At 39.9% G+C, this 135,524-nt stretch overlaps 1 protein-coding gene across 1 annotated transcript; it reads left to right on the plus strand.

Annotated features, from left to right (window-relative positions):
* Positions 1–18,616: 18,616 nt before the first annotated feature.
* exosc4 (exosome component 4) lies at positions 18,617–87,703 on the plus strand. The gene is made up of 4 exons (XM_081375083.1): positions 18,617–18,861; positions 82,480–82,719; positions 84,719–84,925; positions 87,153–87,703. The coding sequence occupies exons 2-4, from the start codon at positions 82,549–82,551 to the stop codon at positions 87,510–87,512; spliced, it is 738 nt and encodes a 245-aa protein (XP_081231209.1). The 5' UTR covers positions 18,617–18,861; positions 82,480–82,548; the 3' UTR covers positions 87,513–87,703.
* The last annotated feature ends 47,821 nt before the right edge of the window (positions 87,704–135,524 follow it).

Below are 135,524 nucleotides of genomic sequence, written 5' to 3' on the forward strand. Positions count from 1 at the left end.
GTCTACCAGTGCCCTGCGTAAGTCTGAGCTCCCTGTCGTGAAACTAGCACGGACGAAGGAGTCCTACTTAACACAGGAATACCAAGGTACACTGGGAAGCATATCCGGTGGAAATATGCAATCATGCCCAACCCGAAGGGGGGGACTTGGAATACACATATGACCCCGAAGGGCTGCATACGGAGTAACACTGGGGTGTCCAGCCGCAGGTGGAATATTTCAACCCCAGGGGTGGCAAGGTGGCTTGCCAAGGGAAAGACACATGCTCAGGAGGCTTACAGTGGAAATACACATGTGGGGGTCACCGAAGGGAACCATGCACATGGAGGCACCTAGCCAAGCGCGAAAGCTGCCCGTGGCATAACTCTGGCGCTGACGTCGTCAGTGCTGGAGGAGACTCAGGGCTTATGAAGCTCACCTGAGGAGAATATCGCACGTATCCCGTCCGTGGAGAGGAATGGCGAGCAAGCGAAGACACCTGAGCAGAATCTAGTACCGGCTAGTTGAAGCGAGTACATGAGAAGAAACTGGCTCTACTCGGAGATTGTAAAATCTCGCAAACGTGTTAGGTGTCGCCCAGCCTGCAGCTCTGCAGATGTCTGTTAGCGAGGCGCCATGCGCTAGAGCCCAAGAGGAGGCCACACTCCGAGTGGAGTGGGCCGTCACACCAAGGGGGCACGGTCGACCTTGCTGCTGGTATGCCAAAGCAATGGCGTCCACTATCCAGTGAGACAACCTTTGTTTGGAGAGAGCCTTTCCCTTCAGCTTCCCACCATAACAGACAAAGAGCTGGTCTGAGGTCCTGAAACACTGCGTTCTGTCTACGTAAGCACGAAGGGCGCGTACTGGACAGAGCAGTGCCAAGGCTGGGTCTGCCTCCTCCAAGGGCAGCGCTTGCAGGTTCACTACCTGATCTCGAAAGGGTGTGGTAGGAACCTTGGGCACATATCCAAGCCGGGGTCTCAGGATCACGTGAGAGTTAGCCGGCCCGAATTCCAGGCACGCTTCGTCAACCGAAAATGCCTGCAGGTCCCCTACCCTCTTGATGGAGGCCAATGCAACCAGGAGCGCTGTCTTCATAGACAGGAACTTAAGCTCCACGGATTGCAAAGGCTCAAATGGAGCACTCTGCAGGGCAGTCAGAACCACTGAGAGGTCCCAAGAGGGTACGAGGGGAGGGCGAGGAGGATTTAGTCTCCTCGCTCCCCTCAGGAACCTGATGATCAGGTCATGCTTCCCCAGAGACTTACCTTCAACTGCATCGTGATGTGCGGCAATGGCGGCAACATACACTTTCAGGGTGGAGGGAGACAGCCTTCGCTCCAACCCTTCTTGCAGGAAGGAAAGCACGACACTGATCGGGCATTTCGTGGGTTCTTGCTGTTTGGAAGAACACCAGTTGACGAAGAGGTTCCACTTCAACGCATAGGCATGTCTCGTGGACGATGCTCTAGCGGAAGTGATGGTAGCCACCACCGCTGGTGGTAGGGTACTCAAACCTACCTCGTCCCGTCCAGAAGCCACACGTGGAGGTTCCAAAGACCGGGACGAGGGTGCCAAAGGGTGCCCCGTCCCTGAGAAAGGAGGTCCTTCCTCAGAGGAATTGGCCAGGGAGGTGCTGTCGCAAGGAGTATGAGTTCTGAGAACCAGGTGTGGCTGGGCCAGTATGGGGCAACCAATATAACCTGCTCCTTGTCCTCCCTGATCTTGCGCAGGGTCCGCGCAAGAAGGCTCACTGGGGGAAACGCATACTTGCGTAGGCCCCTCGGCCAGCTGTGCGCCAGTGCATCCGTGCCGAGCGTGCCCTCGGTCAGGGAATAAAACAGGTCGCAATGGGACGAGTCGTGGGAGGCAAACAGGTCTACCTGTGCGTCGCCGAACTGATCCCAAATCAGCTGAACCGTCCGGGGATGGAGTCGCCATTCTCCAGCGAGAGGCTGAACTCGAGACAGCTCGTCGGCCGCCTGGTTCAGGTGTCCCGGGATATAAATGGCTCGAAGCGACCTCAGATGCTTCTGACTCCATATAAGGAGGTGGCGGGCGAGTTGCGACATACGGCGGGAGCGTAGACCACCTTGATGGTTGATGTACGCTACTGTTGCGGTATTGTCTGATCGGACTAGTACGTGCTGACCCCTGAGCAACGCATGGAAACGGTGCAGGGCGAGACGTACAGCCAGCAACTCGAGGCAATTGACATGCCAAAGGCGCTGGGGTCCTGTCCAGGAGCCCGCGGCAGCATGACCATTGCACATGGCGCCCCAGCCCGTGGTGGAGGCATCTGTTGTGACAACAACATGCCGGGAAACTCGTTCTAAGGGCACTCCGGCCCGTAGAAAGCTGAGGTTCGACCACGGGGTGAAGGTCTGACGGCAGGCCGGAGTCACTGGGACCCGGAGCTTGCCGTGTTGCCATGCCCACCTCGGGACTCGATCGCGAAGCCACAGCTGAAGCGGTCTCATATGAAGCAATCCGAGCGGCGTTACTGCGGCTGCGGATGCCATATGCCCCAGGAGCCTCTGAAAAAGTTTCAGTGGGACCGCACTCTTGCCCTCGAACTGGCGAAGACAAGTCAGCAGTGACTGCGCGCGCTCGCTCGTAAGCTGCGCGCACATGGCGACCGAGTCGATTTCCATACCGAGAAAAGAGATCCTCTGCACTGGGCAGAGTTTGCTCTTCTCCCAGTTGACCCGAAGGCCCAGACGAGCTAGGTGCCGGAGCACAAGATCCCTGTGTTCGCAAACCTGGTCTCGAGAGTGAGCTAGGATCAGCCAGTCGTCGAGATAGTTCAGGATGCGAACCCCGTGTTCCCGGAGGGGAACAAGGGCTGCCTCGACGACCTTCGTGAAGACGCGAGGAGACAGGGCTAGCCCGAAAGGGAGAACCGCGTACTGTATGCCTGTCCCTCGAAAGCAAACCGTAGAAACGGTCTGTGTCGAGGAAAAATGGAGACATGGGAGTAGGCGTCCTTCAGGTCGATCGCTGCAAACCAATCCTGCGGCCGCACGCATTCGAAAATGCGTTTGGCCGTGAGCAACTTGAACGGCGTCCTCTTTTTTGAAGGGAGCGGTTCAAGACGCGCAGGTCCAGGATTGGTCGTAACCCACCGGATTCTTCGGTACAATAAAGTAGGGGCTGTAAAACCCAGACTTCATTTCGGCTGGAGGGACAGTCTCGATCGCACCCTTCGCCAGTAGGGTAGCGACCTCCGCTCTCATGACAGGGGCATAGCCACCGGCCATAGTGAGTGGATTCCCCTGAGGTGGGGAGGAGACCACGCGAACTGAATCACGTAGCCGAGCCTGATGGTTCTCCGACCCGGCGGGACAGTCCGGAAAGCTCTAGCCAGGCCTCCAGAAACTGCGCCAGCGGGGTTATTCGAACCACAGACGTACCGTCGGGGGTGCAGCGAGGCGGAATGACCGGCCCAGGCGTGGGTGGCATAGCGGCCCGGTGCGGGGGCACGGCCATAAACCGCGTCCTGCCAGAGGAGGCCAGGGGAGGACCAGCGTCCCACGGGGGCGTGCTCTGGCAGGGGTCTGGCGACAGAGGGGGATGAGAGGAGCGTGGCCCGTGGGCGGCGCGTGCTGTCATCCACAGCCTCTTGGGGCTCAGAGAAAGAGCATTAGTTCTTTTGTAGAGATCTTCACCCAGCCCTCAAGTGGGGGAAGGAGTGGTCCTGCTACCAGCTCCTGAAGAACTGAGCCCTAACTCCAAGCTGCCTGTCTCAGGTTTTGTGCTGCTCAGCCAGGTGTTAGCCGGCTAAGGGGCAGAGACAGGCGGTGCCAGCCTCCAGCGACCCCCTTGTGCTCAGGCCAGTGAAGGCTCGAGGGGAGGAGCCGCAAGGAGGCGGCGTCGGCGGGAAGCAGACTAAGCAGACCACACCGACAGATGACCGTCAGTGCAGAAGCCTCAGTCTGCTTGTGGATTGATCGAAGACTGTTGGGCGCAGTCCTCAACCACCCCGCCGACCAGGCAGCCCGCCTCAAGGTGCTGCTTAGGCTGGCGTGGCAGTCTAAGGGGCGGAGACGGGCAGCGCCGCCCTCCTGCGGCTTCCTCCTGCTCAGGTCCGTTTGCAGGCCAGAGGGGAGCAGCCGCATGGATGGGGGCTTGGCGGGAAGCAGACTGAGGAGGCCGCACGGATGGATGACCATCGGTGCCGGACCCGAGTCTGCTTCAGGTGGTCGAAGCCACACCGCCAAAGAGCTCAGCCTGGGACATGGGGGAGCTGAGAAAATGAATTCTCAGACCCTGCCACATCAACCTGGCTAAGCCCATGTCTGGACCACATAGTGGACATCACCTGACCCAGGATCACGCAGGTACCGATGTCGCCCGAGAGCGAGGTCAGTAGTGTGCGTGGCGGAACAACCAGGCCGGGCATGGGAGGCATAGCGTCCCAGCATAGGGGCGTGGTTAGAATTTCCGCGTTCTGCCAGGGTTGGCCAGGGAAGGACTAGCGTTCCACTGCGGCCGGTTCGACAGAACTCCCGGGACAGCACTGCATCGAAGGCGCAGGCGACACACAGCACTGCATGACCGTGCCACTATAGTGACAGGGAACATACAGACCATGATCGCCATGCGATCGAAAGCAGCGAAGGCGGAGGACACCCGCGGGCCGCGAAAGTCACGTGGAGTTTCGCGCAGCGCAGGTGTCCTGATGCACGTCCGGGAGAAGCTTACAGCGCTCGGGGGGAGGGCGGGGCCACTCCAGCCGATGCTTTCAGCTACCCGGGAAAGCATGGCTGACAGCTCTGGATCGGTCCCGGCAACGATGGCACTCCCGTGGGAGGCAACGCAGTCGAAACTTCATTTCCAGAGGAATCAAGCCCGCCTTGTGATGCTGTGAGTGCATGGTCTGCGATGTGGAGGGGGGTGTGGCCCGAGGAATTGACTCGTCGGTTGTTGTGCCACACCAAACCCTCAGATCACCCTGGCCACCAGCCAAAGTATCCCTTCTCGAGGAAGAGATAAATTGGGGTGTGGCAGAGGGGACTCTACTCACATGGAGATCATTGAGTCTTGATCTATAAACATCGCGATGGTCATGTTCCCGCAATGAAAACATGACTCATCAACGAGCGCTGCCAAGCGTGATTAAGCCCAACACGCAAAACAGCGCTCGCGACCGTTAGGCAGATGACTGACGCACACACATCCAGAAAATACACGGGCGAACCGTCTTGAAAAAGACGTGCCGCGTGCAGCTCTTTTAGAGAGTGGAAAAGCTCAGCAGAGTGCTGAAGCACCCAGGGAGAAACACACTCACTGTCGGCAGATTACTGCACAAATCAGCAGCAGGAAATGCGATCTCGCTGGAAGCGCCGTCACACCAACACACTGAAGAGCCGCTCGTCTCGAAGAGATTTGAGATGACACTCAAAAGGCTTGTGGAGTGAAGTACTGAACTTGGCTCCGAAGCGAAAACATAGTCTGCATGTTGCTCGCGCACTTCCTTATATACCCCCTGCATGGGGCGGAGTTACGCTATGCAAATTCCGCAGACCCATGGCATTTCATTGCCATTGGCTCGTGTTTTAATACTCGAAGATGATAGGATTTCTAAGCGAAACCCCATTCGTCGTCATCCGACGTAACTCGGAGTGACAACGAAAGGGAACTAAAATTCTCAGGCCAGCAGCAAGTATCCAAATTTTAATCTTAACCATTCTATTTAATCAGAAACGATTTGAAAACAGGGCTTTAAGTGTAAAATACCGAACTTGTCCTTTAAACAATGCACATGCATTTCCTCCAGTTTTTTGATGGTCCAAAATTCATCAAAATAATTCGCATGAATCCAGTTGACAAATAAAGTTTTTGCTGTTAAATAAAGCAATACGTCTAATAAGCTGTGGGTTAAAATGAATTTAAACACCCTTGGCTGTTCTAAATTCACTGTAATCCACGGCTTCACAGGACTTATTTATGGTTTATGGTTAGTCCATAATTTTTAAATAAACATATTTATTCTTTCCCGCAAATAATGTAGTTCTTTAGAAACATTTCAACAAAGTAGTTGTCAAGCAACACAGATGCAGTGCAAAGCATGCATAAAGATTGAGGTGATTATTACCATTTTTCTGGATATCGGCATTAATTGTGCAAATGTTTAAGTATGTTCAAATAAGTAAGCACGTTGTACACATGCACTTTAATTTTGTGATGCAAGAGCCAAGGATGCAGCAACACACAGAAGCAATGGTGCAGTAAGTAATGATATCACCGGTGAATTGTAAAGTAATTTCCAACAGCTTCGAACGCAGCTTAACTGATCAGAATCAAGGACCAGAGCTAGCAGCAGCTTTATAAAAATATATTCTAATACACTATAAAAGTATTACTTTGTTTCTGAAAATAATCAATAATTTCGGTTCAGAAGAACTTTTTGTTGACTGGATGTGTGGATATTTTAGATCCCTTTCTAAGTGTGCATTTTAAACCATCAAAACAAATGGACTATTTCAACTTGAGGCCTGGATTGAAATCACAAAAAAAAAAAAAATAATAATAATAATAATTCTGTTTTGAAGATGAAAGGAACTCAGATACATCTTGGATGGCTTAAGGGCGAGTGAATTATCAGCACATTTGAACTATTTAAGTAAATTTTTCTCTCTTCAAAATCTTCTACAGGATGATAGAAGATTCTCAACTCGAAGACCTTGCATTCTCAAAGCACTTTCGGTGTATCTTAATGAAGACAATGAGAAGCTCATGAAGGAATATAAAGTAAGTTCTCCAAGGAATTATTTCTAATCATAGAATATTACTCTTTCCATGATGTCATAATTTTCATACCGACTATCTTGGGGTGGGCGTTATGGCAAAATATTTCTCTATTTTAAAAACAAAGCCTTACAAGCTAACAAAAAGAATGGCAGAAAGTGCCAGAATGGCATTTAGCCCAAAGTGGCGAAGATGGCATTAAAAAAGAAATAAAATGAACAAATATAAAATTAAAACACTACATAGACTTTACTTTATAAATTATACACTGATTCTTATTAAAGCTAATATAACATTTCTCAGTCAAAAGCAGTGATTGATTTTCTCCTTGTGTGTTTAAAAAAAAAAAAAAAAAAAAAAATATATATATATATATATATATATATATATATATATATATATATATATATATATATACATATATATATATTAACATTGAAGGGATATTGTGCCCCAAAAAGCTAATTAAATGTTTAGGCTTTAAAGCACAAGGCTTTAAAGCACATGCGAATAATGAACTTTTGTGAACTGCAGTGTCCCGTGAGTAACACTACATCTCCGTTAACATGTGATGTGAATGTACAAAGTTGGGATAGAGGTGCCAGAACTGCAACTGAGAGAATGCACTTATAGTTGCACGATACTGCAATATTTATTCAAAAGCAGATCGTGTAGACAATTTAATCGCCCATGATTAATAATAGTGATATCGCACACCCCTAATGCTATCCTTAGTTTCAAACCGGTAATACTTTTATTGGTGCTGGTTGGACTCTGGGTTAATAGGTGGTGCTATTTGGTAATTTTCAGTGCACAATTGCATACACAACATAAGGCAGTTTGATTCTAAACTTTAAGTTGAATTTTTATTTAAACTAATATTAAAATAAAACATTACACACTTAAATTAGTTGAAGCTAAAAGCACCAATTCAGTATGCTGTAGTTAGAATAAACAGAATAGAGGGAACATATATGTGATCTAAAACATAAAAAAAAAAAAAAATTATGCTTGCCACATAAACAGTGTAAGATGCCATTTAAGTGGCTGTATTTTTTTTTAAAGCTATTCTATTCATTATGATATTAATATAGGAAGTGTTGTTGTCAAAGTAAGTTCCATGTTTTAAACTGATTAACTTTTGTTGTTTGTTTTAGGACAATGACTTGGAGAAAGCTGAGAGAGACATGGCTAATACAGTCATTGGAATTTTCATTGTCCGAGCTGAAGGTGCAGGACCTGAAAAACCACCATTGGATGTTGGGATCCTTGTTGAAGGAGTGAAAGTGCTTCAGAAGCTTGGAGATGTCACCAAGGCTTGTGCTCTCCTCTTGGGAGTAATTTATAGTTTGAATCTGAGCTATCCATGTGATCTCAAGTACACCTTCGAGTTTCTTCAAAAGGTGATAATGGAACTTGATGCCAGCAAACTTTCACACAAAATTCAGGTACTTAAAAACAAACTTATGGAATAATTTACTGATGTTTAGTTTAATTACTTCCAGTACAATGCTGCTGTTTGAAAAACAATATTCTTTTTTTTTTTTGTATTAAAAAAACATGCCAGTCATAAATATTCCATAATATGTTGATGTATTCTATAAATGTGAAGTTCTGTAGCGCTTTGGGGTGTGACCCTATGTTAGAAACACGTTGTCATGCTCACTTGTAGAATTTATTTGAGAAAAACAAAAAAGTTCAAGACTTGTTTGTATTATAAAAAAAAATAAAAAGCTATTTGATTCTGAAAAATAGTTGTCTGATTATTTATTAGTTTTCTTGGAACACTTGTATGGCTCGTAATTGCAAAGCAACTGAAATCCTTCAATGTTTATTGCACACTAAATGTTCGTAAATTTAGCATAACATTAATTATATAATAATAGTAATAATATAATAATATATAATAATATAATAGTGACTTTAATAGGATTTCTTTAGCTCATACATCATAACATTTTGTATATGTAATATTGACTTTACTAGGATTTCTTTAGTTTATACAACATAACGTTATGTATATGTAATGGTGACTTTACTAAGATTTCTTTAGTTCATACAACATACATTATGTATGTCATATTGAGTTTACTAGGATTTCTTTAGTTCATACAACATTTAAATTGTCAACTTTACACAAATTTTTTAGTTAATACAACTTACATTTTGTTTGTTGAGATTACTTAACAAAGCTATGTGGAACCCACTTGACGAAGTTTTCTTAAGTAAATCCAACATTTTATTTTTTTGAGTGTGGGTCACAGCATTTAACCTGAAGACACAAAAGTGTTGCCCAGAGAGACACCTGCTGGACACAAAGTACCACAGCCCCTTGGATCATCACAAATAGTAAAGACAAAGTTCATATCACATATTTACAAGATATTGCAGGAAGAATTTAAAGAAAATAATTAACATCTCTCTTAATTTCTCCTCTACAGCCCCTCGCAGATGTTTTACTTTGTTAAATCTAATTCAAAATTGAAATGTTCAGCTACTTTAAATAATTGCTCTTTTGAAAGACGCCCTAATTTTCCCATCGTAGGAGCAACAAAAAAACCCTTTAACAAATCCATTTTAGTTTTACTTTGTCACTAAAAGAACATTTGAACAACAAAATATGTAATACTCAAAGCCAACAGCTCACACATCAACTATCAAAAAAAGATTGTTAACCCTCAGAGGTCGGCAATCACGCCGGCGTGATCTGCTCGCTTTTTTCCTTATGAGTTGAATTGAGACCCGAAATACTCTTTTGACTTTGATTTTACAAAACAAGTTTCATACATCAATCGATTCTGTTAAATGTGTATTATTTTTGTGTATACTCACAATAAAAACAAAGTGTTGTGCTTTTTGCCAAATAAAGAAAAATAAACACGAGGCGAGTTCTGCCTTCTCTCTGCCAGTGTAGTCCATTCTGAAACGCGTCCGAAAATGAACAATAACTCAGCGAATACTCAGTCAAACAGGCATACAGACGCACAGGCATGAAGCTTGAATTCTCTTATTTTAAATGAAGTAATTTATATAAAAAACTAATATTCTCATCTTGTGAAATCTGTATTAAAAGAGAGCGATTCCAGTCGAGCTAATTACAGCTGATTCAGATGTAAGGTGACTCCACCCACGGAGAGCGCGCGCTATTCAAACGCAAATGGCTGAAGCCTTGGTTATACTTTCGCCTGGCTCCGCAGCGCGAGTCTCCGCAGACTGCGCGCGCACCTCCGCAAACGGACGAGGCGTTTATACTTGACGCGCTCGCCGTTGTACTATTCTGTGAAACGACAGGGGGCGACTCGAGTAATTGTCCTCTAAACCATCAGGAATCAGCAGTGAGAAGAAGAAAGCTATACACACGTGACAATGTTTATTTTAGTACACCACCACCAATACCACACTACAAAAAGAATCGTGTAAAACCCAGTAAACCCTGAGATACTAGCAGTGTTGGGGAAGTTACTTTTAAAAAGTAGTGTTTGCTCGTTACTCGTTACTTTTTAAAAAGGTAATCCGTTACTTTACTTAGTTACCCCATTTGGAAAGTAACTTTTTACGTTACTCGTTACTATTACGTTACTTTTATGTTGCTTGACTTTGGGCAGAACCCAATATCTGTTCCTAAATATGTAGACATAAAGTTATAGGCTACAATGGAGGACATAACAGGTAATTATTTTGTGCTCTTTATTATAAAAAATAGTATCAATTACGAAAGAAAAAAAAGTCCTTCTCATTGGCGCTGCTGTGTGCGGCAACTTTTATTCTCAGCCGGCTCTGCATCATGGGGTAGAGTGCGACACTCCGCGATGAGCAGCGCGCCCGCACCACTTCTCTCCGCTCCGCTCCCCCTATCCACCGAACTTTAAATTTCGGCAACAGCCAATAAAGCGCTCCTGCTCTCTAACACCGGTGCTAATCGCGTTTTGATAGCATAGGACAAAATGATATAGAAGACATAAGCTTAGTTTTCAGACATACTACTCACTCTAAGGGAGTAGGAGAAAAAAAAGAGATTTTGAGAGAAAAAAATATTTTTTGTTTAAAAGTACACATATTCCAGCTTTCTATATATTTCTCAGGTCTGTGAGACAAGTATAGCTTATCTGAGTTTCGGTTCATTTACAGTATGGAGACGAGCTCCAGTTCACGCGCACTGAAAAAATATTTTCATTCATCCAATTAAAAAAATTTAGGGTAATGGTTCACATCTATATTTTATAACTTGAGCCAATGAAAAATAAATAACTTGCCCTTACCAATATTTTCTATGTCAATGAAAACTATTTTATAACACTTGGCACAAAGCATATTTTTCTTGTTGAAAAAAATCAATTAATTTAAATTCTGTTTTTGATCTAAACAAAAATATATAGATTTAATCAAAACAAAAATTCTCATTTAATAAATATGTATTAGAAATTATTTGTTTTCTCCAATTAAATAGATATTGATTTAATAATACAATTATTTCTCATTTTTAAAAATACAAGTTAATAGAAATTATTTATTTTAAACAAACAAAAAGATATGGATCCAATAAAACATATTTCCCATTAAGGAACATTAATTAATCTTGTCCAAAATCAAATAAAAAAGACACATAATTTTCATTAAATCGATATTATATACAGTACATTACTTCCACACATCCACAATTTCGTGTCAGATTTTCAACATTTGCGACAGACGGCAAGTCCCTCAGAACCTCTTGACCCTCAAGTATGATTCCAATGTTTGTGGGTAACTTATACAGCTTGTGCATCTCTGATGACAAAGATTTCCATGGTTTCTGCTGAAGAGTTTTTTCAGCCTCTTCCTTCTCCAACACCTGGAAAAGAATTTAAGAAGGAGAAAAGAAAAAGAAAAAAAGAATAAGGAATCAATACAGCTTGGGTTTCCCCCCAAATTAGTTTACATAATACTAATACTTCTAACTAAATATAAAATTTACTCCAATTTGTTGTTGACATAAATATAAGTTGCACGAACTTTCCAGCACATGGGACTCTGATTTTAGCTGAAAGTAATTGTTTCTATATTTGAAATTAGCCTTCAGACTGTTTTCAGACATATATCTGAACATAGTCTGATGGCTAATTTTGAAGTGGACAGCCATATCTAGCGTTTTCACATCTCTAAAGTAATCTGGCCTTACCAGGAAATCTTTGATGAGGGTCCTCCACTGTTTCTCCCAGGTAAAGGATGAGATATTTAAGTGCTCTTTGTAGCGGTGTCAGTATCCTGCATCAAGATAGTACAAATTTGGCATGAGGGTACATTATGGTCAACAAACTTTAGCACAATATATGTTATCAGTTGATATAATAATCATTACAATATATGATTCAATAGTGTGTCAATCCTATTACTAACGCCACGAAAAAATGTCTGCCCCCCAGTGTCCTCTGGCTAGTACTACACTTTTTTGAAAACCAACTGACATCAACCGATTGGCGCCAATGCAGCAATACTTCCATAAATAAAAAGCATACAATCCATAAATAAATGACCATTGTGAGTGTCGACAGTCATACGTTTTAGTTAACGTTACCATTAATCACAAGTGAACGCCAGTCCTTTTACATGTAAGTTAACGTTAGCTCCTTAGTTGTTGATCAGGTTTCTACGGTTTTAACCAGAGAACGTCATTCTTATGACGCTGCATCGAGATAACGTTATGTTCAATGATTAAACGTTCACGTTAATTACCATTGTAAAATCAAAATAAGCCAGGGGTAAACGTATATGTTCCCTTTTGCAATCGGTCAGGAATTGATTAACGTCGACACATTAACGTTAACTTGCCTAGTGTAAACTAAGCTAGCTAACACATTTTTAAACTAATGTAAGTTACATAACGATATCTACCAGATAAATTCGGCAGAGCAACATGTCTTGTACAGCCTACTAAATACAGCAGCACATTTAAATGGTTGTTTGCTTCACTTACTTCAGTTTATCCGCGATGAAATCTGATTCTCTCTGGAGCAGCAAAGTGATCCACGGAACGTAGAAGAGCGGTTACATCGGTCTGCTGACTGGTCGTGGTCGTCGAGAAGATTTGTGTTTAATGCCCATGCGCAATCCTGTGTGTAACCTTGAAATTGTACATTCGTCGAAACAAATATTTCTTATTTGAGCTCTTAATGAAAAATATTTATATTTAACTATGTTTTGAACGAAAAAAATATTATTTGAAAAGTAAAACAAATAATGGTAAACTGAATTGAAAGACAAATTATTAATTGGATGAAATACTGCTTGAAAACCTTTTTACAGTGCGCTGGTGCCGTCATGATTATGTTGCATGCCATATTTACTTATTTATTAAAGTCAGCCAATTAATTGGTTGGTAAAACATTGATTAAAATTACAATTAATACACAACGAAATTCGTTTTAAAGAAAGTCTTTCTACACAAACAAACTTAATAAAGTGGTCTAAATCATGTCTGCCCACTCCATTTATCTCCCGATATATTGCACAAAATTATGATCTTACTCATGCTTTTCACTTTTCATATAATCAACATAGATTAAATTATTCATTTATTTATTTAAACAGAAATATGAAATTAAATAGTTTTCTTTAATTTACTTCTTATTAAATTCAGGCAATTGATTGATAAAACATTGATTAAGATTGTAACTGCCCGCTTGGTAGTGAGTAACTGCCCGCTTTTAATGAGTATAAATGCATATTTTGTGTATGTTTTTATTGTGATTGTGGTGTAGATATGAACACTTCACTCGGCGCGGGCACCAGTGACTTCCACCAGTGGGCAGTATAGTTTCTCCCACTGGTATAACCCTAAATAAACCCGTGCTTATGAGTTACAGCTGTGGAAGGGACTTCCGGACACACGGGACGGAGATTTCGGCGTTGTGTTTGGAGTTTACGGCGGTTGACATAAACTGGTTTGTGACTGGATTGAGATGTTTTCTGGGGTAAATGAGGAAGATGAAATGGAGTCAGATGATTGGAATTTAGTAAGTAAGAAAGGGCAAGAAAAGAGAATGAGTGGGCGAAATGAAACGAGGTTGGAGTATAGCCAATCCAGTAAAAGAGGATTAGAAGAAAACAGCTCAGAGGAAGAGAGTAGGGTTGTCCGGAAAAAGATTGAAAGAGAGCAATATAAAGTCATTCTTAAATTTAGAAAGGAAGATGAACATGTTAACCTAAGTCCAGTAGCATTGTCTAGAGAATTGAAGAAAAAGTTAGGAGAAGTGGACACGGCTAAGATTTTGAGAGACGGAAGCCTGTTGGTGATATGTAAAACTGATGAGCAAAAAAACAAAGTTCTAAAAATTGATAATGTATGTAAGAAAAAAGTGAATGAAAGAAAGATCTTGGGAGAAAAACGACTGAAACAGGGAGTAATAACAGGCATTCCAGTTGAGGAGGATCTAGAAAGACTAAAACAAAGTATTTCTGGGGGTGAAATAAGTAAAATAAAAAGGTTGCAAAAAACAATGAATGGGGAAAGAGTTGACAGTTTGTCAATTCTTTTGGAGTTTCAGGACTCTGTGCTTCCAGAAAAAATCAAGATTGGATACATGAGTTTTGTAGTGAGGCAATATATTCCTCCCCCACTCCGCTGTTATAGATGTCAAAGGTATGGACATATAGCAGCGGTGTGCAAAGGAAAACAAAGATGTCCTAAGTGTGGAGGTGAGCATCGATTTGAAAATTGTGAAGAGAATGCACAGGACAAGTGCTGTAATTGTGGTGGGCAACATCGGGTAACATACAATGGATGTAACGTAAGAAAGAGAGCTGTGGAAATTGAGCAAGTGAAAGTTGTGAATAACATGAGCTATGCAGAAGCAATAAAGAAGGTACAAGAGCAAAGGAGAAGTGATGATACTGACAAAGACATTTCAAGTCAAGAGATTGGGCAAACAGAGGAAAGTGGTACAACACTGACAGTGGATAGACTGATTTTGTTTGTGGCATATGTAATTAATTGCACGGACCAAGTTAGACACAAAACAGAGAAAATAAAAATAATTGTGAAGGGAGCTGAAAAGTTTTTGGGTATAAACAATATATCCTGGGAAAACATCAATAAAAGACTGGAAGGAGATGGGAAGTCAGGAGGTGCAGGTGATAAAACTTGAATATTGTGCAGTGGAATGCAAGAAGTTTGTTAGCGAATGGTCAAGAGTTTAAAGGTTTTATAAAAGAGCTTAGAAAGAAACCAGAAATTGTATGCATACAGGAAACCTGGCTTAAGCCAGTATTGGATTTTAATATTAAAGGTTATGATTGTGTACGTAGAGATAGAGAGGAAGATATTGGGGGAGGGTGTATAATATTTGTAAAACAAGGAGTACAATATAATGTTATAGAAAAAGGAAAAATGTTGGAGTTTATAGTAATAGAAATTTTGGGGGAAAAAGGAAATGTTAAAATTTTAAATTTTTATAATCCTTGTAAAAGACTATCACTAGAGGTGTTGGGTGAACTAATTGTTCATTTAGAAGGAAAAGTTATATGTTGCGGAGATTTCAATGCTCATAGCACACTATGGGACAATTGCAATGATGGAAATGGAATAGTGATTGAAGAATTAATGGAGTTAAAGGAATTAGTATGTTTAAATGACGGTGGGGGAACAAGGTTTAATGTGAGAACAGGAATAGAATCAGCTATTGATCTTACACTTGTTTCAAGTTCACTAGCGGGTATGTGCATATGGGAGGTGATTAGAGAAACAACTATAGGGAGTGATCATTACCCTATAATAATTGAGGTAAATTTAAGTTTAGAAAACTGTAATACAAGAGGAGTAGACAAATGGTTCTTTGAAAATGCAGATTGGGAGAAATTTAGGAGTATTAGTGAACAAGAAATGGAAAACATTAAAGTTAAAGAAGGGATTGATGAGGTTAATAATGATATTTGTAATGCTATATTGATATCAGCAAGTCAGTCTATTCCAAGGAAGGGAGGTAGGAAAAAAAAGAAGATTGTACCATGGTGGACAAAAGAGTGTGATAAGGTAATTAAATCTCGAAATAAAGCTTTTAAAATGTTAAAAAAGAATCATAGTTTTCAGAACTTCATTGAATATAAAAGGATGCAAGCAAATGTTAGGAGAATCATAAAAAATACAAAAAAAGACTTCTGGAGGAGGTTTTGTAACACAGTGGGAAGGGAAACTGAAATTGGTCAAGTATGGAATATGATAAGAAGAATGAATGGGATAAAAAGAGAATTTGGGTATCCAGTATTAAAAGATGGAGATACAATAGCAATAAAAGATGAAGAGAAAGCAGAAATGCTTGCAAAAAGCTTTGTTAAAATACATAAGTCAGATAATAGTAGTAAGGAGGGTAAAAGAGGAAGGGAAAGGACATTGGAACAGTTTAAAGACTTAATACAGAATGAGGAATATAATAATGAACAATTGAATATGATATTTACAAAGGCAGAGTTAAATCGAGCTCTTAGGAAAACCAAGAATTCAGCTCCAGGTATAGATCAGATTTGCTATTTAATGCTAAGACATCTCAGCGAAGTATCTAAGGATGTTTTATTAAATATGTACAATAAATCATGGGAAGAAGGAAAGTTACCACAAAGGTGGAAGGAGGCGGTGATAGTACCAATACGTAAACCGGGGAAGGATAGTACAAATCCAGGAAATTATAGACCTATTGCGTTGACATCTAATATTGGTAAAATAATGGAAAAAATGGTGAATGAAAGGTTAATGTATCATGTAGAAATTAATAAAGTCTTATCCAAATATCAGAGTGGTTTTAGGAGAGGGAGAAATACAATGGATCCGGCGGTATGTTTAGAACATGAGATAAGAAAAGCACAAATAAATAGAGAGAGTGTAGTAGCTGTCTTTTTCGACATAGAGAAAGCTTATGACATGATGTGGAGAGAAGGGTTGTTAATTAAACTGTATAAGTTAGGTATCAAAGGTCAAATGTATAGATGGATCAAGGATTTTTTATCAGACAGAACACTTAAAGTGAGAATAGGAAACAGTTATTCAGAAAAGTTTACAATTGAAAATGGTACTCCACAAGGAAGTATAATAAGTCCTTTATTATTTTCCATTATGATAAATGATGTGTTTGAAGATTTGGATAATGGGCTGGGCCTCTCACTCTTCGCTGATGATGGGGCAATCTGGAAAAGGGGAAGGAATATTGATTTTATTGTGAAAAAAATACAGGAGGCTATTACAATAGTTGAAGAATGGTCATATAAATGGGGTTTTAAATTCTCAGTTGATAAAACAAAAATAATGTTGTTTACAAGGAAGAAAATTGGAAGTGAGGTGAAACTAAAATTATATAATCAAGAACTGGAAAGAGTAAAATATTTTAAGTTTTTGGGGATATGGCTTGATGAAAGAGTTACGTGGGCGGTGCATATTCAGAATATAATAAATAAATGTAAGAAAATAATAAATACAATGAGATGTTTAGTTGGTAGTGAGTGGGGGGCAGATAGGATGGCATTAAAGGCAATGTATAATGGACTGATTAGATCTGTGTTAGATTATGGGTGTGTGGTTTATGGATCAGCTGCAGAAACATCTCTTAAAAAATTAGATAATATACAGAATCAGGTATTTAGACTATGTACAGGAGCTATAAAAACTACTCCAATTACAGCACTACAGGTGGAAATGGGTGAAATGTCTTTGGAAATGAGAAGGGTACAGCTATCATTGAATTACTGGGTTAATTTACAAGGCCATAGTCAAGAGCATCCAACACTAGACACGTTAAAGCCATGTTGGGAAAAAGAGAGGAGGAAAACTAAAAGTTTTGGATGGACTGTGATACAGAAAGCAACAGAACTTAAAATTAATCGATTAAATGTTAGTCCTACTGTTCCATTACCAGTAATAAAACCTTGGGTACTTCCAGATGCTATAGTTGATTTTACATTGTTAGAACAGAGAAACAAGGGTAAGGAATGTAATTCATATAATGTACAGACACATATTAATGAGTACTACAGTTATGTTCAGATATACACAGATGCATCAAAGAGTTCAGACAACAAGATAGGAGTAGCATTTACTGTCCCAGAGTTTCATCTATCAATAAGGAAAAGGATCAGTGATGAGCTATCTGTTTATACAGGGGAAATGGTTGCATTATTATTAGCGATACAGTGGATAGAAGAAATAAGACCTGTGAAATCAGTTATTTGTTCAGACTCATGTTCATCATTGGCTAGTTTACAATACAGTCATTCAGATAGTAGACCAGATATTTTAATGGAGATAATGCAAACAATATACAGAATTCAAATGATGGGGATTACAGTAGTATTTTTGTGGGTGCCTGCACATGTTGGTGTTCAAGGAAATGAAATTGCAGATAAAGAAGCAAAAGAAGCAGTTAAAAACAATGACATTAATTTAATTGTTAATTTAAGTAAGAGTGAAATTAAGAGTATTATCAAGAAGAGACTAAAGGAAAGGTGGCAAAAACAGTGGGATAAGGAGAAAAAAGGTCGGTGGTTCTATAGAATTCAAAGGAAAGTGGGAGAGATGAGAATTGCAGGGAAAAATAGGAGAGAAGAAATAGTAATATCACGGGTGAGATTTGGACACACAAGATTAAATAGTACGCTTTATAAAATGGGTAAACATGATACGGGAAGATGTGATTATTGTGGGCAAGAGGAAACAGTAGAGCATGTTTTAATGCATTGTCAGAAATATGAGAATGAAAGAAGGTTGTTAATTCATAATTTAAAAAACATAAAAATGAAATTCATACCAAAGTATATTCTGCAAAATAATTCGAGAAATGAGTGTTATATTTTTATTCTTAAGTTTCTTGAGGAATCTAATTTGTGGGAGAGAATTTAAAAAAAAAAAAAAAAAAAAAAAAATAAGGGGGGGGGGGTTTAGTCGTCTTGATCCACACTCCATACCAGTTGGTGGCGGAAATACACCATTGTGTTGTTTGTCAACCGCCAATAAAAATTCAAGAAGAAGAAGAAGTTACAGCTGTGGCAAACTCACAAACTAAGTAAGATCGAACAGAAGGGAGCACACAGCAAAGACGCCAAATTTAGGCATGCTAAGGAACAAAGGAAATCGGCTGGTTTTGGTTTAACGCCCTTGGGAAGCGGAACGAGGTATGTGTAGTTGTTTATATGTGGGTACGTGTATTTGTTTATATGTGGGCGCTGCGGGAGTGAGGTGTTCATGTTTATTGTTGTAAGTTATTTGAGTTATGTATTGACAAAGAGCCATTTCGCTTTGATAAGTTGATCTGTGTGTAATTTAAAGGTTATGGTGTAGTGAAATATAGATTTTGGTGGAAAATGATGATTGTTTAGTGGTGTATTAATTTAGGTTTATTGTTTGAGTATGTTTGATTTAGCTAAGGAAATGTGTATAAAAGTACTTATGTTTGTATTTATCTGTATATTTTTATAGTTTTCACGGTGTATTACGGATAAAGGAAAAGGAAATAAAGAAACCGTAAAGACATCAGTCGAGACTCTCCACATCTTGCTTATACCCACCGGGGGCAGTTATAAAGATTAAGATACAATTAATACAAAACGAAATTCACTTTAAATACAGGTTTTCTACAAAAACAAACTTAATAAAGTGGTCAAAATCATGTCTCCGCACAAAATTTTTATTTTATTTAATTTAAACAAATATGAAACTAAATCGTTTTCTTCAGATCTCAACAGTTCTCTTCTCTCAAGCGCGCAGCTGAGGCAGTGTCGCTGTCAAATATATCCATGGGAAAAGTAACGTTGCGTCGAATTGAAAAAGGAACTACGTTTCGTTACCAAATTTTTAGTAGTAACGCGTTACACTACTTTTTACCCGAAAAAGTAGTTACATTACTATAACGCGTTACTTTGTAACGCGTTACACACAACACTGGATACTAGTGACAATAAAACAAAATATATGGATATGAGAATGTGTATAAAACATAACTAACTTATATTAACGATATAAGTTAATATAAGTTAACTTATATTAACTTATATAAAAATCTTACATATTTTTTTAATTTCACTAAACATTTCATTAAGTTTCGTGAACATTTTTATTAAACATGGACCTTTATGTTCATTAAAAATACTTTTTATGCTATTGTATGCTCATTTTTTATATGTAAGCAACTCATTTAGACGTGCAAACTGGGTGCTGGTGTGGTGAGAAGTTCGAGCTCGGCCAGATTCGGCTCGAAGTCGTTCATCTTCGGATGCGGCGCCGCGCGCGTTGTTACAAAAAATGTCGCGCACACTGCCAGGCGAAATTGGGTCTTGCGAACCCAACGCGCACGACCGCCCACACCGCAATGACGTCATTTTTGCCGCGCGCACCTTCGCGCTCGTGCGGACGCGTCGAGTATAGGAGGATCTTTGTTGACATCTTTGTACGCATGCGCGAGTGGTTGTGTGGCAACAAATCAAACAGTATTGCGGGCTGTAAAGACGCGACGAGCACTTTCAAGAGAGTTAGCGGGCAAAATCCACAATATATAAGCACTTTAACATCTGAAGACCGGAGGAGGTTTGGAGAGAAGCTCAAAATTTGTATTGGTGACAAAATCGAAGTTATTCAAAGCCCATATGAGATCTCCGCTGACTGTGCGTGCAGCTCCCCAAACAGACGAGGCATTTATACTTGACGCAACTGTTTTGTTTTAGACCGAACACCAGACCATACAACTGATTTAGACGCGCAAACTGGGTGATGATGAGATGTACTAATATCCGTCTGCTCGGGCAGATTCGGCTCAAAGTCGTGCATCTGCGGATGCGGAGGCGCGCGCGCGCTGTTAAGCCGAATCTGCCCGAGCAGATATCCGTCGACGGATATTAGTTTTTTTATTACCTTCGCGCTCATGCGGACGCGTCGAGTATAAACAAGGTTTTACAGCTCAGCCACTTGTTTTTTTTTTCATATTTTTTTGCAAGTGGAAGATCTTGGTTTACATTTGGACTTGGATGTGATCTTATAGGCTTGAAAAGGTTGGTGACCACTGCATAACGCAAACCCAGTCAAACGTTTGACTGCAGTATCTTCTATTCTATGCGCCTTATAATCCGGTGCGCCCTATATATGAAAACCGTTATAAAATAGGCCATTCATTGAAGGTGCGCCTCTGCTTATAGTGCGGAAAATACGGTAGTCTGGATGCTGTGGATCGCGGTTTGGGACACCTGAATCAGAACGCGAAAACATATGACTCGGTTGATTTGACTCAGTTTTATTTTTTTTTATTTTATTCAATTTTCTATAAATACATAGTCACTAAGACTTAGGCCTACCATGAACAAAATGAGCCTCACAAACTCGATCAGTAACGTTAGGAATCCAGGCTTCGGAGCGTCCAGGTTCAATCGCCTAATTGCACGCAACCATTTCTTTCGTTTTTCGCGATCCTTTTCGGAGGGAATTCGAAAAAACTTTTTTATCAGGCCCCCAACGAGCCGTACAATCGACCACACAGCAAGAGTGAACCATCCTCTTCTCTAAATCCTCCTCCAAACGTGCAAAACAGTCAAATTACGGGATTCATAAATTTTGGGGCATCTCGCCCGGGGGGCGGGGTTACGTTCTGCGTCACTTCTCTCATGCGGGTTCTCGTCGACCAGGGTCAGCGCGCACACAGGCAGGCACAGAACTAGCTAGCGAACCTAGGTCTTAAATCTAATAAGTTATGTTTTTTACAACACGTTTTTTGATGGAAAAGTGATGTTTAATTTCCATAGTCTTTGTTTAGTGAACGAAAGCGAAATCAGGAATTGCGGTCTTTCAGTTTGTTTATCGTTGCCTAGCTACCAAGGGTTTAAGTTGTACAAGATGTGCTGTAGCCTTAATTCTTTACAATGGCCAAGTCGCGTTTCATATTAACAGATGAATAGGCTTCGCTCAGTTTATTAAATACATCCAACCTGAAAATCACGGTAGGACTGTGCAAAAAAAGTAGACTATCTGTCTAGCATTGCCATGTCAGTGTATTGATTCATTGTCCCATCATAGCAGGGCCGGCCCGAGGCATAAGCGAACTAAGCGGCTGCTTGGGGCCCCCTCGCCACCAGGGGGCCGCCAAGCGAGTTTTTTTTTTTTTTTTTTACATATTAAATTAAACAAGTGACATAAATGAATGAATGGATTAATAATTCAAGACAAGAAAATTCTGATTTCATGATCAATATACCTGCCTACAACTGCTGTGTCTGCCAGTGTTTGAGTCATGCGCATAACCTCGCGTGCATAGACAATTTGTGCGCAAAGTCACGGTAATGTTAAGCCATGTCACAAAAATTTGATTTTATCAATGATTTATCCTTTAAATTTAATGATATTCAGAACAGAACAAGAATAAAAAAATTATTATAAACAAGCCTAAACGAAATAATTTAAAGCGAAAGTGAAAGCGCCGTTGGGGCTCACGTATCTCTCTCATTAGAATCAAAATGTTTCAACATTCGCGATGGATTTGGATGGTAAACTATTCTTTATTATAGGCTTCTTTGTACTTCACCCACGTTCCAATATCGAGGGAAAAAATCATTCTCTTCACAAGAGCAAAAATGTGCTTGGAAACATCACAGTGGAGCGGTGCTTGGGCTACGCAGCGTTGAATGGTACGAATTGTAGGCTACTACTGACTATTTAAACAGAGCAGTGTAATTTTTATATGTTAGGTTGACTATTTTATTATTATATTTTATTATGGCTATATCGAACAGGCTGCGATGTCAAGATTGCAATGCTGTAATATGTTGTGTGTGTGTGTGTGTGTGTGTGTGAGGCGCGGGCGCGATCGAACAGTGGAAACAAAAACATACTCCGTCATGTTCATACAAGACATCATTCAAACATCAAAGTGTTGCAAAACGTTGGAGGATATTTTGCAAATAATTTTTTTAATATTTTTTTAATATGTTTTGTGACAATTTGTTTTCAGAAGTTTCAAAGAGTTAGTAAAAGAGTGAAGAAAAAGTTAAAACATTTTTATTTAAGTATCTATTTTTTATTAAGTATTTATTTTGTATTAATACATAACCTCATTGTATTAATTTATAATGTAACATTATAGAGTGACATTGTGTCAATAATCGTCGAGCACAGGTGACTCTGCGTGGTGGGAGGGGGCCCCCAAATCAAATTCTGCTTAGGGCCCCCAAAAGGCTCGGGCCGGCACTGCATCATAGTTTGTAAGAGACATTTCAGGTTGGATGTATTTAATAAACTGAGCGAAGCCTATTCATCTGTTAATATGAAACGCGACTTGGCCACTGTAATTAAGGCTACAGCACATCTTGTACAACCGAAATGGTTAGCGCTTTTACCAAATATCACTTTTCATAAGGTATGGACAGTGCCAAACTAATTTTTGTTTCATAATAAAATAGAAGAAATCCATTTAAAAAATATTCACCGTTATTACCCTTGTAATAAATATCTAAGTAAATTTTACAGTAATATTTCCCCACTATGCTCTTTTTGCCAAGAGGAGGAAGAATCTATTTTACACTTATTTTACTTATGTTCTTATACTAAACAATTTTGGCTTCAAATTTCAGCTTCCATATTTCTTGCATTTCATCAGTCATGTAATATTTCTGTCAGTACGGTTATTTTTCACTCTGATGTCTCTGAAAATAAAAAGCTAGATGATATATTAAACTTGTTCTGTATGATGGGAAAATACCACATCCACAAAGCAAGATACCTTAAATTCAAACCTAGTTGCAAAATTTTTGCTTATGATTTAGTTATTATTGTCTTCACTTCAAAAAATCCCCTCCAATAAAAAAGCTTTGAAAACATCCTGTATTATAGAACAAGTTTTATGTAAATTGTAATTGTATTTTATTTACTGTTATTATTTACTTTCATTTTCTCTGTATCCCCACATGTTCATGTTCATTGTTTTGTGTTATTTCCATTGCATTGATTTATATTGTAATGCAATAAAAAAAAAAAAACATCTTGTGCAACCCTTGGTAGCTAGGCAACGATAAACAAACTGAAAGACCGCGATTCCTGATTTCGCTTTCGTTCAAAACAAAGACTATGGAAATTAAACATCACTTTTCCATCAAAAACGTGTTGTAAAAAACATAACTTATTAGATTTAAGACCTAGGTTCGCTAGCTAGTTCTGTGCCTGCCTGTGTGCGCGCTGACCCTGGTCGACGAGAACCCGCATTAGAGATGTGACGCAGGACGTAACCCCGCCCCCCGGGCGAGATGCCCCAAAATTGGGAGGAAGCCAAGATGGCGATCGAGTAAGTCTGTTACTGCTGAGCTCCCGCACAAAATTTAAATTTGGTGGTTTTTGAAGAAAAACTGCATTCATCTATAATCGGACTATCTCTTATGACTTTGAGATCGATCTAATGTCACCGCCTGAGAAGAAAAGAATGCACAAGAACAAGAAGGCCCTCATACCTGATACACAGCCAAATAACGCTCTGATAGCCTCGTGTCACGATTATGATAGGAATATGTCGACAGTTGAGGTATCCATGTCGGAGGATCACTTTCCCGGGCTACCTGTGACTCCATGTGATTCCCCAGCGGCAAAAAAGGCTCTCTATAGTGCAAAACATGAGCCCACATCCCAAGACAACGTCGTCATTACTACCCTTTCCCAGCTTATTAAGGAGCAGGCTGACTCCATAAAAATTCTGGTGAGTGAAAACTCCAAAAAAATTGATGGAAACGCACTGAAAATTGAAGGGCTGAAGAAAACAGTGGACTTTTTATGCAGTGAAGTTAAAGAAGCCCAGCAGAGAGTTAAAAATGTTGATGGCCGCCTAAAAGAGGAAGAAAAAAAAGTGGCGGCGCTTTTAACTCGCGTGTCTGAAATGGAGACTTACTCTAGAAGGTGGAACTTGAAGGTCTATGGAGTGGCCGAAAACTCTGGAGAAAACGTGAAGGAAAAGGTTACAGAGCTTTGTCGGAGTATTCTGCAAGATGACAAATTGACGCCAGCAATCGACGTTGCCCATCGTATTGGGAAACTTACATCAGCCAGCTCTCGGCCGAGAGCGATCATCATCAGATTCTCCCAGAGATCCTACAGAGATGCTCTATGGAAAGCGGCAAAAAATCACCCCGTCATACGTGATAACAAACTCCGTTTTGTTGAAGATCTCCCGCAACCTGTCAAGGAGGCTAGGCTGAAGTTGTGGCCTTTGGTGAATAAGGCGCGTAGTGAAGGTAGATCGGCTTATTTTGTGGGAGCACGGGCTTTTATCGATGGTAAGGAAATCACTTGAAGATCTGTGCTGACATTCGCCCGAAATCTCCGGAGTAATGCTCTTGTTTTTTCTCTACCTTGTTCTGAAGCCTGATCCTTAGGTTTAATTTGTGAGGATCGTTTGGTATGCAGCTTATTTGTTCCCTGAAAGAACACACTTACTGACCAGCAACGTAAAAGACTGGTTTTTATTTTATTTTATATATAACGTTAAACTTGTTTATCTTCTTTCTATGGATGGGACGCAAAATATGGTCTTAAATATCCACCATATAGCCTAACTTTTTTTTTTCTTTATGTGCATCTGGTGCTCAGTATAACATTGTTTGTTATTTGTTCCGTTGTACTTAAACCATAAGCCTTTTCTGTTCGTAAAATTTCATTGTCTATTGTGTCTTTAAACGCCAGGGGGTTAAGAAATATAACTAAACGTAAAGCATTATTTTTATTTGTTAAACAGTTGAACTCAGATCTTTCATTTTGTCAGGAATCTCACTCAAACTCAAATGACGAAAATTTTTGGAGATCTCAGTGGGGGAACGAGTTATGGTTTTCTCACTGTTCAGAAAGATCAGCTGGAGTTTTAACATTGAAGCATAAATATAATGGTGACATTTTGCACACAGATACAGATCCAAAAGGGCATTTTATCTGCCAAGTGGTTGACTATAACAAGATTGTTTTAATCACTTTCAACATTTACGGGTATAATTCTAATTTAGAAAACATCCAATTATTTGTTAATATAGAAAATAGACTCAAGTATTGGCTAACAAAATTTCCAAACGCTCACATTTTACTTGGAGGTGACTTTAATGTTTCTCTAAACTCTGAGATTGACAGATGGCCGCCTGCACGTGATAATAATAGAAATGCATACTTTAAGCTTTTTATGGACAGGTTTGAGTTAGTTGACATATGGAGAGTTAAATTCCCAGATGATATTTCGTTTACCTGGAGTAACAAAGACAACACTAGACTTTCTCGCATAGACTTCTGGTTAGTATCAAAAAGTATTAAAGAGCAGGATATCTCTGTTAACATTCTTCCCTGTCCATTAAGTGATCATAAAGCAGTATTCATTTCTTTGAATTTTTTTTCAGATAATGTTTACAAAGCCAATTACTGGAAAATAAATAACTCTCTTCTTAAAGTGGAGGAGGTTAAACAGAAAATCCCACAGTTGATTAAACATTTTTTCAACAAGGCTGTGGTGGAAAATTCTTTTAGTCTTAATTGGGAGTTATTTAAATATGAATCAGCAAAATACTTTAGGAAGCTTGGTAGTAATCTTGCTAAAAGTAGAAAATTGGAAGAACAGAGAGTTATCACAGGCATTTCGGTATTGTCTCAAATTTCACCTGACGTCTTAACAGAGGAAGATAAATTAGATATTCTTAATTTACAAGAGAGCCTGGATAATATATATAAAAAGAAGGCAGAAGGAGCTTTTATAAGGTCTCGACAACGGTGGTTAGAAGAAGGGGAACGGAATTCTGCATACTTTTTCAAACTGGAAAAGTATCGCGCAAAAAGTAATACTATTAATGAATTAAAAATTGGCAACTCTATAAGTGATGATCAACATGTAATATCTGATTTTTGTTCCTCGTTTTATAAAAAGCTATATACATCAGAATATGATGACGTTGATTCGTCGATATTCCTTAATTCTCTTCATAATACTCCTAAGCTCGACAACTCAGAAAGGGATTTTTGTGACCTCCCTTTATCCCTGGCAGAAGTCACTCAGTGTTTAGAACTGTTAAAAGACAACAAGTCACCTGGGACAGATGGCCTATCATCTGAGTTCTATAAATTGTTTTCCCAGCAGATGGCGCCCTTCTTACTGCAGGTGGTTAATGAAAGTATATTAGCCAAAACCTTACCATGGAGCATGACTCAAGGTTTGATTACTTTACTCCCTAAACCACGCAAAGATTTACTTTATATTGATAATTGGCGTCCAATCAGCCTTTTGAACAATGATTACAAAATTTTGGCCTTTATATTTGCTAGAAGAATAAAAAAAGTATTAGATTCTATAATTGATGGAACACAATCAGGTTTTATGCCTAAGAGGCATATCTCCAACAACATTAGATTAGTTTTAGATGTAATTGACTATTCGTATTTAATTTCAGATGACAGCTTCATTTTTTTCCTAGACTTTTTTAAGGCCTTTGATACTGTCGAGCATAATTTTCTTTTTCATTCACTCAAGAAGTTTGGCTTTGGAGATTTCTTTTGTGATGCAATCAAAACTTTATATAGTAATGCAAATGGCTCAATTAAGCTTAAAAATGGGTCTTCTCCTAGATTTGAAATCAGACGTGGAATTCGTCAGGGATGCCCCATTTCTCCCTATCTTTTTTTACTTGCAGCCCAACTTTTGTGTGATCATATTAAAAACAGTAATTTGCAGGGCATTTCCATTGCTGGGAAAACAATTATTATTAGTCAGCTGGCAGATGACACAACACTGTTTTTAAAAGACAGCTCCCAGGTTCCTCTTGCTATTGACATAATAGAAGCCTTCAGTAAAGCCTCTGGTCTCCGCTTAAACTTTAAAAAATGTGAATTACTGCCTCTTAAAGACTGTGATGTTGAGTTTATTGCTAATATTCCTGTGAAAAACTCTATTAATTACTTGGGTATTGTGATTGATAAAAATGAATCCCAAAGAAGCGAGAATAACCTCACTCCCATTGTTGAAAAAATGAAGAAGAAATTTAACATGTGGCTATTACGTGATTTATCTTTGAAAGGCAGGATTTTACTCTCAAAGGCAGAAGGAATATCAAGGGTAACTTAAGCTGCTCTTTCTTTATGCATAGATCAACCAATGTGTAAAACCATAGATAAAATCCTTTATGACTTCGTTTGGAAGAATCGTAATCATTATCTGAAAAAGTCTGTTTTAATGAATGAGTACAGTAAAGGTGGCCTTAGTTTTCTTGACTTTACTACGTTAAATTACACTTTCAAAATTAAATGGATTAAGCGGTACTTAGAGTGCCCTACCAATCTGTGGAATTTTATTCCCCATTATATCTTCTCTTCAGTTGGTGGACTTCAGTTCCTGTTGGTTTGCACTTATAAAATTGAAAAAATTCCTCTTAAACTTTCTTCGTTTCATAAACAAATGCTACTGTCTTGGTCAATAATTTACAAGCACAACTTCACTCCTCATAGGTTTTATATTTGGAACAACAGACATATTTTGTATAAAAACAAATCCTTGTTCTTTCAAAGGTGGTATGACAATAATATTTTGCTTGTAAATCAATTATTCAATCAGCATGGTCAACTCTTTAACTACAGTGAATTTCTTCATCACTTTGGAATACCCATCTCACCTAAGGACTTCTCTATCGTTTTCGATGCAATACCTTCAGCTGTCATTTCACTTCTTAAAGGTGTTAATGGACTTCTTGTTCCCCCTAAACCGGTGAATGTAAAGGAAACAGCTGTTGGAAATATCTGTTTTTCACTGCCTCCTAAAAGTATGAATAAGGCAGTGCGTCAACTTTTTCTACAGGATTCTAGGAGTGCACCCGCTGCTGTATCTTATTGGTCATCATTTGTTGGAGAGATTTGTTGGGAAAAAGTTTGGCTTTTGCCTCAAAAGTTTTTTTTAACCAACAAAGTCAAAGAGATCTCATTCAAAATGCTTCACAGGTTTTACCCCACTAACTGTTACCTGAAAAAAATGAAAAAAGACTTGGATATCAGCTGTACTTTCTGTGAAGAACTAAACGAAACACTGGTCCATTTATTTTGGTCTTGCCCACATACCAAAAAACTTTGGAGCAAAGTGGTTCAATTTATTGTTGTCCATATTTACCCTCAATTTGCATTGAGGTGGGAAAATGTTTTGTTTGGTTTCACTAAACATGATAAAAATTTATGTTCAGAGTTTTATGTGATAAATTTGCTTATTATTTTAACCAAATTTTATTTGCACAAGTCAAAATTCTTAAAAAAGAAACCAAGCTTTCTGGAGCTTGCTGCTAATATTAAGAACTATGTTCTCTCAATATCTGAGTGTACAAACAAAAAAGCTGTTAGATCATATGACCTTTGTAAGCTTTACAAAATATTTATTTAATTTTTTTTCTCTTTGTGTTATACTTTGTTTTGATAACCCCTGGCCTAATTGTGTTTTGTCTATAGACTTTTTTGATGTACAGAAGATGTTGTTTTCCTCCTGTATGTCCTATTTTTGAATATAAAAAAAAAAAAAAAAAAAAAAAAAGAGATGCCCCAAAATTTATGAGTCCCGTCAAATTACAGGTCTCTAGCGGTGTTTCCTGCCACACGATTCCCGTGATGCAACGCGGCAAACATAAACAATGACGTCACAAAAGATCCGCCTATAAACCAGGCTTCAAGGCAATCCAAGCGCAATCCTGTGAACGCCCCCATATCAGCTCGAGAAAACACACAAGTTTATTCAGATCATTACTTGTTCACACCGTCTTGCAGCGCTGTGAGGAATAATAATAATAATGGAAAATGTCCCTCAGAAGTGCGGGTATATCGAGGAGCGAGCTGAGGAATACTAGTAAGTTTTTTCGTTCTCACGTGAATTTCTTCACGTGGGTTTCTGTTTATGAATGAATGAACGGCAGAGATGCGCGCTGTTTACCACAGCTGGCAAAGACAGTTTAAATTTAAATCGCGTGTGTGAATGAATGATGATGTTTCAGCAAACTGTATTGCTATACTGAGATGAGTAAAAATCGACTGAAATATGTTGAAATAAAATGTAGGCCAGGCACGTGCACAGGTAGGGCTCAACAGCCTGTAAAGCCTGTAAAGCCTCAACGGCATGCCCTTTTTGCCCTCACACTCTTTTTTTTTTTTTTAATCAATGCTTTTGGTCATCCTTTACGTCTGTCTGTCTGTTTTACAAATATTTAGCCAATCAAAGTTCTTAAACCGAGCTTGTGTAAATCTTATTCGATCCTCAAGCTGTCATTACCTGATAACTCCGCCTCCTCTATATTCACTGCATCAACTGAAGTTCCACAAGCAGCCGCACAGTAGACAGCAGCTGAACGAAGTTTTGCGAAGGGTAAATAAATATCTTGTTGTTTGAATAAGTACTACTAAACACTGTCTATAAAGGCTCATATTTTATTTATTTGATGACTCACTGACTGAGGTCTAGGCTAGCATTTGCCATCTAGTCATAGCCAATACATAGCCTAACGCAAATAACTTAAATATCCTGTGCATACAGTAGTATTTCATCTTTTATAAAATGCGATTTTGGCCAAATGTACTTTACAACAGGAAAAACAAACTAGTTTGTAACCTGTTGATGAAAATGTAATGTGATACCGCCTGCGCCGTTTTAATGACGGACAAAAAATGCACATTTGCACACATTCGCTGGTCAAAAACTATATATTGATAAGTAATACAACAACATATAATTTGTTTTTACCATCGGAAAATCATAACAGGTGCGCCCCCGCGCTGTTTCGTACTGGAACTTACATAAAGCGATCCTCATCACCTAGGTAACATATTTCTAAGAAATTTCTTCTTTGATTTATTATTTCTGATACACTTAATTTATTAACATTTAGGATAATCATGTTATGGTATTAATATTCAATTATGGTTAATTCAAGGCTGTTAATATGCATGTATTCGCTATCTAGCTAATTTTTAATCTATATTATTCTATACTCTCCGCTCATCCTCACATGTATAAAATGTAGTAAAACATGGTTTTACTACAGTAATGTTGTAGTAGTAACAAAAAAAAAAAAAAACATTACAGAAGATCACTGTGAAATCTTTATATTGTATCATGCAGAATGTAATTCATGATGTAATTCATTCCAAGGCTTCATTTATTTGATCCAAAATACAGCAAAAGCAGTAATATTGTGAAATATTTTTAGTGAATAAGAGACCTTCAAGAGACCAACATCCCTTGTCCTCCACAGCACAGTATCAATTTTTTGCCAGGTAGACGGATACATGTTGGATATAGTAAAGGTATGGCTATAGTTTCTTATAATCTGGAATTGATTTGGACATAATTACTCAAATTATATTTCAAAATAGTTTGTCAAAAATACTTGACTCATTGCTCTACCTTCCCCTCTTCTCAATGTCATACATAATCATGGTAACCAAATAATACAAATTAGCTTATAAAACCAAACAGAATAGCTAAAAAAGAGAATATGAAGAGTTCAGATGCAAAAGCCTCTAAGTGCCATCTGAAAATTTCTTCTAGAATGATCATTTTTATCAAGCTCATATATTTAAGTTCAGTAATTTCACTTAAATGGCAATGAAAATTAGTTATTAATTGTCATTTAAGTGAAATTACTGAACTTAAATATACAAGCTTGATAAAAATGATAATTCTAGAAGAAATTTTCAGATGGCACTTAGAGGCTTTTGCATCTGAACTCTCTCTCTCTCTCTCTCTCTCTCTCTCTCTCTCTATATATATATATATATATATATATTTCTCTGCAAAGTTCATAAAAAAGTGCATAAAGTTCAATAAAAAAAACAGAATTTTTTAGCTATTCTGTTTGGTTTTGTAAGCTAATTTGTATTATTTGGTTAACATGTTTATGTATGAGTCAAGTATTTTTGACATATATTTCTATAAATGCAATTTAAAAAAGAGGGAGTACACAAGAGCAACAGAAGGTTGCTGTTGTATTTAGGTTAAGAGGCCCTTAAAACCCTGTTTATCTATATTATCTATATTATTATTATGGTTGTTATTAATTGTGAATAAATCTAAAGCTTTTGAGACTATTATTTTGTGTTATTGAATTTGTCATGAAGACGTGACCATTTCTTCCTTTTATGTAGGCTTACTAAATAATTTTGATATAAAAAAAGGGAGGGGGGTGCCCTTTTTCAGTTTCAGCACATGCCCCTCAAAAGGTCTGTGCACGGCCCTGTCGCCAATCCACCCAAAACTTCTGTAATTGGACTTACTATGTTCCCAGCAGTCTTTTAAGATAGCTTTAGCTTTAGCTGGGTGGCTATCAACTTGTCCCTTCACATTAATCCAGTATGCTAACATCAGTTGTACCCTTCTGATCCTCAAAGGCATCTCACCCATTTCCACTTGCCTAGAAGACACTGGGGATGTTTTAAAAGATCCACTACATATCCTTAGAGCCGTACTCGGTTACTAACGTAACCTCGGTTCTCTCTAGAGAGAGGAACGAGTACTGCGTAGAATACGCTAGGGGAAAATCCTTTTCCACGAGAATACTGAAGCCAAAAAATTATCCTTTAATTTTGTATTAATGTAAAACGCGTGGGAAGCGCGGGATCGTTCGCCAGCTGTGAAACGTTGAACACGCACGCAACACGCAGCACGCAGCATCCCAGCGGGCAATTGATGTCAAATAGACATCAAATTGACGTCAAACATAGTCATCAAAGAATTGGTCAAAAATGCAAATCAAATCGATGTCAAAACTTGACATTAAATTGACGTCAAGTTTTGACATTCATTTGATTTGCATTTTTTTAAACATTTTTTAACACATTGATGTCCTATTCTAGACCACAAGAATAATGACAAACCAGTATTAAATGCAAGACGTGTTTTATTAAATCCACTGGCTTATATATATATATATATATATATTGATAACTGCATTACATTTTGTGTCATCACAACAACATTTTACATATTACAGGTTTTTACATCAAAGCTAAAAACAAAGAGCAAGTTAAATTAAAATAAAACCAGTTTTGTAATTTGTTTCATAGATAAACAAATTAATGAACAGAAACATTGTAGATAAACAATAGGTGCATTCTACTTATTCAGAGTCTGAACAGACCTCAACGGCTGATTTCCCCTTTAGCTGTCCCATACCCCCATATCTATCAGGAGCAGACCGGAGATAGCTGCCCATGTATTTCTTTATTTCGGCCTCTGACGCAGAAGGTTTCGACTGCTGTACAGCACCTTAATGAATATAAAGCCACAATTAGCACTCATTTTAAGACATTAAAATACAGCATACCCTATTTTCCGCACTATAAGGCGCACTTAAAAGCCTTTAATTTTTTCAAAAAACGACAGTGCGCCTTATAATCCGGAGCGCCTTATATATGGATAAAACAACCGCTGACTTAAACCTTGTTTATACTTTCGCCTGGCAACGGAGCGCGAGCCTCCGCTGACAGCGCGCGCAACTCCCCATGCAGACGAGGCATTTATACTTGACGCAACTGTTTTGTTTTAGACTGAACACCAGACCATACAACTGATTTAGGCGCGCAAACTGGGTGCCGGTGTGATGAGATATACTACTAATATCCGTCTGCTCGGGCAGATAATGCTCAAAGTCATGCATCTTCGGATGCATTCGGAGATGCATGACTTTGAGCCGAATCTGCCCGAGCAGACGGATATTAGTTTTTTTATTACCTTCGCGCTCATGCGGACGCGTCGAGTATAAACAAGGTTTTACAGCTCAGCAACTTGTTTTTTAGGCTTGAAAAGGTTGGTGACCACTGCATAACGCAAACCCAGTCAAACGTTTGACTGCAGCATCTTCTATTCTATGCGCCTTATAATCCGGTGCGCCCTATATATGAAAACAGTTATAAAATAGGCCATTCATTGAAGGTGCGCCTTATAATCCGGTGCGCCTTATAGTGCGGAAAATACGGTACATTTTTCAGCAAGCATCACTTGTACATGTACTGTAAATCCACAAAGTAATTAACTTTTTAAATAAGCATGGATAACCATCGAGTGGCTCAGTGATCCTCCTCACCATTCTTTTCAAGTGAGCTGCAACAGCAGGAAAACAGAAAAACTGAATCCAATTTTTCAATGTCTAACTTTTCGTTTTTCAGATGAAAAATTAAACTGATAATAAGTGCTACCCATCAAAGGTGGCATAGGTATAACATAATTCACACATTTAAAACCTGTGCTTTTAATATTGTCTGAAAATTTGTAGATAAACAACTGCATATTTTGAGTTTATGCATGAGAGCATCCTCTGGCTCTTGGATGTGGCAGCATTTGACCGTAATTTATTGAGAAACTGAGCATAATAATTGCACAATTAATTGTTACTAGAGCCCGACCGATAAAGGATTTTTAAGGCCGATACCGATACAAATATTTGGTGATTTAAAAATCCGATATTCCGATATATCGGCCGATATATATATATTTTTTAAAAATCCAGAAACGTGTAACAAAACATGAACAGTTCTGATAAATATAATATATAAAAATACAAACTCAAGATATGAAAACAACCTTTGAACAAACAAACAAAAAAAAATCAACTATTATTATTAATATTGACAGTAGGCTAATAATAAAAAAAATCAATGATGATGATTATTATCATCAACATTTGTATTATTATTAAACAAGACAAAGGTCATTCCGTGTGTGTGTGGTCATGGGTTCAAAGCAAGAACTGATAAGATTGTAAATGTGTACCTTGAAATTAGGGCTGTCAACTTTAGTCGTTTAGTCGACTAATCGGTCGATGCCGTCTTGGTCGACTGACATTCTCATTGGTCGACCAGTTGCATCATTTATTTATTTTTTTTCACCAATAAATACATTTTCATTGATTTACTCCTTGATATTTATTCCTTTATAAGCAGTTATATATTACTGTATTCTAAATATAATTAGCCTATGTTTTATCCCCAACTTTAAATGCTTTAATTTAGGCTATTTTGTAACAGCGCCACAGTTTAGCGCACCACGTAGAACACTCGGGAACCGCACCTGTGGCTGGCTGCACTGCTGCTTCGCGCTCAGTAAGTCGGAATAGCCTATAGGTAGTTTTGCTGTATTCATTCAGTTATAACCAGTGCTTAATTTGTAAAGTCGGAGGTCCCGGAGCGCAAAGGAAAGGTGGATCCGGCGATTTAAAACAGGGGTTGGAGGTAACGGAACAAGTAAGGAATAATTGACGACAGGCCGTTGAATTATTAGAAAAATAATGCACACCCGAGGTGGTAATGCGGTCACGACGCGAAGCGGAGTTATTAAATTGTTTAAATTATTATTAAATTGAACAAGCGCAACATTCAGCATTCAATCAAATATTTTAAAAGATGTAGGCTATTATTAATAATGTTATTTCAACATAATATCTCGTTATTTCGACATAATAGCCTATGTGTGCGTGCAACAAGCAAGATGTGCATAAATCCGGTGACGAGTGCATTGATTTTTATTAATAAACTAGTGTTTATTGTGTCGACTGCAAATATGAAGTTGACGATCGCCATCTCCGTAGTGAACGAGCCTACAGAGAGAAATGCACATAATGGATCATAATCAGAGAGTAGCCTATTTCTTTTTTCTTTTTGTATTATTTCGTTTAAAGACATTTCAAGCTTTGTTTATTTTATGTATTTCTCATGTCTGTGTGAGGCATACACTTAGTTTCGTTAAGTTAGGATGAGATGCGCTCCAGTTAACGTGCAATGTGACCGCGCGGGCGCCCGATTATATTGTCTGTTATAGCCTACCGTATTATTATTACAAAACAAAACGAAAATAAACCTATAGGCCTTCCCAGCAAACACAGAACGTTCCCCTAACGTTCCCGTTTGGTTCCCATTTGGTTATTTTTTTGGGAACCAAACAAGAACGTTCTGGGAACGTTCCCTGTAGGTTATTTTTAGGATCTTTGTTTATAACATTAAGGGAACGTTCCCAGAACGTTCCCTGTAGGTTATTTTTAGGTTTAAATTTATAACCTAAAGAGAACGTTCTGGGAACATTCCCTTTAGGTTATTTTTTGGATATATTTTTATAACTTTAAGGGAACGTTCCCAGAACGTTCCCTGTAGGTTATTTTTAGGTTTAAATTTATAACCTAAAGAGAACGTTCTGGGAACATTCCCTGTAGGTTATTTTTAGGATCTATTTTTATAACTTTAAGGGAACGTTCCCAGAACGTTCCCTGTAGGTTATTTTTAGGTTTAAATTTATAACCTAAAGAGAACGTTCTGGGAACGTTCCCTGCAGGTTGTTATTTAATAACCTAAAGAGAACCTTCCCAGAACGTTCCCTGCAGGTTATTTTTAGGTTTAATTTTTATAACCTAAAGAGAACCTTCCCAGAACGTTTCCTTGCAGGTTTTAGGTTTTATTTGTATAACCTAAAGAGAACGTTCTGGGAACGTTCTCTGCAGGTTATTATTTTAATATCACTTAGCCTACTATTAACAGGCAGATTACCAACTGACAACGTCGTCAGTACGGTCCCCTAAGGTTATAAGATAACCAACAACGTTCAGATCTATTCGCAATAACTTTTTATTAATGATATTTTAAATTATGTTATATTTTAATTCTATATGTTTATTTAAATGCTGCATGACTTTGAAGTGTTTTAATGCGCATGCGCGTGATCAAACACTGGAGCACGTGCGCTGCTCGAGAGCAGATGGAAACGTCATCGACAACTGACAAACAACAAAACTCCCGTCTCTCGCTGTTGGTTTCACTGCTTTCAGGTAAGTTTAGACAACAAAATCTCACAAATAATACACACAAACGCCCCTGACACATTTCTTACGTGTAATTGACACGCTTCTGTTAAATATTTATTTTAAAGAAATGGTTTTATGTCTTTGAAAAAGTCCGTTAGCATCTACGCTAGCTAACCGGTTTCAAAAGACAACGTTAGGCCTAAGTTACGTTAAGTTGAGGTCTTATTTATGAAAGTTTGGGTTTTTAAACACATATTTAGTGTAGATAACAGTTTTTGATAGTTTTGCTGGTAATTTGTCAATGGGAAGTAAGCTAATTTATTTAGGCTAACCAAAAAGAATGCACTGTATTGTTAACTTAATCAGTGACGTTACTTACCAATATTGCTAAAATGTGATTTCAGAATAGCGAGAGAAAAAATAAAACTCTACAACAAGGGGTGAGTTATTGTTTAATCATGATGATAATTCCATATGCATTTATTTCACAATATATTATCTTAAGATTTGTATATATTTATCTTTTCTGCATTTCACCTCTGTTCTAGCTTGGTTCCTTGTAATAAACCTATCACATGTAATATTTTTGGCTCTGTGACAAACAGCATGTTATGTTCCTAGATCATCATGCTGTGATGGCCTGCTGCACTCCCTGTCCAAGAAAATCTCTATGAACCATATGACTAGTAAGCAAAACCACCTCAAACATGCAGTGCACTGCTGTCCAAAGGTTTGGGGTCTGTAAGATTTATGCTTTTGAAATAAGTCTCACATTTTAAAATCATTAACCCCAAGTTTTTTCAGTGAGATTGTCCTTGAGAAGCCTGTAAGCTAAATAATCAGCTAAATAATAGGCGACTAATACAATATTATAATGGTCATAGTTATAATAATTCATTTAACTATTATGATAACATGATATCCTGATGATTACTATATTTTATTTTATTTCTTTAGGTCTGTTTTGAATTATGTTGGCCAATGAGACTGACAACATACTGTCCAACTCAAAGGTATTTATGTATTTTTTTATTTTTTTTTATTGATCAATACTGAAATTCTTTGTACTTTTAAATGCGGTTCAGGGGGTCGACAACTTTAGGCAGTTATTTTTCACAGATTTATTTATTTAATGTTTATTTGACAGGGACAAATGCATAGAACATTGCTTTATAAAAAATACAAAGTAGATGCCATGCATACAGGTTTATAGCCATGACTAATTTGCAACCCCTAGATATCTTGGGCAGCTGTGGCTCATACTCTTAGCCTTTAAAAATGTTTGAATTGATATCCCCAATGCAATATCAGGGGGTAAATATATCATTAGAGTTCTTAAAGTTATGGCTTTGCTCTTGTTACCAGATGAGATAAAATCCCTATTGTTTGGCCCTGTATTCTTCAGGACAAGACCTTGATGCCATCCACAGTCAGTAGATGAAGAAGGTGAGTTTAGCCGAATTCAGTTCTCTTTCACTTTTTTTTTTTAGCTTAAACAGACACGTGCACGCAAAATGAAGTCAAAATGGCGAGTTTCCTCTTGTCTTGTGTTTTAAACAGAAAGAAAACGGATGCGTGTCATTTATATTAGTTCTGCGCATTCGTCTTAAAGGGACAGCAGCCTAACGTACCCGCAGCTGCTTGTGTCGCCAATGGTGATCAAACATCAAAAGAGAGAATGACTTGTAGCTTTAGCAAAGATACATTAATTTTATAGTTATTTTATTTTTACACTGAAGACTTATTTTACATTTTGATAAATCAATTTCTGTACCTGATAAGTTAGATTTAACTGAAAAACATAATGCACTGCTTATTTCAACTGTGTTTTTCTTCTATTGTATTTATCTATGCTTGTTATCTATTGTAATTTTCTATGCAGGTTCACTCTACAAAATCCCCCCAATAGAGGTTATGCGGAGCGCCCAGCGGTCGAACCGGAAAGAGGTCTAAGCATTTCCGCTTTTCACTTCCGTACACATCTGCAGCGGTAGGTGATCTCTGAGTTTACTGTTAATTTTTGCTTATTACACTAAAATTCTTACTTCTGTTTTAATTAAAATGTCACGAAGGCTAAAATATCAGAAAAGGGAACATCCGAACAGCAGTTTTTGTTGTGTGCCGGTCTGCTCTATGTCGGGGAAAATGAGTAGTACAAATAGGTTCTGTACTCATAAAGTGACGTCAACATCAGCAGTAGCATTCGCCGTCAGGCAAGTGTTATTTAAATAAACTCCTGATGTACTTACAAACTTTCCAATGCCTCGTTTAATGAGTACAGAACCTATTTGTACTACTGTAGTAGTTTGGTACCATTCTGGGCATTATTATGCCTCGTTTCCACTGAGCGGTACGGTACGGTACGGAACGGTACGCGTTTATTTGCGTTTCCACTATCAAAAGTTGTGAATGGTACCAAAATGCCGAACCGTACCGTACCACTTTTTAGGTACCCTTCCATTGGGGTACCTAGCACAGTGGAACGGTACTAAAAGGTGGAGCTAGACTCACTGCAGGACGTTGATTGGTTGACAGAGAATCGTCACTTGCGCGTGCTACAAGAGGAATGACAACATAAGAAGCGCCATTTTTTAATATACAGTTTAATATAATACTACTGTTACTGTATCACGAAATGTAATTTTAAGAGTTTTTCAGGCGAGAATGTAGTTGTTTAAAGCTCAAATCTGTGGTTTATTTATAAAGATGATTTTTTTTTCCGGTTGTGAGATCCATGCGTTCAGCGGGCGCTCGGCGCTCATGTTTCCCGGCTGGATGAGCCTTGCCTCGGCGTTCGTCGCAGACTCCGACGGTAGTGGTTAAACATAAGATATAATTCGTTTTGTGTAGACCTAACGGGCGATCTTTGGTCTCGTGAGTATATAATGAGTTCCCTGTCAATCGTTTTGGCTGAGGGCTAAGTTTAGTTTTATATTAATGTTATTTGTGTTTAACTACTTGTAATGTTAGAGTGCTGCATTTGGATATTTGACTGAATTGTTTGCTTTATTTCTTATTGTATAGCTTCTTGTACTTTACTTAAACTTTTATATAGGCTATTATTGATAAAACTGAAATTTTACAAAAAGAAATATGGTTTCTTGTCATTTTTTATTACAAGATTATCACTGATGTTTATTGCAACATTTGTACAAATGCATATATTGCCTGGAATATGTTTATTTTATTTATTTTTTTAAACGAAAAGAGGTAACGTTAGGGTTGTGTTTATATTTCGTTTCGTTATAACGTATAACGTGCAGTGAATAATCAATATGCGTTGCGCATGAACCACATTTGTGTCCCTATAATGTTTAATTTATTTAAATGAAAACGAAAAGAGGCAGAGTGGTGTTTTATAACATATTTCGTTTTATTGTTGCTTAAAATGTACAGACAGAGTAACCGAGATAACCGGTGTATCAGCGACGCTTTTAAGAACGCGCTGTACCATTTGCATGTAGGAGTCGCACATGGCAAGTACAAACTTTGCGTACTTGATATTGAGAAAAGCCTAATGTCGGCGCTTGTCTTCTTGTGACAAACATGTCGAGGAGCAAGAACAAGATCTGCTGCATGTCATCCATTGTAGTTTACTATGTTCTTCTTCGCGCGAAAATGACGTCGATCGAAACACCACGCCTATCAAGTAAGGGTAATGTTGGCAGTGGAAACGCTAGCCAGATCATGGTTAACAGACCCGAACCGTACCGTACTGTCCCGTACCGTACCGTACTGCTCAGTGGAAACGAGGCATTAGTGGGGTAATTTACCAGATACAAACCTGGAGCCGTTAGCGCATGCACTAAACCATACGGCTGATATCTCTAAATAAACTCTAAATTTTTCAATATTGTGCAGCACTAATATTGAGCATATCTTAAAGTGAACCTGGAATGATAATTTGTGATACCAGATGAGATGTATGTATGATAGATTTTGAACTGTACTATTTTTTTTATTTCAGGTTCCAGCGGAAGGCATCAAGGCATCAGATGTTGGCCTGGACAGATGCACCTGTAAACTACACCGACCTTTGCTTTTGCATGGATGGCTGATTATTACCATGTTCTGTGAGGGTTTCATTATAGCAAAACTGAGCACCTGTGACAGTGGAATTTGTAGGTGTAAAGTCACAGAGATTAAAAAAAAAAATTGATAGCAGTTTCAAACTTTTTTTCACTTTCTTTCTCATAAACAACACAGCAGTTACAGGTTTTCAAATTCTTCATTGGAGGTGAGACTTATACATAAAAGGTAGAGCGAATTCGCAGGTCAGAGTTCACTAGACTTAAATATTATTTTCTCTGTTTTTTATTTGACTTCAGAGAGAGAGGCTTAATATGGGTATCCTTACCCCTATATAAAACATTCCTTTTTTGATTTGTAGTCTGAAATAATAAATAGTGCAATATAAATAAATGCAATGTAGTGTTTTGAAATATATAAATTTTTCTATACACATTGATGCTGAAATATCTGAATAAATACATGATACCAGCAGCGCTCGTGCTCATATCTCCTACAGCTTGTGATCCCAATTGTGATCCACAATCCCACCTCACTCTTTTCATTTGCTCCAGATGAATATTAATGCCATTACAGGGCTTGAATTTTGGCATGGGATTGTGTGTCCATATAACGCGTTGTCTTTTAATTTTCTTGTTAAATTTGCAGATGGTGTTGGGAGTTTAAATGTTTTGAGCGGAGTGAAGATTGGCACATTCATGTATATTGTATATAAATGAATACTTTTTCAACTTTATAGCCAAAGTTATAGGCTACAGTTTGCAAAAAGATCGTTTTAATTAAAATGTTTGTGCAGTTTTATTTGAAATATTTTCATGTTTGAAATATTAAATGTAAATTACTGTTCCTGAATACATTTTGCTAACGCTGTTTTTAATGACTTATTTTAGGTTGATAATTAAACAATGAATAAACAAAAACATGGATTGTGTGCTGATTTATTTATTTAATACAAACTGATTGATTTACTTATTAGTGATAGTTTCTGTAAATTCAATTTATTGTAATAATATATTCATAGGATTCTTAAGTGTTTGAACAATAAACAATGTAGAATATGTTGTTTGTAGACCTACAATTTGTGTACAGGCATATCAGGATGTGTAGACGTTAGGAGAACGTTCCGGGAACGTTCTGGGAACCTTTCGGCAACGTTCCGGGAACGTTCCCCTAACCTTCCGGGAACGTTACGAGAACCTTGCGGGAACCTTTCGGGAACGTTCTGGGAACCTTTCGGGAACGTTCCGGGAACGTTCCCCTAACCTATAGGGAACGTTCTATTAACGTAAAGAAAACTTTCCTGGCTAACCAATAGGGAACGTTCTTGGGAACGTTCTGGGAACGTTCTGGGAACCAAAAACTAACGTTCCCAGAACGTTCCCAGAACGTTAAATTGTTAGCTGGGTTCCTTCTATACAGCCGGATTGTTTTTTAGGCTATTTGGGGGTTTTGTGTGTTTGTTTTAAAACGCCTAGATCGGCTGGACAAAAGTTAACCCATAGCTTTGAAAGTAGAAGAATATAAGTTACAGCCTGTATAAACGAGAGCTTTTGTTAGGTTTTTTCATTATTTGGCAATTTTAGCAGTTATATTTTTTGTAGCGTGTGGTGTGGTCAGGTGCGCGATTGTGACTGTCACTATAGACCTACAGATGAGCTCCTCACTTTGCAGTAAAAAAAATCACTTAATTTTCAAAGAATTGTATTATTATTATAGTTTTATGTATTATTGTTTTTTTTTCGTTGTTGTTTTATAAATGCTCTATGACAATTGTTTAATAATTTTTTTTTCTTATTAATATTAAATAAATGTCAAAACATGGCGTTTTTTTTTTTTTTTAGTCGACTAATCGTTGCGCAGGACATGACTTTGGTCGACTAAGCATTTCTTTGGTTGACTACAGCCCTACTTGAAATGCAATGTAAGTCGCTTTTGATAAAAGCGTCTGTCAAATGTCCGTTTGCATTTTGATTATTTCGAGAACCGTTCATCCAATCGACTTCACAAGGGAGTGTAGTGTCGCATTTGGTGCAATATAGATGGACACGCGAGACGCAACACATTCAGAATTAATAAACTTTTAGTAAACTACAGTACAGCGCGAGCGGGAAGCGGTGCAACTCACGCGGGCAGGGCTGGCGCGTGAGCAGCGCGTATTTTTTTCGGCGTCCATGTTAATCAATGAGTGCATTCACACCGGGAGCAGGAGCAGCACGTGAGCGTCCAGCAGGAGCGTCGCGTGAACAGCAGTGCAGCGGGGGTTTCGGCGCCGAGTCTATTTTTGCTGCGCCGCTTACACTGAATTAAAGTGACAATGCATTGATCATGGCCAAAATACACCGCAGTTTTATCCAAAAAGTGCATTGATGATATCTATTGTGTTTTAAACAGTCAATCAAATGACCAACAGCAATTTAAAAAGAAAACAAATGTCCAAAAACAAACTTGTTGCCCGAATAATAAAAACAAAGATGAACCAAAAGTTATATAAATGAAATTATTAATAAAATAAGCTTCTTGACAAGTCTTTTCTCTTAAATGTATTTGAAAACGACGCTCCGAGAACGGACACTGCAGTGATATAAACCGCACACGTCTGTTAAATTAAGCAACACTTTTAAGGTAGTCTAATATTGTTCTGACTAACAAATTACTGACACAGTTAAAGGGTAGATTTAAATAAAGAGGAACGAAATTTAAATAAAGAAAAACTAAATTTAAATAAAGGAAAACGAAATTTAAATAAAGAAAAAACTAAATTTAAATAAAGAAAAATGAAATTTAAATAAAGAAAAAAGAAATTTAAATAAAGGAAAACGAAATTTAAATAAAGAAAAACTAAATTTAAATACAGAAAAACAATAATTAAGTTAAATTAAAAACGAGATTAATTTAGATTGATAATAAGGGGTAAAAAGGCTAATACATTTTGTTTCTAATATTATTTTATTTTCTACAATGTCAAAGCAACGCAGCTTAACCCAAAACACAAGCTCAGGCATGCACTTCAGTCCATACAAACTGTTCTGCGCTCTAGCCTTTCCGCGTGGCTTGAGCCGCATTTTAGACACGTGTCTCACGCAGGCAGTGTGCAAACTCCAACCTGTTAACATGGGAGCTGAAATAAAAACGGACATGCCACGCAGCTGAGACGCTCACGCCACGCAGTCAGTGTGTCGCCGCCAGCCTTATTCAAGCGCGAATGAGAACAGTTTCGCGGGGGATCCCAGGTGTGCAAAAAAAAAGAAAAAGAAAACGAATATTCAAATGTCAAATCGAATACTATTATTTTTTAAATATTAATTTATCGGACATTATAAATGCCGATACCGGTAGTTTGGAAAATGCCTAATATCGGCCGATAATATCGGCCCGCCGATATATCGGTCGGGCTCTAATTGTTACACCCCTACAGTATTTCCACTGTGCATCTGTGATGGCTAAAAAGTTTGCCGCACAATGGGTAACACTGGATAGATACAACAGTACATCATCTAATCATAAAAAAAGTAATGTAGTACCTATTATAACACGGCATAGCCATGTTTTTCCAAACGCCTTCTTCACCCCTGAGCCGTCCATGTTCATTGTTGCCATTACTCTGTTGGTAAGAACTCTGACAAAAGAAAAAAGACAACCAAGTAATATCAGTAATCATTAATTGTTAAGATTATTGAACAGAAGTGACCAGAACAGCTGAGCCTTCAAGCAGAAAAGGAATGTCTTACAGTTTTTCACCATCACTTGGTGCATGTCCTGAATCATCATCAACATTTCTACAACAATAGTGCACTGCTCAGATTAGTATTATCTACGGACTTCGTCTGAATGAATGACTTCCGGTAACTTTGGAAGCTCAAGTCGGCGGCGGCGTGAACGTACAGTTAGGCTGCAGGATCCAGCAGGAACGTAGGCTGCTACGAGGAGCTGCAGCTGTGGTAACTAGAGCAGAGCTGGCAACCCGGATGCCGAAACACTACTGACTTCGTGATTGGTAGATAGGTGGAGGGTGGCGCTTCAGGCCAAAACACAAGATGACAACATCAACATCAGTTCTGCCCTACAAAGGCAAAAGACCTTAAGTCGCTAGAGTGTGGAACTGAGAAAAATGACTTTAAAGATTTTTAGTTGTCCCGCCAAATTAATTATAGGTAGGACACTGGAAATCTGGCAAATAGATGTTTTAGTAATGGAAATTATATACATAAAAAAATCTTGAGCTCAAACTTGACTTTTGACCACTATTTTAAAGTTACTTTACTCTGCCTTTGTATTGTCAGCAAAAAGTGAGAAGTCATGCCAAGGCAAAAGGCAGTAACTTCCACATTATCAATATTTAGTTGCTGATCACCATTAACAAAATCATTATAGTAACACCTGTATAAAATCTAGTGATCATGGCATTTATTTTGTATGATTTACAATTATTTAAAGCCATCTACTTATGTGCTTTGGTTGCATTCTGATGGCATTATTAATACATTTGACATGACAAAATATCTCCACATATTAGTCCAGCGTTGACTCGACCGCGTATGTGTTGCTTAGGGCGGGGCTGAAGGCGAAGTTTTGGCACTCTGCCAGCTAGTTTGCCAAACTTTAATTCTTGGTTGTATTCATCTGATACGGCAATGTGTAACGTTTTTCTGTCAACTCTGCATAATCCTTCGATATCGCACGTTTGTCGATGGAGCGGGTTCAGACCATAGCCTACTAAATGTTCTGACCGCTCTGAGGACATCAGAAGTTAGAGCGACTGATGGCAGCTGTACAAAGTACACAGGCTACACCGTAATTTTAATGGACATTAAAATAAAGGCAGATAACCGTACAATCTGGTAGGTAGCATTATTTGATTGAACACCGGCACAGTAACTTCATATTGACGCGCTGCAAAACAAAGGCAGAGCACCGTAACTCAATTTGAACGTTCCAAAACAAAGCCAAAGAGCGGTAGCCTAGCTGATGTTACGGTGTTCTGCCTTGGTTTCTCATGGGCTTTTGGAAGTTACTGTTAAAGGTATAGCGGAGGATTTTCTTTTTCCGGTGGGTAGTGTAAACTATTGGTCCACCTAAGTGTCAATCATTCTGGTGATATGTTTACGTAAGGCCGTCGTACGCGCTCGTCCCTTAGTTTTCGCTTTCTGCGCATGCGCACTTTCAGGTGTTTATGTGTGGTGAGCTAGAGCTCGCCGTTTCACCGGGTCCTTTGAAAATGTCTGAGGGTCGCAAGAGAAAAAGTTTGTACGAACTGTATGAGAAGAAGAGAAAGGCCTCAGAAGAGAGAAACAAGATCAGAGTGTTTTTGGGAGATTGTTTCACACGATGGTGTGCGCTGAAAACACAGGTTGGGCTTCCCACTGATGCCTCAGTCGCGAAGTTTCTACTCGACAGGTAAAGTTTGGCATGCTATTTGGAGAAAAAGTGCAAATCTTCTTTTGGAAAGTAATCTTGTATGAGCGATGCCGACAGCAACTTGTAAACAGAGGAGAACCTCGCACACGCTTAATAGGCGTTCCCTCTCGGGAGCAGGTGTGTTGCGCATGTGCATTTTTTCAAAAAGTGGAGAGGGCGGTTCTTATCTAAAATTCGGAAAGATCCTCCGCTATACCTTTAAGACAATCATTATTTTCTCGAAAAAAAACCCCGGAATTGATTCAAGATACTTATCCACATGATAAAGAAGGTCTTGAATGTGCCAAAAATATAAATAACTCATTTTCGACCAAAAACGAAGTTACGGTCTTTTGCCTTTGCACGGCAGAGTTGAGGGCTGCAACTTCACTTTTTAAATGACAATATCCTGGCCATACTACTGTTGTCAATGATATAAGTATTTGAAATGAGCATGATTTCTTAAATGTCTAGTGACATATCAGGGCCATTTTATGATTAATTGAAATACATTTCTTACATACAGCTCCTTTAAGTGGCTTAACCAAAATGACTTCAACTTATTATTATTTCTAATAAAATTAGATGAAAATGACAATTATTAAGTTATAAGTTATATTAAACATTACTTATTCAACCAAACAGGATTTTTTTTTTTTTTTTTTTTTTTTTATCAAATAAAGCTTTTTATCATCTTCAACTAACTTTTCAGCCCACAATGGCCAACTGAATTAACCAGTCTTACTAAATGATCAAAGCTCATTCACATCTTGCATTCTCTGTGGTTCATTTTAAATGATTCAATGATCTCTTATATTCCTATAGTGACTGAAAAGTTCAATAGCTTAAATTAAGCGGTTCAAATGAGTCATTCGTGTGCAAGTCGTTATTCTGAACGCAATGTGTTACTGGCGAACTCGTTGTACAGTATACGACGATTCAACGATCCAACTGCACTGATAAAGACATAACAATGATGTACGTCATTTTAATTTCGCATAACGTTAGTGGACACAATTTTGAATTATAATTGGTTATGTTGCGTTTTGTCGAATCGCATCGGGAAAGAGATTCAAATGTTAGGGCATTTTTATTAGTACGAACAAAAATTGTAAAACTAACATTACTCGTGACATTTCAAAAACGACATTTAAAAAAAACAATAGTAATCTGCTTAATGGATCTAACTCTGTTAAATTACCTCAGAATTCTTCACAGTAACGTACATTAACTGGCGGGAAATTTCAATTCACCAAAAAGAACAAAATACTTATTACAACGTCAAATATTTAATCAAAACACAATCTTCTAAGTTTTCAAAGTTACTCAATTATGTTTTATTTAATGAGATGTTTATTACTCACCTGATAAAAGCGGCAACCTTGTCGAGCTGCTTCGACTTGACGACTTCACGACTTCACAGCGCGAACTGCCACTAGCCTCTGTGTTGTACGCAAGACGTGATGACGTGCATTTCAACGGTCATCAAAGTCGTAAATCCTCCAAATATTTTTTCTTTTCTTTTTTTTTCCGTGTATACATGTATAACATTATGTCATACTAGGTTTGCATCAAATTGCACACAAAAATAAATGAATTAATTGTAGTCTATTCTTCAGCTACAGAAAAACCCGAGAATGTGAAAAAGGCGCCATCTACAGGTGGTATTAGGAATAGAGAATATGAATGGGCATTGTATGCCCTACATTTTTCATAATAAAAAAGAAAATAGAATTTCTGAAAAATAAATATGAAAATCGAAATCATTTTAAAATATGTAACCTGTTCACTAAATTTAATGAAAAATTAAAATTTTCCATAAATGAACATGTAGTTGTAACTTGTAATACACTTGGTATTACAAATTCATTATCAAGCAAATGTATTTTAATTTTAAAGTATATAAAAAAATAAGTATATACACATACTTTATGTGGGGTTACAGCAAAAATGCTGCATTTTTTTTAATTAAGCAAATCAGTATATTTTTTGTAAAATATAATACTATTCACTTCTTTCATTATCAGTAATTTACATAGGCCTACATGTTTATTTATAAATAGTTTTTTTTTGTTGTTTATATGTTTTTAACCACAGAAGTTACAGAAGTCCACTTTCATGCAGAAATCAAACAACATATGATTCAAAACATGTGCCGAATGGATGCATTTTGAGGCCCCAGTAAAGAAAAAAATGTGCTATTTACATTGATATCAATGTGATGTCAATATGACGTCAACTGAACGCCTATAACACGACGTTGATTTGACGTCAACTCAATGTCAAACATGTTGGCCCATATACTTAAATAATCAATTTCAGTATGGGATAAACCTAATATTTTCACCAATTAACCACTGGAAGGACTTGATGTATAATCTGACTTTGAAATTATGTTTTGCAGCATCTTGGTCAAATTTTGTCTAAAATTTGACGTCAAATTGACATCAAGGTGCCCGCTGGGATGTCAGCCAGACGCGGCTCAAACCTCTTGAATATTAACCTGAAAGATTCTTAAATAATTGAATCAAAGCTATACAAACTAAACGAAAAGAAAATGCCGCCAAAAATGAAAGTCGAAGAAATGGAGGAAATTAAGAAATCATTGAGCTTTATGTCTGAGGAATTGAGCAAAGTCTCAAAACAACAAACAAAACTCATGGAGCTAATGGACGAAGTGAAACTCCTTAAAACAATAATTAAAGAAAAGGACGAACGGATCATGAACCTGGAAAGGAAAGTTGATGACTTGGAACAATACACCCGCATGGATGATATAATAATAACTGGATTGGAGACGCGCCATCAAACGTATGCCAGAGCGGCGTCGAGCATTGACAAAGGTGAGGATGCACCGGCTCACGAACTACAAACACTAGAACAACAAGTAATACAGTTTTTCAACAATCTCAACATGCCGATTAAAAGCAATGACATCGCTGCTTGTCATACTTTTCCGAAAAGGGAAAATGGGAAGGCGAATATCATAGTTCGCTTCATTAATCGTAAAAGCAAAGTGGGATTGCTCAAGGAAGCTAAAAAATTGTCTGGAACCGGAGTGTACATAAATGAACATTTGACTAAAAAGAATGCTGATATAGCACGACAAGCGCGTATTCTCCGACGACAAAACAAAATACATGCAACCTGGACTAGAAATTGTAAAGTTATGATTCGCCAAATTGGCCCTTCAGAATCCGCAAAAGTCATATGGATAAAAGAACTGCAGGACTTGGATCCATACAGGAATTAAAATCCAAAATGGTGCATCACATGAAATTGTTCGGTGATCAATCGATGAGCGTGATAACAAAGACTACTAAACATGACTGAACTGTTAAAAAACTCCATTCGTACTACAGAGGAAAGAGACGACGCGGAACACGATCAATTCGAATCATCCGACAGCGCTGCAATGAATGATATATGCAGCATGAACATGAATTGCTTTGAGTTTACTGATCACAAAAATTATGATATGGAGAATGAAATAGATCCAGAGAACCACTTCTATACAAACAATTGCCACTGCGAGTATTATACGAACGAACAATTCAAATCCAGTGTAAGAATGAACAATGCTTTATCAATAATACATTTCAACATTCGAAGCCTGTATACTAACTTTGAAGAAATTAAGGACTACTTAAGACAATTTCCTAATTTTCACATCATTGCCTTATCAGAGACTTGGCTAAATCTGAATAGAGAATGTGACACCAAACTCGATGGGTATGAATTATTTAATGTGAATAGAACTAATAAAAAAGGAGGTGGTGTAGCTTTATATGTATGTAGTGGGTTTAACTGTAAATTAGTAAAAAATATGACAATAGAAATAGATAATATGATGGAATGTGTTACGGTTGAAATAATGGTTAAAAAATCGCAAACAATCCTGGTAAGCTGTATATATAGGACTCCAGGGTCATGTATTGATGCATTTAACAGCAAAATTGTGGAAATGTTTGACATGTCAAAGGTAACCTTTGTTTGTGGAGACTTTAACATTGACCTATTGAATGTGCGTAAATCACAAAAGCACAGAGATTTTATGGATGCTATGTTTAGTTTAGGTCTTTTTCCCACTATCACAAAACCATCAAGAATCACAGCAAATAGTTCTACTTTAATCGACAACATCTTTACAAATGCAGTTGACAGTAGAATAGAAAGTGGTCTCCTTATTAACGATATAAGTGATCATCTTCCTGTCTTTAGTACACTGCAACTTTTTTTTCAGAATCAAAACACAAAGAAACAAGGAGTATATAGTTTAAAACGACTCAAAACCGCAGTATCTGTTAGAGCCTTTAAACAAGAATTAAGTATACAGACTTGGAACGAAGTCTACTCAAGTAATGATCCAAATGAATCTTATAATAAATTCTTGTCTATCTTTACTCATTTATTCAATAAACATTGTCCTATGAGCATGCAAAAACAGTCAAAGTATGAAGCCAAACCCTGGATCACCAAAGGACTTCAAAATGCATGTAACAAGAAAAATCTCCTATATAAACTCTTTTTAGAAAAGAGAACAAAGGAAGCCGAACTCAAATATAAACTATATAAAAACAAGCTAGTAAATATATTAAGAAAAACTAAAAAGGCCTATTATAATAATTTACTAGAGCAACACAGAAGTAACATTAAAGAGACTTGGATGGTATTAAATAGTGCAATCAAAGGAAATACTAAGAAAAGCAAATATCCAAATTACTTCACAAACCAACTGAAAACTATAACTAATCCAATCAATATTGCTAATGAATTCAATCATTATTTTGTAAATGTAGGTGCCAATTTAGCAAATAATATTGTGCAACCAGAATCAAAAGTAGGTGTGGATGTTGACATAATTAAATCAAATACAAACTCAATATTTCTAAAGTCAGTAGATGAAAATGAAATAATAAATATAATAAATACATTTAAAAATAAAAAATCAACAGATTTTAATGATATAGACATGGCACTAGTTAAGGATGTAATGACATTTGTTGTTAAACCATTAACTTATGTCTTTAACTTATCTCTCCAAACTGGTGTTTTTCCGGACAATATGAAAACAGCTAAAGTCATCCCCATCTACAAAAATGGTGACAGCCATTTATTCTCAAATTATAGACCAATTTCCCTCCTTCCACAATTTTCAAAAATATTAGAAAAAATATTTGAAACAAGATTAGACAGTTTTATTGAAAAATATAAACTATTAAACGATCATCAATATGGCTTCCAAGCAAATCGATCCACGGAAATGGCTGTAGTGGAGCTGGTTGAAAAACTGACCTCTGCAATAGAAAATAAAAATTACTCAGTTGGAATTTTTATAGACTTAAAAAAAGCATTTGATACCATTGATCATAAAATATTATTAAAAAAACTTGAAATATATGGTATCAGGGGCGTTGCACAAAGATGGATTAGTGACTATCTCAGGAATAGATTTCAGTTTGTGCAGTTCAACAATGACAGGTCAGAGCTTCAGAGGGTCACTTGTGGAGTTCCTCAGGGATCAGTCCTTGGACCAAAGTTATTTTTATTATATATCAATGATATTTGTAATGTGTCTACTCAATTAAATTGTGTTTTATTTGCTGATGATACAACTTTATTTTGTTCTAATCAGAATTTGGGACAGCTTCTGGACACAGTGGAAGCAGAAATGAAAACATTTAAAAAATGGTTTGATGTTAATAAACTGTCACTAAATATTGATAAAACTAAATTTATGCTATTTTGTAATAAACAAATAAATACAAAAGTCCAGATAAGAATTGATAAATTTGAATTAGAATTGGTAAATGAAATTAAATTCTTAGGTATCATCATTGACCGCAAGATCAGCTGGAAATCTCACATAACCTATATAAAGTCAAAAATTTCTAAATCACTGGCTATTCTGTCTAAAACAAAACACATTCTTGATACAAAGGCCCTCAACATATTGTACCAGTCTCTAATAGTGCCATACATGACTTACTGTGTAGAGATCTGGGGAAACACATACAAAACAATAATAAAACCAATTGTCATTCTGCAAAAACGTGCAATACGAATTATAAATAAAACAGATTATTATCACCCAACAAACAAGTTATTTACGAATTCCAACCTATTAAAATTTAATGACTTGGTGGAATTTAAAATAGCCAAAATAATGTATAAAATAATAAATAATAGATTTCCAGACTGTGTCCAGAAGTTGTTTCAGATTAAATCTACTCCGTATGAACTCAGAGGAACACTTATGTTCAGCAAACCTCAAATCAGAACCAATGTCAAACAGAGATGTCTGTCTGTTCAGGGGGTTAAACTGTGGAATAGTCTCGATGATGAATTGAAAATATGTAAATCCATTAGTAGTTTCAAGAAATTATTTAAAAAAAAAAGATCACATTATACAAAACTGAATGAATTTAGCTTTTTTTCTTTCTTTTAGTCATTGTATGCATGATGACTTTGGGACTTGGTGTTGTGTGTAAAACAAATGTTATGTAAAAAGGATCGGCGCAATAAGCATAAGCTTCAGCCGACACCTTTTCGGTCGATCATTTTTTTTTTCTCTCTTTTAAATATTGTTTACACTTTAACTTAATGTTTGTTTTCTATGTTTGCTTGTAAATTGTTTTTCTTTATTTTTTTTCTCTTGAAGTTGACCGAAATAAACTTTAACTAACTAACTTTAACTAACTACCTTAAATTCAAACCTAGTTGCAAAATTTTTGCTTATGATTTAGTTATTATTGTCTTCACTTCAAAAAATCCCCTCCAATAAAAAAGCTTTGAAAACATCCTGTATTATAGAACAAGTTTTATGTAAATTGTAATTGTATTTTATTTACTGTTATTATTTACTTTCATTTTCTCTGTATCCCCACATGTTCATGTTCATTGTTTTGTGTTATTTCCATTGCATTGATTTATATTGTAATGCAATAAAAAAAAAAAACATCTTGTGCAACCCTTGGTAGCTAGGCAACGATAAACAAACTGAAAGACCGCGATTCCTGATTTCGCTTTCGTTCAAAACAAAGACTATGGAAATTAAACATCACTTTTCCATCAAAAACGTGTTGTAAAAAACATAACTTATTAGATTTAAGACCTAGGTTCGCTAGCTAGTTCTGTGCCTGCCTGTGTGCGCGCTGACCCTGGTCGACGAGAACCCGCATTAGAGATGTGACGCAGGACGTAACCCCGCCCCCCGGGCGAGATGCCCCAAAATTTATGAGTCCCGTCAAATTACAGGTCTCTAGCGGTGTTTCCTGCCACACGATTCCCGTGATGCAACGCGGCAAACATAAACAATGACGTCACAAAAGATCCGCCTATAAACCAGGCTTCAAGGCAATCCAAGCGCAATCCTGTGAACGCCCCAAAATCAGCTCGAGAAAACACACAAGTTTATTCAGATCATTACTTGTTCACACCGTCTTGCAGCGCTGTGAGGAATAATAATAACTAGAATGTACATTTCCTGAAGAAAATGTGAAGTGGTGCTTGCAGTGGCAAAACTCTCCACTCGGTTGCTAGGGTGTTGTACATGATTGCATACGAGCCAACAACCATGTCTGTACGATGTTGTGGAGCTGAAATATGGCTTCTATATGTTGCAATATGGTTGCTAGGTTGTTCTAAATGGTTGCTAGGGTGTGAATACACAGTTACCATGTTGATATTTACAGACTGTTTCCCAACCGAAACAAAAGAGCCAACCCCCATCTCTATACGATGTTCTGATGCAGAGACATGGGTCTTGATAAACGGTTGCTAGGGTACTCTGTTTGGTTGCTATGGAGTTGCTTGTCAGCTGCCAATGGTGAAACTGCAAAGGCTTCTTGTCACTATGAATGATATAAACCAACTCCCATGCCTCTGTGACATTCAGACTGGAAGATATCCCTCTTTGGATTTTGGTTGCTAGGGTAATCTGTTTGGTTGCTATGGAGTTGCTTTGCAGCTGCCAATGATGAAACTGCAAACTGTTCTTGTCAGTATGAATGATATAAACCAACTCCCATGCCTCTGTGACATTCAGAATGGAAGATATGCCTCTTTGTATTTTGGTTGCTAGGGTACTCTGTTGGTTGCTAGGGAGTGGCTTGGCAGCTGCCAATCATGAAACTCCAAAGGCGGCTTGTCAGTAGGAATGATATAAACCAACTCCCATCTCTATACGATGTTCTGATACAGAGATATTCGTTTTGCTAAATGGTTGCTAGGATACTCTGTTTGGTTGCTAGGGAGTGGCTTGGCAGTTGCCAATGATGAAACTGCAAAGGCTTCTTGTCACTATGAATGATATAAACCAACTCTCATTTCTCTGTGACATTCAGAATGGCAGATATCCCTCTTTGGATTTTGGTTGCTAGGGTACTCTGTTTGGTTGCTATGGAGTGGCTTGGCAGATGCCAATGATGAAACTGCAAAGGCTTCTTGTCACTATGAATGATATAAACCAACTCCCATGTCTCTGTAACATTCAGAATGGAAGATATGCCTCTTTGGATTTTGGTTGCTAGGGTACTCTGTTTAGTTGCTATGGAGTTACTTGGCAGCTGGCAATGATGAAATTCCAAAGGCTTCTTGTCAGTATGAATGATATAAACCAACTCCCATGCCTCTGTGACATTCAGAATGGAAGATATCCCTCTTTGGATTTTGGTTGCTAAGGTGCTCGACAATGGTTGCTAGGGAGGGGCTTGGAAGTGTTGAGGTGATTCATGATTGGCTGTTTACTGCCCCGAGTCAAATGAGACCACCCCCATGTTTCTATGACAATTCAGTCTGGAGATATCTCTTTGAACTCTTTCAATGGAAGTCTATGGAACTTGTTGCTAAGGGGCTCTAAATGGTTGCTAGGGCGTGGCTTGATAGCTTCACAATGATCCTGAGAGAGTGATTGGTCGTCTGAGTAAAATGAGCCCTCCCCCTTGTCTCTATGACACTGTGATCCAGAGCTACGTTCAATACAAAATCTCTATGCAATTTACCATAGTAGGAAAAGCATGTGTGTTTCACGGGACGTTCCTTCCCCATAGTAAGTCAATGGGGCAAATTTGGGACGCTCCTGCCCCCCAGGGGTGCAACTTTTACCCCATTGTGAGGTATGTTCTTACAGAGCCTGTCAGCCTCTTCAAATGTGGCAAATCACACGTTTCTGCGAAATCCTCGCTCAGAGCTACGTGTGGTCAAAGTTTGTCTCAATGTTAAGTCAATGGGACTTTTTTGGCCGCTTTTTCGCCCCTGGGGCGAACACCGCACCCCTGATCGCTTATAAAAGTCATAGCACACCTCTCCTCAATGAGCCGGTCGATTTGACACCTCATTCATGGATCTGTGACAAACGGTGCGGGACGAGTTACGCGCCAAACTTTTGTCCGGAATAATAAGAATAACTAGAATGTACATTTCCTGAAGAAAATGTGAAGTGGTGCTTGCAGTGGCAAAATTCGCCACTGGGCAGATGCTAACACAATTACCATGTTGTGATACCATGAGATACCACGTTTTAGCATTATTTACCACGATTTACCATGATTCTAAGATGATTTATTACGATTTACCACATTCCAGCATGATTTACTATGATTAACATGTTGTTAGAATGATGCTAGCATGATTAGCATGTTGCTAGCATGATTAGCATGTTGGTTGGATGATGCTAGCATGATTAGCATGTTGCTAGCATGCTTTTAACAAGATGCTAGCATGATTAGCATGTTTGCTAGCATGTTTTTAGCTAGATGCTAACATGATTAGCATGTTGCTAGCATGATTAGCATGTTGCTAGCATGATGCTAGCTTGATTAGCATGATGCTAGCATTATGCTAGCTTGATTAGCATGTTGTTAGCATGATGCTAGCATGATGCTAGATTGATTAGCATAATGCTAGCATTATTAGCATGTTGCTAGCATGATGCTAGCTTGATTAGCATGATGCTAACATTATGCTAGCTTGATTAGCATGTTGTTAGCATGATGCTAGCTTTATTAGCATGTTGGTAGCATAATGCTAGCATGATTAGCATGTTGTTAGCATGATGCTAGCTTGATTAGCATGTTGCTAGCATGATGCTAGCTTGATTAGCATGTTGCCATTATGTTTTTAGCAAGATGCTGTTGCCAGGTGGTTGCTAGGGTGTTCTGGGTGGTTGCTATGGTGTTGATAGGCAGTTGCTAAGGTTTTCTGGGTGGTTGCTAGGCAGTTGCTAGGGTATTCTTGGTGGTTGCTAGGCTATTCTTGGTGGTTGCTAGGCAGTTGCTAGGGTATTCTTGGTGGTTGCTAGGGCGTTGCTAGATGGTTGCTAGGGTGTTCTGGGTGGTTGCTATGGTGTTGCTAGGCAGTTGCTATGGTATTCTGGGTGGATACTAGGGCATTGCTAGGCAGTTGCTAGGGTGTTCTGGGTGGTTGCTAGGTGTTCTGGGTGGTTGCTAGGCAGTTGCTAGGTGTTCTAGGTGGTTGCTAGGCAGTTGCTAGGGTGTTCTGGGTGCTTGCTAGAGTTTTTTGTGGTTACTAGAGCATTTCTAGACGTTGCTAGGGTGTTCAGGGTGGTTGCTAAGGTGTTTTTGTTAGTTGCTATGGTGTTACTAGGTGGTTGGTAGTTGTCAAATATGGTTACTATGGAGTTTTTATAGAGTTATTAAAATCTTTAATAACGAGTGCCTTCAGTACGGCACTCGGCCTGCGGCCTCGTGCCTATGGCCGAATAGGCACAAGCATGGAGCGATATCGCAAGGCCACGAGAGTAAAATTGCTTTAAAAAATATAAAAAAAATAAAAAAATGTTTTTTTTTGGTTTAGGGTGGTTGCTAGGGAGCTCTTAGTGGTTGCTAGGGTGCTGAAACTGGTTGCTAGGGTGTGGCTATGAAGATTTTAGGCCATAACTTATTGGCTGCTTGATAATATAAATCCTCTGAGGGAGAGAGAGAGGGAGAGACGCAGGGGTGTCAGGCCCTTTGGAGTGGTGTGTGTGTGAAAACGTCGGTTGGGATTTGAATTTTTTTAGAATGCCCAATGTAAAGTCAATGGGGACTTTTTTGGCCGCTTTTTCGTCCGCTGTGCGAACATCGTACACCCGATCGCTTAGAAAAGTCATAGCACACCTCTCCTCAATGAGCCGGTCGATTTGACACTTCACTCAGGGGTCTGTGACAAACGGTGCGGGGCGAGTTTCGCGCCAAACTTTGTCCAGAATAATAATAATAATAACTAGAATGTACATTTCCTGAAGAAAATGTGAAGTGGTGCTTGCAGTGGCAAAACTCGCCACTCGGTTGCTAGGGTGTTGTACATGTTTGCATTCGAGCCAACAACCATGTCTGTACGATGTTGTGGAGCTGAAATATGGCTTCTATATGTTGCAATATGGTTGCTAGGTGGCTCTAAATGGTTGCTAGGGTGTGAATACACAGTTACCATGGTGATATTTACAGACTGTTTTCCAACTGAAACTAATGAGCCAACCCCCATCTCTATACAATATTCTGATGCAGAGATGTAGGTCTTGTAAAATGGTTGCTAGGGTACTCTGTTTGGTTGCTATGGAGATGCTTGTCAGCTGCTAATGATGAAACTGCAAAGGCTTCTTGTCAGTATGAGTGATATAAACCAACTCCCATCTCTATACGATGTTCTGATGCAGAGATATACGTTTTGCTAAACGGTTGCTAGGGTACTCTGTTTGGTTGCTATGGAGTTACTTGGCAGCTGCCAATGATGCAATTCCAAAGGCTCCTTGTCACTATGAATGATATAAACCAACTCCCATGCCTCTGTGACATTCAGAATGGAAGATATCCCTCTTTGGATTTTGGTTGCTAGGGTACTCTGTTTGGTTGCTAGGGAGTGGCTTGTCAGCTGCCAATCATGAAACTCCAAAGGCTGCTTGTCAGTATGAATGATATAAACCAACTCCCATGCCTCTGTGACATTCAGAATGGAAGATATCCCTCTTTGGATTTTGGTTGCTAGGGTACTCTGTTTGGTTGCTAGGGAGTGGCTTGTCAGCTGTCAATGAAGAAATTCCAAAGGCTTCTTGTCAGTATGAATTATATTATCCAACTCCCATGCCTCTGTGACATTCAGAATGGAAGATATGCCTCTTTGGATATTGGTTGCTAGGGTACTCTGTTTGGTTGCTATGGAGTTACTTGGCAGCTGCCAATGATGCAATTCCAAAGGCTCCTTGTCACTATAAATGATATAAACCAACTCCCATGCCTCTGTGACATTCAGAATGGAAGATATCCCTCTTTGGATTTTGGTTGCTAGGGTACTCTGTTTTGTTGCTAGGGAGTGGCTTTCCAGCTGCCAATCATGAAACTCCAAAGGCTGCTTGTCAGTATGAATGATATAAACCAACTCCCATGCCTCTGCGACATTCAGAATGGAAGATATCCCTCTTTGGATTTTGGTTGCTAGGGTACTCTGTTTGGTTGCTATGGAGTGGCTTGTCAGCTGCCAATCATGAAACTCCAAAGGCTTCTTGTCAGTATGAATGATATAAACCAACTCCCATGCCTCTGTGACATTCAGAATGGAAGATATCCCTCTTTGGATTTTGGTTGCTAGGGTACTCTGTTTGGTTACTAGGGAGTGGCTTGTCAGCTGCCAATGATGAAACTCCAAAGGTTTTTTGTCACTATGAATGATATAAACCAACTCCCATGCCTCTGGGACATTCAGAATGGAAGATATCCCTCTTTGGATTTTGGTTGCTAAGGTGCTCGACAATGGTTGCTAGGGAGGGGCTTGGAAGTGTTTAGGTGATTCATGATTGGCTGTTTGCTGCCCCGAGTCAAATGAGACCACCCCCATGTTTCTATGACAATTTAGTCTGGAGATATCTCTTTGAACTCTTTCAATGGAAGTCTATGGAACTTGTTGCTAAGGGGCTCTAAATGGTTGCTAGGGCGTGGTTTGATAGCTTCACAATGATCCTGAGAGACTGATTGGTCTTCTGAGTAAAATGAGCCCTCCCCCTTGTCTCTATGACACTGTGATCCAGAGCTACGTTCAATACAAAATCTCTATGCAATTTACCATAGTAGGAAAAGCATGTGTGTTTCACGGGACGTTCCTTCCCCATAGTAAGTCAATGGGGCAACTTTGGGACGCTCCTGCCCCCCAGGGGTGCAACTTTTACCCCATTGTGAGGTATGTTATTACAGAGCCTGTCAGCCTCTTCAAATGTGGCAAATCACACATTTCTGCGAAATCCTCGCTCAGAGCTACGTGTGGTCAAAGTTTGTCTCAATGTTAAGTCAATGGGACTTTTTTGGCCGCTTTTTCGCCCCTGGGGCGAACACCGCACCCCTGATCGCTTATAAAAGTCATAGCACACCTCTCCTCAATGAGCCGGTCGATTTGACACCTCATTCATGGATCTGTGACAAACGGTGCGGGACGAGTTACGCGCCAAACTTTTGTCCGGAATAATAAGAAGAATAATAATAATAACTAGAATGTACATTTCCTGAAGAAAATGTGAAGTGGTGCTTGCAGTGACAAAACTCACCACTCGGTTGCTAAAGTGCGTTTAGCTAGTTTTTAGCAAGATTATAACAAAATTATCATCATGCTAGCATTATAAGCATGTGACTAACATAATGCTAGCATGTTGCTAGCATGGTGCTAATATGATTAGCATGTTGCTAGCATCATGCTAGCATGTTTTTAGCAAAAGCTAACGTGAATGTAGCTAGCATGATTAGCATGTTGTTAGCATGATGCTAGCATTTTTTAACAAGATGCTAACATGAATAGCACGTTTGCTAGCATGTTTGTAGCAAGAAGCTAGCATGATTAGCATGTAGCTAGTATCATTCTAGCATTATTAGCATGTTGCTAGCATCATGCTAGCATTATTAGCATCATGCTAGCATCATGTTAGCATGATTAGCATGTATCTAGCATGATGCTAGCTTGTTTTACCATGTTGCTAGCATGGTTTACCATGATTTACCATAGTTTACCATGATTTACCACAATTTACCATAGTTTACCAGATTTACTATAGTATACCATGATTTACCATGTTCAAGTATGATTTACTATGATTCTACCATGATTTACCACGATTTACTATAGTATACCATGATTTACCATGTTCAAGTTTGATTTACTGATTCTGGCATGATTTACCATAGTTTACCATGATTTACCATAGTTTAACATGATTTGCCACAATTTACTATAGTTTACCATGATTTACTATGGTATACCATGATTTACCATGTTCAAGTATGATTTACTGATTCTAGCATGATTTACCATAGTTTACCATGATTTACAATAGTTTACCACGATTTACCACGATTTACTATAGTATACCATGTTGAAGTATGATTTACTGATTCTAGCATGATTTACCATAGTTTACCATGATTTACCATAGTTTACCATGATTTACCACGATTTACCATAGTTTACCATGATTTACTATAGTATACCATGATATACCATGTTCAAGTATGATTTACTGATTCTAGCATGATTTATCATAGTTTACCATGATTTACCATAGTTTACCATGATTTACCATAGTTTACCATGATTTACTATAGTATACCATGATTTACCATGTTGAAGTATGATTTACTGATTCTAGCATGATTTACCATAGTTTACCATGATTTACCATAGTTTACCATGATTTACCACGATTTACCATAGTTTACCATGATTTACTATAGTATACCATGATATACCATGTTCAAGTATGATTTACTGATTCTAGCATGATTTATCATAGTTTACCATGATTTACCATAGTTTACCATGATTTACCATAGTTTACCATGATTTACCATATTGAAGTATGATTTACTGATTCTAGCATGATTTACCATAGTTTACCATGATTTACCATAGTTTACCATGATTTACCACGATTTACCATAGTTTACCATGATTTACTATAGTATACCATGATATACCATGTTCAAGTATGATTTACTGATTTTAGCATGATTTATCATAGTTTACCATGATTTACCATAGTTTACCATGATTTACTATAGTATACCATGATTTACCATGTTCAAGTATGATTTACTATGATTCTAGCATGATTTACCATAGTTTACCATGATTTACCACGATTTACCATAGTTTACTATGATTTACTATAGTATACCATGATTTACCATGTTTTAGTATGATTTACTATGATTCTAGGATGATTTACCATAGTTTACCATGATTTAGTCAAAAGAGCCAAGTCCCATCTCTATACTATGTTTTGATGCAGAGATATACGTTTTGCTAAACGGTTGCTAGGGTACTCTTTTTGGTTGCTATGGAGTTACTTGGCAGCTGCCAATGATGAAATTCCAAAGGCTTCTTGTCACTATGAATGATATAAACCAACTCCCATGCCTCTGCGACATTCAGAATGGAAGATAACCCTCTTTGGATTTTGGTTGCTAGGGTACTCTGTTTGGTTGCTAGGGAGTGGCTTGTCAGCTGCCAATCATGAAACTCCAAAGGCTTCTTGTCAGTATGAATGATATAAACCAACTCCCATGCCTCTGTGACATTCAGAATGGAAGATATCCCTCTTTGGATTTTGGTTGCTAAGGTGCTCGAGAATGGTTGCTAGGGAGGGGCTTGGAAGTGTTTAGGTGATTCATGATTGGCTGTTTGCTGCCCCGAGTCAAATGAGACCACCCCCATGTTTCTATGACAATTCAGTCTGGAGATATCTCTTTGAACTCTTTCAATGGAAGTCTATGGAACTTGTTGCTAAGGGGCTCTAAATGGTTGCTAGGGCGTGGCTTGATAGCTTCACAATGATCCTGAGAGACTGATTGGTCGTCTGAGTAAAATGAGCCCTCCCCCTTGTCTCTATGACACTGTGATCCAGAGCTACGTTCAATACAAAGTCCCTATGCAATTTACCATAGTAGGAAAAGCATGTGTGTTTCACGGGACGTTCCTTCCCCATAGTAAGTCAAAGGGGCAACTTTGGGCATCTCCTGCCCCCCAGGGGTGCAACTTTTACCCCATTGAGAGGTATGTTCTTACAGAGCCTGTCAGCCTCTTCAAATGTGGCAAATCACACGTTTCTGCGAAATCGTCGCTCAGAGTTATGACTCGTCAAAGTTTGTCGCAATGTTAAGTCTATGGGATTTTTCGGACGCTTTTTCGCCCCTGGGGCGAACACCGCACCCCCGATCGCTTATAAAAGTCATAGCACACCTCTCCTTAATGAGCCAGTCGATTTGACACCTCATTCATGGATCTGTGACAAACGGTGCGGGACGAGTTACGCGCCAAACTTTGTGTGGAATAATAAAAAGAAGAATAATAATAATAAGTATGAGCAATAACAATAGTGATGCCTTGCTTTCAGCAAGCACCACTAACTAGAATGTACATTTCCTGAAGAAAATGTGAAATGGTGCTTGCAGTGGCAAAACTCGCCACTCGGTTGATAGAATGTGGTACATGATTGCATACGAGCCAACAAACATGTCTGTACGATGTTCTGGTGCTGAGATAAGGCTTATTCGTGTTGTTCAGGTGGTTGCTAGGGTGTTGCTAGGGTATTCTGGGGGGTTGCTATGGTGTTGCTAGGCGGTTGCTAGGGTATTATGGGTGGTTGCTAGGGTATTATTGGTGGTTGCTAGGGCGTTGCTAGGCAGTTGCTAGGGTATTCTGGGTGGTTGCTAGGGTATTATTGGTGGTTGCTATGGTGTTGCTAGGCGGTTGCTAGGGTATTCTGGGTGGTTGCTAGGGTATTATTGGTGGTTGCTAGGGCGTTGCTAGGCAGTTGCTAGGGTATTCTGGGGGGTTGCTATGGTGTTGCTAGGCGGTTGCTAGGGTATTCTGGGTGGTTGCTAGGGTATTATTGGTGGTTGCTAGGGCGTTGCTAGGCAGTTGCTAGGGTTTTCTGGGTGGTTGCTATGGCGTTGCTAGGCAGTTTATAGGGTGTTCTGGGTGGTTGCTAGGGCGTTACTAGGGTATTCTGGTGGGTTGCTATGGCGTTGCTAGGCGGTTGCTAGGGTATTCTGGGTGGTTGCTAGGGCGTTGCTAGGGTATTCTGGGTGGTTGCTAGGGCGTTTCTAGGCAGTTGCTAGGGTATTCTGGGGGGTTGCTATGGTGTTGCTAGGCGGTTGCTAGGGTATTCTGGGTAGTTGCTAGGGTGTTCTGGGTGGTTGCTATGGCGTTGCTAGGCAGTTGCTAGGGTGTTCTGGGTGGTTGCTATGGTGTTGCTAGGCGGTTGCTAGGGTGTTGCTAGGCAGTTGCTAGGGTATTCTGGGTGTTTGCTATGGTGTTGCTAGGCGGTTGCTAGGGTATTCTGGGTGGTTGCTAGGCGGTTGCTAGGGTATTCTTGGTGGTTGCTAGGGCGTTGCTAGGCAGTTGCTAGGGTATTCTGGGTGGTTGCTAGGGCGTTGCTAGGCAGTTGCTAGGGTGTTCTGGGTGGTTGCTATGGTGTTGCTAGATGGTTAGTAGGGTATTTTAGGTGGTTGCTAGGGAGTTGCTATGCAGTTGCTAGGGTGTTCAGGGTGGTTGCTAAGGTATTATGGGTGGTTACTATGGTGTTACTAAGTGGTTGGTAGTTGTCACAGATGATTACTATTGGAGTTCTTAGCATTTTCTTGGCATGATTAGCACTTACCTAATTGCTATTAGCATGTAGCTATTCACAGCTAGCATGTGTAGCATGTTGGAATTCCTCTTTGCTAGCATGAGTCAAAAGAGCCAAGCCCCATCTCTATACGATGTTCTGATGCAGAGAAATAGGTCTTGCAAAATGGTTGCTAAGGTACTTTGTTTGGTTGCTAGGGAGTGGCTTGGCAGCTGCCAATCATGAAACTCTAAAGGCTGCTTGTCAGTATGAATGATATAAACCAACTTCCATTCCTCTGTGACATTCAGAATGAAAGATATCCCTCTATGGATTTTGGTTGCTAAGGTGCTTGACAATGGTTGCTAGGACGGGGCTAGCAAGTGTTGTGGTGTCTCATGAATGGCTGTTTGCTGCCCTGAGTCAAACTTGTCTTAACCCCATCTCTTTATGATGTTCTGATGCAGAGATAAAGGTCTTGTAAAATGGTTGCTAGGGTACTCTGTTTGGTTGCTATGGAGTTGCTTGGCAGCTGCCAATGATGAAACTGCAAAGGCTGCTTGTCACTATGAATGATATAAACCAACTCCCATGCCTCTGTGACATTCAGAATGGAAGATATCCCTCTTTGGATTTTGGTTGCTAAGGTGCTCAACAATGGTTGCTAGGGAGGGGCTAGGAAGTGTTGAGGTGATTCATGATTGGCTGTTTGCTGCCCCGAGTCAACTGAGACCACCCCCATGTTTCTATGACAATTCAGTCCAGAGATATCCCTTTGATCTCTTTCAATGTAAGTCTATGGGACTTGTTGCTAAGGGGCTCTAAATGGTTGCTAGGGCGTGGCTTGATAGCTTCACAATGATCCTTAGAGACTGACTGGCCGTCTGAGTAAAATGAGCCCGCCCCCTTGTCTCTCTGACACTGTGATCCAGAGCTACGTTCAATACAAAATCCCTATGCAATTTACCATAGTAGGAAAAGCATGTGTGTTTCACGGGACATTCCTTCCCCATAGTAAGTCAATGGGGCAACTTTGGGACGCTCCTGCCCCCCAGGGGTGCAACTTTTACCCCATTGTGAGGTATGTTCTTACAGAGCCTGTCAGCCTCTTCAAATGTGGCAAATCACACGTTTCTGCGAAATCCTCGCTCAGAGCTACGTGTGGTCAAAGTTCGTCGCAATGTTAAGTCAATGGGACTTTTTTGGCCGCTTTTTCGCCCCTGGGGCGAACACCGCACCCCCGATCACTTATAAAAGTCATAGCACACCTCTCCTTAATGAGCCGGTCGATTTGACACCTCACTCAGGGGTCTGAGACAAACGGTGCGGGGCGAGTTTCGCGCCAAACTTTGTCCAGAATAATAATAAGAAGAATAATAAGTATGCAAGAGAACACTAATGATGCCTTGCTTTCAGCAAGCACCATTAACTAGAATGTACATTTCCTGAAGAAAATGTGAAGTGGTGCTTGCAGTGGCAAAATTCGCACTTGGGCAGATGCTAACACAATTAATATGTCGTGATACCATGATATACCACGTTTTAACATTATTCACCACGATTTACCATGTTTCTAAGATGATTTACTACGATTTAACACATTCCAGCATGATTTATTATGATTAACATGTTGTTAGAATGATGCTAGCATGATTAGCATGTTGTTAACATGATTAGCATGTTGGTAGCATGATGCTAGCATGATTAGCATGTTGTTAGCATGCTTTTAACAAGATGTTAGCATGATTAGCATGTTGCTAGCATGTTTTTAGCTAGATGCTAACATGATTAGCATGTTGCTAGCATTATGCTAGCTTGATTAGCATGTTGGTAGCATGATGCTAACATGATTAGCATGTTGCTAGCATTTTCCGGGTGGTTGCTAGGCAGTTGCTAGGGTATTCTTGGTGGTTGCTAGGCAGTTGCTAGGGTATTCTTGGTGGTTGCTAGGGCGTTGCTAGGTGGTTGCTAGGGTGTTCTGGGTGGTTGCTATGGTGTTGCTATGCAGTTGCTATGGTATTCTGGGTGGATGCTAAGGTGTTGCTAGGCAGTTGCTAGGGTGTTCTGGGTGGTTGCTAGGCAGTTGCTAGGTGTTCTGGGTGGTTGCTAGGCAGTTGCTAGGGTATTCTTGGTGGTTGCTAGGGTGTTGCTAGGTGGTTGCTAGGGTGTTCTGGGTGGTTGCGATGGGCTTGCTAGGCAGTTGCTATGGTATTCTGGGTGGATGCTAGGGCGTTGCTATGCAGTTGCTAGGGTGTTCTGGGTGGTTGCTAGGCAGTTGCTAGGTGTTCTGGGTGGTTACTAGGCAGTTGCTAAGTGTTCTGGGTGGTTGCTAGGCAGTTGCTAGGGTGTTCTGGGTGGTTGCTAGAGTTTTTTGGTGGTTACTAGAGCATTTCTAGACATTGCTAGGGTGTTCAGGGTGGTTGCTAAGGTATTTTTGGTAGTTGCTATGGTGTTACTAGGTGGTTGGTAGTTGCCAAATATGGTTACTATGGAGTTTTTATAGAGTTCTTAAAATCTTTAATTACGAGTGCCTTCAGTACGGCACTCGGCCTGCGGCCTCGTGCCTATGGCCGAATAGGCACAAGCATGGAGCGATATCGCAAGGCCACGTGAGTAAAATTGCTTTAAAAAAATAAATAAATAAATAAATGTTTTTTTTTGGTTTAGGGTGGTTGCTGGGGAGCTCTTAGTGGTTGCTAGGGTGCTGAAACTGGCTGCTAGGGCGTTGCTATGCAGTTGCTAGGGTGTTCTGGGTGGTTGCTCGGCGGTTGCTAGGGTATTCTTGGTGGTTGCTAGGGCGTTACTAGGTGGTTGCTAGGGTGTTCTGGGTGGTTGCTATGGTGTTGCTAGGCAGTTGCTATGGTATTCTGGGTGGATGCTAGGGCGTTGCTAGGCAGTTGCTAGGGTGTTCTGAGTGGTTGCTAAGGTGTTGCTAGGCGGTTGCTAGGGTATTTTGGGTGGTTGCTAGGGCGTTGCTAGGGTGTTCTGAGTGGTTGCTAAGGTGTTGCTAGGCGGTTGCTAGGGTATTCTGTGTGGTTGCTAGGGTGTTGCTAGGCAGTTGCTAAGGTGTTCTGAGTGGTTGCTAGGGTGTTCTGGGTGGTTGCTAGGGTGTTGCTAGGCAGTTGCTAGGGTATTTTGGGTGGTTGCTATGGTGTTGCTAGGCAGTTGCTAAGGTGTTCTGGGTGGTTGCTAGGCGGTTGCTAGGGTATTCTCGGTGGTTGCTAGGGCATTGCTAGGTGTTTGCTAGGGTGTTGTGGGTGGTTGCTAGGTGGTTGCTAGGGTGTTGTGGGTGGTTGCTATGGTGTTTCTAGGCAGTTGCTATGGTATTCTGGGTGGATGCTAGGGCGTTGCTAGGCAGTTGCTAGGGTGTTCTAGGTGGTAGCTAGGTGTTCTGGGTGGTTGCTAAGCAGTTGCTAGGGTGTTCTGGGTGGTTGCTCTGGTATTTTTGGTGGTTACTAGAGCGTTTCTAGATGTTGCTAGGGTGTTCAGGGTGGTTGCTAAGGTATGTTTGGAAGTTGCTATGGTGTTACTAGGTGGTAGGTAGTTGTCAAAGATGGTTACTATGGAGTTTTTACAGAGTTCTTAAAATCTTTAATAACGAGTGCCTTCAGTATGGCACGAGGCCGCAGGGCTGAATATGCACAAGCATGGAGCAATATCACAAGGCTACGAGTGTGATATTGCTTTAAAAAATGTAACAAATTTTTTTTTTTATTATTTATTGGTTTAGGGTGGTTGCTAGGGAGCTCTTAGTGGTTGCTAGGGTGCTGAAACTGGTTGCTAGGGTGTGGCTATGAAGATTTTAGGCCATTACTTATTGGTTGCTTGATAATATAAATCCTCTGAGGGAGAGAGAGAGGGAGAGACGCAGGGGTGTCAGGCCCTTTGTGTCTGTGTGTGTGAAAAAGTCGGTTTGGATTTGAATTTTTTGGAATGCCCAATGTTAAGTCAATGGGACTTTTTTGGCCGCTTTTTCGTCCGCTGTGCGAACATCGTACACCCGATCGCTTAGAAAAGATATAGCACACCTCTCCTAAATGAGCCGGTCGATTTGACACCTCACTCAGGGGTCTGAGACAAACGGTGTGGGGCGAGTTACGCGCCAAACTTTGGTCCAGAATAAGTATGAGCAATAACAATAGTGTTGCTTTGAAAAGCACCACTAATAATAATAATAATAAGAATAATAAGTATGAGCAATAACAATAGTGATGCCTTGCTTTCAGCAAGCACCACTAATAATAATAATAAGTATGAGCAATAACAATAGTGATGCCTTGCTTTCAGCAAGCACCACTAATAAGTATGAGCAATAACAATAGTGATGCCTTGCTTTCAGCAAGCACCACTAATAAGTATGAGCAATAACAATAGTGATGCCTTGCTTTCAGCAAGCACCACTAATAATGGAAAATGTCCCTCAGAAGTGCGGGTATATCGAGGAGCGAGCTGAGGAATACTAGTAAGTTTTTTCGTTCTCACGTGAATTTCTTCACGTGGGTTTCTGTTTATGAATGAATGAACGGCAGAGATGCGCGCTGTTTACCACAGCTGGCAAAGACAGTTTAAATTTAAATCGCGTGTGTGAATGAATGATGATGTTTCAGCAAACTGTATTGCTATACTGAGATGAGTAAAAATCGACTGAAATATGTTGAAATAAAATGTAGGCCAGGCACGTGCACAGGTAGGGCTCAACAGCCTGTAAAGCCTGTAAAGCCTCAACGGCATGCCCTTTTTGCCCTCACACTCTTTTTTTTTTTTTTAATCAATGCTATTGGTCATCCTTTACGTCTGTCTGTCTGTTTTACAAATATTTAGCCAATCAAAGTTCTTAAACCGAGCTTGTGTAAATCTTATTCGATCCTCAAGCTGTCATTACCTGATAACTCCGCCTCCTCTATATTCACTGCATCAACTGAAGTTCCACAAGCAGCCGCACAGTAGACAGCAGCTGAACGAAGTTTTGCGAAGGGTAAATAAATATCTTGTTGTTTGAATAAGTACTACTAAACACTGTCTATAAAGGCTCATATTTTATTTATTTGATGACTCACTGACTGAGGTCTAGGCTAGCATTTGCCATCTAGTCATAGCCAATACATAGCCTAACGCAAATAACTTAAATATCCTGTGCATACAGTAGTATTTCATCTTTTATAAAATGCGATTTTGGCCAAATGTACTTTACAACAGGAAAAACAAACTAGTTTGTAACCTGTTGATGAAAATGTAATGTGATACCGCCTGCGCCGTTTTAATGACGGACAAAAAATGCACATTTGCACACATTCGCTGGTCAAAAACTATATATTGATAAGTAATACAACAACATATAATTTGTTTTTACCATCGGAAAATCATAACAGGTGCGCCCCCGCGCTGTTTCGTACTGGAACTTACATAAAGCGATCCTCATCACCTAGGTAACATATTTCTAAGAAATTTCTTCTTTGATTTATTATTTCTGATACACTTAATTTATTAACATTTAGGATAATCATGTTATGGTATTAATATTCAATTATGGTTAATTCAAGGCTGTTAATATGCATGTATTCGCTATCTAGCTAATTTTTAATCTATATTATTCTATACTCTCCGCTCATCCTCACATGTATAAAATGTAGTAAAACATGGTTTTACTACAGTAATGTTGTAGTAGTAACAAAAAAAAAAAAAAACATTACAGAAGATCACTGTGAAATCTTTATATTGTATCATGCAGAATGTAATTCATGATGTAATTCATTCCAAGGCTTCATTTATTTGATCCAAAATACAGCAAAAGCAGTAATATTGTGAAATATTTTTAGTGAATAAGAGACCTTCAAGAGACCAACATCCCTTGTCCTCCACAGCACAGTATCAATTTTTTGCCAGGTAGACGGATACATGTTGGATATAGTAAAGGTATGGCTATAGTTTCTTATAATCTGGAATTGATTTGGACATAATTACTCAAATTATATTTCAAAATAGTTTGTCAAAAATACTTGACTCATTGCTCTACCTTCCCCTCTTCTCAATGTCATACATAATCATGGTAACCAAATAATACAAATTAGCTTATAAAACCAAACAGAATAGCTAAAAAAGAGAATATGAAGAGTTCAGATGCAAAAGCCTCTAAGTGCCATCTGAAAATTTCTTCTAGAATGATAATTTTTATCAAGCTCATATATTTAAGTTCAGTAATTTCACTTAAATGGCAATGAAAATTAGTTATTAATTGTCATTTAAGTGAAATTACTGAACTTAAATATACAAGCTTGATAAAAATGATAATTCTAGAAGAAATTTTCAGATGGCACTTAGAGGCTTTTGCATCTGAACTCTCTCTCTCTCTCTCTCTCTCTCTCTCTCTATATATATATATATATATATATATATATATTTCTCTGCAAAGTTCATAAAAAAGTGCATAAAGTTCAATAAAAAAAACAGAATTTTTTAGCTATTCTGTTTGGTTTTGTAAGCTAATTTGTATTATTTGGTTAACATGTTTATGTATGAGTCAAGTATTTTTGACATATATTTCTATAAATGCAATTTAAAAAAGAGGGAGTACACAAGAGCAACAGAAGGTTGCTGTTGTATTTAGGTTAAGAGGCCCTTAAAACCCTGTTTATCTATATTATCTATATTATTATTATGGTTGTTATTAATTGTGAATAAATCTAAAGCTTTTGAGACTATTATTTTGTGTTATTGAATTTGTCATGAAGACGTGACCATTTCTTCCTTTTATGTAGGCTTACTAAATAATTTTGATATAAAAAAAGGGAGGGGGGTGCCCTTTTTCAGTTTCAGCACATGCCCCTCAAAAGGTCTGTGCACGGCCCTGTCGCCAATCCACCCAAAACTTCTGTAATTGGACTTACTATGTTCCCAGCAGTCTTTTAAGATAGCTTTAGCTTTAGCTGGGTGGCTATCAACTTGTCCCTTCACATTAATCCAGTATGCTAACATCAGTTGTACCCTTCTGATCCTCAAAGGCATCTCACCCATTTCCACTTGCCTAGAAGACACTGGGGATGTTTTAAAAGATCCACTACATATCCTTAGAGCCGTACTCGGTTACTAACGTAACCTCGGTTCTCTCTAGAGAGAGGAACGAGTACTGCGTAGAATACGCTAGGGGAAAATCCTTTTCCACGAGAATACTGAAGCCAAAAAATTATCCTTTAATTTTGTATTAATGTAAAACGCGTTGCGGCAGCATACAGACATAGGCGAGACAGCTCGCGCGCCTATTGGCTGGTCTGCTGGCAACTGCTTGAGCCTATCGAGCGAGACCTAGAGTGACGTCACACCCAATGAGGGCACTTTGCGCCCTCTGCGTCACGTCCCGCCGAAACGGGCGTGGCTTAGGTCTATAAATACCGCTCGCAGGCTCATATCTCTGATTTTAAATCCTTCAGCGAAGCAACTCACATCGCTGGATCCGAGAAGAAGCCGCGCTGTTTGAAGAAGCATCTCAGCGGGACGAGTCGAGAAGGTGCTGGCCGCGCCGCCTTCATCGCCTTCCTGCTGCGCTATCCGGCGCTTATATCCTTTTTCTCTGCACTGTGTGTGTGTTCGCCGGCGGGACACACACTGACTAAAAGAGCTCGCGTCTTTTTAAAGATGGCTTCCTGCGGCTCGTGCAGAGCCACACTCAGCGACGGGGACCGTGGTTGCGTTTCCTGCCTAGGTGAAGAACATGCAGCTCTCGCGCTCGCTGACGGCGGCTGCCCTCTCCCAGCCGTCAAAGCTCGCCGGTACGCCCGCCTGCTTCATCAGTGTCGCTTCCTGACGGACACGGCCGCGGTCTGCCACCTCGTCTGTCGATGACGCATCTGTCGATGACGCTGATGAAGACGCGCTACTGAGAGAAGGGGATTCCTGCAACGCGTCACTCACCAGCGAAAAGAGAAAAGAGTGTTTTAGTCCCGCTGAAGGCTGGACTGACCTCAATTTCTCCCATATTCTCAGTTCCCTGATCAGGCGACTGGAAATATCAATATTGCAGCAAACGAGCCTGTTCATTACACGCACGCAAGAAAAACACAGAAGAAAACATGTTGACGCTCTTTATATGCTTGTGCATCTAAAGCCTTTGTGTTCCACCCCCCTGTGGCTCAGTGGCGGAATCTTAGGTTTTTCACACGAGAGACCGGTGTTCGAATCCCGGTCTAACGGCAGATATTTTATGCCAATGCTCTGTCAGTTCCCTGAGAGGCGACTGCAGATGTGCTTTTTGCAGCCAACAAGCGCGTTGTACAACCCGCTCGCCTGCGTCCAAACACCGTTTCTATGGTTCCCGTGCGTCACTGGCAAAAGGAGAAAAAGTGTTTTTGGCCCCGCTGCGGCCGGGCCGGACATTTCTCATGCATTTCTCATTCCCCTCTGAAGTTCAGGCGTCTGGAAATGTAATTTTTGCAGTGAGCGAGCCTGTTGTTATGCACGCACGCCTGCAAACGCCAGAATGTTGACGCTCTCTGATAAAACCCGCGCTAACCGGATGCTCTGTGTCTTCCCCTGTAGCCCAGTGGTAGATTCTTAGGTCTTCCGCGCGAGAGACCCGTGTTCGATTCCGGGTCTAACGGCAGATAAAATTATGCCGTCAATGCTCGCTCTGACAGTTCCCTGAAAAGGCGACTGCAGATGTGTTTTTGGCAGCCGACGAGCGCGTTGTACAACCCGTTCGCCTGCACCCAAACACTGTTTCTATGGTTTCCATGCGTCACTGGCGAAAGGAGAAAAGAGAGTGTTTCTAGTCCTGCTGCGGCTGGATTTACCTCCATTTCTCAGACATTTCTCATTCCCCTCTGAAGTTCAGGCGACTGGAAATGTCAATATTGCAGTGAGCGAGCCTGTTTGTGATACACGCACGCCTGGAAACAAACGTGTTGACGCTCTGTTTCTATGGCAACTTCTCGCTCGTTCAGTTCCAGTAAATGCGACTGTCCCAGTGTATTCTGCAGTAAACAAGCCGGCGACACAGCCCGCCTGCCTGCACACAAACGCCGCTTTCGCGGCTACCCAGATAAATCCCAAAAAAGAGTGTATTTTCTGGTTTCCCGGCCACGGCCGATGGTGTTTTATGTGTAGACAAAATGCCCACTGTCAAGTGCCCATTCCTACACACAAGCACAGCCCGTCTCACAGGGCTCGCGCACATAAAATCGACTCAGATCGATTTGCGCATCAAACGTAGTATACGTGCCCACTACCCAGTGCCCACAAACACTACGTCCTGCATGTCTCACGGTTTCTGTAACGAAACCAGTGTGCATTCGCTCTGCTCAGGCGAGCAATGCTATCAGTGTTGTAAATGTGCCCGCTGCCCGCGCCCACATCCACGCACAGACATGACAGTTCCTATGGAACTCGCCCAGCCCTCCCCCTCTCGGTCGACCACCACGGAGGGGTCGAGCGCGGGCATTCTGCCCGCTGTTATCAGCGCGCCCCCTGCCTCAGATGTCATGAGCGCGACGCTTATGTCACAGCACACCTAAGCCGCTGTATCGCGAGCCGATCAGAGCGTGCTTCGCATCCAGCCCCTAGCTACCCGTGCAGATGCGTGGGCAAAGCTTCCCCGGGGTTTTTCGAGATGGGTGCTAAACATCATAAGAGAAGGCTATTCGCTGCAGTTTCACCGACGCCCTCACCGCCGCACGGCGCGCGTCAAGACCACGGTAGAATCGAAAGTAGCACACCTACTTCGAGCCGAAATTCTGAAACTGTTGAGCAAAGGGGTTATAGAACCCTTATCTCAAGTTCTAAGCGAAAGGGGGCTTTACAGCAGATACTTCCTGGTACCCTAGAAAGACAGGGGTCTCAGACCCATACTAGATCTACGGCAGCTGAACAGAACGCTTATGAAACGTCAGTTCAGGATGCTCACGACCAGAAAAATCCTCACGCATGTCCGCTGAGGGGACTGGTTTGTGTCAATAGATCTAAAGGACGCGTATTTTCAAATACAGATAGCGTCACGTCACAGGCGATTTTTGAGATTCGCCTTCGAGGGCCAGGCATATCAGTACACAGTCCTGCCTTTCGGGCTGTCCTTGGCACCCCGTACATTTACGAAGTGCATGGACGCAGCGCTCGTACCCCTCAGACCCGGGGCATACGAGTGCTGAACTATTTGGACGACTGGCTCATTCTAGCCCAATCTCACTCAGAGATCGTGGAGCACAGAGCCATTTTACTCGATCACCTCGAGAATCTCGGTCTCACAGTAAACTGGGAAAAGAGTTCGCTATTCCCCAGACAGATTATATCTTTTCTGGGAATAGAACTAAACTCGCTGTCAATGACAGCACGCCTGTCATCTCAGCGCACACTGGACATTCAGCGCGCAGTCGGCTCCTTCCACTGCAGCGCTGTAGTCCCTCTCAAGAGTTTTCAAAGGATGCTAGGTCTGATGGCCTCAGCATCATCAGTTCTCCAGTTGGGTCTGCTGCGCATGTGCCCACTGCAGTTCTGGCTCAGAGAGAGAGTGCCTCACAGAGCGTGGGCCTCCGGTCGGTTTCGCCTCAATGTCAATCAAGCGTGCATTGCAGCTTTGAAACCTTGGGGGGCAAAAGGCTGGTACCAATTAGGTGTAAGCCTGGGGACTTCCTCAAGACTGATGGTGGTGTTCACGGACGCATCCACCTCAGGATGGGGAGCGCTGCTCGAGGGCAGACCGCTTTTTGGCCAATAGTCAAAACGGGAGAAGCTCCTTCATATAAATTGCCTCGAGATGTTGGCAGTGAGCAAAGCGCTCACGCGCTTTCGTCCCCTGATAAAAGGACACCACATCCTAGTACGTTCAGACAACGTATCAGTGGTGTCCTACATAAATCACCAGGGCGGCCTCAGGTCCCCGACCCTGTTCAGGCTAACCAGACGCCTCCTGATATGGGCTCGCAGCAACCTGCTCTCGCTGAAAGCAGCGCACGTGCCAGGGCTCCTAAATATAGGACCAGACAGACTGTCCAGGAACCACGTTCCGACAGGAGAATGGTCTCTGCACCCACAGACAGTCCAGCTGCTGTGGAAGAAATTCGGCAGAGCGGAAGTAGACCTGTTCGCGTCTCAAGAAAACGCTCACTGCCCAGAATTTTTCTCAAAGAGCAAGGACGCGCTGACCCACAGGTGGCCTCGCCGTCCTCTCTACGCTTTTCCCCTGTCTCCCTTCTAACCCAGGTGGTAGAACGGATCAGGGAAGAAGGATGCTCAGTGCTGCTTGTAGCGCCGCTCTGGACGGGCCAACCTTGGTTCCCGGTTGTGATGCAGTTAGCAAGCACCGCCCCGTGGCCAGTACCTCTGAGGAAGGATCTCCTTTCTCAAGCCAACGGCTCGATCTGGCATCATCACCCAGAGCTGTGGTCCCTTCACGTGTGGACCATCAATGGGTACCCGCTGACTCTAATGACTCTAGGGTTATACTCAAACCTAAGCACGGTTACGTTCCTAAATCCCTCAATACACCGTTCAGGGCACAGGTCATTTCCCTGTCTGCCCTTCCGGTCACTGAAGGAAACGAGGATGAAAGCTTCCTCTGCCCAGTCAGGACATTAAAAGCTTATGTGTCTCGCTCGTCTGCCTTCAGACAGACGGAGCAGCTCTTTGTTTCATTCAGCGGGCGTTCTAAGGGACTAGCCGTTTCGAAACAGAGCCTATCCAGATGGATAGTCAAGTCAAGTCATCTTCATTTATATAGCGCTTTTAACAATGTAGATTGTCTCAAAGCAGCTTTACAGAGATAAGCGTATAATTTAAGGTAACAGAGATTGTTTCGGCTTTACAGCAGAGTTAAGTTATTTCCATCTAAAGTTAGTTTTAATTGATTTGGTTCCGTCGCAATGATCATTTGTTATTAAATTAGGGGCCGCTAAGACGACACCATTCTCTCTACACAGACTTTAAACGCGAACCTGTGAGAAACGCTGATGGCGTTCACATGCGCATTTAGAATGGGTTCTATAGTTATGTGCGTTAGAATATACGCAGGTTTGGAATTCCCTACAAGCCAAGCCTAAACAAAATACTTGTCTTTCCTTATAAATTTTGATAAGGAATTTTATTTTATTTGTTGCTTTGGGGTAGGACCGCAAGACGAATTTTCCCGACAACGCCTTATCTGTAGAGTGGTAGTGGGATCTTCCATAGGGAGAGACTAGTTGGCACTTCAGCACTGCGTTGTCATCGGTCCAGGTGAAGGTCCTTCGTCAGATCTGGATACGGCCTGGATCCGGCAGTCTGCAGGAAAAACCTTGGGATAAACACAGACACTAAAATTAGCGTAGATGCCATTCTTCTCATGATGTAACGAGTACATCAGGATTTTTGGGAAGTGTTCCCGGTTCCGGCTGACCTAATCTATGCAGCATAACATTAAATTATAGAAGTCTATAATGTATTATGTGAAAGCTAGGTCAAAGAGATGAGTCTTTAATCTGGCTTTGAACTGACAGAGTGTGTCTGCTTCCCGGACAATGTTAGGAAGACTGTTCCAGAGTTTTGGTGCTAAATAGGAAAAGGATCTACCGCCAGCAGTGGATTTAGATATTCTAGGTATAATCAACTGGCCGGAATTTTGAGATCGTAATAGACGTGACGGACTATAATACGTTAAGAGCTCGCTCAAGTACTGCGGAGCTAAACCATTCAGTGCTTTGTAAGTAATCAGCAATATTTTAAAATTTATGCGATGTTTAATAGGGAGCCAATGCAGTTTTGACAGAACTGGGCTAATATGGTCATACTTCCTGGTTCTGGTAAGAACTCGAGCTGCTGCGTTTTGGACCAGCTGTAGTTTGTTTATTAAGCGTGCAGGGCAACCACCCAGTAGAGCATTACAATAATCTAGCCTTGAGGTCATGAACGCATGAACTAATTGTTCCGCATTTGTCAATGAGAGCATATGACGTAATTTAGATATATTTTTAAGATGGAAAAATGCAGTTTTACAGATACTAGACACGTGACTTTCAAATGAAAGATTGGTATCAAAGAGCACACCCAGGTTCCTAACCAACGACGAAGACTTAACAGAGCAGCCATCAAGTGTTAGACAGTATTCTAGGTTATTACGTGAGGAAGTTTTTTGTCCAATAATTAGAAACTCTGTTTTTTCAGAATTTAGAAGTAGGAAATTACAAGTCATCCAATTTTTTATATCCGCTATGCATTCCGTTAATTTTGTGAATTGATAAGTTTCGTTAGGTTTTGAAGAAATATAGAGCTGAGTATCGTCAGCATAACAGTGAAAGCTAATTCCATGTTTCCTAATGATATCTCCTAAGGGTAGCATGTACAGAGTGAACAGCAGCGGTCCTAGTACTGAGCCTTGTGGTATGCCATACTGAACTTGTGATCGATGAGACATCTCATAATTTACTGCTACAAACTGATAACGGTCAGATAAGTATGATTTAAACCATGCTAGTGCATTTCCTGTAATGCCAACATAATGTTCTAATCTATTTAAAAGAACGGTGTGGTCGATGGTGTCAAATGCAGCGCTAAGATCGAGTAACACTAATAGAGAGATACAACCACGATCGGATGATAAGAGCAAATCATTTGTGACTCTAACGAGAGCTGTTTCGGTACTATGGTACGGTCTAAATCCGGACTGGAAATCCTCGCAGATATCATTTCTTTCAAGAAAGGAACACAGTTGTGAGGATACTGCCTTTTCTAATATCTTTGACAGAAAAGGTAGATTCGAGATCGGCCTGTAATTGACTAATTCTGAAGGATCAAGTTGCGTTTTTTTAACAAGCGGTTTAATCAAAGCCAGCTTAAAGTTTTTTGGTACGTATCCTAGAGACAAAGACGAATTAATGATATTAAGAAGAGGATCTATGACCTCTGGAAGTATTTCTTTCAGTAGCTTAGTCGGTATAGGGTCTAACATACATGTTGTAGATTTAGATGATTTAATGAGTTTAGTAAATTCTTCCTCTCCTATAGCAACGAATGAATCAAATTTTTCCTCAGGGAGACTACAATGCACTGCCTGATGCGATACTGTAGTAGACGGTTGCATAGTTATAATTTTGTCCCTGATATTATCAATCTTATAAGTGAAGAAGTTCATAAAGTCATTACTGCTGTGTTGCTTGGAAACTTCGGTGCTTGAAGCTTTATTTTTCGTTAGTTTAGCCACCGTTTCAAATAAATACCTAGGATTATGTTTATTTTCTTCTAATAGGGTTGAAAAATAAGCAGATCTAGCAGCTTTTAAAGCCTCTCTGTAAGTAATTGAGCTCTCTTTCCATGAAATGCGAAATACCTCTAGTTTTGTTTTCTTCCAGTTGCGCTCCATTTTTCTGGCTGCTCTCTTAAGGGCCCGAGTGTGCTCGTTGTACCACGGCGTTGGACTATTTTCTTTAATCTTCTTTAAGCGCAACGGAGCAACTGTGTCTAAAGTGCTGGAAAAGAGAGAGTTAAACGTTTCTGTTGTAATATCTAGTTCTTCTAAGCTATCTGAGAGGCTGAGATGATGAAACTGATTAGGAAGATTATTAATAAAGCAATCTTTAGTAGCAGAAGTGATAGGTCTCACATATTTGAAACACGGAGTCGGCTTTGCAGCCTTGGCTAAATGCAAATTACACGAGACTAGATAATGATCTGAGATGTCATCGCTCTGCTGCAGAATTTCAACGGCATCCACATCTATTCCGCGTGATAATATTAGATCTAGAGTATGATTACGACGATGAGTAGGTCCTGACACGTGTTGTCTAACTCCAATTGAATTTACAATGTCTTTAAATGCCAATCCCAATGCATCTTTTTCATTATCGATGTGTATATTAAAATCACCAACAATTAGTACTTTATCTGCAGTCAATATTAATTCTGATAGAAAGTCCGCAAATTCTTTGATAAAGTCTGTATGGTGCCCTGGTGGCCTGTATACAGTAGCCAGCACAAATCTCAAACGTGATTTATCGTTTACACTATATATTTTTACATTAAGCACCAATGCTTCAAAAGAATTATATTTAAAACTTGATTTCTTAGTGGTTTTGAAACTATTACTATAGATTACAGCAACACCACCCCCTTTGCGTTTCAGACGAGGCTCATGTTTATAACAGTAATCTTGCGGGGTTGATTCATTTAAAGTAATGTAATCGTTTGGTTTTAGCCAGGTTTCTGTCAAACACAGCACATCTAGTTTATTATCTGAAATCATATCATTAACAATGAGTGCTTTTGAAGTAAGCGATCGAATATTCAGCAACCCAAGCTTTAGCATTTGCTCATCTGTATTATAGCTGTTTTTTATTTGTTGAACATCAATTAAATTTTTAACCTTAGTTGGGTTTAAACGTTTTTTGGATTTCCAAATTCGGGGAACAGACACAGTCTCTATATGATGATAGCTAGGTGAAAGAGGCTCTATGTGATGGGATTTATCTGACCTTGGTGACGCAAGGCCGCTAGCAGACAGTCGGTTAAGCCAGTCTGTCTGCTTCCTGACCTGAGCCCCAGATTGTCATGTTTGAGCTCTAAGACTATGAGCCATATTACTAGAGAGAAGAGCAGCACCATCCCAGGAGGGATGAATACCATCTCTTTTCAACAGGTCAGGTTTGCCCCAAAAACTTTTCCAATTGTCTATGAATTCTATATTATTAAGCGGACACCACTTAGACAGCCAACCGTTAAGCGAACACAATCTACTAACTATCTCATCACTCCTGCGAACAGGAAGGGGGCCAGAGCAAATTACAGTCCTTGACATCGTACTTGCAAGTTCACACACCTCTTTAATATTAATTTTGGTGATCTCCGACTGGCGGAGTCGAACATCATTAGTGCCGACATGAATAATGATCTTAGAGAATTTACGATTAGCATTAGCCAGCACTTTTAAATTTGCTTTGATGTCAGGTGCTCTGGCTCCCGGCAAACATGTGACTATGGTGGTTGGTGTCTCTATTTTCACGTTCCGTGTAATAGAATCGCCAATAACTAGGGCACAATCATTCTCAGTGGGTGTTTCACTGAGCGGGGCAAATCGATTTGTTATGGTAATCGGAACGGAAGAGTGGTTTTTAGATCCGCGACTAGAGCGATCCCTCACTGTCACCCATTTGCCCGGCTGCACAGGCTCTACTTCAGCCAGAACCGACTCATGTAAAGTGTGCACTATTCTATGCGCATCCAAAACATCTAAAGCACTAGCACTCTTACTATCCTCAATTAAAGTTTGGATGCGTGTTTCTAATTCTGAAATCTTCTCTGTCAACCTAACTGTCTCCTTACATTTATCACATATAAATCCTATATTGTCGACAGAGAAGCCTATACTAAACATGTGACATGAAGTGCAAGTGACAATAACAGGACAAGACATTACTCACCGTGTTTGTTGAGTGATTCTTACTCACCTGAGCTTTTTATGAACTCAAAGGCGCGGACGCGCGAGAGAAAAATAAATAAATAAAATAGCTGAGCGCACGGGTGGCGCGTTAACAGGCTAGCGAATTACTAGCGTTTTGTGCTAGTAGTACTAATAACAAAAGCTAGCGATGTCAGGTTAATCTGAGATGTTGGGTAAAATGTAGTAGTATAAACAACTAGAAATGGTAGTAAAATGATGGTTCAAAACAAAGAAATATATGGCTAAGACGGAGCTTATCGCACCGAATCAAACAAACACACTCACAGCAGGCAGCGAGGCAGACAGGAGCAATCGATCAGACCTAGTCCAGGATAGTGGACGCAATAGCGCTGGCTTACACAACCAAGGGCATGCAATGCCCATTGGGTGTCAAGGCGCACTCCACGAGAAGCATGGCTTCATCGTGGGCATGGTCAATCCCCGTCTACATTTAATAGGTTTTACAACCTAGAGGTTCCCGCACTACAGGCCAGACTGTCAGTCTTGAGTTATGAGGCTATTGGGAAATAGCAGTGCTGCTCTAAGCGACCATACGTAAGATAGTGGCTAAACCCCTCTTCTTCCAGGATTCTCTGTGAGTCCCATAGGTGATTGTGCACTTTATGAACTCCGGGCTGTCTCCCTTTGAGTCTATGGTGCCAGATCCTAGCACGCTCAGCGTTTTACATTAGGTTCCCCTAGCGTATTCTACGCAGTACGAGAGTATCTCTCGTAAGAGAACGTACTCGGTTACTAACGTAACCTCGGTTCTCTCTAGAGAGAGGAACGAGTACTGCGTATCCTGCCGTGCATGCACACTCTCTGGTTGCTTCACTGTTTAAAATCAGAGATATGAGCCTGCGAGCGGTATTTATAGACCTAAGCCACGCCCGTTTCGGCGGGACGTGACGCAGAGGGCGCAAAGTGCCCTCATTGGGTGTGACGTCACTCTAGGTCTCGCTCGATAGGCTCAAGCAGTTGCCAGCAGACCAGCCAATAGGCGCGCGAGCTGTCTCGCCTATGTCTGTATGCTGCCGCAACGCGTTTTACATTAATACAAAATTAAAGGATAATTTTTTGGCTTCAGTATTCTCGTGGAAAAGGATTTTCCCCTAGCGTATTCTACGCAGTACTCGTTCCTCTCTCTAGAGAGAACCGAGGTTACGTTAGTAACCGAGTACGGCTCTAAGGATATGTAGTGGATCTTTTAAAACATCCCCAGTGTCTTCTAGGCAAGTGGAAATGGGTGAGATGCCTTTGAGGATCAGAAGGGTACAACTGATGTTAGCATACTGGATTAATGTGAAGGGACAAGTTGATTGCCACCCAGCTAAAGCTAAAGCTATCTTAAAAGACTGCTGGGAACATAGTAAGTCCAATTACAGAAGTTTTGGGTGGATTGGGGATGTGAAAGCTGAGAATATAGGGTTACATAAGTTACAGTACTGTTCAACGGTTTCAGTCCCTCCTATTCCTCCATGGTTTTTCCCTATACCAGATGTAGATTTAGGCATTCATAAGGAAAACAAAAATAAATCAACGGAAGTAGCAGTGAGGGATATTGATAAATATTATCTGGATATGCATTTTTCTGACCATACATTCATATTTACAGATGGTTCCAAGGATCCAAAGACAGGACACGCTGGGTCAGCAGTATATATTCCAAAGAATGGGGTAATATGTCAGGAAAGAATAATTTATCAGTAGGCCTATACACAACAGAGCTGGTTGCAATTTTGTTGGCCTTGGAATGGGTTGAGGGAAATTATTTAAATAGCTCAGTGATTACATCTGATAGTTATTCAGCTTTAGAAAGCATGAAATCTGGGAAATCTATAAGAAGTTATATAATTCATAAAATTTGTATGGTTTTGTATAAGTTAAATGCAAAGTATTTAAAATCAGATTTCTTTGGGTACCTGCATGTGTTGGAGTGAAAGGGAATGAGGAAGTTGATAAACTTGCAAAACAAACACTGAAACACAATAGAATATTACAAGTTCCATATAGCAAATCTGAAGCTAAAATGTTCATTAAAGCATATGCAAGATCAAAATGACAGGAGTATTGGGTGGATCATGATAAAGGGAGACATTTATATAATATACAACCAGAAGTGGATATAGGAAGGACAGAGTGTAGGAGTAGAAGAGAGGAGAGTATAATTACACGGTTAAGAATAGGACACACAGGGCACAATTCTTCATTAAAGATAATAGGGAAACATCCAACAGGGAAATGCCAACATTGTAGTCATTTAGAAACTGTAGAGCATATTTTATTTCATTGCACAAAGTACAGTCAAGAAAGAAACCAGCTTTTTCAGTTTCTCAGAATGGTCAATCGGAATAATTTTACAATGCAAGATTTATTTGGGAAAACATCCAGTAACATTTATCACTTTGTTATTAAGTTTCTGAGAGACAGACTTAGCCAAAAGGATTTTTTTTTTTTTGAGTGAAGTTCCAAAATCTCCTGATTCACACTCCAGTCCAGTCGGTGGCGGTAATGCACCGTTAAGTTGGTTTGCCAACCGCCTAAAGAAAAAAATAAAAAAGAAGAAGAAGATGAGGAGACTGTAGTGTTATTATTTGTCCCGCAGGCGGAGGTATACACACTCGGAGACTGAAGTCAGCAGCAGAAGAAGACCCACGCGTGTTGTTGCTGAACGATGGCGGGTCTTGAGTTGCTGTCGGATCAGGGATACCGGCTGGACGGACGGAAAGCGCCCGAGCTGCGCAAAGTGCAGGCCCGCATGAGTGTGTTCGCTCAGGCCGACGGGTCCGCTTACCTGGAGCAGGGCAACACCAAAGCCCTGGCCGTGGTGTACGGGCCACACGAGGTGAGCGCGCGCGTGTGTGTGTGTGTGTGTGTGTGTGTGTGAGAGAGAGAGAGAGAGAGAGAGAGAGAGAGAGAGAGAGAGAGAGAGAGAGAGAGAGAGAGAGAGTGTGTGTGTGTGTGTGTGTGTGTGTGTGTGTGTGAGAGTGTGTGTGTGTGTGTGTGTGTGTGTGTGTGTGTGTGTGTGTGTGAGTGATTGAGAGAGAGAGCGAGTGAGAGTGTGTGTGTGTGTGTGTGTGTGTGAGAGAGAGTGAGAGTGTGAGTGTGAGAGAGATAGATGCTGTATCAGTGTGTTCATTCACTGCCTTTACGAGACAGTCATTGATATATCAGCAGAGCTTCGGCTCTTGGAAAGTCTTAATTGGCGCTGGCACAAACTAACCCTGCTGAACAAGACTAAAACCAGCCTAATCTGGATGGTGGATCTAGGCCTGTCACGATTATGAAATTTGGCTGACGATTAATTGTCTAAAAAATAATTGCGGTTATGGCGATTAATTGTCAGTTTTAGGGCTTTGACGATTAATTGTCTGTGTTAGGGCTTTGGCGATTATGCCGATTAATTGTCTGTTTTAGGGCTTTATGCTTCATTCATTAAATAATTGTGATAAATTTAATCCTTTGTACTGTAAGTTATCATTTTGCAGTGTAAGATTACAGTTAACACCTTTAAATATTAAATAAATATATTCAATAGCTATGACAATTTGTTTATTAAACTTAGTGAGTGTATAAATCAGCAGCAAAAAGTAATTTTTGAAAACACCTGCACAGTAATTGAATAAAATCTAAACATGTTAATAAAAACAAATGTGCACAAACCATGATAATATGATACGCTTCAAAACAGAGCGGAACAAAGCGTGTATGCGCATCGCGGGTGCAGAATGATGTGCTTAATGCAACATGGAGTCACAGTGCGCAGCGCGCCGCTGCACAAGTGCGCATTTAAAAGTTCACGGCACAAAGTGAAGAAATGTTGAGGGCACAAATCCTAGTGTATATCAGTCCAACAGTTGATTGATCATTTGTTTCTTCACAGTTTTAAACTCCAGTTATTGCGCGTCTGATGCCAATTCATAGTCCTTGTGCTGTGTAACGTTAGGCACACGGTAGCAAACGAGTCATTTAGAAACAGCAAAAAACTCCAAAATAAAGTCATATTATGCAAATCCACAGCCCTTTATCTACAGATCAAGCATTATAACGTCAATGTCACAATGTCACAAGTTTTACCGTGTATCCTGTCGTAACCGGACAACGCGCGCTGTTTGAATGCTGAACGGAATGATTGACAGCTACAGACGAGTTTGTGAACTTTAATTTAACAATGTAAATATACAACTGTCCTTCACATTAAGCTATGAAATGGCTTCAGAAAAAAAAACCGGCTGGATGTACATTATCCCACTTATTACACGGCTACTTGCCACATAAGTAAACAATTAGACAGGAAATCTTGATCTGAGTCTAAATATTTTATTAGCTCTTTAAACGCAAAGCTTCAGTGGAGAGAGCAGTTTCAGTTCAAACTAGACGGACATTTAAGAGAAACGCTATACAGTCATTCCACTTATTACACAGCATTTCAACACATAAATAATTATGGGTTTAAGAGATATTGATTTCAGATTAAACTGTTTTAAAATCATACCTGTTTGTATCTTATAATCCAACAGCGTACAAAACAATTGTTGCAAAATGGCCGCCGCTGCGTTTGTATGAAACGAGAGAGCGAGTCCAAGATACTGGATGGCATAATTAAATAACTGTACTCAAAATATTAATACTTTATTAGCTCAACAAACACAAAACTTCCACAAAGAAACCCCATTCCTAGCGAGTGTATAGCGCTGCTGACTCCAGTGACCCGGATGAGCCTGTGTTTCTGTGTTCAGCGGCTGTTATCTGGGAATAACACACCACTGGTTAAAGCAATTGACCAATCAGAATGCAGTATTCCACAGAACCGTATAATGATGCGAGGTGTTTTTGCTCTGCAGACGCGCGGCTCTCGCAGTAAGTCCCTGCACGATCGAGCGGTCATCAACTGCCAGTACAGCATGGCCACGTTCAGCACGGCGGAGAGGAAGAGGCGTCCACACGGGGACCGCAAGTCCAGCGAGATGAGCCTGCACCTCAAGCAGACCTTCGAGGCCGCGGTGCTGACCGAGCTCTACCCGCGCTCGCAGATCGACATCTACGTCAAGGTGAGTGTGCATGTTGGTGTCACACACTTTACTGACCTGCGCTGGGAAAGAAATGTGCGATCTGAAATGAAGAGCGTTTATTCTGATTTTTCCCCTCAAGGACCCATTAAACAGCACTGGCCACATGAATATCCCAGAGTTTCCACTGGGCACAGAAGCAAATCCATTCCTTTGATGCAGTTATTTGTTCAAAAGATGAATGCAAGAGCCTTATCATATTAGTCAAAAATGTGAGTTTATTACAGTAGTAAATCACATTATATTAGAGGTGTAACAAAACCCTTGTGTCACGATTCGATACATCTCACGATACTGAACTCACTAAACAATATTATTGTGATTCTCCAGGACATATGATAAAAGGTTAACAAAAATGTACTGTTGATTAAAATGCTAAATTTGGTGTTACATTGTGTGTGTGTAAATGAATAGGGCTGGAAACCCAAAGCTCAGGACAATAGAGACGCCAGAATAACAATATTCATGATTCTGAAGCTGAAAATACTGAATTACTTTAGATGAAAATGCTTGCACTCTTTCACTTACTTGATATATTTAAAATAATGTAGGCCAATTTTTTACACATTTCCCAATTGCTTATTATACAATTATATTCAACATTATATATAGTAGTTTAATGTAGTACTGACACTAAAACTCTAAAAACTTGATTTTTTTTTTCTCACACAGTAATTTTTACTATAAACTATACACAATACTACGGAAGCGTATTGCATTTACTTGAGGAAAAAAAATCTTTTTTTCTGAATTAATGAGTTAATTATCTCAGAATTCTGAGATAATTAAGTCGTTAATTCAGAAAAACAGAACAAAATATTTTTTTTTATGAAAAATAATCTCATAATTCTGGGATAATTAAGTAATTAATTCAGAAAAACAGAGCAAATATTTTTTTTCAAGAAAAAATTAGCTCATAATTCTGAGATAGTCATTAATTCAGAAAAACAGCAAAAACTTTTTGTTCATGAAAAATTATCTCGTAATTCTGAGATAATTAACTCATTAATTCAGAAAAACAGAGTAGATTTTTTTCCTCAAGTGAATGCAATACGCTTCCGTTAGTGCTGGGCGGTTTACCGGTTCATACCGAATACCGGTGTTTATTTTTGTTACGATATGAATTTTTAATATACCGCAATACCGGTGTATGTCGCTTTAATCAGAACGCGGCGCTGCGCGACACAGTCTCACCCCTCATTTACAACACACGTCTGCGGCGCATTACAGCTGCGACAAGGTTTTATTCCGTCCTCCACGCGGTGCGTCAAAATAGACCAGGCGCCTATATTTAGCGAAGCGGCGCGGAGAGCCGGAAGCTTCGATCTGAAACACAAGCATTGACTAGAATGGGCACGAGACGTGTGGGGGTGAGAGTGTCTTTTTTTCTCGCGGCGCGCGTGTTTTTATACTGTATTAACGTATCTGAAGTGAACTGTAGGTCTTTAGAAAAGTTTCTTTGTTATTACGATTGAATCTTTCTTTATCTTTCCTGATAAAGCAGTGTTTATGAGCGTTGCTGCTTTGTGTACAGCCGTTACCGGGGAAACCACTGTTTCTGCCGCTCCTAAAGCGCGTCCTGCTGGCACCTCTTTGTAAACAGCCTTGCAAACCTGTATTATTAATATTAGTGTGGATTTTTTCTATAATATTCACTCATGACAATAAAATAGGGCATTATAAGTAAATCTACTGCAGTATTTCCTCTCTCACTCAGTAGAAAATGTGGTTAACACCCATCATGCTTGAAAAAAAAAAAAAACGGTAAAAACCGTGAAACCGGTATAATTTAGAAAAAAAACGTGATGTTGATTTTTGGTCAAACCGCCCAGCACTAGCTTCCGTACAATACATATTGTCACTATCAACGATACATATTGTTGCATTTTTGCATTGCGATATATTGTTAAACAGCCCTAATATATATAGGGAGAAATATGTCGGGAGAAAGTTGTCGTCACTCCCTCAGTCACTGTATTAGAAACACCCTCACAGCATTTACTAACAAGGTTTACAAAATATAACAACATTTACATTTATTCATTTGGCAGACGCTTTTATCCAAAGCAACTTAAATTGCATTTCAAGTTCACATTTACGTTCTTATCAGTTCTGGTTATATTATAAATGTAAAGTCACGTCAAATGAAAACCATAAAAGGGTCCATTAGCTAATAAAGCCTCTGTCTGTCTCTGTTGTGATTGTGTAGATCCTGCAGGCGGACGGAGGAAACTACAGTGCGTGTGTGAACGCTGCGACTCTGGCGCTGGTGGACGCTGGCATCCCCATGCGGGATTACGTGTGCGCCTGCAGCGCTGGCTTCGTGGAGGACACGGCCCTGGCTGACCTGTGTCACGCGGAGGAGAGCGGAGGCGGCACTGCTCTGGCCCTGGCGCTGCTGCCCCGCAGCGGGAACATCGCCCTGCTGCAGATGGACGCCCGGCTCCACCAGGACCACCTGGACGCGCTGATGGAGGCCGCCATCACCGCATGCAAAGGCCTCAGTAAAGTGCTGGACGGCGTCGTGCGTCAGCATCTGGAGGAGGTCTCAGTTCTTACCAGCGATTGAGAACGTCCCGCGAACTCAACAGACTGTGTTCCCGCTGTAGAATGAAGCCTACTTTTGACTGAAACAACAAAAAATCCTTCTGGAAGAAACCGCATAAAGAATCTCTGACAAAAACAACAGTAACTGTTTTGGTACAATGAGTTCTCAGTTTTGGAAGAAATATAATAAAAAGGTTTTGGTATGTTTCTAAATAGTTTAATAAAATTTTCTCTGTTCTGTTTTATCAAATCAAACATCCAGGTAATCATACTTTATTCAGAATTAAAAAGTTTTTTAAGAGTTTACTGTCTAACAGTGCCAGATTAGAGATTCATCTTATAACAACAGCAGAACGCTTTTGGTGCTAAATAGAACCTTTTTTCATAAGATTCCATAAAGAACCATGTTTTTAAAGTGCTGTTAGGAGCCTTTTATATCAAATTTTGTTTATTATTAGTATTAGTACGATTACTTATATATATATATATAATTTTTTTTTTTTTTGGTCATGTTTAAAGTTCATAGGTAAGAAATATGTTAGGAAACTTAATGCAGGGTCCAAAGATGAGACGGCAAGTTTTAAAATTGAGAGCAGAGAAACACTCACTCACACATAATGCATATTTTAAAAAATGTTTTACATAAATGTATATTTATTTGCAACAGCTGTGTTAACTGCAATCCTAAAATGGCTTTTGCCAGCAGTCCGCACATTTCTTTCTATCACTTCGCTTCTTGTTAACTCCCTTTTCTGTTCACCTGAGGTGGTTAAGTGCAATCCATCGATCTATTGGCATTTTATGAGAACAGAAATATCTTGACACTATTATCAAAGTGTTGAGTTTCCTTCATTTTAGATTGTGGATTGATGGAACATCACTGAGGTCAGCATTATGAAGATCTGTCCACAGATACGTTTCCACACAGGTGAGTCTTACAGACACAATGTTTTTCCACCTTTCCACAGGACCACTGTGTTTACCAACCTACAGCCTACATCATTTTTTATGTTTTAAATTAAACATATTTAGTTTGAATTTGCATTTAGAATGCCAAGACGTCGAGTTAGACAAATATACAGATAGAAGGGGTATGGTAAGCCGTTTTAGCTTAAATTGTACCCAGCGTTACTCGTCGTAGTTGCATTTTTACTAGTAAGAATTAAATTTGAGAGCTTTACAATTCAATTCTTACTAGTAACAATTCCAATTAGAGAGCTCTCTTATTTCTCTCTTATAGCTCTCTCAGTTGTTACTAGTAAGAATACAATGCATTTTTAAATCCACATTATAGTTCACTGAGTAATGATATTAAAACCACTATCAAGAATCATTGGCACATTATTGTAAGTGATCCCCAGCTATTGAATGTATAGTGATCAACCACTTTTTGTCTCTTCCAGGAGCTCTAATTTGAGGGATAAGCTTGTTCATGCTGACACCTACATCCCTTCTCCAACTACTCTTGTCGATGCCCAGGGCAATTTTCCTTGTCACAATTGTTCTTCCTGTACCAAGTATGTTAAATGTAAATCATTTACACATCCTAGTACACTAAAAACTTATAAGATTAGACAATTGATTACTTGTAAGAGTACATATGTTATTTACATTATCATTTGTCCATGTTCTTTGTCCTTGTGCATTACGCACAAGAATGATTGAACACACAAGTGCCATTAGAAGACAGGATGATGCATCTTCAATTTCCTGTCGTTTTAAGTGTGCCAACCACTCTCTGTCTGACATGAAGTTCCTGGGCATCGAGAGGATTTTACCTCATAGAAAAGGAGATAGAGATAGAAAATTTTTGCAAAGGGAGGCTTTCTGGATCTTTGAACTTAAATCTTTATTTCCTGAGGGTATGAATGAAGAATTGAATTTTCTTGTTTTTTGTAAAATAATTATTATCATTACTAATTATATTTCTTTTTACTTTCTTCTCTGTTATATCTGCTGTGTTTGTAATGTTGTATCATTCTTTGAAGCTTTATATTTGAAATATTCTGCTATATGTGTGCAAGATGGAACTTGCTTGTAATTCTACTTGTGATAATTAAGGTTTATCTGAGATAATTGTATTCAGCTGATTGTCATTTAACATGTTAACTGAGATCTGTAGAGTCTGAGGTGTAGTTCTTGGGTGTTTTGTGATTAAACCTTGGGGTGAATTTTCTGGAATGTCCACTCCTGGGAAGATGTTTTCCCCTGTAGAATGATGGACTTCAAATTGTTTGTCAATGGCTGTATATCCTTTCTCGGATTGACGGCTGTAACAATTGCTTCTCTAAGATCATTGCTGATGTCTTTCCTCCTTGGCCTTGTGTTAACACACACCTGAAGACCAGCAAACTGACAAAACTTCTGTTAATATAGAGTTGGTCACACTTGCTGATGATCAGTTAGCCAAAGGTGTTTGATTAGCAGCGCCTGACTGCTACTTACCCTCTTCATTCCTATGGAAGCAGTGCGGGTGTATTAGTTTGTCTCACATGGCTTCTCCATTTTGCAATGCCATTTAAGTGAAACGATTGTTTATAAAGGCACCAGAAAGTGAAAAAGTAACCCAGAAATGAAATCCTTTCAGAAATTCCTGAAATAGTCCCATATTGTAATTTAGGAAGTGTCCACATGTGTTTGACCATATAGTGTATCTGCCATAAAATCTCATTTAGGCCTGGTGTCAGTGGGGCTCCGGGAACTGTGCTTTGGTTGCTTCCGATCAGGGGTGCGTTTCCCGAAAGCATCGTTGGCCAACTATGGTCGCAAGTTCCGTCGTTACCAATAGAGTTCAATGGGCATTGCGATGAACTTGTGACCATAGTTGGCTAACGATGCTTTTGGGAAACTCACCCCAGCACGTGATCTTTTTATTAAAAACAAACATAAAAACAAAACAAATATGAAATTACAATGCCCCTCAATACTGTAATAATTATTGTAAATTTACCTTTAAAATAGTGACAGTAAAAACCTGTTAACGTAAACAGCAACTACCCATTGTCACCATTATGTTCAATTGTATTTAGTTCTACAAATTTTAGTTTGTTGTCATTTCTGTCTCGTGTTCCTAATTACTTGACTTAATTGCCGTCACTCATCTGTCACCATAGACACTTTGTTTAGTCATCATCTATGTGTATTTAGTTCCTTCCTGTGTTCTGTTCATTGTCCGGTATTGTCAATGTAAAGTGTGTGTTGCTTTGAGTTCACCCATCAGTTGGTTCATTGTTATTAAACTTTGTGTTGGAATTCATGGGTTTCAGTCACGTGACTTTTTTGTTGTGGCCGCCATCTTTAGGACCTTTGAGTAGCCTCTCCCTGGTGTGATTGTAAAGATGTCGCACACTAAAATAGCACACCTCACTACAGACGAAAAGGAACGGTATTTAAGTAAAATAGATACTTTTGGTATAGATCCTTATTTACTGCCAAACGAACTGCTGACTCCACTAAAGTCTTGTAAAAACTTGCCAGATTTGACGTTTGCTGATATTTATATCTACCTCGTCCACAATCCCTCTCCATACACCGGCGAAGCTCTCAAGGCATTTAAAAGCACTGAAGCCTACCTCTACTTCACTTCGGGATGGGTTAATGATCCCAAAATCTATCATCTGGAGATGAAGAAAATGTTCTTGATAACAGGACGGGTAAGTGATATTAACGTTACACGAGTAATCGCTGAATCGCTGAACTGAATTGCTAATAATGTCGGTAAAGCACATCTCTTGTATTATTAGTGAGGTTTGGACACCTTTATTTTCAATTCTCATTTATTTGTAAAGCTTTTTTTTTTTTTTTATCACGCAGTTAGCTATAATCTATTAATTTAAACAATGTATTAATTTAAAGCTAGGGTAGGTAATCCTGTTCAGAAACATTTTTTTTTATACTGGGTGAAATGGTCCTTCCATTCTGATAATAGTCAATACATTATGTGTTCAGAAAAAGGAATGAAAAAAATCTGACCTCTGTAGCAGCTGTAGGACAGTAAAAACTCTGACCAATCACTGCCATTCGGTGCGAATGTAAAGAACCAATCAGATGCCTTCATGTCTCGTGCCCGAGCACCACTGTGTGCACAGCCCTGCGTGCACTAATCACATGTCACCGTTTCCGGAAACATTTAGCTCACTACACCGAGTAAGCAGGAGTTTGCGGCACAACGGCAGATAAAATGCAGCCAAAACTACCAATACCAGCTTTGCTTGTAACTACTCGCCCTGACAAAAAGGCTAAAAAAAGAAAGTCTGAGGCAGAAAAGGCTGCAACGAAACTGGCACTTGATAAAGCCAGAGGACAAACTCGGGTCAACATTGGTTCAGCATTTGAACGGTGGAGACAACTAAGGAAGCTGAAGGGCCTAAAAAGCGATGCCGAGGTTGCGGTCTTTCTGCTGGACAGGTAATTATTTGTTTTGCTTCGGGGGGATTTGTTATTTCCATTATATATGTTACGTTAGGCAACGTAGTTACTGTTGTAGCTTGTATTAGCCCAATGCTAACATTAGCTTCTCTGTCGGTGTAAGCCAGTTGCGTTACAGGTCGTAGGTACATACAAGCTCTAACAACCAAAATAACGAAGATTTATAAAAACATAAAATTCACGTTTGCCAGTGATTGTAACAAAACAAAACGTTACATTTTTACATTTAATTTAGCAGACGCTTTTATCCAAAGAGACGTAGCTACATTTCCGAGTTCATACAACACCAAACGTGTAACGTTAGCCTGAAAGCTGTGAGTAACATTACTAACAATAGCCATGTTTTTTAATTTTTTTTATTGCATTCATTGTAATAATAATATAGTTTACTTACAGGTGAATGAGACATGACGTAGTTTGGTTGATGCCCATAATGTGCTGAAGTACTCGGCTTTCCTGTGACCTGCAGCTGACTCCAACTGTGGATGCGCGTTCATGTTTGTGGGGGGGCGTAGCTTTGGACGGAGCACTGACAGGAGGGGGCGGAGCTTAGAAGAGGTGCCACTTTCAAATCTGGCTAGCTCTCCAACATCACCTACTATAGCTTTAAGGCAGAAACAGTGAGCAGTAGTTTAGCATACTGAAGCAGGTAACAACAACATCATTCAGCCATACATATAACTAAGTTTAGTAATGTAAAAATAGATAGCTGTCTAGAATGACGTTATACGTGTTCCAATTGTAAACTACATGTTTTAATTTAGCTAGCTAACCTGTAATATGCAATAATAATGTAAAATTAAAAGTAATTTTACTTTTATTAAATTTCCAGGTGAAGCATTCACAAAGCCTCAGTGTAACACCAACACACCCCTGGATAACACAACAGTACAGGAAGATGGGACTGTTCTCATGGCTCATTGCACCTGTAAGGCTGGTTTAGGAGAGGTTTGCTCTCATGCAGCAGCTCTAATGTATTGTGTTTTGGCTTCTGTTGATGTCAATAATGGGCAGGCTTGCACCCAGAAGCCCTGTGCATGGGCCCAGCCAAGTATGGAGTCTGTCCGAGGTGTCCAATATGCAGAGATCCGTAACATCAGTTTCTGTCATAAACAAGAGCCACGTCATGTTCAAGGCCCTGGTTTTCCTGACATTACAGAACATCATCAGACATCAGATGAAGAGTGCAGGGTGTTTTTTGAGATGCTTCATCACAGTGAAATGCAAGAGACAAAGCCAAAGAAAAGTGCCATCCTTTCTGTCATCGAGGGCCACTCCCACAGGTACACCGTGTTGAAATATAACTAAGTGCATCAATAACATAATGCATATGATACTTTAATGAAGTATATACCTGAGTTTTGTGTCAGTTTTACCTGACACAACATATTTTACTATGGTATTTTTTAAAGGGATAGTTCACTCAAATATGAAAATTCTGTCATCATTTACTCACCCTCAAGTTGTTTCAAACCTGTAGAAATTGATATACAATATCATGCTTACAACATCTTGCATATGCACACAAAAATGTATTTTAAAGAATGTTTGTAATCAAACAGATGATGGCACTCATTGACCCTAGTAGGAAAAAAAATACTATGGAAGTCAGTAGCTACCGTCAACCGTCTGGTTACCAGCATTATTTAAAATATCATCTTTTGTGTTCAGCAGAGGAAAGAAATGTATAAAAGGTTGGAACAACTTGAGGGTGAGTAAATCACTTTTTCAAGTCAAATATCTGAATACATCTTCCACCACTGCAGGTACACGCCAAAGGTGATGCAGCTGGACTTGCCCACTCCTTTGTCAAACATATATTCAAGCACCTGGCTGGAGATGGACTTGCCCACGCTACTGGTTGAGAGTGCCAAGGTCTTTGATAACCTACATCTGACACAGCAACAGGTAAGTATAAAAACTAGGGCTGTCAAAAGATTAATCGCGATTAATCGCATCCAAAATAAAAGTTTGTGTTTACGTAATATATGTGTGTGTACGGTGTATAATTATTTTGTATATATAAATACACACACATGCTTGTATATATTTAAGAAAAATGTGTAATTTATATATAAAAAACTTATATTTATATAAAATATAAATTTTATATAAATATATACAGTTTATGTATGCAAATATTTCTTAAATATATACAAGCATGTGTGTGTATTTATATATACAAAATAATTATACATATTATGTAAACACAAACTTTTATTTTGGATGCGATTAATCACGATTAATCTTTTGACAGCCCTAATAAAAACGTTACCAACTAATTACTACTAATATTTCTACCTGTGCAGTTTAAATTCATGACTCACTAAATAACTAACAAACCTTTCTCCAGTGTTTGGTAGCTGAGGAGGAGACCAGGGAGCAAAGTAAAAGTAGGGTATGCTTTGATCAAAGGGCAGGGAGAGTCACAGGGTCAGTATTCTACGAGGCAGCCAAAGCAAACAGACCGGTATCCTTGATCAAAAGAATTTGCTATCCACGCTCTTCTCAGTTTTCCACTGAGGCAACAAGGTAAATAGAATAAAGCACAATTAAACATGATTACTTACCATGATGTAACCTCTTTAGCCATTCAGTACAAGTGAATGAGAAGCAGTTTACAAGCAAATTAGAAGCATTAAGGCATTTATGACAGTTTTGCGGGCAGAGTGCAACACCTTAAGGTAAATGTTGATAGGCAGTAAATGTCATTCTGACAAATACATTTTAATAAACAGTTTGTATTTAAATTTTGTCAGATGGGGTCAAGTGAATGAGGAAAGAGCAAGGGCACACTATACATCTATGATGCAAGATCACCATGGAGACTTCCAGGTCTATCAACAATTAATACAAGTACAGCCTATCAATATTTTTTTACTGTTTATCTATATATTGTGTATACATTCCAGGTTAAAGCATCTGGATTCATCATCAACCCAGACCTACCCTGGATTGGAGCATCACCCGACGGCATGGTAACATGCACTTGCCATGGTGACGGCGTCCTGGAGATAAAATGCCCATTCAACAGCAGGGACCGTTCACTCAACGAAAGCTGCAGAGATTCATCATTCTGTCTATGCATAGGAGAGGATGGGACAATGGAGCTTAAGACTGACCACAAGTTCATGTATCAAGTGCAAGTTCGGATGCATGTTTCCATGGTGAGTTACTGTGACTTTATTGTATGGACACTGCAGGAGTTTTTCATCCAGCGGATCAAGTATGATCTCCTGTTTTCTTCCACAATGCTTACCTCAAAGTGGTTGAATTCATCAAGACTAGAGTACTACCAGAGCTGCTGGGAAAATGGTATACAGCTCCACGCCATACTCACACACACACTACAACCACTGAACAGCCATCTGAAATGGGATGCTACTGTGGTAAACCTTGTGACACAGATGACATCACCTGCACATCTGGACAATGTACGCGGAAGCACTTTCACAAGTCTTGCCTTAAATTGAGCAGGGTACCGAAGACATGGAAATGTGTGGAGTGCAGAAGAAAACGTGTAGTTATTTGACGTGTATATATTTACAAAAGTTTTTTGATTAATCAGTTTCACCCCTTATTTACATCAGCGTCCTTTCAACATAATCTCCATGAAACTTGTGCATTACAAACTAAAATAATATTTGACGGTTACTGAAGTATATACATTTTTTTTACCATGACTTAATGAACTTGTAATATACCTTATTTTATGAATTATTTGATTATTATGAATAACTAACAATGAATAGAATAAAAGCAATGTAGTTTACTGAAACCTGTTTTTTTATTGCAAATATAAAACAAAATTGTATAAAAACAAACAACAATTCATATTATTATCTGTTACACTGGGAACACAATGTTACTCTCTATTCTGAGGGCACAACAGATGGGCAAATATTACACAAAGCACAGCAGACTTTGACCATCTTGTCCAGAGATGTAAGTTCTCCTGGAATTGTAGTCTGGCAAAGAGAGATTGGTATTGTGCTTTGCAAAATTGTGTACTTGTTTCTTACAAGACCAATGACGCGTTCCACATGGATCCGAACAGCTGCTAGTCCCCTTGTAGTTTCAAGTTCACTTGGGTGCAGTTGCTGTTTCCCTTTAGTGAAGGCAGGTAATTTGAGATGAGCACTGTACAAGCCCACAGCATCTCCTATGGTAAACCCTCGATCTCCCAAGATGACATCACCAGGTGACAGGTTTTCCAGGTAGCCGCAGTTTTCAGTCAGATGCTTATCACTTGTTGCCCCCCCCCCCCCCCAACCAGTAGAAACAAATGATATGACTCCCTGTGGTGTTATCGAGATCAAATACTTAACAGTATTATGATGTTTGTACTGTGAATAAGTTTGTGCTCGCGCTCTCATGTTCTTAGGCTTCTCAATGAAAATTTCAAAACAATCTATTATGGAAGTACAATTTCTGTAATTGCTGTTTTTGAAACACATAGGTAAACTGATTTGAATCTGCTCCTTGCTGGGCCACACTATGAATGAAGACAACCTACTGTTCATGACATTTAATGTACTGTTAAAAATTCGACTTACAGTAGGCTTTGACACGTGAAATATATATGTAAAAAAGTGGAGAGGTAGATTCAATCTCATTCTCATTAGAGTCATTAAAAAGCAGTGAAAAGGAGTCAGCCCAGGTCCCGCCTTTAGGAATCCTGACAAGAAGGTGAAGACGACCATCATCTTGGAATAGGATGGAAGTCCAGTTAAGTCCTGGACCATCTCATCATTTTCTTTGAACACCTCCTGCTGGAAAGATAACTTGCTTGCCCTGTCCCTAAGCTGATGAACCTCAGCCCTCAGTCTGGTACACTCTTCCGTCATTTTCTTCACAGTTTCTCGACAGGCTTCATCAGTGCATGCTACACGGCTCTCAGTATGGATAGGTTCTTTAGAGTAGCTGTGTTCCCCACTCTGCCCGCTGTCAGTGTTGTCAATTTCAATGTCAGTAAGGTTATCATGGGGTGACACTGACACATCACTGGTACATCTCTTCCTTTTAACAGCCTGTGTCTGCTCATATTTTTTATAGCAATTTATTCTTCTTTGTCGTTGCTCAGGTGACAAGTAGCCAAAAATACTTGGCACATAATCGGGGTTCAGAGGATTTTCACTTTTTTTGCCTGCAGTGGTAGAAGATGAGACACCAATTAACGTTACCTACTCAGAATTAGTTACTGTCCAACAGTGGATATAGTTAACTTAACGTTAGCAGAGACACAGATGACCTATTTTGTCTGGAAATGTTAGCTAGCTACACATTAATTCAATTTGTATGCAAAGGCTGATTGGTAAGGAACTAGTGCTAATGTTAGAACAGCTAACGCTAACCTAGCCATTATTTACCTGAAATAAAGTGCTCACTGCAGAGTCTGGAGTGTTCTGTAGGTGTCCAGTGATCCCTCTTTATAGCAGCAATCCATCTCTGATGACGCTTAGGGTTTTTAGGGATATTGTAAAACGTTAATTTCTCATTTCTTTGAGATTTGCTGTTATCGCAGCTTACAGCACAGCAGATAGACAGCATGTTTGGATTCAGTCCTACAAATGGCGGCCACTCCGCTGTGTGACGTCACGTGAAACCCGTGAATACCTTCTTCTTCGCCTGTTTGCAAGCAACCACCCCTGTGACAGAATACCGTACCATAATGGATTATGCCGGAGAGCGACCCCCTACCGCAAAGCGTCAGCCAAAGCCCAAGAGAAAGAAGACCGAGCCGACTTTCGGCCTGGAAGTGGAGCTCCATCAGGGGTGTGAGCCCACTACATCAGTGGACAAGTCTCAAGGTTGTGCATCCACCTGCAGCGCCCATGCTAGAGGATCCTGTGGCTCCGCCTCCCGCCTTCGACCTCTTCGTTGCATCTCGGCCTGTCGACCTGTCGGCTCCTCCAACATTCGGCTCCACCAGAGACCCTCGGCCTAGCGGATTCACCAGAGTTCCTCTACTTCTGCCACCCGCCTACAAGCCGTCCGCTGCACTCAGTCCCTCCACCCCTACAGCTGCAGCGGGTTCCTCCTCCCCCTCCTGTCGCCTCTGTCGTCCATCCCACCGGCTCCACCTCAGCCCTCGGGTACTCTGTCTCCATCTGCAGAGTCTCTTTCGGTCATCCCCCAGATGCTGTCAATCACCGCCACACCATCTTGGCTCCTCCCCTCCTAGACTCTGCCTTGGGCTGTCGGCACTGGTGAGCTCTGGGTATGCACCTACAGGGAACTTACACCTGTGCCTCAGGACCATCGTCGTCGGGGGAGTACTGTAACCATTATGTTCAGTTGTATTCAATTCTGGGACTTTCAGTTTGTTGTCATTTCTGTCTCGTGTTCCGTGTTCCTATTTGCCGCCACTCATCTGTCACCATAGACACTTTGTTTAGTCATCATCTATGTGTATTTAGTTCCTTCCTGTGTTCTGTTCATTGTCCTGTATCGTAAATGTTAAGTGTGTGTGTGTGTGTTTGTGTGTGTTGCTTTGAGTTCACCCATCAGTTGGTTCATTGTTATTAAAACTTGTGTGTGGAATTCCTTTGTCTTCTTCACCTGTTTGCCAGCAACCACCCTGTGACGGTAATAGATCTTACCTTACATTTTGTGTATTTTTACAGTAATATATTGTCAAATGTAAAAAAATTGTAAGTAAAAAAGAACAAATCATCTTATTAGGGCTGTCATTGTTAATGCATCTTTAACCCATGTGATTAATTCAAAATCCTTAACACGTTTGAATAATTTAACACAAATAAATTAAGCGTGCAAAATTGTGTCACGCAGTTAGATTGAAGTCAAGAGTTTATTTTTATTCATATAACAAAATAAGACAGATCATATGTTTGTAAATAATAAAGAGTGACAAGCCGTAACAGGGAGACAGGGAGGTACACAGACAGACGGTCAGACAGACAGAGAGGAGTTAGAAGTGTGGGATTGGTATGTCTGTAAGTGTGTGACTGTTAGGTGTTGTTAAGGCAGATATATTGGAGGGGGGGGGGTAAAGATGGTTGGAGTGGAGGGGAGGGGTGAGTGGGAAAGCACGTGGTTTACATTAGCTGTTGAATTTGTAGAAAGGTTATGAGAGGATTCCAGGTTTCTTTAAAGGCAGATATTATTGTTCTTTTTATGAGCTATGGTTTCTTCTGTCAAAATGAATTCTGTATTTAGGTTAGTCCAATGGGTGAAATTGCAAGGTGATTTTGATTTCCAGTTTTGAAAGATTTTTTTTTAGCGATTGCTGGAGAGACAAGAACTGGGGTTTTGTATTTGGAGGGGATGGAGGTTTCTGAAGTATCTCCTAGGAGACAGAGTGCAGGATAGGCGGATATTTCTAACATCTTAATCTGATTTCGCTTCTCTATTTGAAATTAGATCATTTTAAGCCATTAAACTCCAGGAAAGTTTTCAGTTAAAGTGAATTCGTAAGTAAGTGTATTATTTCTATATATCCTTCTATATATCAGTATTATAAATTTGATTCATCATGTGTTTTTTCTCTTTACCATGAGTGTTATTATGGTGGATGTCAGTATATGTTAAAGGTACAAATCAGGTTTTAGTAGCAGAGACAGTAAACATTTAAAAAGTTTTATTTATTATTATTTTATTTTTTAATTACAGTTTTTAACTTTACCGATGAGTAGTAAGCCAGAAATGTAAGAAACTATACCGAGCCTAATGAGATGAAGTAAAAAAGAAAAACTGGGATGAACCCTGACCCAGCGGTGGGGGGGGGAGACATTGTCCTCTGGCCAGCTTCTGTCTGGAGCCACATTTCTACATTGTGCCATATCTGAACTTCTGCTTGAAGGTTGAATAAAATGCTCAAGTAACTATGCTTAATTAACTTAAAATAATTGTGTTTAACAGCTAAATTCTTGGTGAAAACTACATTACCCATGATGCTGTACAGAAAATCACACAAAGTCGAAACAAGTAAACTCTATTTGGAGCATTTCTTTATTGCACTATGCACATTTCCTAATATTAAGCCTAAAATGTGTTTTAATATATCGCTTTTAATAAGGATAGTGTGCTTTTTGTATAATATCAGTCTTTAAAACCAAGATATTTATAGTGTGCCTAAAGTATACTTGCAATAGTTCCACTTTTGCACAATCAAATATATTTAAGTGTATCTTTAGTTGGACCTCAGCACTATTTCCAGATAACTAAAGTACATTAAGTAGAAAATTAGTTGTTCCAATTTAACAGACCAGTATACCAGTTTAGTATGCTAAAAGTAAAATTGCAGGGTATTTATTTTAAGTATATAAATATGTAAATGTATCGCATGTGTATGAAAGTACACCCTCTTTGAATTATATGGTTTTACGTATCAGAACATAATCTTTAAAAAATCATCAGGGGCGATATTCACAAAACATTTTAAGGCTAAAAAGTAGCTCCTAACTTGGCGATTTTGGAGAAACTCTTAAAAATAATGTCAGTACTAATTTTAGTACTCCTAAACGTTTGTGTTAAGAATATTTCACAAAGCATTTTAGTGCTAAAAGCAGCTCACACATCTGTGAAAAGTTAGGGGTAGTAAAGAGCACTCCTGAGTCACTAAGACCAAATCACAAACAGCGACCAATCTGCGATGACATAACATACAGGTGTATTTATATACAGGCAATATGCATTGAATGATGGAGAATAAAACATTGCAGTCAAGTTTAAAATAACCTTGTAGCCTTGTGGACAGCTCAGGTGACCTGAGGTCGAGTTTCAGCTTGTGGACCTTTCCCGATCCCGTCCCTCTTTCTCTCTCCCACTTCACTTCCTGTTTACTCACTGTCCTATCATAATAAAAAGGTAAAAACACTTTCTAAAAGGCTGTGGTTGGGCGGAAAGATTGCGCCGCCCCTTTTCTGTTCACCTGAGGTGGTTATCAAAGATCAAAGTACAAAGTACAATCTATTGGCATATGTTGGCATTTTATGAGAACAGAAACATCTTGACACTATTATCAAAGTGTTGAGTCTCCTTCATTTAGATTTTGGATTGATGGAACATCACGGAGGTCAGCATTATGAAGATCTGTCCACAGATACGTTTCCACACAGGTGAGTCTTACAGACACAATGTTTTCCCACCTTTCCACAGGACCACTGTGTTTACCAACCTACAGCCTACATCATTTTTTATGTTTTAAAGTAGACATATTTTGTTTGAATTTGCATTTAGAATGCCTCGACATTGAATTAGAAAAAGATATAGACAGACGGGTTTATCAGTTTTTTGCTGGGATAACACTAGTTTGATTTTTGTATTCGGATATTTGGCTTCTGACGTCATATTTACAGGAGTTTATATGGTTACTTTTCTTCTACATATTTACCAGCATAATATTTTAATGCCATAAACAGTTTTACAGTTAGTAGGGCACACTTGAAGAAGCTAATACAAATCTTCAGAGTAACTAGAAGATTACAGGTAGGTGAGATTGATCAGGGTTTGAGCTAAACTCTGCCGGACAGTGGCCCTCCAGGGCCGGATTTGAGGAACTCTTTAGTTCACAGAACCAGTTATCTATGTAACTAGCATTGTAATTATTAATGTGTGATTTTTGCAGAGGCACATAGAAGCTTGGTGATATTAACACAATCTTATCCTTATATTTAACATTTGCGATTTTATCTTAATAATTAAAAGCTGGTAAAGTGTGGTTTTCATGCACAAAACACCATGTCCTGGTTGTTGGTAAATATTTAATTTAGCATAAATATTCAGTTATAATTTGCATGGTTTGACGTGATATGATAAGCGATCGTTAGATTTAATCAGCGTGACTTACTGCAATGCTTTTTTCCCCTTAACATTAGTTGGTCAGAACAAAAGACTTACTTTTTCAGATGACATTTCCCGGTTCTTATGTTGGTCATACTTCCAAAAAGTAAAATCTGTGATTGCGAATGCCAGTATCCACATTACCAGCGCGGGGATTGACAGCCGCACATTCTCCTCAAAACATTGGATTCATCCGCGCTGTGCCATGCCGAGGCACAACCCACATAAAGTTGATCATTCCGCCAATAACTGCAATTGCAGATTTCGAATGGAGATGGCGACAAAGAGGAAAAACTGCGGACTGCAGCTTTAATCAACAATCAATCATTATCACAGTGTCTCATTCTAATTTCCCTTCATGTTTGGTTTAGTTCAGTCCAGATGCAAAGACCAAAGTCATCAGAACCCAGCTGTGTGTCCATGAAGAGTGACTGGTCAATGAATCCTCCACCTAAGCTTAGTGGTGATCATGGGTTTAGGTCAGGGTTCACCAATCTCGGTCCTGGAGGGCCGGTGTCCTGCAGAGTTTAGCTCCAACCCCAATTAAACACACCTGAACCAGCTAATCAAGGTCTCATTAGGCATACTAGAACTTTCAAACAGGTGTGTTGGAGCTGGTTGGAGCTAAACTCTGCAGGGACAGCGGCCCTCCAGGACCGAGATTGGTGAACCCTGGTTTAGGTAAACACTGTACTAAAAGTATTGTTCAAATTAATGCTGTAAAGTGTCTTCCGTGTCTGTAATCAATGCATTTTAGAATAAAGATCATAATGACAGCTCCGATATGTGGACTACAACAGTTAATAGTTCTGTTAGGTCTCTAACAGTACAGTACATATTAACAAAATATTTTAGTTACCTAAAACAATCAATCATTACAAAAGTGATTAATATAACAGTGTGTGAATTACATTTACTTGTGTTCATCTCAATGCACAGACTGTATCCTCCAGAACCCAGCTGTGTGTCCATGAAGAGTGACTGGTCAATGAATCCTCAACATAACTTTAGTGGACACACTGATCATGGGTTTAGGTAAACACTGTACTAATTTGATTATTGATTAAATGTCTTAATTTCGGTTTATGCATTTGAGAGACTTTTATCCAGACAGACTTTTGATTCAGGGTCCTGACACTCGCGTCTCGTTTTTATTTGTAATGTCAGGATCATGTGATGCATGTTTATTCTTCCTGTTTTCCAGGTTTATTTTTCTAGGTTGTGGTTCTTTTTGTCTTTTGTGGGTGTTGTATTTGGAGCATATTTGGTCAGGATCTGGTCACTTCTGTGTAGTCTGTTTTTTCCAGTGTTGGAATCCTGGCACTGGTGCTCCATGTCACTTTTACACTTGTTTTGGCTGAGCTCATGGTCTCTGTGTTGGGTTACCATGTGCTCTTCTGTTTGTGTTTAGTCTACTTTATCTTGACCGCGCCCCTAGTTCCCCCTGTTATTGATTAATTTCTGTCTTGTTCTGTGTCTTTTATTGAGTCAGTCTTGTTGGCCTACTGTTTTTTATGTTTAATTGTCAGTTGTAGTTTTTTTTTTTTTTTGGGGGGGGGGGGTCCTCTCATGGGCCTTTTGTTTTTCATCAAAGTTTGGTTGTAGCCACTGGGATTTTTTTATGATACTTTTTAAATGGTACCATTGCCTAAACCAATACTTTAAAAAGAGCCACAGAAAGACAATGGATGACATTAAAAAACAACTTTTTTATTGAAAAAAAAAATATACATTTACAATATATTAAAAGTTTAAAGTATACTTAAATATATAAATATGTGAATACAAAGTGAATACAAAACAAATTCACAGTAAAACCAAAGCCACTGACCTAATCCAACTACAATAATAACACAAAATAACAGTTACAGTACTAATAAAAGGCATTAGTAGAGGACAGCAAGCGACCGCAGCAACCTTGATATTCACGTTTTTTTATTTTTTCATTAGCGTATGCCCTTGTTTTACACATTGTGCATGTGTATTAAATGTTAAATAAATTAATAATGATAACAAGACTGTTTATCATGGTGATTTGTACAGTGGCTCCATGGATTTCCAAGCCTAAACAGAGAGATCTGAGTGTGTGCGATTAGCTGCGTCGGTCCTTCAGGTCAAGTCATATGTTTGTGAAAAGTTTGTCATGTCCAAGGAAAGCAAAATGTTTGTCACGTCATCCTTTTAACTTAATTTCCAATGAATGGCGTCAGACCTGGTCAATGCATTAAATCAATGCCGTTGATCTCTATGAAGTGAAGCATCAGTTTTAGCGTTGCCCAGGAGCCTCATTGCTGCTCAGCTGAGCCTTGTAAAGTAGTGCTCAAAGTTAAAATAATTAACACCTCTTTTCCATTATCAGCGTTTTTGAACGTGATTGTAAAGAAGGACTTGCTATTCATATTCGGGGTAATGAGGATCAGCCAATCAGCGCTTTCGTTTTGGGGTCACCGAGAGGGCACCTGTTTGCGCTGACTGATAGGTTTCGTTCGGTTTGAGTTAGTTGTGAGAGTGGCCGGAAAAGCACATCGTCGATATTTCTGATGTGTGTAGTTGTCGTCTGTGTCGTTATCTGTGCATGTGTGCGTTCAGAGACATGTGAGTACCTTGTTGTAAATGTTTACATATGTGTATTTCGGTGCCTAGGTTTTTATGAGTATTGTCTATTCTGGGATACTCAGTTGAAATGCAATATGTTAGCATAAAGTTCGGTAGCATTATGCTAATGCGCCTAGTATTATTAGTGTTAACGTACACTACTATTGTGTTTATGTGTGTGTTCACCTGACATTGTATAGAGGGTTTTCACCTACGTCACGATTTGGTCAGTTACCCGGATGCGCGGCCATATTGGAGGTACTCGGATGTAAACAACGGCATGGATTGCACTGTTTATGTACTACTGAACACATTGTTACACTAATTTCTGATGTCTAAACCACGGGAACAACACATGGAAGCTGCAAAATCATATAGAGAAGGACTTAAAGCAGGAAAGATCTCAAAATTGACAAACTTAAGGTAATATGTGGTAAAGATCTGAACGAGCTAGCTTCCTCTAACTAGTCCTTACTTCTATTTCATATCCCGACATTGGCTACGTTCAGATTGTCAGTCCAAAAAAACCAAGCACATGAAATCCGTTTCAAGCTACATCCATATGTGGTTTAATATCCTATTCAAATAACATATCAGGAAATCCACCAGTCTGAACGCTCTTCCGCGTGGTTTATGTGACTTTCTCACGCCACATAAAATATAAACATCAGACGTTGTTATAGGGAACATGCTGAAAGTTGCTGCCGAAACAATGCTGTTGTTGCAAAGTGCCGGACGAGCAGAAAAGTATTATTTTTGAAAAGTATTTTGAAACCGGCGCGGATGAAAAAGAGTTGTGCATACAGTAACCTACCAGCCTCCTACAGTTCTGCAGCTCGAGACGCAGTAGTCCAGCGCGGCGGCTATACATTTCCATATTGTAAAATTTAAATAAGAAAACATTTATATTGCAAATGCAAACCCCTCCATCAACGCAACATCATTGCCGTATTGTCAATGAGCTGCGTGGACACACAAATCGGATCTGAACAGTTGCAATACAGTGTGGACATCATTTTAGATCATATTCCAATCGGATACAAAGATAATCGGATTGACAGTGTGTATGTACCCATAGTTAACTATTTTACGTCAAAATTTTAGCCATAGTTAACGCTTAATTTACACATGTGGCTGATGCTGTGCCTCTCTCAACCACAAACGCCATCTTTCATCAGTTTTTTGCACTCTTCTCTTTAACTTTCGGCAGTCTATAGAACTAGAAATGTTTTTTCTTGGTGCGACCGATGAGTACAGACCAAAACTTGACCATTTTTCAGAAGCAATAATCAGCCAAATTTGCGAGTCCGTTCAGTTCAATGGCACGGTTTACGTTCAGTGCCTCCTAAATGGCCGACTTCCGGGTTGATGACGCGTCGTGAAAACCCTCTATAGTTATTATCGGAGTGTTTACAATGGTTGTGTAATGGAGAACTATGTTATTTTGGATTGCTGTTACTGAGACCCAGCAGTAAAAAGGCTGTTCTTTAATTTAATAAGGAGCTAATGTGTGTTTTCTGGTAACGTTATATTATTTGATTTGGTTATTTGATATAAGCAGCTAAAGTTATTTGAAGGGAAAGTTGTACTAATTACCATTTATTAGCTTTACTTATTGCATCATGTCAGCACTGTCGTTTACTTGTATGCTTTTTTTTTATTATTTTTGTTTATTGTAGAACCACACATACTGTACACTCACGAAGACAGATAATCATCGGCTGTCAATAAATCCATTGAAGAGCATTAGAGCATTCGATTGCATTCTTACCGATGCACCACAGTGGTCACCTATTCTCAACTAGCTACAGTTACAGTCCTAGCTATAAAGTCATCTTTACAGTGATAGTTGAATGAACAGTTTAATGACAGCTCAGGCAGTGAAGTGGCAATGAAATGAGCCACCGAAATCTGTGTTCTGATTCGGTCTGGTACATACCAGTCATTTACTTACATTTAAATACATTTACTTCGTTACATTACTTGAGTATTGTTTTGGAAATTTTCTACTTTTAAGAGATTTAAATGTGGGTACTTTAACTCGAGTACATTTCTAATGAAAAAAAGTACTTTACTCTTCTTTACTTTGCGACGTTTCTCTCGTTACTTTATTGTAATGTAATACATGTTAAGAAATGCATAGTTTTATTCCAGGCACACAGTCTTTTTTTTTTCTGTGGCATGAGCGATGTTCCATTCACAACTGAATTAATCGAGTTAATTCTGTTCAAACACTTGATAAAACAAGTCTAACTTGGCAAAACTGTCTAAATTGATTTGCGAATCAATTTGAATGATTTGTTCAGTTTCCTGCACGCACTGAATCGTCTGAAGCCGTTTCTCACTCAGATTTGAAATTTAAGAGCTTCAAGAGCATTGGATGAAGTGGTCGTGGACCTACACTCTTAGAAGAAAAGGTTCTATATAGTTCTATCAGGTGCTACGTATTTGGAACCCCTAAAAGGTTCTAGAGAACCCTTTTTAAGGGTTCAATCAAAAGAACCCTTTAGGGTTCTTTGTAACCAGGAAAAAGGTTCTATATGGAACCTTTTAGGGGTTCATTCATTATCATTTGTTTTGTCCTTTCCAGATTAAATATTTCATATTATTGACAACAGGGTTTAAAGTATTAGGGCACCATGCCGGATCTCCGGCGTGCGGCCGTGAGGAAGAAAAAAAAAATAATAATTTTGGAACTTGCTTGCGGTTTAATTTGTTCGAGTCAATTGATTTCACGTACCAATCATATGAAAGGAACGCAGCTCTTACTAACACAAGCCTATCAGAAGCAGAGCAGGGCGGGGCCTGGCAACACAGTGCGATTGAGATTTATATGTCACGTTAGCGTTGTCGGTGAAAGGAGCGCTAGTTCGTGAAGCTTGGGGATGATGTCCTACCCACGGGCGTAATTTCCTATAGAGCTGGTAAGTCCCACCCCTTCCGCTAACCCCGCTGGACCTCTAGGTTGAAAAATCATCAATGCAAGTGAATGGGAGAAAATAATTATTTTCTGGTCCCGTTTGAATTGTGCCATGAATGTGAACATATGTTGTCTGTGAATTTTTTATATAATCTTTCGTGTGAAGAATGCTACAATTTAGCGGGTAGAAGTTTGATACGGTTAGACTTTGTGTGTGAGCACTTTGTGGACTACAACTCTTCTCTGCTTTCGACGCGTTTGAAACGTCAACACCACTAGCACACGGACACTAGCTCACGGATCCCGCTAAACATGGCTGTGTCTTTGGTGCACTTCACCTCCTTCTTTCAGGGAGAGGACAAAATCGTTGAGGTTGGCGAAAACCACGGGTAAGTCAACTTTATGGGGTGACGTCACATAGGCGACATGTAGTCTTTCTCGTTATGTCTTTTCCACAACTGCTAGCCGAAAAATCATACCATATACTGTCAAACACGTAACATGAAAAGTTATATAAAAAATTTCACAGACAACATATGTTCACATTCATGGCAAAATTCAAACGGGACCAGAAAATAATTATTTTCTCCCATTCACTTGCATTGATGATTTTTCAACCTAGAGGTCCAGCGGGGTTTTACGGAAGGGGCGGTTGTTTTGATTTAACTAAACATGCAGCTTGATTATTGAAGAGACACTACACAAACATTATTCACACATGCAGTTTCTCACTTTCTCTCTGTTGTTAATTTAAATATATGCAATCCGTTCAAGCTACATCATTTCTGTATCTGATTTAAAGCATGCAGAATGCTAGATCTAAAGGCCTGTTGCCAAAAAAAAATCAGTGGTTTTTTGCCTCCATGTCTTTCATTTAAATTGTGCAAATGTTTTTGTGAGAAACTGAGCAACCCTCTCTCATTTTTAACATCTTTGTATTTCTCCTGATATTACAAAGCAACTCTCAATAAGAGTAAAACATTCTTTATTAGAACATTCTTCTACAAGAGCAAGACATTTTTATTTAATTTTGTTGTCACATTCACAGAGCTACATGCAATCAAGTGATCGTGGCTGTCAATTCTTTAAAATCATGTCATCTCAAATATCCGCTCATCACAATGAACGTCATACAGTTTGGAACTCTAAAGTTCAGATACCCCCCCCCCCCCCCCCCAACACAAAGACATGACATATCAAAACTTACATTGTCCAGACAGAAGAGAAACTTGCTGTTTTCTCTGAATAAAGATGGTAAGATCAGCAGTGTGAGGCATTTTTCTCCAGATCTGCAATATCAGTTTACACAAAAACAAAAAACAAAACAGGTTATTGGTACACACTCTATTTTAGCTGTGATGGTTGTCTCGGTTTACATTACATTCAGAGTGTTTTTGGAAACCCCGTCAATTTGAATGTATAACAACTTCTAAATAATAACACTATTATTTTGCTTATTTTTAAATTCAATTATTAATATATAAAGACTGAAATATTACTGTAATTACTTTGTCAAATAAAATATTTATATCATTTATTTTACACAGCAGCATCCAAAATCAAAGTACTTCTGCTGAGATTCTGATGTATGCTTACAATGGATACTTTACTACTCCATGAGACCACAGGAGAGGATTTATGAATGGCAGTGAAGCAACTGAGGTTGTAAAAAATAAAATAAAATTAAATGCAAAACATTTATTTAATCTCCAATCTCTGTGTGCAAGTGTTTTGTGTGCATGTATGTCATTGAAATGCAGCACATTAAACTTTAATTGTAATTAAACTGACTGGAACTACCTGTGAATCAAATTAATTTAATGCACACCTTTTAACCAATCAGAATCAAATATTCAGACAAACCATGGTATAAATAGATTTATTACAGCAACCGTTCAACAAACCAAGCAACTAATGGTAGTGTTAAGGAAAAAAAGAACATACTTTTTGTGTTTGTGTCAATTTGCTGAAGTAAATTGTTCAGCACATCCCTCTGACTTCCATGTCTAGCCACATTTAAGATGTTTGGGGCCAGAACTTGAAGAGCAGACTCTAGATTAAGATGAAGGTCCTTCCCAAACTGCATCTTCACTTCATGCAGCAGCTACCAAAAAAAGAAAGAAAGAAAGAAAGAAAGAAAGAAAGAAAGAAAGAAAGAAAGAAAGAAAGAAAGAAAGAAAGAAAGAAAGAAAGAAAGAAAGAAAGAAAGAAAGAAAAAGAAAGAAAGAAAAAAAGAAAAATTAATTAAAACAATTTTGAATGTTTTTATTTATACAAAAATAATAAATACTAGAAATACTAAACTCAAAGGAAACAACACTAAAAACAAATACTCACAAGTTGTGGAACCCGAAGAAATGGGAACATGTCCATGACCTCTCGTGTTGGTTTTGTCATTAAATCGTCTCTTTTAAAAAGAGTGCATCTCATTCGATTTTTTATGTTGGTGTAGTCGGGTTGTCTTTTACGTAGTTCAGCATTTATCACAGTAATGTGCTCCTGAAAACTTAATTGATCTTCTCCAATATTTTCCAGGTTTAATATAATCTGAAAAAGTAGTAAATAACAAAATTCCTATTGTATATCTACCATCTCCTAGCATTACTGGTCAATAACCAAGCAATTTTAAGACATTTTAGTGAAGAAAGATAAAACAGACAAACCTCCTGGGACTGGGTGGAAACCGGATTATCAGTACACAGGAGTCCTTTAAAGTTTGCAGTCTTGCATTTTTTGTTTGCTGAAATGAGCAAAAGACAGTTTATATAAGGAAAAAATATTTAGAAGTGACATAGCACAAATAACTGAAAATCAATAATCAGTAGAATTAAAGCATTCATTCACCCCCCAAAAAAATTCTGTCACCATTTACTTGTTTACCTTTGTTGTTCCAAACCCACATGACTTTTATTCAAGGATGTCAAGAATAAAAAAAAACTTGATTTGGCCGTATGTCTCATACTGCAGATTGTATGGCTTGGAATATAATGCAAGAGTTGTGTGGACTACTTTTACTTTACTATAACTATTTTTTACATGGTGCTTTTGCATAGCTTTTGAAGGTAGAAAATGCCACCACTAATTGGCCCTCATTTATCAAAAGTGCATACACCAAATTTCCAGCGTACACCTGGCGTACACCCAAAACCACGGTGACTTTGAAATTTATCAATATGGACGTTGGCGTACGGCACGCTCAAATCCTACGCCAGCTCAGGAGGTGGTGTACGTACGTTTTGAGTGCGGGAATGTGCAGAAAAACAATTCCTAACACCACAAAACGCACTGACAAACTAAAAGATATAATATATTATGACCCACTGTAAAAAAAACAACGACATAGTAATTATAAACTTCAGTGTTTATTTTTGTGCAACATGGACTTCAATGTTTAATTTGTGTGACTTTACCAAAGCATTTGAATTGTAGGCATATGTATTCCTTAAGTTGCGAGCCTGTGCGCTTTACCTGACGTTTCAAGCCTTGTTTATACTTTCGCCTGGCAGCAGCGCGAGTCTCCGCAGACTGCGCGCGCACCTCCCCAAACGGACGAGGTGTTTATACTCGACGTGCTCGCCGTTGTACCATCCTTTGAAACGATGGTTATGCCAGGGTTAGGCCCGGCAGGTGTGCACGGACTGGGTTTAGTAATGAAAGGCTTTCAATGACCAAAAAAATAATTCAGACTGACAAAATAATAAAAATGACATTCTTCTTATTTAAAATAATAATAATAATACAAATAATAATAATAACGACATTCTTCTTCTAAATAACAATAAGCGTCAAAATAATAAAAATCTAGAAATCAATTTTGTTTCTTTCCACTTCCCTGGTTTCGCTTTCTCTTTCTCAAAGAAGTTTCTCTTCTTTGCCGTCTTCCGTGTGTCCATGGCGTAAAATGAGGGCGTGTGGGAAGCGGAGACTAGGGGCGTGTTATTCTAATGACGATCGATTTCAGCCGCGGCATTTATCAAGGGCAGGTATTGCGTACACCAGAATTTCGAAGGTACGCACAGCTTCATAAATCAGGTGATGAGAAGAGTGTAAGCATAATCTTACGCCAATATATACGCCCTTTCTACGCAAGATTGATAAATGAGGGCCATTGAGACCAACTAGTACATTCCCAAAATCTGACCCTTACCCAGGGGGCAAAGGGGGTTTAGCAGACATGGGCTGCTGTAAAAGGTTGTCATATAAAAATGAAATCTATGATGTCTGAGGATCACAACCTGGGTGGACAACCCGGTCAACAAGCTGCTGGAAACTTAGGTAATTAGGGTCAAAACAATGCTACCTCAAATTCTGCTTTAACTCCCCAGAATCACCCAAACATGCTAAAAAGGTTTAATTATATTCATAAATCCTGAGCCATATCTCCCTGATACTTTATGCTAGAAAAGAGCACACCTTTCAAAAGAGTGGAAGATAAGCTTTCATCTGATACCTTTATGCCTCGTTTCCACTGAGCAGTACGGTACGGTACGGGACAGTACGGTACGGTTCGGGTCTGTTAACCATGATCTGGCTAGCGTTTCCACTGCCAACATTACCCTTACTTGATAGGCGTGGTGTTTCGATCGACGTCATTTTCGCGCGAAGAAGAACATAGTAAACTACAATGGATGACATGCAGCAGATCTTGTTCTTGCTCCTCGACATGTTTGTCACAAGAAGACAAGCGCCGACATTAGGCTTTTCTCAATATCAAGTACGCAAAGTTTGTACTTGCCATGTGCGACTCCTACATGCAAATGGTACAGCGTGTTCTTAAAAGCGTCGCTGATACACCGGTTATCTCGGTTACTCTGTCTGTACATTTTAAGCAACAATAAAACGAAATATGTTATAAAACACCACTCTGCCTCTTTTCGTTTTCATTTAAATAAATTAAACATTATAGGGACACAAATGTGGTTCATGCGCAACGCATATTGATTATTCACTGCACGTTATACGTTATAACGAAACGAAATATAAACACAACCCTAACGTTACCTCTTTTCGTTTAAAAAAATAAATAAAATAAACATATTCCAGGCAATATATGCATTTGTACAAATGTTGCAATAAACATCAGTGATAATCTTGTAATAAAAAATGACAAGAAACCATATTTCTTTTTGTAAAATTTCAGTTTTATCAATAATAGCCTATATAAAAGTTTAAGTAAAGTACAAGAAGCTATACAATAAGAAATAAAGCAAACAATTCAGTCAAATATCCAAATGCAGCGCTCTAACATTACAAGTAGTTAAACACAAATAACATTAATATAAAACTAAACTTAGCCCTCAGCCAAAACGATTGACAGGGAACTCATTATATACTCACGAGACCAAAGATCGCCCGTTAGGTCTACACAAAACGAATTATATCTTATGTTTAACCACTACCGTCGGAGTCCGCGACGAACGCCGAGGCAAGGCTCATCCAGCCGGGAAACATGAGCGCCGAGCGCCCGCTGAACGCATGGATCTCACAACCGGGGAAAAAAAAATCATCTTTATAAATAAACCACAGATTTGAGCTTTAAACAACTACATTCTCGCCTGAAAAACTCTTAAAATTACATTTCGTGATACAGTAACAGTAGTATTATATTAAACTGTATATTAAAAAATGGCGCTTCTTATGTTGTCATTCCTCTTGTAGCACGCGCAAGTGACGATTCTCTGTCAACCAATCAACGTCCTGCAGTGAGTCTAGCTCCACCTTTTAGTACCGTTCCACTGTGCTAGGTACCCCAATGGAAGGGTACCTAAAAAGTGGTACGGTACGGTTCGGCATTTTGGTACCATTCACAACTTTTGATAGTGGAAACGCAAATAAACGCGTACCGTTCCGTACCGTACCGTACCGTACCGCTCAGTGGAAACGAGGCATTATTGTACATGCAATTAGAATGTAACAATTATTAGAAGTTAACAATGCCTCTTAATTCATTGGGTGATTCCGGGAAGTTAAAGCAGAATTTGAGGTAGCATTGTTTTGACCCTAATTACAAGTTTCCAGCAGCTTGTTGACCGGGGTTGTCCACCCAGGTTGTGATCCTCAGACATCATAGATTTCATTTTTATATGACAACTTTTTACAGCAGCCCATGTCTGACAGGTGTTTTGCCCCCAGGGTACCTTTTGTGTTGCATAAAGATTAGGAACCAAGTGAGAGTGAGTAATTAACAACAGAATTTTTTATTTATTTTTTTGGTAAACTAATCCTTTAATTGTAAAGTGAAAGTTTAATGTCTGCTTAGAAAATGACTGGTGTATACCTCCTCTTCAGAGACAATGCCATCAGAGACTGAGAGATCCAGTGCATTCCTTTTAACACCAAATTTCTTCATCTCTTGAACTGCTGATGAATGCACTAAATTAATTCTCTCTTTTTTAAATTTGTTACGCAGACAATGCAGAAGGGTATCCTGCAGACACATGCAAAAAATTTCAATTTATACCACATTTCAGGTCCTCAAATATGTAATTCTAAAATGACATGTATACTTAATAGATTTATTGCTGTCAATCTATTAAAAAAAATTAACTAATTAAATCACATTTTCCCATAATTAAAACAAGTCACATCAATATATTTATATTGTCAAAATTACCCATTATTTTCTAAATTAATGTAGAAACATTATTAAGATATTATGAATTATATTTGTTTTATCAAGCCAATTATTCACGATTACTACATTTATCTATATATTTATTTTTAATTACCTTTTGTTTGGGCTACCATAGAAAAGCACTGAGACGGTTTATTACCATGTTTCAGAAATTAACCTGCTCACTAATGAGGTGGAAATATGACAGAATCACAATATAATGAAATTATCTCGCAGATATGAAATGAGGGGCAAGCAAGATTTGAGGTTGAGTTTGAAACCTGTGGACTTAAGTTTGTGAAATGTAACATTGTACTTACATGACCAGAGGCGCTAGTATCCTTCAGGAAAGGAAATCTTGTGATCAGACTTCCAAGAACATCCATGTATATCTTGTGGCTTGGATACCTAAGAAAAAGGCATATATCAGTTAAAATTAATTATTTTGCCTATGCTTTTAATTAGGCAGTTTTTTTTAATAATAAGTATACCATGTGTACTTTGTGATGCGATCATACAACACTTGAATTAGCAGTGATCGTAGATGTGATTTTTCCTTTTTCTTGAAAGATGGATCCTTCCTCTGTACAGTGGCGGTTCTAGACCATTTCAACTGGGGGGTCCAAACTGGGGCCAGTTGTAACTAGGGGCCAGTTACATTTAGACCTTATTGTTGTCATATCATTTTCTGCACTGCACTGCAGGCATTAACAGGCAAAATACCATAATGATTCAACAATGTATTTGCATTTCCATTATATTTTTACATTTGCATTACATATTCAGTATCAGTCACATTATTCTACGATTTTTGTGTTTTGTTTTTTTTGCAAAAAGATCAGCAAATTCTTCTAGATTTAAGGCCTTTACCCTCCTTGACTCAATATAGTTAGGGAAAGTTAGGAATTTTTTTTGCCAATCTGCAAAAAAGTTTCTTACCAATAGCTTTTTTTTACCATGTGTTCCTATAGGTGTCTAGTAACACCTCCCAATTTATCCACGGCCAAATCCTCGGGGAAACGCCTGGAGAGGCAATCAAAGTTGGGGTGCCCAGACGGCCTGGGTAAAAATAATGAACATTTTTTTTTTTTTTTTATATTACCTTATGAGATGACTAACTAGGGGTTTTTAGGGGTACCGAATCTATCCCAGCCATTAGTTTTGAGTAAAAATGACTCCAAGTCCATACAAAAACCACATAAAAATGGTTTTATTGAACAATTACAAAACAAAACTTACTAAATCGGTTTAAGGCCAGACACTACAGGTGAATAGAGTCAAATTTTTAACTAGCAGATATCACTATGAAACTTTACCAGTTTATTACCTATATTAAGATGAGAAAAAAATGTATTACAAGTTTTCTGAAATAAATTTTTTAAATATGCAAATTAAGCAATATCTAATTAAATATGCGCTAATTTGCATATCTTTTAAAAAACTAAATCTGAGTATTGGATAAAGCCAGGTTAAAAAAAAAATGTTCATTATGTTCACATATTAGATGGGGTAAAAACTACGGAGGGATTTATGGATATCTACTTTTGTTATCCTGTAAATCAGAAAATACTGTCAATAGCCTTAAAAAAAGATGTTTTTTGGAATAAAATGTTATATAAATCAGGCTAGGAATAATATATTTACAAATCCCTCTGTATATGTCTTCATAATATAACTAGGTACAAGACTGGAGAGTGGTGTATATAGGTGCTACTGAAGTGGAGATTTCGGACTTGGGGTATGAGAGAAAAGTCAAATCCGTTTTCTCAAAATTACTTTTCTCTCATTCTCCAAGGTAAGGAGTATATCTTAAAGGTCCTGTTCTTCGTGATCCCGTTTCAAACTTTAGTTAGTGTGTAATGTTGCTGTCAGAGCATAAATAATATCTGTAAAATTATAAAGCTCAAAGTTCAATGCCAAGCGAGATATTTTATTTAACAGAAGTCGACTACAGTGAATGTCCCGTTTGGACTACATCCCTCTACTTCCTTCTTTAGTGACGTCACTAGAACCGTTTTTTGACTAACCTCCGCCCACAGGAATGCTCCCTCAACTCTACATGGCTACTTGCGCACTTCTTATAACTTAGCTTACTGTGTTTACTCAGCTCTTACGGTGATTTTCTGAAGTAAAACTGACGCTTCATCTTTTGTGTGATGTACAATAAAATTTATTAAACTCATCAGTACATGTTTGATCATCATTGGACCTGGTCCGAAACAGCAGACTTGTAGGCTATTAATAAATAATGGTTACATACAAGCAGATGACAAATACGTTATAATAACCGTAATTAAACTACTAAACTATACCTGTTTCATCTCTATACAGCACTCTGACTCTGTAGGCATTATTGTCCGACTCGAAATGAACACCATTACTGACAGTTTCTGATATTATCATCATTATGTGAGATGAATTTGTCCTGACAGACTGAGCGCAAGCTCATGAAGCTCCGCCCCCTGTGCCGTCCAGCAGCACCTCATTTGCATTTAAAGGGCACACACTAAAACAGCTCGTTTTTCTGAGCCCCAAAAAATGTCAATTTAAACATGCTGTAAAAAATGATCTGTTGGGTATTTTGAGCTGAAACTTCACATACACAGTCTGGGGACATCAGAGACTTATTTTACATCTTGTGAAAAGGGGCATAATACACGGGTTTCTTGTATACAAACAATACCGGATGCGCGCGCATCCAAGAGGCAGAAAACCGCTAGCTGTTATGCCGAGTTCTGTAAAAGAACATTGTAATTAACGTAGATTTCGCATTGTTTGTAATTTCTTGCTGACTCAATAATAAACTGCAATTTCAGAGTTGGATCTGTTTGTTTGTGTTTATATTATATTAATATAACATTATGTAAAACATCCAACTGTTTACGAATTAAAATCCGGACATACTGTGATGCATGAATTATCATGTTAACGTTAGACTATAGCAATGTAGTAATGTAATAGCCAGTGTTAGGAGTGCAGCATCTATAGAGCTTTGCTTTTATATAAGTTAGCCTTGTTTACGTACGACCTGTAAAATTTCATGACACATATAACGTTACTTTACTGTAAATCAAAGATTTGACGATGGATTATGTGGGAACCCTTAGTACCTCCGACCGTGGCGATTAGCCTAACTTATATTAAAAAAACTTATTCTCAGCAATGGTGAGATCTTGCCGGATCTATGCAATACATGACGATCTTTGGATTGTGGATGACAAGAAGTGGCCAGCAATTGTATGGCCTGATATAATTATCTTATTCAGACACCAAGTATACAAGAGAAATGATTAGAGCATACAAATCCCTTGATGCATAGCCTACTACTATGTGCTATATGGTCATGTGAAGCTCGTCAAATACTTTGATGCTGCACCGGATTTTTGCGTGTTGGGGATGTGCTCCCTAGTCAAAGGCAAGGCATTAAAGCCAAGCCTTATGATTTTAAGGCATTTTTTTGGCAAAACCATGCTTCCCCATAGGAATGTTGAACATCAGGCACCCAGCACTGGCTACAACTCCTTGGCTTTTTGACTTAGCAACAACACCACCACTATGCTACTAGCCGAACCCTTTACTCCGGTACGAAGAGCGCGGGTCTTTTGCCTCTTGGTTGCGTGCGCAAGCAGTGATGACGTCGCCGAGAAATCCATGTATACGGGACATTTAATTTTTCACCTAGGCCAAATGCATAAACTAATTTCAGTTCAAGCCATTCTACTAACTGAGTGTGATGCATTTGAATCTCCGAAGAGGTTTCCACACCAATTTCTTGTCTGTATTAAAAAAAAAAAAAAAAAAAAAAATAATAATAATAATAATCAGGGTCGGCGCCAGGACATACGGAACGAGGGGGCCTCGTTGTGTCACTGGGGGGGCATACCTCTCCCACCCTCAATAATAATAATACACCCACTTTTAATTAAAACAACAACAACAACCTCTATAAATCCATGATTGCTTGAATGATCAAGCACGTTAGGTGTTTTAGACGAATACAGATTATTATGAATAAAGAGTAGAAGTTGACTGAAAAAAAAATACTTAACGTCATGACGTACAGTCATATTTCAATCAATTACATACAAGCTGCTAGTGATGTAATTTATTTAATCGCCTGTCGCGAGTGAAAATGCAAAGTTGCAAAACTGATTTTATTCTAGTAAAACTAAACTAATTTACAAATATATATATATATATATATATATATATATTTTTTTTTTTTTTTTTTAAATAGGCCTATCGTCGCTGTCGGGCGCAATCCTCTTATCAGTCTCAGGAAATAAAAAAAACGGCATATTTTTTTAGTTATTAAACATTGTATCGTTAAAGTTGGTATTATACCTTATATTGCTATCCTATACTGTTGTGTACCAACAACATTAACACAACATTCCCCCAAAATCATGTTTAATCGGAGATACGAGATTTATGACTTGGGAGCAGGGAGATCATAGACAGTAAAAGAAATGGACACAGCGACCCCATTGGGACTCAATTGAGACAAGTGAAGCCCATTTTTAGCAATTTCTTAGCACTTCCTTTCCTGACGCGCAGACTCAAACCGAGTAAAGCATTACACGGACCACGTGAGCAACCCGTCTGTCTTCTAGTAGCTGTGCCAAGAGAAATCTGAATCATTCCCTTCCGAATCTTGCAGAGACGGAGAGTGTGAGTAGGAATTGTCCATGAGCATGGAGCAGGATCAACTTTTGCTAGGTATTCTGATTAATTATATTGTCATTTTGCCTCCACGTCCCCCCGATTGCCAGCGAGCTTCTCCTCCTGTCCATACGGTAATCTCTCTAATGTGCGACAAAGAGTCGCTTGGTTATGACGCAATCGTTAGCCTACTTTTACAAAAACTGCTTCTACGGGGCCATAACATAAGCTACAAGGTAATGGAGCATTTTATACATTGTCGTGTTTCTTTAGAAATAAAAAATGGACAAATGGAGTCTTCAAACGCCTCAGATGTAAAGTTATTCGCTGTCAAAGTGACGCCAAAATGAATGGAAGTCAATGGGATTGCTAACGCAAGTGAAGTTCCGCTCAAGATGGCGGCACCCGGCCGACTTCAACTTCCGGTCGACTTCCTTCCTGCTTGAGGGAGATACGAGGTTAATTTACACTGATAAATTAACTGATACGCTGCTGCCAGCAGTGTTCATCAAAGTCTGCGGTCGCGTTGAGCCTTTTGACAAGAGATAAGGCTTTAAGAGCCATTCAAATCTAATGATTGTCGTTACATACATCTTCCTAAACTTCACTTTAAATGTTTAAGAGATATGAGTGATGCATGCAAGCAATACCAAAATACTAGGCTGTCTAAAATAGGCGGAAATTAATCTGCACGCAAACAAAGTCAGCGGTCGCGTTGAGCCTTTTGACAAGAGAAAAGGCTTCAGTAGTTAACCAAAGCTAACGATTGTGGTTACACACATCTTCCTTAACTCCATTTTAAAGGTTTAAGAGCTATTAAGTGAAGCAGAACAAAAAACGATGAGCTGACTAACGTTAGGCTGTCTAATAGGCGGAAATTAGACGGTAACGTTAGACCTACCTTTTTCTCCCATATATAAAAACCTTGCTACTTGGGGTATTTTACATGCACAGTGCCAAGTTCGAGTCAGTAAAATAATAATAAAAACAATAATTTAATGCTGGTATCCAAAACATTTGATTCAATTCAAGTATTATATTAGATACATTTTAAAACTTCAATGCACACGTATAATAAGCCTAGTAATAAGTAGGCTAGACGTTTAAAATACATCAATAACTGATATCATAGTTTAACACAGATAAAATCAGAGTTAAGGCTTGCTTTACGTGTTGCTCGACGAGGAGGACTTCTTAATCGTTGTGACTTTCAATCCTGAGGAGACAAAATGCCGCGAGGCTCCCGCCCGCCGCGGAGTGAAGAAGAGGTGGAGTTACGAGGATTCTCAGACACTTGAAGTGTCCAATGGAGTTAAGAGATTTGCTCTCAAGCTATTTTCAACACTTTAGATTGGTTAAGAATTTGTAAAAATAACAGTACCTAGTGGGGACTGACCAGTAGCATCGATTTGTGAAAAAATATGAAATTGACCAAATTTGGACATACGAGGTTTCCACCCGACAGGCGACAGCGACGATATGTAGTTAATTATATGTCAGGAATAAGAGGGCCCAGTGGAACCGTCACCATGCCTGTTGCTGAGTCTCAACGGATGAAATCGCGCTCCGAGGCACTGTGGTGTGCTGACCAGAGGTGAGGGGGCACAGTAACCTAGGTGGCCGGGCCAGGCCCCCTGGGGCCCCCTCGTGGCGCCAACCCTGATAATAATATATATATATATATATATATATATATATATATATATATATATATATATATATATATATATATATATATATATATATATATATATATTATTTTTTATATATTTGCATACACATATTACAGCTGGGAGAATGGGTCCTACTTACCTACTTACATTGAAGACGATCTCTTCAGTCTTTCATGTTCCTTTAAAAGATCACTTGCTGTTTCATTGTGGGGAATAGTTTCTGCACCATCCTTTCTGTTAAGCCCAACAGGGTTTCTCCATCAATCTCTTGCTCTATTTAAAATAATCAGTACTTTTCAAACTTTGGTAATTCTGTCAGGAAATAAGGACATTACAAAGAAAAATACCTTTATAAATTAACACTGTGATGGAGGGTGATAAATACGTCATCATCATGCTTGTAGATGTCAAGGGCATGATAGTCCTTTTCTTCCCCAGGGTGAATGACAACCCACTTTCTCTCCTCTTGTACAAGGAAGGCGTGATTATCATAATCAAACTTTTGGGGTATTAGGAGCTTTCCAAAAATCAACCAAATAGCCCTGAATTGGACAATATTAGACACTTTCATGAAGACTGGAATGCCATCCTCAGCCACATCAATCACGAAGCTGTCTCCAATTTTGTATTTTATATTGTTTGTCAAAAGAGAATTGACAACAGCCAGTGTCTCCTCGCTGGGGATGTCCTTAGTTCTACTTTTATTCCTGATGCCCTCTTTGAGATCAAAAGGAAAGGACCTGAATGGAACTGAGTGTTCACCTTCAGTGTATGTCTTTTGTGGAAGTGCATCCAATGATGTTAACTCCCAACACTGCCTCAGCTGGTGTCTTTTAGAGAGGGTGTAACACAGGTTTCTGAAATTTCAAGTGTTGCGGGCTAGTCTTTTGAAATATCGGTGCTTGCCTTCGAACCTCATGCACCACAGGGACTTCAAAGGTCCAAAGTCTGAAATGAGGCGAGGATAGTGTGTGAGAAAGTACAGTTTTGGTGGGAAAGTATCTGGAAACAGGGCTTGGAAATCTGAGAGGAATTCTCCAATTAGAAGGCTGAGCAAAGGTATTTCTTTTTTTTTTATGAGGGGGGACAAAATTATTTCACCAATTTCTCTGCACTTCAGATACACAGCCCAGTGTGCTTCGCCTTGTGGGATGTAATGTCCAATAAGGAATGGTAATATTCTGAAAAGGCACCAGTTTTGAGCTGCTGTTCCCAACAATCTAGTCTGTTTCAGAACACTTTGTGGTAACTTCTGTGGAATATTACGTTTGTCATTCTTTCCAATCTGAAATGCTTCCAATTCAGCATTTATGTTACTGACTGAAACTATTTCAGAAAAATGCAATGCTTGGATGACTTTGATGATCACAATGGGCACAATGCCCTCCTAGAAATCATGCATTAAGTCTGGAGGAAACGATTTGGTGACGTCAAAGTACTCCAAGTCATTAAAGGGGCATTCATTTACTACACCGTATGTCTGTTTTGAGATCTCTCCAATCTCCCTGAGAGCACTTAGATGGTACTTGTGAACCTCTGAAGATCGAATGATGAGGTTGTCTTCATTAACATGAGATTTTAAATCTTGGTAAGTGATCATACAAAATCTGCAAACTCGTCCACTGCTGAAACAGCAAGTAAATCCAGCCAAGTTGCGAGCAGCCAAATTATCAGCAGAGATCGTAGCCAAAGCACACTTTAAGTTGATTTCTTGTCCATTCACACTGACCAAAATTCCTTCTTTGGAGAGTTTTCTCAGATCCTGAATGAGAGGATGCAGATGTCTTTAAAACGATATCGTTGAAGAAGCTGATGTCTCACTAGTATACATAAATGTATGTGTCTCAATTGAGATTTGTAAGTTGGTTCAAGATTTCCAATAGTGAAATAGAATGCTGTGAGTTTATGCAAAGTCCGTTTGGAACCTAAAGGGTTAACCACTTCGAATTCGTCTGTGTAGAGATGTAACCTCACAACATTTGGATCGCCAAAAAAGGGTTGTCCTAGGAAAATCCGTCCGTCTGAAAAATCTTCGAAAATTTCACTTGACGCCTTTTCACTGCTTCTTTGAAAAGATTCAAAAATGTCTTGTTTCTCTAGCTGGACCTTCAATACATCAGAAATGGGTATATACAAAAATGTGTCCTCTTTCCCATAACTATTAACACCGAGCACATGTTGAACAGGCTCAACAAGATGCAGATGCTCTTTGCAGTATTGGATTAGCTGTCAGTACAGACTCAAATACAGAGTCAAATAGGACCTCAGATAGCAAATTATTTAAATCCTCATTGTCTTCTAACCTAAATCCAGACTGGTCTAGATGGAATTGAATTATTTCAGCATACTCCTCTCGGACGAAATTAAGAATGAACGGAAGGCTGTCAATGACTGTGTCATGGGTAACTTTAGGGATGAGATGATTTTCCTGAAGATTTAAAATAAAAAGAGCAATATGTTTTAGACCACTCAATAGTGTATTCAGGTCGAAATGAGTGATGCAGCTATCATCGATGTGTGGCAAGTTCTCTGTCTCTGTGAGGTCGGGATCATTTATTTCAGATTCATGAGACGATCTTCCTGAATGGAGGGCAGTTATTTGTTTTCGGTAGATGTGGTTTCTAAAACTGGAGACAGTCTTGTAGCTCCTCTTACAGCCCTCTATATTACATATTATTTTGAAGTCTCACTGGTGTTGGTGAAGTAGTTGCAAATGTTTAAGGTACTTGTGTATTGTACACTTAATGACAGATCACAGAACGGGCATTGGTAGAACTCCATTAAATACCTCTGAAGACTTCTTTGGAATCAATCAGGTTGATGGTTTGGAGCCATTTGCAGACATCATCTGTTGTCCATTTGTCTACCATTATGTAATCTTGAAAAGGAAAACAGAAAGTTACTATTAATTTCACATCCTGTACATGTTACTACTTTTTTAACCTCTTAGTCTACCATGTAAAAAGTAAAGTTGTATTTTGTAAATGTAAATATTAGTGGAATTTCTAAATAATGTATTGATTTTTCATATAAAATCGCCTAAAACTTTAAAATGAACAATCATGATGCGTATGTAAATTTCTCAAAAACAAATCTTCTACAAAAAGCATTAAACAAATTTGTATTTGAACAGGCAATTTAAAAATGTTGCTGAGGGAAAAAGGCTCCAGCCTCCCCACAACCCTAAAGAGGAAAAGTGATTTAGGGATTAATGGATGAAGGGGGATAAGAACATGTGAATAGACCCTAATTGTACAGTCTACAAGCAAGTGCATTCCAAGTAAAGATACAGTGTCATTTTAATACACTTGTTATCAAGGCTGATTAATTGTAGTTAAAGGGATAGTTCGATGGTAACTGGAACCATGACTTTCATAGTATTTTTTTTCCTACTATGGAATTAAATGTTCCAGTTAACTGGTTGGTTACTGACATTCTTCAAAATATCTTCCCTTGTGTTCAGCAGAAGAAAGATATTCATACAGGTTTGAAACAACTTGAGGGTGAGTAAAGGATGACAGAATTTTAATTTTAAAGTGAACTGTCCCTTTAAAGCCCATGTTGCAGGTTAGAGTACCCAGTAAGCCAATGTATAGAAAAATAATGTAGGAACTAGATTTAAATATAAACATATACTTATAAAATGCTATTTAGGCTTCTTGAGTCGTTTTTGTGAGAAATTTTTACTTCCGCATTTGAAAATCGCTTAACCGCCGAACCTGAAGTGACGTAACATGAGGTAGAGCGGTCAAAGTAAACAATAGGAAAGCAATGGATCACAATGACAGCTCGGAAAGCTGGGGGAATTGTAGCCTAAATGTTTACTCGTATGATATATATATAATTCATATATAATTGATATATATGATGATATCATATAATTATGAGCCTGATATGAAGCCAAGTGAGCAGGACAGGCCAGGGTTAGACAGGACAACGGTGAGTTGTGGTATGAGGAGAACAGGGCGAGAGAATAGTGTTAGCTTATAGATGTATTCACGTTAGCCGGCGATATGTACAACACTATGCTCAGATCACAATACTGTACAGATTATTATCATGATGTATCAGGCAATAGCAAAGCTAGTACTTAAACCCTTACCTGCATGTGTTGTGTGTGTCAGCCATTAGGAGACAGTTTCCAGAGGAAGGGGGACTTTATAAAGGCTTTGAATTGACCCATTTGGTGACGATGAATAAAAAAAAATGATCACAATCACAACTGTCTTACTGTACAAAAACTTTATATGTAGAAACAACCAACACAAACATTAAAGTCGGTTTGTACAGATTTAAAATGAATTATAGAACATAATATATTATTTATAATAATAATAATAATAATAGTGTCGGCTGCAGACAAATAACAAACACATAAATGCATTACATTACAAGTTTATGTAGGATATGTTAATGAATTAAATTAAGACAAGGCACATTTTGTAAAACAGATGTATAATAAGTGATCTCTGACGGATCTGTGAGCGTCATGTTTCCCGCTGGCGGCCGAACCACATGCTGACGGCGGACCGTCACCAGGCGACCCAATGAAGGAGCCGGGACAGTGTGCACATATCGCCGGGATTATAATCATTCGGTCTATAGTGAACGCAACATACTACCGCGTTTTTCAAAGCAGAAGCAGAAGTGAAGTCCCGTCTCTTACCCGGCACAAAACGCACACTGGCACGGAAGATTGCACCGTCCTTTTTCTTATTCGGAAACCTGTGGACTCGATGTCCTGACAGGCCATAATTCACAATCATTTACCACGACGATGATTAATTGAAATACAATAAGCACAGAAAACACACTGAATCATGACCGCTCCAACTGAATACCAACCTATCTCTGCACTGAGCGCGAACGCAGAGCCAAACGACTACCTCATGTGACGTCATAGGACGCGATGGTGAAAAAAAGCGTTTTTTCAACACGGTCAAGGAAACTGTCACGTTTTCTATTAAATATGTGCCCTTACGTCTTGCAAAACAATTTTTTAATCCTGCATTTACTTTTCATATGGTATTTTCATACAAGGTTATATTAATAAAAAAATAAAAAAAAACTGCAACATGGGCTTTAAGCTGTGTGTGCTTTAGAAACAGCCGTACCCTGGCCTGCTTACAGTTCCTTAGACACCACTTGACTTGAACATAAAATAATAATTCATAAAGTTTGAAAAGGTTGAAGTGAATCACAAGTGTGTTCACATTGGGCTGTTTACAATTATCTAGCATCATAAAAGCATTCTGAGCCGAAGTGCGAGTACATTTAACCACTAGCTGCTAGTAGCTGCAGGGGCGGTTCTATGATTTCACCTTTAGGGGGGTAAACAAGAGAGAATGATAAACTTTACTGATAAAGCAGCACTGGCCTGATCGTTCAGATAACGTTAGCTGATTATAGTTTTAGTGGGGCTGAGACGAAAATATGGGGGTTTAAGCCCACCTAAAGGGGTCTAGAACCGCCCCTAAGCTGAACGCACAAGCGCTCTGTTCTGTTCTGTAGGGCTGTTCTTCATGACCATTTGAGTGTGCGGTCAAAAACTAGCTTGACTTAGAGCACTATCTGCAGTTAAAAACTAAGCTTAGGATCAGAAAACACAAAATGTAACAGTTTGTAACAAGCACAACAAAACTTAGCAGCTACCGATGTAAGGCAGCTTGTGACACTCGCGGTTCAGGCTCTTTTGTGTTTTAGTGTAAATTCGCTGTAGATTTAATTTAAAAATGTTGCTGAGGGAAAAAGGCTCCAGCCTCCCCACAACCCTAAAGAGGAAAAGTGATTTAGGGAATTAATGGATGAAGGGGGATAAGAACATGTGAATAGACCCTAATTGTACAGTCTACAAGCAAGTGCATTCCAAGTAACGGCCACCCTCCCGTGGACCCACCACCTGCAGGAGGGACCGTAAGGGGCCGGTGCTAAGTGGATCGGGCGGCAGTCGAAGGCGGGGGCCTAGACAACCCGATCCCTGGACGCGGAATCTAGCTCTAGGGACATGGAATGTCACCTCTCTGGCGGGGAAGGAGCCTGAGGTTGTGCGTGAGGTTCAGAGATTCCGACTAGAGATAGTTGGGATCACCTCTACGCACGGCCTGGGCTCTGGAACCACACTCCTTGAGAGAGGATGGACTCTTCACCACTCTGGAGTTGCCCATGGTGAGAGGCGGCGGGCTGGTGTGGGTTTGCTTATAGCCCCCCAGCTCAGCCGCCATGTGTTGGAGTTTACCCCGGTGAACGAGAGGGTCGCTTCCCTGCGCCTTCGGGTCGGGGTCAGGTCTCTCACTGTTGTTTGTGCTTACGGGCCGAACGGCAGTGCAGAGTACCCGGCCTTCTTGGAGTCTCTGGGAGGGGTGCTGGAAAGTGCTCCGACTGGGGACTCCATCGTTCTACTGGGGGACTTCAACGCCCACGTGGGCAGCGACAGTGACACCTGGAGGGGCGTGATTGGGAGGAACGGCCCCCCTGATCTGAACCCGAGTGGTGTTCTGTTATTGGACTTCTGTGCTAGTTACAGCTTGTCCATAACGAACACCATGTTCAAGCATAAGGGTGTCCATCAGTGCACATGGCACCAGTACACCCTAGGCCGGTGGTCGATGATCGACTTTGTAGTCGTTTCATCCAACCTCCGGCCGTATGTCTTGGACACTCGGGTGAAGAGAGGGTCGGAGCTGTCAACTGATCACCACCTGGTGGTGAGTTGGATCCGATGGCGGGGGAGGAAGCTGGACAGACTCGGCAGACCCAAACGTACTGTGAGGGTCTGTTGAGAACGCTTGGCCGAATCCCCTGTCAGAGAGATCTTCAACTCCCACCTCCGACAGAGCTTCAACCAGATCCCAAGGGAGGTTGGAGATATTGAGTCCGAGTGGACCATGTTCTCCACCTCCATTGTCAACGCGGCCACTCGGAGCTGTGGCCGTAAGGTCTCCGGTGCCTGTCGAGGCGGCAATCCCCGAACCCGGTGGTGGACACCGGAAGTAAGGGATGCCGTCAAGCTGAAGAAGGAGTCCTATCGGGCCTGGCTGGCTTGTGGGACTCCTGAGGCAGCTGATGGGTACCGACGGGCCAAGCGGACTGCAGCCCGGGTGGTTGTGGAGGCAAAAACTCGGGCCTGGGAGGAGTTCGGTGAGGCCATGGAGAAGGACTATCGGTCGACCTCGAAGAGATTCTGGCAAACCGTCCGGCGCCTCAGGAGGGGAAGCAGTGCCCTACCAATGCTGTTTACAGTGGAGGTGGGCAGCTGTTGACCTCGACTGGGGATATCACCGGACGGTGGAAGGAATACTTCGAGGATCTCCTCAATCCCGCCGTCACTTCTTCCATTGAGGAAGCAGAGGCTGAGGGCTCGGAGGCGGACTCGTCTATCACCCAGGCTGAAGTCACCGAGGTAGTCAAGAAACTCCTCGGTGGCAAGGCACTGGGGGTGGATGAGATCCGCCCTGAGTACCTCAAGTCTCTAGATGTTGTGGCGCTGTCGTAGCTGACACGCCTCTGCAACATCGCGTGGCGTCGGGGACAGTACCTTTGGACTGGCAGACCGGGGTGGTGGTCCCTCTTTTCAAGAAGGGGGATCGGAGGGTGTGCTCCAACTATAGGGGGATCACACTTCTCAGCCTCCCTGGGAAAGTCTACGCCAGGGTACTGGGAGGAGAATCCGGCCGATAGTAGAACCTCGGATTCCGGTCCCTGTATGACTGGAGCAGGAGCTTGGTTCGTATTGCCAGCAGTAAGTCAGACTTGTTCCCGGTGCGTGTTGGACTCTGGCAGGGATGCCCTTTGTCACTGGTTCTGTTCATAATTTTTATGGACAGAATTTCTAGGCGCAGCCAGGGGCCGGAGGGGGTCAGGTTTGGGGACCACACGATTTAATCTCTGCTCTTTGCAGATGATGTGGTCGTGTTGGCCTCATCAAACCAGGACCTCCAGCATGCACTGGGACGGTTTGCAGCCGAGTGTGAAGCGGCCGGGATGAGAATCAGCACCTCCAAATCCGAGGCCATGGTCCTCAGTCGGAAAAGGGTGGCTTGCCCGCTTCAGGTTGGTGGAGAGTTCCTGCCTCAAGTGGAGGAGTTCAAGTGTCTTGAGGTCTTGTTCACGAGTGAGGGAAGGATGGAACGGGAGATTGACAGACGGATCGGTGCAGCTTCTGCAGTAATGCGGTCACTGTACCGGTCTGTCGTGGTGAAGAAGGAGCTGAGCCGCAAGGCGAAGCTCTCGATTTACCGGTCAATCTACGTTCCTACTCTCACCTATGGTCATGAGCTTTGGGTCGTGACCGAAAGGACAAGATCCCGGATACAAGCGGCCGAAATGAGCTTTCTCCGCAGGGTGGCTGGGCGCTCCCTTAGAGATAGGGTGAGAAGCTCGGTCACTCGGGAGGAGCTCAGAGTAGAGCCGCTGCTCCTCCACATCGAGAGGGGTCAGTTGAGGTGGCTCGGGCATCTTTTCCGGATGCCTCCTGGACGCCTTCCTGGGAAGGCGTTCCGGGCATGTCCCACCGGGAGGAGACCCCGGGGAAGACCTAGGACACGCTGGAGAGACTATGTCTCCCGGCTGGCCTGGGAACGCCTCGGTGTCCCCCCGGAAGAGCTGGAGGAAGTGTCGAGGGAGAGGGAAGTCCGGGCATCCCTGCTTAGACTGCTGCCCCCGCGACCCGGCCCCGGATAAGCGGTAGAAGATGGATGGATGGATGGATGGATGGATATTAAGTTACTTCAACAGTTTAACCCCCTGGGGTCGACGGTATCGCCGGCGATACCAGCTCGCTTTTTTTCAGTTCAGTTCAAAAGAAATTAATTTTGCTCTGTGGACTTTGAAATTACAAGCAAGTTTCATACATCAATCGATTCTGTTAAATGTGTATTATTTTTGTGTATACGCACAATAAAAACAAAGTGTTGTGCTTTTTGCCAAATAAAGAAAAATAAACGTGATGCGAGTTCTGCCTTCTCTCTCTCAGTGAAGACCAATCTGAAACGCGTCCGAAAATGAACTGTAACTCAGCGAATACTCAGTCAAACAGACATACAGATACACAGACATGAAGCTTGAATTCTATGCTTTTAAATGAGGTAATTTATATAAAAAACAAATATTCTCATCTTGTGAAATCTGTATTAAAAGAGAGCGATCCCAGTCGAGCTCATTAGAGCTAATTCAAAGGTAATGTGACTCCGCCCACGGAGAGCGCGTGCTATTCAAACGCAAACTACTGAGGCAATCCAAGCAAACCTGTGAACGCCCCCATATCAGCTCGAGAAAACAAGTTTATTCAGACCATTGTAGCCTACGTGTTTACACCATCTGGCAGCGCTGTGAGAAATATTAATAATGGATAATCTACCTCAGAGTGCGGGTATTGCAGGAGAGAGGATCCGAATATGTAGTAAGTTTTTTTTCCTTCTCAAGTTAATCGCGTTTCTGTGAATGAATGAACGGCAGCCGCAGAGATGCGCGCTGTTTACCACAGCTCGCAAAAAGACAGTTTAAATTTAAATTGCGTCTCTGTGTGAATGAATGATGATGTTTTAGCAAACTGTATTGCTATACTGAGTTGAGTAAAAATCGACAGAAATAGCCTATGTTGAAATAAAATGTAGGCTATTTGTATAAGCAACGTTTTAAACTGAAAATTAACATTTATATGCCCTAATATTTCATAAAAACAACGTTACAGTCAGGCGTTTCTGTCTGTGTATGAATGTTTCGGTTTTAGCAAACTGTATTGCTACACTCAGTAAATATCGACTAAAATATGTTGAAATAAAATGTATTTGTATAAGCAACGTATTAAACTGCAAATTAACATTTATATTTCTTATAATAAAAATGAAAGACCTATGTTACAGACATATGAAAGACAACATTTCGTTGATTAGTTTTGGATAGATTATACATTTTTACTGTAAAATATCTGCCACCTCAAATAAGCTTTTGTTTGCCAATATTTGCTTATGTTAAATATAATATGTTTTGTCAAAAATAAAGTTATCAAATAATCAATCAAATCCTTAACTTTGAAATATGTATGATAAAATATATACTTTAGTTTTTACAAAGAAAGATTCTTGAATTGTTGTTGTAATTGTAACCTTTTTAATAAAAAAATATATTTACAAAGTAGATGTAAACAAACTATTAAAAGGTAAATATAAGCCCTTTCTTTAAATAACTTTTTTTGTGTTTTATTATTGACAAATTTGGGGAGAAGATAAATATTCTTGTGGCTCAGTGACTCACCTGAATGAATGGCTAATTAAGTATGCAGGCCCCATTGTCTCCTAAGGTGTGAACCACTACATATACATGACCGTTGACGCCCACTCCGCATATGGCCTTTCCAAACAGAAAGTGCTTTGCAAAATTCAAATCAATGTATTGTGTTATGTGAATGATAAGGCAGGGTGATTTTCACTTTATTTTGAAGAAAAAACACTAGGCGATGACATCTTTTAGACAGAAGTCTTATTGGCACATATTTAGAATGTGTTTTATGGCCTAATTTCAGAAACTTTAGTTTTTAGTTTTTTCAATAACCATGCATAAACATTATTCTCTCAAAAATGCAGACATGTACATTCTTGTTGCTCACATTTCATGGTAGCCCTGTTTGTGCTAAATAGTGTGTAATTTTTTTTTGCCATTAACATGTTTATAAGCAACTGAAAAAAGCAAAAATGTCAGGGCATGTCAGAACATCTCAAGGACCCCAAAAACACCTTAGACCCCAGAGGGTTAATAAACAATTATTTAATTACAACTACAAAATGTCGCAGAATAATGTAATATATGAATGAATAATAGCCTAAAGAACCTTTGTGCCAAAAGGGTTCTTTCTTGTCATTATAGAACCTTTTTAGCATAAAAGGTTCTTTGGAGTTGAGTAAAGAACCCTATGGTTCTATATAGAACCCAATTAATCCTTTTATACAGTCAATTGAAAGCAAATCTGCAAGACTCCTGGTGTTGCGCACAGCACTAGGCTCCTGACTAAAACCTCTTAATTGAAGGGGTTTTTTTTCACACTGAGGAAAAATAATGTATTTTTGTACAACTGTACAATTTGGCAAAACAAGTATGGAACCTAGTAAGAAATCGATGTCTCCCCAAAAATCGGCAGCGGGCCACAAAACGCTCGAGGGCGATGTAGCCTCAATTGTTAGCCATGCAATCGAAGCACAACAGGTGTCTATGTGCGAAATGGTTTCCTGCATGGTGACAGATGCAATAAAGTCTGCCCTTAATCCATTCAATGACTATATTAACGAAAACAACGCTGTTCTTCAATCAGTGAAAGAGGAAATGGATTCTCTAAGTAAAAATATGGCATTGATCACAACGAAAGTGGACAATCTCCAAGGCAGTTTACGCAACACTAAAAAAGATGCGAAGCTCTGCCTATCTCAGCTTGAAGAGATGCAGCGAAAATGCAATGACCTCGAAGACCGGTCACGTCGTAACAATGTCCGCCTAGTTAATCTACCAACTGGAATGGAAGGGAATGATCCGGTCGGCTTTCTACAGAAATGCTACCTAAATGGATCCCCTACCTTTCAGCGCGCTCAAGTCTGATCGAGATCGATAGAGCTCATCGTACTCCAACTCACCAAAACCATGATCGTTGCTATTCCGGCTCCTCCGCTATCCTGACAGGCAAGCCATCCTTCAAGGAGCCCGGAAAGCAAAATCCACTTTGCCCGGAGGAGCGCACCTGGAATTCTACGCTGATTACAGTCACGAGACGGTGCAAAAGAGGAAGGCATTTTCGGCCGTAAGATTCAAGCTTCACTAGAAAGGCGCAGAAAGTTTCCAATCTACCCAGCATCGCTGAGAGTCACACATAAGGGTCAGAAATACTCGTTTGAATCTCCGGAGGGCGTTGAGAAATATCTGGAGGGCCTTGATGTTAACGCAACCGTATCTACTGCACGTAGATCTTTAAACTTCCCGCTACCAGAGGAAATGGAGGAGGAGGCGGTCTAAAGTGACATGTAACGTTAGTGTCTTTGCTTAATAACCTGTGCAATACATAGAACAAATACTTTATCAGCCTATAGTTGGGTTTCAGTTCACCAAAGTGAAATGGTAACTAATCTTTATTTCTATACAATTGGATGTTGACTCTAAATCTCCTTTAAACAATTTTCAGTTTTCAAAATTCGATTTTCAAAATGTGCAGGTAGTTAGACCATTAATTGTAAAGGTCTTGTTTAACTATTGGATGTTTGTCTACTCAGAAAAGAAGGACTTCAGTTCATAGTTTAAATCTGGTTGCCGAAAAAACTAGTTATGAAAATTGTGTATGTTTGACTGTTCTTCTGATTAAGAAAATATTCTTTCTTTAATTTTAATTTCCTCGGTTGTTAAATTCATTGGGAGCTAAGAAGGTGAAAAGTGTTTAGACATTGCCCTATGACTGCCACAGACGTTTGCTAAAGGGGAATATAGGAGAGGGAGGGGACGCTTAGGCGCATAAAGCACTCTGGACCATTTTTGTTTTAGTTTTTAGTTTTAGTGACAATTCTATTCAAATGTAACTCTAACTTTATTATTGAACACACAGGTTCTGATGATGATGATTGTCACGGTTTGGGTTTTGTTTATTGTTCCTGGTTCTTGTATGTCATGTGATCCCTGTTCTAGTCATGTGATCTTGCCTTGTGTTCCCCTGTCTGTTGTCATGTTGTCATTGGTTGATTGTCTAAATGTTCACAGGTGTTTCTGTTTAGCCACGCCCCCTTGTTATCTTGTTTAGCTTGTCTGTCTGTGTATTTAAGCCCTGTGTTTAGTTCAGTCTTTGTCAGTTCTTGTATATTGTTGCACCATGGTGGTTGTTCTGTTCCTGAGTCTCAGTCCTGAGTTTGTGTAGGAGAAGTTTTGAGTTAATTTAATAAATGACTACTGCATTTGGATCCTGCTTCCTCCTCTGCTTCAACCAAATCATAACAGAAGAACTGACCACAAAATGGATCCAGCAGTGGTTAGCAACCAGGCCCTGAGGAAATTCCTTTCTTCGTTGTTCCAAGATGGCCAGCCTATTGAGAGGTATGCAAGGGATTTTTTATCTTGCTGTCATCTGGGAGCGTTAGATGACATCCAGCTCATGGACCTGTTTTGGAGTGGGCTGGATGATGAAATTGCTCAATTGATGCCGGAGGATTATACCGGCTGGACCCTAGAAGGGTATGTCAACCTGGCCCTCTCCTTGAGCGGTTTGGCATTTACTGTGAGCTTGGTTGATGAAACACCCTGCGAGCTCACAGTACCCCCAGAGCCCTCACCACTGGTCGCGCCCAGTCCAGAGTTTTCACAGCTCCACGTCCTGTCTGCCAAGCCAGAGTCAGTTCACGTCTCGCCCGCCCGGCCTGGGAATCATCACGTCTTGCCAACCATCAAGCCAGCCACTGGATTGGTCTATGGCCGTCAAGGACTAGTTTCCAGCGTGGCCGATTCCCCGCTGATGTCAGCACGTGCTGCCACGAAGGCCATCGTTCCAGGGTCTCGTCCCGCCGAGCCTGAGCTTCACGTCGCTTCTGCTGATCCAGAGACGGTTCACGTCGCTTCTGCTGATCCAGAGACGGTTCACGTCGCTTCTGCTGATCCAGAGACGGTTCACGTCGCTTCTGCTGATCCAGAGACGGTTCACGTCGCTTCTGCTGATCCAGAGACGGTTCACGTCGCTTCTGCTGATCCAGAGACGGTTCACGTCGCTTCTGCTGATCCAGAGACGGTTCACGTCGCTTCTGCTGATCCAGAGACGGTTCACGTCGCTTCTGCTGATCCAGAGACGGTTCACGTCGACGGTTCACGTCGCTTCTGCCGATCCAGAGACGGTTCACGTCGCTTCTGCCGATCCAGAGACGGTTCACGTCGCTTCTGCCGATCCAGAGACGGTTCACGTCGCTTCTGCCGATCCAGAGATGGTTCACGTCACTCCTGCCGATCCAGAGCTTCACGCCAGTCCAGCCGAGCCTGCACTTCACGCCAGCTCAGAGCCCTCTTCGCCGCTGGTCCTGCCCAGCTCAGAGCCCTCTTCGCCGCTGGTCCTGCCCAGTCCTGACCTGCCTTCACCGCCTGTCTCATCCAGCCCTGACACGCCTTCGCCACCGGACTCCTCCTACCCGGCGCCTAAGTCTGTTAACTTCCCCAAGAAAATTTTGGGGGGGGGCAATAAGCCTTCACCTCCATGGCCACCCGAAGGGTCCTCACCTCCATGGCCACCCGAAGGGTCCTCACCGCCATGGCCACCCGAAGGGTCCTCACCGCCATGGCCACCCGAAGGGTCCTCACCGCCATGGCCACCCGAAGGGTCCTCACCGCCATGGCCACCCGAAGGGTCCTCACCGCCATGGCCACCCGAAGGGTCCTCACCGCCATGGCCACCCGAAGGGTCCTCACCGCCATGGCCACCCGAAGGGTGCTCACCGCCATGGTCTCCCGAAGGGTCGTCTCCGCCCTGGCCACCTGAAGGGTCGCCTGCACTGCCTGATCCGTCCTGGCCTCCAGTCCTGCTACAGTCTCCAGGCCCTCTGCTGCTCCACGGGCCTGGCCCTCCATCCCGCCCCCGAGACCGCCTCCGCTTCACCGCCCTCATGAACTTTTTGTTATTTTTATGGGCGTCAGGAGCCGCCCATAGGGGGAGGGCTATGTCACGGTTTGGGTTTTGTTTATTGTTCCTGGTTCTTGTATGTCATGTGATCCCTGTTCTAGTCATGTGATCTTGCCTTGTGTTCCCCTGTCTGTTGTCATGTTGTCATTGGTTGATTGTCTAAATGTTCACAGGTGTTTCTGTTTAGCCACGCCCCCTTGTTATCTTGTTTAGCTTGTCTGTCTGTGTATTTAAGCCCTGTGTTTAGTTCAGTCTTTGTCAGTTCTTGTATATTGTTGCACCATGGTGGTTGTTCTGTTCCTGAGTCTCAGTCCTGAGTTTGTGTAGGAGAAGTTTTGAGTTAATTTAATAAATGACTACTGCATTTGGATCCTGCTTCCTCCTCTGCTTCAACCAAATCATAACAATGATAGAGTTGCATATTGCTGTAAGTTAATAGAAGGAAAGAGGTTTGCATTTGTTAAAATTTATGCTCCAAACTCATATGACAAACTCAACCTTTTTCCAAAATCTTTCTAAAACCCTACTATCTCTCCAGGGCTCTCTGTTATTCAATTATTGGATCTGACATGAATGCCGTGCTCGACACAGTTCTGGACCGTTCCAACCCTTCAGTTTTAGTAGCGCAATCTCAGTCTTCCACAGCGCTGAGATTGTTCACTAAAGATTTAGATGTATGTGATGCTTGGCGAGTACATAATCCAACATCCAAGGAATAC

Source organism: Scardinius erythrophthalmus, assembly GCF_964197995.2.
Source record: "Scardinius erythrophthalmus genome assembly, chromosome: 9".
In the NCBI taxonomy this organism is placed as follows: Eukaryota; Metazoa; Chordata; class Actinopteri; order Cypriniformes; family Leuciscidae; genus Scardinius; species Scardinius erythrophthalmus.

Bases quoted from the DNA above. Each gene is read 5' to 3' on its own strand.
- exosc4 (XM_081375083.1), top strand. From the start codon at position 82,549: ATGGCGGGTCTTGAGTTGCTGTCGGATCAGGGATACCGGCTGGACGGA. The intron at 82,720-84,718 runs GTGAGCGCGCGC...TTTGCTCTGCAG, and splicing joins TGGTGTACGGGCCACACGAG to ACGCGCGGCTCTCGCAGTAA. The intron at 84,926-87,152 runs GTGAGTGTGCAT...GTGATTGTGTAG, and splicing joins AGATCGACATCTACGTCAAG to ATCCTGCAGGCGGACGGAGG.